This window comes from Mytilus trossulus, chromosome 10 (genome assembly GCF_036588685.1).
Source record: "Mytilus trossulus isolate FHL-02 chromosome 10, PNRI_Mtr1.1.1.hap1, whole genome shotgun sequence".
Lineage (NCBI taxonomy): Eukaryota > Metazoa > Mollusca > Bivalvia > Mytilida > Mytilidae > Mytilus > Mytilus trossulus.
The window spans coordinates 59672233-59793303 of record NC_086382.1 but is presented as its reverse complement, the minus strand read 5'-3'; the positions used below and the strand labels follow the sequence as shown (position 1 = coordinate 59793303).

Genomic DNA, 121071 nt, shown 5'->3' with positions numbered 1-121071 from the left:
CCGTTAGCGTTTCGTTGTAATACTGTTAGAAAGAGAATACTATTGACAAATATCTAAGGAAAAATGTTTAAGGTTTTTTATAATCATAAGGTTATGTCAATTACTTAAAGGAATGCCTATACCAAGGAAGTCATAAATTAAGAATTTAATACAAATTTAATATCAGCACTGACTAGGACATTTATTTTCAGACATTCAGATAACATTGTAATGTTTCTTATTGTGACGTGTTATCGATTCAATGAAGGAACATATCGCTTATCAAAGTTCAATATAGTTTAAATTTCTTAATCGTTTGAAATATTTGAGAGGTTTTTATCAGTTGATTTTGTTTATTTTGTGACACTTTATTATTTTATTGATGCACAAGGAAGGAGCTATATTGTGATAAAACTAAAATGGATTCGATAATATAATACAAACTTGTCGGATTAATCAGAATGGTAAGTATTTGTAGGTAAATATATATTCAAATGAAATTATAAAAGGTATTCGTGATTATGATTATTTCCGGTATTCTAACTTTTATCATGAAATAAACTACAAATATATCGTGTCTTTTGAAAGGAATGATTTTAATGATTATTGGTAAAAATGTATAATTTGCTGAATCGTCAGAGCATATTCAAAGAAAGTATGTGTATACAGATATAACTACATTAACGTCTCCTCGTCTCCTTGTTTAAATCAAATAAAAGCAGCACCCCCTTAGTCCATAAGGAGGACATCTTATAAAGACCATAATGTCCTCCACAGTAAAACAAGGAATCAAATAGTATAGGGGTCTATTCATTTCAATATCTTAATATCTAAAATATCTAGACTATCCAAGGATTGGGAAGTTTCAGGTGCAGGTCCAGTATTTTTAAAATGTTCAATGGAGGGGTTCTACTGAGATTAAGGAGTTACTGCATTATATCATGACAAAAACTTGCTGTAATTTTGCCTATAAATTACACTTTTTTCTGTTTTAATGGATCAGCACAAGATGCGCTCCCGTCTGAATTCGCGCCTCTGTGTACAAACAGTTGTCTCTAGTCAGAGTCGTAGGCAAGTCCTATGTCAAACTGCATTTTGTATCTCAACTCGGGGGTCAAATATCAGTATCAATACTTTTTGTTAAATATGAGGTTCCAAATTTCTTGTACAGCACAAACTGCCAATTCACTCACTATTATTTAGATATACTTATACACCTTACCCCAAAAGATACTTTGCTACAAGATTTTGTATTCAAAGCTGTAAATGTTGGGACCATATTTGATCATGTTTAAGGCCTTGACTCATATCTTATATTAAACAATATCTGTATAATAACGATTTTCTTTGCTTAACATGTCAATTTCCACATGTTTATTAAATCTTTATTTTAAAGGTATTTTCACACAAGTGGAATTTTGGACTTATGCGTGCCAAATATTTCAAGTTTTTTTATTTACTAAAAACGTATTTTTTCATAATTCATATGTAACAGTATCAAATATTTGTTTCAGATTTGATGTGCAAAATTGTATTCATCATTATTAAATGCACCCTTCTTTAACTTTGGAGTTTATAACATTTATGGGAAATATCGAAACATGGTCGTAATAAAATTCTTATACCACTTAATATATACGACATCTTTGACGCAAATCAAAAACTATGTAATAAAAATTATTGCAATGTACTTTCAAGTTTGAAGTAAATATAATATATATACACTTTTCACTGTGATCAAGTCGTAAAGATGTCATTCTCTATCACATAATCATATATTCATAATAAGTTGACTCACAACAACTAACAAGTACCAGTGTTAAAACAGTGGCTGTACAAGGCACCAGTGTAATTGTACTGATAATTTAACCAGGCTTATATTTCTGTTTTTCATCTGGAAAATTGATGTTCACTGAGTAACTTACTAACTAGTTAAAATACTAAATTGAAGTTGTTATTGTGTTTCGTTTCTGTTCCTTATTTGTTCATCCGTTCTAATTTTGCTGGTTATAGTTTTATATTTGAAGTTTCAATTAGCAGCATTTATAACGACATATATTGTTAATAATGTAAAGTTCTAGTTATAATCTGATGTGCTATACATTCGTATACCCTTTTGACTATTACTGATTATTAATGGGAGGGTGTTTTTTGTCCGCAGTCACATCTCATTTATCGAATTAATTATAGTTGTGACAACGAAAAATATATGTATTTACACATATATAGATATCCCTTATTATCGATAAAAAGTTGGTGTTATGCAATATAATAAAATAAGAATATAACTCACAAACAGCAACCACCTGACGTAGTTAAGCGAACAAACTAAAGGTCGCCGCATAGTAAGCCATAAAAGATATGTTACAGTATATAAAATATAGATAAAAGAAAATGATGTGGTATGAGAGCCAATGAGACAAGTATGTAGGAAAGTAATTCATTTATGTCTTCTGAGTGTACGTACTTCTTATAAGAACTAACTATCAAATACTCATTATGGTGATTTAATAAACATCGTTATTATAAAGTTGTTTTTTTTTTTAATCCGTTACTACATAACGCAATATATAAAACAGTTATATACAATAGATGCACATTTGTACTCGCATATAGTTATTGGACTTTAAGGGGGCTCGCGGGTCTAAACCAACTTTTTTTTCTAATATAGGAATTTGCTATTTTTTTCTATGATTAAACTTTATCTTATACCTAATAAAAATGTAAAATAAATATATTGGGTCACCGTTCATTTACGCTCACAATCTGCCGCCAAAATAAGCATACATTTTCGGAAATGTCCGTTTTGTCTGTTGAACTAATAGGAGAAATATTGGTAATATCGAAATAAAAAAAGAACTTAATTATAGTAACCGCTTAAATTTTACAATTATTTAGTTTATGTATAGCTTGTTTGAAAACAATAATAAAAATATAGGTCACCGATGAGTTAAAAAAGATATTTCCTTTCAAACGTCAAAAAATGACATGTTTGCACCAAAGGGAGATAGTTTGGAGCTTTTTCAATGATATAAACATTTTTTGTGTGGCCAAACCAAATCGATTTGTTTGGTGATTTTTGTACCATGTTATGAAGTAATACCTAATAGCGTAATGAAAAAAACAATTGTAATGAAAACTCAAATGTTTAATTTGTTGCTGATGTTTTGGTACCCGCAAGCCTCCTTAATAGATAAAGATAGAAAATTGTCAAGACATGCCTCATGATTACTCAAAACATCTATGACAGATATTTATGGAATCTTTACAATCTTTGGTTTCATGACCACTACTTGTTTTAGATGTTTTAGTCTAGTGTTATGTAATGTTAATAATAAGAACTAGTGCTGCAATAACTAAAATTTACATCTAACGACCTTGTTTAATGTATAATATCATAGAGTTAAACTACTTTTGTATTTGTTAATTGATTGGTTACTGCTTAATGTCCAATTTCAAATAGTTAGAAAAAATCATTATATCGTTAGTGTGATTTGAAATAAAACAAAAATCTAAAATTGCTTTTATTTATTTTTGCACATGAATGAAAATTTATGATAAGTAAACTGATTCAACAAAAAAAAGTCCTCTACGTCCTTCTAAATACGGTAATTCATTTATGTCGGCTGAGAAACGGATTAGGTTTACATTATTTTATGAAATCAGGTTTATGGTATAAAGTCTGTCTCTTGTGTTTTGCATTGAAATTTATAACAGTTTTATCAACGTACACAAGCTTCTTTCCTTTCAATTTAAATCAGTGTGGGTGACGTGTTGTTATGGAGTCATTTAGATTTTAAAGGTAAAAAAGGAAATTTTGGCATGACTTTTGTGTATATGTACATTGCTCTCGTGGCAATGTTGTTTCTTAATAAATGCTCTGTCTTGTTTTTTCATTCAAGCATGGAATAAAGAAAAGTATTTTTATTCATTGACATTAAAAAAAAGGATATTTTTCTATGTCTTCAAAACTGTTCTTCTTTAAATTGCTATTGTTATGCCATGCCCTCTACACCAACTATTGATTAAACTATAAAACTGTTCCAAAAAAAAATGTCAGTAGTATTAAACTTTACAAGATATGATATATTCATATGTTCATTTTTATTATGTTTAATGACATATTGTGAATGCGTGATGTACTTAGCAACATGATTTTTATTTTTACACAACACAACACGAGTTCCTATTGTATTATCAGCATTTAAAAATATTAAAGATCCCGGAATATTTATAATTCTGCAGAGGTTTGAGTTCAATTTCAACAAGGAAGTTAAAATTTAAATCGTAACTCATTTGATATGTTCCATTTACACTCATCTACACATTTTTGACTAACGTTGATTTAAACGTTTTCACCTATGTGCTAAAAAACTAATTGAATAACCTTACATATTTCAATGTACCTTTCCATGAACATGAGCCTTATAAAGGACACTTTTAATAACATCAGGGGCGGACCCAGAAATTTTGAAAAGGGGATTACAACTCAGCATAAAGGGATGTTCAAACAATATGTCCCCTTTCATAAGCATTAATCGTCATTGGCAACCTATCCTTGAATCTGCCACTGTTCATACATGTATAAGAGTTTTGACATTGATGTCATATGGCAGGTTTTATAAAAGATAATCTTCAATTTAACCATATTTTATTTACTCGAAGTAAAATGGGCTTCATACAACTGAATAACACTTATGAATTCCTCTCCGAATATAGAATATTAATATAAGATGTCACCAGAATATCTCTCTTGTTCGTACACAAATGGCAGTGGATCATGAAATATTGTATATTGTATATTCTCAATGTTGCACCCACATGAACAAGATGCGTCCGAAGTTATAATCGAAATAAATCGTTATTCAAGAAAGACGACAACTATCTTAGTTTTCCCTTTATTTGTCTTTGTACAATCACGTTTCATTTGGATGTTTGCAGTGACTGGGTATTTATGCTTCCCGCTTTCGGATTTTTGACTTCGGTCGATCATGTTGCATTTTTGTCGTGAGGTGCGAGATGTTTTAAAAAATGTGTTTCATTTTTTTGCACTTATAATTTACTAAATTGTATTCTATCTAGTAATTGTATATGTACACGTTATGTACAATCAACTAGACACACTTTTTATCAGCGTCCTTGTCAATTTACTATCTCCGACAAATAAAGTTGACGACTAAGTCAGATTTATCATCAACTAGGCCACCTTTTTGTAGATTTATTTATGTTTTAGTAAGTGGTGTTGTAAGTCTGTAATTTGTTTACGCAGTTGTGGCTGCTGGGTTTCAATAATCACATTGATAATATGATGAACCTTATATGTTTCTTTCGGTTGATTTTTATATTTTGTCATTGAAACAGAACTATAAAAATCGTTGCCATATACATTGGTATACAATTCACTAAATATCTAGTCTCTTAACATTTCCACGTTCTAAATCATAAACCTGGTACTTTTCATAACTATTTAGATGTCTTAATATGTCCTAGATGTTTTCCCAGCAAGAGAATATTTAACAACTATAAGATATATAAAACAACCAAAAGCAAAAACAGCTGATAGCGTCTATTTTTTTGTTTTTTAAAAGAAAAAAATCGATTACTAAAAAATATTATTAATCTTAGGTATAGAAGTTTTAAATTTGTTCTGATAGATCAAAATACACTATCGGAGTAACTAAGTTTTACCCCAGGTCTGTTGCGATTCATAATCTGTAGTATTCTGTTTAGTTTTGCAGATATGTTGTTTTTATGATTTTTCCATTGCCTTCTATAACTTGTTTTTTTATAATTTTTATTGACTTAAATATCTTGATGCATGTAAGTTTTCATTGTTCTTATATGAGTATAATTCAATTACTAATATAAGTTAATGCTTGTTACTTTGCGTTAAAAAGCGGATTATGTTACTGTTGTTGAAATATAATCCATGATTCAATTGATGCCTTATAATCCAGATGTTGCATGCAAACTGAAAACTTAACTTATTACAGACACAAAGACAATAAAATACTAGTGTATTTGAATGTTTATGGCTTTGAAGATATATTAAACATTTTGAGGCGTGTCAAACATCCTAACAACCTAGTTATTTACGATAATATAAATCAGTCTTATATAACACATTTTTTCACCTGCTATACGTTGTCGTATATTTCTACAGGAAATTGATTAAAGTTATCGATTATGGAACAGTGAACCATTTTTTTTACTGTGCTAGTTTTAAAACCACTTTGATTGTTAAAACATTTGAAGGTACATATTTTGTTTTAAGAAATCCTCACTGTAGTCTTTAATGTTGCTAAAGTTTAAGGAATACAATTCTACGATAACACCTATATACCCTGCAAAAAAATGATGATTATAAACGAATTCATTTTAATGTAATAATTGATAGTTGGTTCTACTAAGTACCAAAAACAAGGTTGAGAACATGGACACTTTCTTACGAGCGAATCTTAAACGTAGTGCTAAAACTTGAGCTGCATTACTATTACAAATTGTTCATCTATCGGTTAAATTACAATATTCAGGTACAAAATTTATTAAATTAGCTTTCGAGTCAATATCTTATCTACATTCGGGTTTCATTTAAGTCCGAATTTATTGCATAAGTACTTATAATGGAAGGTAAAAGTCTCAACTATTCTGTCATTGTTTAATATCTAAATCTTTACGCATATTTCATCCTGCATTCATGGGAAGTTGACAATTTTCAAAAGTTGTAAGAAATTACACTAAAAGGAAGAGCGGAAAATCTTTGTATCAATTGATAATTGAAAGCTAGTGTAAAAAAAATATGCTGGTATATGCACGAAGTTTTCGACAAACTATTTCTTATAATTGACAATCAGCATCCGTCATAAGGGGATTATAATTAAGTACCTACGGAACAAACATTATTTATATAGTTTATCCTGCATAATGATGATCAAAAAGACGCTTAATGAAATTTTCATGGTTCAAGGATACAGGCGATCCCCGCTTTCTGGTAAATGACGTCATAAAGGCGCACACTATTGAAGAAAAAAATGTTTATAAAGAACATTCTTTGAAAGTGTTCTATTAAGATATATTAACTGAAGTTCCGTTATGTTGACAAAATGTGAGAAATCCAGACAGACGTAATTAAAGATAGCAAAATCCTCAATCCGTAGAACGAAAATGTATTACGTTTGTTTCGATCACGTGACTATTTTGACTACCACAGACCCAAACGGAATTGTATGGTCCCTGGTTTCATCTTTTTAAAATTTTATGATTTCATAAGACATGAGCACACTTGGTTCTTGAACAATTGATTTTTTCGCCTAAAAATGAACACACATGACATGACTAAAAATAGATTTTTCAACCAACAATAGATTTTGCCTAAGATACCATGGTAGATCTATTTACAGAATTTTTGTAGTACTTTTCATGTTTAATTCTATCACGTGTACCAGATATAAATTCGTTATATTTTATATCCATTTTCAAAACTGAACGTCACTTTTACCATTTTCAATCGTCAATGTTCTTGTCAACTTGTTCTTATTCGAGCATCATTTATGAATCTTTTGTAGACAAAACATGCATTGGGCGTGCAAAATTATAATAAATATAGTAGCTATAGAATAAGTGTCAATGAGACAATTCTCCATTCAAGTCACAGTTTGTAAAAGTACATGATATTATACCATTGATTAGTTTGTTGTTGTTTTTTTACATCTTTTTCTTTTCTAGAGACCAAGAACAGTTTCATCTCGACGTAACTGTTTCATACTGTGGTGGTTTGTTTGTGGATTTCAAATTGCAGCTTGTAGTAAGTATTCTTTTTCTGACTAATTTATATAAAATTGTGATTTTTATTTTTACCGAAAGATTTAAAGTAAAAGGAAAATTTACAGTTCATGATAACCACAGAACAAATTTGGAAAGGAGATCCGTTTTACAGGTGTCGTCCTTGAATGCCAACATTTTATATGGTACCATTTCCTTGAATGCCAACAAAAATATTTAAATAGATGTTTATACAATAACAAAAGGTGTTTTTATAATTATTTAACTGTTAAAAACAATTAATGAACTTTAAAGAAATGCAACATTCTATCCCTTTCTCATAAGGAAAAATAGAAGATTTTAGGGGTAAAATTATTATGAATTTTAAAGAAATAAAGAAAATTAAAACGTTTTATTACTTTCTTTCAAAAAAATATGTTTGTAATGAATATATGTTAATAACATAAGACATATTAAAAAAATAAAGAAATCTTAGTTTAATACAATTATTTCAAACCTAATTACTATATATATAAGAGATTTGTTTAGTTCCATATCAATTTAAATATTTTATTAGTTTATATAAACTATATGAAGATTTCAGTTGTACAATTGATGAAATTAAAAAAATAGTTAAATTAATTTGATAACTTGTAAGCAGGAAACTCTAAAAAAGATTTAAGAAATTGCATGACATATGGTAAAAAGAATTCAGATGAGTTGCGAATATGACAAACAACTAAACAATGTTTTTTTAGGAATCACTTAAAATAGTTTTAAAAAAAGGGTGTAATTGTATAACCAAGAAAAATATCCTGAACAAACTGAAATAAACAAAATAGTAATCTAACACATATACAAAGTTTCAAGAAATTTAATCAGTAATAAGGTAGGATATTACAGCATACACAACTACAGATAAATTAAAAAAACAACTTCAAAGTCCAAAGAGTCTATTGCAGAATTTTTGCAAACTGAAATCCTGACAGTCCTGACTTTGTGATGCAACACTTTTGAAAGTTTCATTTTAAGAGAATCCATATTTGTTCAAGCACGAGCAGCAAAATATGATTTTTAACTATTTAACAAACATGAACTAGATTTACCTACTTCTTTAATTAGTATGATGGTTTTGATAAGCATGCACTTTTGTTGTGATAACTACTTGCACCTATTCCTTGAATGCCAACATAATTTTACAGGTAAAAAGTAAAATCAAAAAAATACTGAACTCAGAGGAAAATCAATTTGGAAAGTCCATAATCAAATTTTCGGTAGAACAAAGGATGTTGGCATTCAATGAATAAACCGTTTTACAGACTTCAAACGTTATGCACTAAAATCATTTCTTAAATTGTGGTTCGGAAAAATACTATAATTATTTTAGATTTAAAATCTTAGATTTTTTTAAAGATCTTATATCTATTCAAATATTTGAGCCATATATATCAATGGGGCACTAGCTGTCAAATTCATGGTCACTGATTTGACTCCAATTCTCATATTTGATTTATAATAATGTAAAACATTTATCCAAACTAACAAAAAGTCTAAAATAAACAGTTTACAGAGCATGGGGTAGATAATATGTAGGTTCTTTTCGTGTGTATTTTAGTCCAGACGCCATCTAATTAACTATCGATTTGATCTCAAATGACCATATAAGCGATGTAAACATGAATAAAAATATGAAAAGATTAAACCAACACGAGCGATTGGATTTGTTTAGGTCTGTTTGAGTTTATTTTGTAGATTAAAAATATCTGTTCTCATTGTTTTTAACCGTATAAGAATGATTTTATATGGATCGAATCAGTAATAAAATGATTTACCGCAGTTTCACTTTCATTGTTGACATTCTTTTTCTTCAAATAACCAGTACTCGTACAATGCATTTGTTGTCAATCTCTAGCAACGGGTTAAATTGATGTGCACATGAATACGGCTTTAATGAGGTCGATTAATTCACTTGCAATTGAATGAGTAATTATCAATGTTTCTTCGTTTAATTTGTCAAAATTGAACCATTTAGGCTGCTAAAAGCGAGTTATTAGTTCACTATTTCACTTTCATTATTGCCTGAACAAAAAAAATCTTACTTTATATATTTTTATATATCTTGTACCCATTGCCCCTTTAAATCCCTTCTAGATCATAGTCTAATTTAAATTAAATGTATTTTCGAGTTCTGGATTGTCGATTTAAACAAAAATTGCTTATGTTGCTGTTTTGATTTTTACGCATACAGAAACTAAAAAAACACTTGAAATAGAAATTTACTAATATTATCTAATTGTTTTGCAGATGAATATTGTTATAACGGAACTTTATTTAAAGGAATATCTACTAGATTTAGTGATAATGTAACATTGGGTAAGTTCATGATCTAAACTTTTTGAACGTTCTTATAACTATTCTGTTGTAAGCATTTATAAAGCATGTGTGGTTGTACCAATTGTATAAAATTGAGAATGGAAATAGGGAATGTGCCAAAGAGACAAAACCCGACCATAGAGCAGACATCAGCAGAAGGTCACCAAAAAATCTTCAATGCAAAAAAAATCCCGCACCCGGAGGTGTTCTTCAGCTAGTCCCTTAACAAATATATACTAGTTCAGTGATAATGAATGCCATACTATACTCTAAATTGTACACAAGAAACTAAAAGTTAAAATAATACAAGACTAACAAAGGCCAGAGGCTCCTGACTTGGGACAGGCGCAAAAATGCGTACCTCCGATGAGTTTTTATGTGAATACACGGATGTGTGCGAGAGGAAGTTGTTAAATGGTTATATGAATGAGTAGTCACGATTTTAATTGTTAAAATTAATTAAAAAAAACGGAATGATTAATGAACGACAGTGACACACAGCAGTCCTAGATTTTGAATATTTAAATGCGAGCTGTATGACACAATTGAATTAAATGAAGTCCAGTCAAGTGTAATTTCAATATAAGAACTGCTGCTTCATCAAGCTTTTCGGGTTACGGTATTCTAATTTCGTTTTCAACCATGAAGAACTAGAAACAGATCACTTTTGGAATCAATTGCTAGATGCACCAAATTTTTAAATGATACAATCTATCTAAAACTTCAGGTTATCCGGTTTACGAGTATTCAGATTTGCTGAACGGCTCTCTCAAAATCAAAGAAGAATCTAGAGTCTGTTTGAATACTTTTAAATTTTCTGGAAATAAAGTATTGCTCAACAGGAACCTAATGGATGACTGTGTAAGTTTTGTTAATGCTCGTACTATGACTTCAAATTTAATTAATTGTTTGTTATTGCAATATAAGTGCATGTTTTAGGGTAAGAGGATTACTAAAAGTAATAGCAAAAATGATATTGTGTACTTAATGAAAACAGGATTGTCGTCTTAATGAAAGTATGCAAATAAAGGCAACAGTAGTATACCGCTGTTCAAAACTCATAAATCCATGGACAAAAAACAAAATTTGGGTAACAAACTAAAACTTAGGGAAACGCTTTAAATATAAGAGGAGAACGACACAACACTGAAATGTAACACACACAGAAACGGACCAAGCATCAGACAAAATCCCACGAGAATAACAAATATAACATCAAAACCAAATGCATGAATTTGGGATAGACAAGTACCGTGACATATCTTATCGCAATGTGAATTTACACTCAAAAATAAGAGAAAACAGACGAAGCAACGTCAAAATGTACCACATACAGAAACGAACAATATTATAACAATGGCCATCTTCCTGACTTGGTACAGGACATTTTTAAAGAGAAACAAATGGTGGGTTGAACCTGGTTTTTGGCATGCCAAACCTCGCACTTTAATGGCCATGTTAAATATAACATTGAAACAAAGAGATTATTTTCGTAATTTTGCATTTGACAAGTATCTATAATATTCTTTACGAGATAAATAATAAGCAGTGGACATTCACAATAAACCATATTGGCCTTTTAGATGAAGTGAACTAAAACAAAAGGATAAAGCAACTAGAAGCCATTATTAAATCGTAGGCGCTCCAAAAAAGACCAACAGTTGAAATTGTTGTGCTGCTAATGACAAATAAAATCAGTTCCTGGTTAGGCGGTGTTCTTGAAACTAAACTTGATGTCTCGCCTAAACTACGTCAGATGCGGTTATAATGCTTTCCATTTTGCGCTTTTATTTGTTTTAGGTTTTAAGTAACGGGATACTTTATTGTGGTGATTTTCAACCTAATTTGGACGGCAGGAGTCCATTTGCGCCAAATACTGTTTTTCAGGGGAACCAATTGCGCCATTTTTTTTTTATCAAATGTATCAATTGTGCCAATATTTGGAACTCATTTGCGCCAATTAACATGTACACACAATTATCATAAATATTAATTATTAATGTATATTTATTATTATTTTGACTTATAAAGTATCATGTGTTACTCTTGGTGAAAATGAGTTTAACTAATAAGATTAACATTAAACTAAAGTGATGTTTTCAATACCCGCCTTTAATGTTATTTATATGTTGTCTGACTGTACATAGTTTATGTTTTATAGTATTAGATATTTTAAAATGACTTCAAATGACTTTATCTCCGCCATATAAATAGCATGTCCCATGCCCGGATAATGGAGGAGGAAAGTCTTTTTTTTGTAATTGGCGCAATTGTTTACTTAATTTTTCGCGCACATGATACTATTTCATTTTAAAACAGGTGGCGCAAATGTGGCATAGGAGAAAAAAAGTTGTGGCGCTTTTTGGATTGAATTTTGATTTTGCCACTGGACTGCGAAAAAATTGTATGTGTTTAGTGGTTTGCACTGTGTTGCTTGTTATTCCTTGTTCTTTTCATGGGCATTTATGTTGTTTTCTACCAAAGACTTTGGTTGTTCTGTTGATGTTTTTCCCTTCTTTTTTTTGTAAGAATACAATCATAATAGGTTACGTTTTGTTATATTGTAACAGTTGTATTTTCATCGATATTGTTACACATGATTATATTTAATTTTGTATTAATGTGAAAATTTAATAAAATACCACATATATTTTCTGTTTAGGGCTTGAAATATTAAGATAAAATATGTCGACTTTGGTAGATTGATTATTTGATATACTTCTTTTTTAGAATAGCAAGTCATTTCTCTGCAATGTCCAGTGTTCAACGGTAGGTGTTTCGTTTCGACATTTGTTTGTCAAAATATTTGCGTAGATATTTTGAAAAAAATACAAAGAGTACTCCTACATGTTTCTGTTTATTGGTTTTCATACACCAAAAATCAGTAATAATAATAAACGGTTATCTTTACTTAATAAAGCGCAATATACTATTTTCATGACACCGAATGTTGACTCCGGAATTTTAAGTTTTTACGAGATATTACCTTCTCTGTGGTTGGACATCCTTGTACGAGGTCATGTAAGAGCGACACGCAGAAGTAATATGAAGCTCACGTTCAGCCCAGTTAAGGGGTAAGAAGAACTGTTTTAAGTTTTCAATGCATAGCTAACTTATGGGAAAACTGTTACCCTCTCTCAAACCCCCCCCCCCCACCCTAAAAAAATGAATAATAAAGCCCACGAGTTATAAGTGTCATTTTAATAGTTTTGGGTGCTCTTACGTGACCGGGTACAATCACAGGCACTTGTCTCAGAAACAAAACCTCTTATGGCTGTGTACCTTAATATATTAAGGTATATAAGAGGAAAATTCTGCGACAAGTGCCTTTGGGAACAATGTAACAAACATTATACTACTATAAAGAAGATACCTGTCGAAATACTCAAGAAAATTCATACATTGTAAAATATTGTGTAAGCATACGGGTATTTTGCAAACTTTTTTCCTTACGAATATATCTAATGCTATAAATTTACTGTACTTAATTGAATTTTGCAATTAAAGGTTTTAAAACGATATTTTGTGATATTGAGAACACCATTTAAAGAATTTTATCTTTACTGTTGTGCAATTGAGAGCCATTGTACAGCATGTGATGTTCAGCAACTGGATATAAATTCAAAAATTGATCATTTTTTTTTCACTTACAAACTGAAGTACCACATGTCTCTTAACAACAGGGAACAGTAAACAATAATTTCCATTGCATGTTTTAGGTATATATATGAAGATTTGTTTGTCCGAGGAAATTCGCTATTCATCTTTGCATTGCCCGACCGAAATGGATCTTTTCGAGGATTTAAGATGGTCGGGTCGTGTAAACTGTCATATTGGTACACAAATGTATCAGTTGCTTATCGGATGAACCAAACCGCTATAGTTACCAGATTGAATATTAAAATAAAAAAACTGGCAAGGATTTCAAAATTATATACTTTTCCTATCGACATTAGATGAATCCAGTTCCCTACGAGTTCCTATGAAAGATTCGATTACACATTTCGGATTCTCAGAAATGCTCGTAAAAGTTAGCCGTATTTGGCACAACTTTTTGGAATTTTGAATCCTTAATGCTCCTCAACTATCTATTTGTTTGTAGACGAAACGCGCGTCTTGAGTTGTAAATTATAATCCTGGAACCTTTGATAACTATTATAAACGTTTGACTTAGTCAATCATCTATTTAGTAATGCAATTGTCGGTAATCATACGTTTAAAATGATTTTTTTATAAGGATAAGAGAAAAGAAAGTAAGTTATTTCAGTATCAAAGATTGTAAAATGTAACTTGTGTAACTGCTAATTAAAAATTAAAACCAATCGTTTATCTTAATTAATATGAATTCGACTTATCAATTCCTTTGCCCAAATTAAGAACCCCTTTTTGCTCTTGTTTTTTTTTTTTCAGTTTGAGTAATAATACCTGTAAAAAAGAATGCAGTGAATACAAATCTCTCAAAAATCGTTTTCGGTATCTCATAGTCATAACGGCAACCATCTCGTATTCTTTAGATTTACTAGCAAATAATCCTCTCCAATTTTCGAACGTATATGAAAGTAGTCCTACTTTGACAAAAGTATTGCTTTTGATGTCATTGTTCGCTTTAACGAACAACCAAATTTACAGATAAATCTGCTTCAAATTTAGACCTTTTTTCGAAATTAATACTGATGATAGGTTGAATACCAAAATTTATGAAAAACGGGATGATTTTAATTTTCCTATAGTCAACTTTCCATTTCTGTGTAGCAACATCCCAGTGGCACCAGCATATGGAGTATATGTGTCTCAATTGAAACGCTACTCTAGAGCTTGCTCAAAGTACGTTGATTTTTCAAAAGCTGTTAAGACAGGGCTATGAATCAATCAAATTAAGGCCATCACTCAAGAAATTTTACGGCTGCCTACATGATCTGATTGGCCATCATGACAAACGTGTGACAGAAACCATACATGATGTTCTTCCTCCGTCATAATTACCTTCCATCTTTACCGAACTAAAGAAAGAAATAATACGACGGGTGTCGTACACGATGCAGGAGTGCTTACCCTTCGGAGCACCTGATTTCACTCCCAGTTTTTAGTGGAGTCCGTGTGGTTTCTTATTATTATTTATAAATGTTGATGTAAATGTCCTTTGTGAGTCTTTGTTTACTCCTTGGTTTTGATTGTCATTGTCTTACAGAAATGATATTATTGACGAAATAGTAATTTATATTTTAACAATTTTGGGCCAAGATCGCGGGCTTATAGCAGGGTATATTTATGTAAGATTGCCAGAAAACCATAAATTACTTTTTAGTAATACTCTCTTACAAGACTTGAAACATTCAATTTGGTTGATAAATGAATGTAGAAAAGCGTAACGTGGACAAGACAGGACATACCCAATTTTCATGAAGATTGACTCTAGGTAAACATTTAAGAAACCTTGAAATTGAAAACAAATGGTTGAAAAATAGAGATTTTGACCTTTAAAATTTCGCCACTGCTACAAAATATTTTATGGGTTACATTTCAGTCTTTTGTCATTATACAAAAATCTTATGCTTTTTACCTTGATAATAAGAATTTACAGAAAATAAATGGCAGTAATAAGATTAGGCCATTTATCGTAATTCTAGAAGTTTAGTTTCGTTAAAGATAAATTGTAAATACAGCAGGTATAAAGAAATAATTCAGAAACATTTTTATTTTTAAAGATTTCATACCATTTGATTTTGGAAAGAGATTTTATACTGACTGGTTCATTGTTTTTCAATAAAGAGGAGTTTTCAACTAGTGTTATTGAGGTAAGCATGAGTATTTTTTTAGTAATGTAAATGTTTTGTTTTAATAGTTTGTTTAATTTTATCATACAACTTTTGGTTTGTGAACGACTTAAGTTTGTACACTAAAGAGAATCATCATTCCGAACTGACTTAAGATAAAGCTATAATAAATAACAATGCACATTGCCTATCCTGAATGTTGAAATAAATATCCTTAACGGGACGCAAAATACCAAATTTACGTTTAAAGACTTTTTTTGGTAATGATCTATGTTCAGATAGTAACGCTTCCTTTTAACGTTCGTATGGTGTTTATAAATAACTCAGGTTCTTCGATTCATTCGTGTACGTAACAAAGTACTATGACTTTAACAACAAAAATGTATGTATTACTGAAAAATTATTGCACCAGGGTTTTTGATGTCACAAACTTGTCAGAATATTTACTTAATTTGTCGTCAGTAGGAGGACACAGCTCGTTAGTATATAATCTTCATTTCAGAATACCTCACCACAATCAGTTTTCGATTTTTCCAATGAACTAAATCAGACAGATTGCTATCCAAGTATCAACAATGGTCGTTTTCGTATAAAGGTTATATACTCTTTTTAAGTACTGGTATACAAGCAAATATTTCAAACAACCACTTTCGACTCCAATAAGATCAACTCGCTTATACAAATTAAAGTCAACTAGTGCTAATTTTATATGCAGAGACTCAATTATAAAAAATGTCTATGTTAATGTAACGGAGTTGTGGCCCTCGATTTGTTACTTGTCTGTGTTAATTGTTGCAAGGGGCCCTAGAATGTTTGGCATAGCAATGAAGAATATTCTTTTAAATATCTTGTATATAAAAATGTAAACGTAAGATGTTGATTTAAAGATACTTTAGACAATTTAATCATTACCATTGCTGAGCGGCAAATATTTGTTTTAATGTCACCCTCTCGTGCAGACGAATAAAAAATCGGCAATTTAAAAAACAATGGATAAATCATATCAATCACTATAAAGACAATGGACAAGTTCTACGTACTGGCATCACCTCTTTCATATAGACTGTGAAAGTAAAATATTTCATCTTACCTCACTTGTGTTTTGTTTTACAAATAATTTGTCAAGCATATGACGTTATTTTGTTCAAGTTATCAAGGGATTGAAATTGTTACATTTATATAGGTAACAGTTATAAAAAAATCAGATATCAAACTTCAAAACTATTCCAAAGAGTCATTCATTAAGTTCTATTTGCATATGATATCTTGCAAGTTATCTTCTCGAAACATGAACAAGATGATTAAGTTTATGCTCAACATGTCTATTTTCTATTCAAGAACAATGATTCAGGTCCATTTGAATTTTTTGACAAACATGTTGAACTCAAAAAAGGAATTCAGCTGGACTATGATTCAGGGAAGACTACATATACGATACAGATTGAATTTACGGTAAAACTATAATGATCAATAATAACTGATTTCTATAGACTAAGTTTTATTGAGATTTCTGAGCCTGGTTTTCGATAGTATCAAGTTGGTCGTGGGATAAATCTAAGTTATATTCACCTATTATATTAAAAACATTTTTATTTCATCTTAATTGTAGCAATATGGTTATTTACTTTAATAATGATAATATGGTTATTATATCGAGAAAAAGAGAGAGCGAAAGATACCAGAGGGATATGTACAGTCAAACTCACAGATCGAAAATAAATTGACAACATCATGGCTAAAACAAAAAGACAAACTGACAAATAAAAGTACACTAGAAACAACAAAGAACACTAAAGACTGGGCAACACGGACCCCACCAAAAACTGGGAATAATCGCAGGTTCTCCGAAAGGGTAAACATATTCTGCTCTATATGTGGCACCCACCGTGCTGCTTATGTTATTACACACCAAGTAAATAGTTTAATTCGGTAAGTAACAAAACTTTATACATTTATTCAAACGTTTACTATATTAAAATAAAAGGAGAGGAAATATATAACTAATTTTCAGTTATTCATATTCAAAGTATGCTATTTAAATAAAGTTTTTGTTGTTTGGTATTACTACAATTCTAAAATATAATAATATATTTGAAGTTGAAGAAAAACTGAGTGGGAAATAAGTTTTGATTGCATACAAATGTACTAATAAGCATTAACTTTGAATTGTTAGATAAATTCCAAGACGACGTGTACACTATATATATATACGATAATTTGATGCAACGTATCATTTTATCAATAGGATTTTATGTAATAATGCTGTATTTGATTGGCATTTTTCACAAATTTCTATATATTGAGATTCTCTGTTGGTGTATTTTTTATATGGAAGATATATTAACAAAAGAGACCTTACTTAAATGTTTATTCACATATATGTTATATATGTTATTATCAATGATCTAACAAGTACAATGGTTTAAAAATTTTCGGTGAATATACAGGGCCAAATAAGCGTACAACGATATTCCTCTCAGTCATGTTTTTTTTTTCTATTGTAAACGCTTTTCTAAATGGTTCACTGTCAGAAATAAGTTTTTTAATAAGGATTTACATATGTTGACATGTTGAAGAAGTTTGAGTTTATTGGTGGTAATTTCGAGGATTCGTGTTACGATAGTTTATTGATTTGTCACTACTGGCATACAAGTTGGAGGTTCAGCTACCTTTGCAACCAAGCTAATCCCACCATTGTTTTCGGAAAAGGCATGCAACAAGACGGTTCTTTTCCATCGGCCGTTTGATAAAATCTGACTTAGATTTTTCATTTGTTATGCACCTCCCCCTGTTAAAATACACATTTGAGTTATTTTCTTTGTACATGTTTTTGTGTTGTCTTTTATGTCGTTAAAGAAAACACAAGAGTAACATTTAAATCTAAAAGATACATTAATCAATCTATAGGATGACATTCGAAACGCATCTACAAAATTGATTGTTAATGTGATAGACGTAGATGATATGGACCCGGTCTTTGATAACAGCAGCTATAAATACGAGATTTTTGAAAATGTAAGTAATAATTATCTTTGATTACTTCATCTTTAATATTCTTAACGAATGCATTTGATGTTAAGATTAGCACATATTACACGATGTTTGGAATGTTTGGTCATTGGCTTATTAAGTAGTAAATTACTAATAATATTTCAAATAGGAAGCAGACATCAGTGCGTTTAAAAACATTTCGGCTTCAATTGTTTAATCTTGAAATAAATAAAAAGACGTATACAATTCACAGTCTTCAGGTTGGATGAAAATATTCAGTATGGCAATTTTTTTTTTTAAAGTCTAATTCAAACTTGTATAATTAATAATTTCATAGTTGTTTTGCATTTACTCAAAACAAATGACTTTTTGTTCATCAGACAAATAACACTGACTGGCAACTAACAAATCCAAAAGTCAGTGCACATGACAAGGACTCTGGAGATGGTCGACAAAATTTGTCCTTTTACTTCCAAGGTAAGTTTAACGTTTAAAGTGAATAGTACAAGAGAGAAACAGAATCTATCAAGATATCATTGGAATTTATAAGTTTAGTTGCTGTTTCCTTATAAATCTACGGTTAATCACTTTAGGAGCCATTTGAAATGTGTATGCTTGTATATAAACAAAAACGTTAACATGTGTTGCACAGCAAAACATGTAATGGAGGTGTTCAGAAATGTGATAAAAAATAAAAAATAAAATTTTCATATCGTCGTTGGAAAAAAATGTGGCTGTTAAAGTACTTTACTTTACATGTCAAGTATAAGGCAAAAACAGTCCACTGGTGTTCAAATCTCGTAAATCTCTATTTGATATTTACAGAGCTAAGACAACAAAAAAAAATCTCTAATTATTTTGAACTTAATCGAAAATAGATTAAAAAAAAACTCCTTTTAAACAAAAAAGACAGGGCATGGCATATATTGCTTCTATGTTATAAGTTTTCAAGATAGTCATCAGATTTAAGTTTTATGGTTTGTTTATATAAGATGAATGCACTCGTCAATGTGTGGATTATTTCTTAAAAGATCATCACCAATATATCTGAACGTGAGTTAAGAGAACAATTTGCATAGTTTCTATTGGTGGGTGATGAAAGTATTAGAAGATTTAGTGTAAATATTTCTATTAACAGAGCCTTGAAATCATCTTATTCTACATATTTGAGATTTCACATCAAATATATAAATGTTTGGGTTTTTGTCTCTTTGACAAATTCCTGTTTTCGTTCCTAATTCTATTTATGCGCATTTTTTTTCCTCCATTCATATATTCACAACTTTCAAAACGCTTCAAACAAGTCGGGAGTGTCTTCTTCGTAAAATACACGTTTGATATAATTATTTATACAATATCAATGTTATCTTGTATAAATATGACATGCAATATACCACCAATATGGTTTTAATATCTGCAATGCAGACTTTTGTTTGTTTGCAATAATTGCATTTTCTATGTTTTTGAATTCAAGCTTATCAGTTATACCAGGCTTTTTAAGTCTCCGAAACAAAGTTTGGAGACTTATTGTTTTTGCTCAATTCTTATTATTTTTATTATTATTCTTTTTCCTTTCTTTTTCTTTTTTCTTTTCTTTTTCTTTTTCTTCCACCACTTTAAAAAAATGAACTTGTCCGCAGCGTTTCTTCAAAACTACTCGTCAGATTTACTTAAGGTTTCATACAATGTTAGACTAAAAGGTCAAGGTGAGCCATCAATCGTTGGTTTGTGTATTGGGGTCTATTAAGGGGTATTTTGGGGGCCTAAAGAAAGGAAGGGTTTACAAAATAACCCTATGGGATTTTATATTTCGAAAAATTTCAAATTAATATAACTTGAAAACTTTAAGTGATAAACACACACAATTTTCGGAAATGATAAAATGACCATATAACAAATCACATGAACCCTGGCGGGTCATCCCCCTCCCTTAAATTTGAGAATATGTTTTTATCTTGTAAACGGTTTAACGAAGTAAAAAGGGAGGTCCTTTGGGGTCGCGCCCACCCTGTGCAATTTGAGAATGTGTTATTATCTTGTAAACGGTCCAGCTCCCCATACCTAAACCATATATATTCTTGAAGGGGACAATAAAACAAATCGAATGAAATTAAAGGGAAGTCCCTGGGGGTCACCCCCACCCCATTTAATTTTAGAATGTGCTATTATCTTGTAAACGGTCCAGATCCCCACTCCTTAACTATATATATTCTTGAAGGGGACAATAAAATTAATGAAAAGAAATAAAAGGGAAGCCCCTAGGGGGTCACTCCACCCCCTCGTGTTTGAAAACTTGTAAACGGTCCATATCCCCACCTCTAAACCATGTATATTCTTGTATTGAACAATAAAACACATCAAATTAATATGGGAGCTTTGTTTGGGAGACTTCGTAGCAACATCCTGTTACAATTATTTCTTGTTTAAGGTAGCACTACAGTCTAACAATGATTTTTTGAAGATATTTTTTTTATCACATAATTTTGAAGTTAGTACTATTCTGCACAGTTTGTAAAAGTCCCAAAGTCATTATCATATCGCAACAGGGAGTAAATTGATAATTGAATTATGTAAATAAAAGCACATGGTAATTAATCTAAATATATAGGCATTTGGGAGGGGCTAATATGTCAATCATCTGTTAAAGCCAGTGTCAGCTGTTAATCCCTGACCACAAGATAAATATTGTAGTCTTATCTCATTGTTTTGCAACAACAAAAAATTTTATAACAGGGAAGTGAACAGAGAAATAGAAAAAAATCTATAAAAAAATGGAAAAAAAATACTATGGAAAAGAATGGGAAAGTATTAAAAGCCTCTGACTGCCTGTATAATTTTTATTCCCTTGGTCTTCTTCATTTGAATAGTTTTATGCATTTTAACTAATTTTCAGTTGATGTTTAATTTTTCAGTTCCATTGAATTAAACAAAATCTGAGGACAAGTGTATTTTCAAGAAGAGGATGGTCTAACTCTTGATATTTTTATGAACATGTTTTGTGCACTCTCTTAATGTTCTAGCTTATTTCAGACATAATTTACTTCTTGTTTAAAATTCAAATGAAAATTATTCTCTAAATATAAAGAGGATGGTAAAAAGGGGGTGCTTGCACGACAAAAAAGTAAAATGAGATATAATTTCACGTTGAACGTGAAATAATTTCTGTCATGAACGTTGCACGAAAAAAAAAGACTTTGATGTAAACCATGTGTGACTGAGTCACTGTCTTCTGTATATATGGACTCTCTGCTTTACTTGACATTCCCGATTTAGTATACACATTTATGTTATAAATGGTTGACGGCTTTTAAAAAAGTCTTTCTTGACGATCCCTGCAAAGTGTTTGAATTTTATTTAAAATACCGATCACGCAAAATAAGCATTTGAAAATCACGATGCACGTAAAACTCAATAAGCAGAACACGTTGAACGAGGTACTGTCTTGCACGACTGAACGTGAAATAAAAAAGTTAAACACGTTGTACGTGAAATAAAAAACGGCGATCACGTTGCACGAAAATAACCCTGTACCACCCTCTATAAAGAATACAGATGTTAAACATTGATTATATGCAGCTGGTCAATCATGTTATTCTCTTATCTTAGACTGTCTGGAAAGAGGTGGAGCTTTGTCTATATTTAGTTACTACATTAAAGATGTTGGTGAAATCTGTGACGTCAAACTCCCGCCAAATGCCCAGTTAGTGTTGGACAGTTCACATATAATGCAAATTTACAGTATTAGAGCATCAAAGACACAAAGTGTGTGGTTCTATTGATATAGTAATGGTATCAGAACACTCCTGGGGTGTTCCCAGTGGAATTTTTGTATTTATACTTACTTTGTATGGTTCCAAGGGGGAAATTCAGTTTTCAGGTCATTTCTCAGAACAATTTTTCATGAGAATTGTAATGAAAAAATGAAAATAGAAACTTTATGGGTACCCCCTTTGTCTTGACTTTGACATACATGATTAAAGGGTGTATTTTTCTACAATACCGTGTCCTAGTTTTTGGATAATATTCCTCTAAATGAATTTATAGGTCTCCAAAGAAGAAAGGTGAAATGAGAGTTGGAGGCATATATCAAAAATCTGAGACACGGTTTTGTTGATTTTATATGGTTGATTAATGGGATGAAAACAAATTTTTACTACCATTTGACATGAACGTGCCATTTTGATCCAAGTTGGAAGACCATTTTTTTGGCAATTAATGAGATACATTTTGAGATTATTCAATCTAAAAATAATTTTTTTAATAAATTAAGAAAGAGTTATATTTCAGCTTTAAAATGAGTTAAAGATTTTAAAAATCCATTGAGTAGTTTTAGAGAAATTAATTCTTTAAAGACTGTTGATTGGAGTCAGAAAATTCTGACTGTAGTGCTACCTTAATTAAATGTGTTCATTTATTCATTGACAGATGGAAGTTATGACAAAGCATACTTTGATATCAATAAAGTTGATGGAAGCATAAAAGTCCTCCAACCACTTGATAGAGAAAAACATTCTGAATATAACCTTATACTTAAGGTATATCTTTAGTTCTAAATGCAAATGTTTAAATACTCTTGAATAATAAGCATATTTTTACCACAAAAACAAACAAATATATAACTCAATGAAGGTATTGTCAACTGTTCTCATGATGTAATTGATTTTCAAATTTCAAAAATATATATTCGGTATTACAATAACCACGAGTACGACATCAAAGGTAAATCTTACTGAAATACATGGGAGTTTATCTTTTCTTTGCTAAACATCTTCGAAATGAAATAGAACATGCATTCCTTTTTTTGTATTCCAAAAGTAAAGGGAAGGAGATAAATGCAGAGGGACAATCATAGAAAATCCTTTATACATTGTAAGAATATCCTTCTTTACCATTGAGTGCGACAACTGACTTCTGTTAACAGATCAAATCAAATACACGTTGTTTAGTCATAACCGGTTATTTGAAATCATACAATACACAATCATCGGGAAAGATCATTTGTTTAAATATAAATCAGCCAAATTCGTATTATTTGCTTCTGTTTTACAGATCACAAGTATACAACACTTTAACGGTAAACAAAACACATTATATTACATATAAATTATCAATCATCAAACCACGGTAACGGTTATTCAATATAGGTTCAACCATATATACTAATGATGTAAATAAATGACACTCTGAATCAAAACTTTCCCGAAAATAAATCAAGGAAATTGTGTTCGAATATCATTGTTATGTTGACACATTAAATGTTTGTACATAATACTAATCCTTGTCCAAATGTCTTTCGAACTGAAGGTACAACAAGACAACAATCCCTCAAGAAGTGCTACAGCTAGTCTTCTAATTAAAGTGAAAGACATTAATGATAATCTTCCGTTTTTCGAAGATGATTATGAAGAAGTGTATATCGATGAGCATGCATCGTCTGGAACGTTTCTGTGTAAACTATCTGCTACTGATAACGATTCGGTAAGTTAATTTATAGATGTTAACTTGCGTCAATTATGAAGACCAAAAATTTTATTGCACAGAAATCTTCTATATTATTTGAATTTTATATAAAAAAAAATCAATGAAATTTAAAAACTGTCATTATTAACGATATGAAGAATTTATTTGGTAAAAATCATTTTTTTGTGTATTTGGTCTCACTTGTTTTCCCCTACGGTCCACCAAAGTAAAACATGTTGTTATTTTTCGCGTGACACATTACAATTGTTATGGATGTTCAAACCTTCTTATTGAAAAAAATATGTATACTCAAATGCAAAGTGAAGCAAACAACAGCCAAACCACGTTTATATATGAATAGTTTTTAAATACAGATTCGAAAAAATGCATCACGCATTTAAGCCTTAACACATGTAATATACTAATATAATGCAAATGAATTATCCAAAAATATTTACCTATTTTCAAATGCATTGTTCAAAGCGTATTGTGTTAATTTTGTATGATTCACCTGTTAAATAATTAGATTACTTTTTTATTAAGAGAATGTAAAAATAAAACAATTCCTTTTTACAATAGATAATAATGTAAAAAAATTACGTAGATTGACATTTTATATAACAGAAACCTTTTGACAAGACTGAATATCTGTTAAAAGAATTATCGGACATATTTTCTGTTGCGACTAATGAAGATGGTTATGGGGAAATCAGAGTCAACAGTTCTAAACAACTTGATCGTGAAACACTTGGAGATGTTATCAATGTTACAGTATGTATCTAAATCATAATTCATGTAACAAATCAGACAATCTTATAATTCTCACTTGTTATCGTAGTTTTGAAATTATGTTGTCTTTATTACCAATAGACTTTAGAATTAAATACCCGTTGTCTTTTTTTTTTTGTCAATCTAGGTTTTCTATTTATGTATCCATTCCAGAACATAATTATATATAGATAGGTATCTCTTAAAGTCGACGTTCACAATCGTGTTAGCTTTTTTTTGCAGTGCAATGTGAACAAAAAGTGCACTTTAAAAGAACTAATGCAACTTAAGGTAGTATCAAACACCTTGACACATATTAATTTGGCTCGTTTAATTTTATTAACATTTATACAGAATATTTTCCTTCACCCTTTGACAAAAAAATGTAACAATTTTAAAAGATTTGAAACAACCAGTTTATCGGACAATTTTCATCTGATATATAGCAGTTTGACAAACACTAATGTTGATACCTGAGAGGCTTTTTTTCCTAACAATGAAACGTCTTGCTGATATTTACTGAGTTATCTCCCTATAGTGTCATGTACCAAATTTAACATTTATGTAAGCAATACATATTTATAACTTTCATCATCTAATAATTCATTTATTTCTGTGTCATTTAAATTCATCAAATATTTCTTTCTTGACATTATCTTTGCTCATTTCTTTGTTAATATTTTCATTGCGTACACTTATGTAGTTAGTAATGGACAATTCATCTAATAAAATGACATATTATTTAAAAAAAGAGTCATACTTTTAGGTGACAGCGGTTGACGCAAAAAATAGTATTGAAGGTGGTAATATGATATTACAGATACACATAATTGATATAAACGACAACAGTCCTATATTTACACAGCCAGATGGATACACTTTCTCTGGAAAGAGCACTGGAATGATTGGTCAGGTAATACAAGTAATTGGAAGTAGTATTGATTTTATATATTATTTTCACCGACATTACATTTGTCCTAATTCTCGAAATGTCACTGTTAGATTATGATGTCTAGGTCCTGGTGATTACTATCAACAATGAGAAACACGTATTCCATGATAATTCATTTGAGAAAAAACTAATGGCCGAATATTCAACAAGTTATTTACGAAAAACAGTATACGACCGACATGAACCAACGACAACAGACGAACTACTACAGGCTTCTGACCTAGGAAATTACCCTAAAAATACGCCGTGGTTGAAAATGTATTAGACCGATCAACCATAAACCAAACTGGGACAGTGGTGTTATAGAACAAAACAGCTAAATTTATTCATTTTTCATTCATATATTTTTTTAGAATAGGACTAATCAAATAAACTGCATTCGTCCACAATTGCTGTTAAAAAACTATATTGTAAATACTTGAATTTATTATATAATGAGTCCTATTTTATCAATAAAGACAACACACACATTAAACATATAAAAATTATTAATATAGTTAGCAAATCAATCAATACGAATTTAGTTGTATCATATGATAAATTAAGGTTATGTACCACCAAAATGATAATCACTTCGTTCTGGTAAAAACAGAAAACACCTGCACATATGCAAAATTTGAATATATAAATTGAAAGCTACACAAAAAAAGTAAAAACTCCGAGAAAAATTCAAAAAGGAAAGTCCAAAATCAAAAGTCCAAACACATCAAACGAATGGATAACAACTGGTGTATTCCTGACTTGGTACAGAAAGTCAAAAGTCAATAAACAATCAACAAGTCAAAATTGAAAAGTATCTTTAGTATGAACAATTTTCACAATTAAAGGCTGATCAAAAACAATATCAAAAAGAAAAAAAAAAGAACTCTGAGGAAAATTCAAAGAGAAAAATCCCTTATCAAATTGCAAAATGAAAAGCTCAAACACATTTCCCGAATGGGTAACAACTCTAATATTCCTGATGACTTGATACAAGCATTTTTATGTGGAAAATGGTTGATTAAATCTGGTTTAAAGCTTATTTAACTGCTTACTGTATTACAGACTCATCAAATTCGATTTTATTGACAACGATTGAACCCATTATAGTGAATAACAAAAATACAATAGGAGTCATCTTATTAACTGCATTCGTTCACAATTACTGTTAAAAAAAACCAATATATATTGTAAATACTTGAAACTATTATATAGTGAATCCTATTTTATCAATAAAGACAACACAAACATTAAACATATGAAAAATTATTAATGTAGTTAGCAAATCAATCAATAAGAATTTAGTTGTATTATATGATAAATGAAGTTTAATTTATTGACAACGATGTGTGAACCCAATACAGTAAATAACAAAAATACAGAACTCCGAGGAAAATTCGAAACCGAAAATCCCTAAGCAAATGGTAAAAATCAAAATATGATTTAACTGACTTCGAACAGACATTTTCCTGTATAAAATAGTTATCAAAGGTACCAGGATTATAATTTAGTACGACAGACGCGCGTTTCGTCAACATAAGACTCATCAGTGACGCTCATATCGAAATATGTATAAAGCCAAACAAGTACAAAGTTGAAGAGCATTGAAAATCCAAAATTCCTAAACGTTGTGCCAAATACATCTTCGCTAGCCAAGGGTTACAATCCACTTCCGCTATCTTCACCCTTGGCCGATTGAGATAAAATTTCGGAGACACAAGGTAAGGAATATTATTGGTTGCAGTCGAAACTCGCTGCATCCAATCAAAAAGCGCATATCATATGATCACGTGTAAATGTAGAAAGTGTTTGTAAACAATTGCCACGTGTTTATTGTGCAAGAAGTCTTTACATCCCTAAACATACGACTATATTTAGTGACAACTTGAATGTTTTAAATCAACTTATAGAAGTTCCTGTGTATGAAGTATATTTTTATTTCCGGCTTTACCAAGTGTGTACAATCTAGACACTACCACATTTTCCCCTCCAAATTGAAAAGTGCAAGTGCTACCCTTGGTCAAGAATAATGAGCGTGACTTTAATTTTCCGATAGATGGCGCAACATTGTTATCACAAATGTTGGCTCAATCTGCCAAGGGTGAAGAGAGCGGGAGTGGATCGTAACCTTTGGCTAGCGAAAATGTGCCAAATACGGCTGAGGTAATCTATGTCTGGGATAAGAAAATTCTAAGTTTTGTGGATAAAAAATTCTAACAATTGTGGATTAATTAGTCATCAAAGTTATCAGGATTATAATTTAGTACGCCAGACGCGCGTTTCGTTTACATAAGACTCATCAGTGACGCTCATATCAAAATATTTATAAAGCCAAACAAATACAAAGTTGAACTGTAAAATTGTTTTTAACCATGGACACTGATATCAGAAAAAAACCAGATTATACCCTATATAACAATTATATGCTATACATAGACATATTTAAACATAGATCGTCATTTATAGGTAAATGCAACTGATGACGACATTAACCTTAATGGTTTAGTTATATATGAAATACCATTTCATCACGGTAATCTCAGAATTGATAAAAACACAGGAGTTGTAAACCTCACCGATCCAATCTCAGATGATATAACATTTCATGCAGAGGCTTGTGATAGTCCAGTCCAACAAAGCAGCAGGTAGTTTTAGTCAATATACATTAGTAAATATACGGTTTAATCATGTGAAACGAAATAGTCAAGATAAAGTTTCATTGAAGAAATAGCAAACCTAAACAAAAAGACAGGACTCTTTTAATTAGAGAAACATATAACTTAATTATTGCATGCGGCACTTTTCATGCTGAGTTTTGTAGACAAATATAACAAAGAAGGATAACAACATCAATAAATGAAGTCACCATTAACAATAGATGTGACGTCATGAACCCCATAGGAAATTAACTAAACCATTACGGATTCATAGAGGGCACCTCGCGAAAGGGTTACACCAATCACAACGTCATTTTTGTCTGTGGTACGATATCTAGGTGCTAGACAGAAACCCACGAGTGGAATAAAGAAAATAGAAACAGCGTAACGTCTTTAATCGATAAGTCTTAAAATAAATATGGTTACTTTTAAACGTTTATCCAATTTCAGTAAAGATATGGATTCGAAAACAGCGCACGAACATTTTTTTATATACAAACAGGAAAACAATAGGGAGAGACATGACACATTAACCATACCATTCCGTTTATTTGAAGTATTTTTGTTTTGTGTTTGCTGTGTCACAATGGTATGGGAAAGGTAAGGGATGTTGAGCTTAACTTCGCCACATTTTTTATGTCCCTGTCCCCAGTCAAGAGCCTAACATTCGTTTTTTACAGGTTGTATCTATAGGTCAGGTCTGTCATATTTGTTTTTCGAAAAAAAAATTGTATAAATTATGATATCACTCGTTTGAATTATTTCACATTTTTCATGAATTGGCCTTTAATAGCTGATGAATTTTCCTCATTGTTGAAGACCATTCTATAACCTATACTCTTATTTTCGTCGTCATTTGAAGGTTTGGTGGTTAGTTGTCTCAGTGGTATTCAAACCACATCTACTTACTTCTATATATATCTATCCAAACAAGCGATAGGTTCTTGGTAATATTATTTATTATTTTTATTATTAAACCACATGATAAAATGCCAAATTTTTAATGGCTAATGCAAAGGAGGTAATTTACACCATCCTATGACAAATACTAAATCCCCTTTTACGGAGACTTTTGTTTAAATATGCGCTTATATTAAACACGAATAGTTCGTATGCACAAGACCTCATAGTCCATTACTTTGTAATTAAAATTTTAGAGGCCGTTATAGCAGAAGTTATGAAGTGAATAAATATTCTGTAAAATAAATTAAATAACACATGATAGGTAAGCCTCATTTGACAATGTTTTTCTGGTTCACAATGTGCACTATCACCCTCTCAACTATGTGCTATTTACATTGTTGTTGTTCCGCGTTTACACATTATTTTTTTGATTATTTAGAAGTTTACAGATAATAATCAATCTAAATTGTTTTTATTTCGAATTCATTATGTAACTTTACTAACTTTTGTTATTCTTTACATTGTTGTAAATTATAACGATCACATATTGCATTTCAGGCGTTGCAATCAAGTGCCTGTAACGATATTGGCAAATTTGACAGATACTTTGCAAAAAGAATTCAATGCAACCATATCCGAAAATGTTAGGCCTAAAACTATTGTTAAATTTATAGATGTGAGTATAATGTAAATATGTTAGTTTGCAAGATAGGCTTGATCTCAGCTATTATAAATGTCATGTCATTTGTACGCTTGATCATAAAAACCTTTTCTCATTATTTATTAATTCAAGGAGTTTATTTACCAAGCATCCATTATCTGACGTATCCGTTCATTCCTCATTCAAGTCTCCGCTCATTTTGATTCGTATTTATAAAGTTTCAATTGATAAACGCAACTATTAACGTCTCCGTTAAGGGCATAGCTACAGTTGCAGAGTAGGTAATGACGTTTCTAATATTAAATGATATTTCTGCGTGGTCAAACTGTGACGTATCGGGAAAAGATAATTTTTTGACCGATTTTTATCATTCAGACAACTTTAAATTGAAAACAAGTTTATTGACCTTTCTTTTTGAAACGGCACTAGGCTTGATTATGAACAATGTATAATAATAAGCCTCTTTTATTCATTGTTAATTCGTCAAAGCTATATATATATATATTTGGAGAATTATTATTTCAAAAGAAATTTTATATATAAATAACATTTAAAGCAATCTTCTGTAGAGAAGATATAGATGTTTTACAAAGTCCACTTGCGTCTATCTTTTGAATCATATATCAAAGTTATAGATGTTTTTGGAAAGAGTAAAATCACAAAATTAACGAAGGCTGAGGAAAAGTTAAAACGGAAATCCTTAATCAATTGGAAAAATCAAAAGCTAAAACACATCAAACGAATGGATAACAACTGTCATTTTCCTGACTTGGTCCAGGTATTTTCTTCTGTAGAAAATGGTGGAATAAACCTACATGGTTTTATAGTTCATATCTCTCACTTATATGGTAGTCGCATAAAATTCCATTGTATTGACTACGACTACAAACGAAATAGATATAATAGTTAAAATGTCAAAACATTTGGTAAAGCAGTCAACATTGTGTCATATTCTTAACCTCTGTCAAAAAAAGTAACAAAGAAACACAAAATGCATATAAGAAAGCACATGAGTAAAAATGAAAGACAAAAATACAAGAATTTACTAAAGCACAATAACACAGTGATGGGATGTATATTTAAAGAGCCATGTTATATGTTACAAAAGAACACATAAAGAAATACATTTTCAAAAAAACGAAATTTTATATTAATTGTCTTAAATGTTATCCCATTGCAGGATCTCAATAAGTAGCGCATGAGATTAATTTTATATGAAACGCATTTCGTTTTCATATTCAGAACAAGTTACCATTCACAATAAATACAATATGTAGGTTCTGTAAGTTATGACGACATGTATTAAGGACGAGACATTTAGATTTGCATTGTGGAAACAATGGTATGCTTGATCGGGACAAAAAAGTGCATTGTACATGTCTTATGTGTACTTTACAAAACAAGTGTTGCTATGTTTTTTAACGTGCGAGGAATATATGGAGTCTTTTATTTTATTAATGAAGACATAATCAGAAAATATCTTGTCCTCAAACGGCTCATCAATAACTTTCTGTAACCTCAGCACAATAAATGACGAAATTTGACAAACGCCATGTACGAAACGCTATCCATATTTTCACGCGTGCCTGACTAAGGTAAATCCAGAAAAGCTCTTCGGACACATGGAATTAATTAACGTGTTTTTTTAAATTAAATGACAGTGTTAAGAAAAAACGAGAAAACCTTGACACATTTAACTCAACTTAAAAAATGTAAGTTTTATTTATTAACTTTTGTAGATGGGAGAAAGAAAGACCTATAAAATGATTGGAGAAAACTCGTCGTTTGAAGTAGGGGTCACAAGGTTATATATTTAATATAAAGTTATATTTCTAACAAGACATGTAGAGGTGATATGAATCCCTAAGTTGAATTTAAAAAGCCATACTGTATCACTGTTATAATGTTTTATTAACTTAGCGGGGTTTTTTTCAATAAAAAGCAGATGGTACGATAGTAATATTCAAACTTACAATTCGAAAGATAATTTGGCATCATCATGGCAACAAGCAAAATGACTTACATTCCTCAAAGCGCGTATCAAAAACCAAAATACGACGAAACATGTACTCCAAAAAAAACCCAGGGGATGATCTTAATGATAAAAACTGTAATATTTAACATTGTATGCTTATGCCACTATTTCTAACTTCATCTTTTTATTTTTATTTTTATTGTTAAATAAACATTTTTGGATTTTATAAGTATACGTCATACATTTGAATAAATTATGAGTTTACACGTGAATAAGTGTGTAACAAATATGACGAAACAAAATTTCGATATGTGCAGTATACCTCTAATAACATCTACACTGTAAAAACGAGGAAAACCGTAAATATTTCAAATATTTTCAAAAGATGGTGCATTTTCTAATATTTATAAACACTTTGTTTTTGTCTAAAATAGTGGAGTTGTTTCTACCTTGGCCAACATAGACAGGGAAGATGGGCATGATAACTACACATTAAACATCCATGTTCTTACCAATAGAAACTTTGTATGTTATCTTTTATTCTTACTCATTTACAAGAATTAAGTGAATACTTGAAAGTCATCACATATATCCAAGAAAAGATATAAATATTTTTATAGTGTGGTGGACAATGCTTTTATACATTAACGATAATACTTATAGTTTTTTTTTATTCCATATTGCTTGAACATTTATGATAAGATAATATGTTGTCTACATGTCTTAAACAATGACTTCTGAACATAAATATTTTACTCTTTTAATAAGGTTTTAGTTTGTGTGTGTATCTCTTCAACGTTTTTTTCTTTTCAATATCAAAGTCTTTTATAGTACTAGTAACAAACAAAATTTATGAAATGAACAATAAGTATTAATATATTATTATACTTGTAGGTTTTTGCTAACATAACGCTCACCATTTATGTTCTTGATGTGAATGACAATCCACCTGTCTATGACACTATTGACAATTTTTTCGAGCTACCCTACCCTCTTACTCCAGGGACCGATATTGGTTATGTGACTGTAAGTATCTAGTCTGATTTCTAACTGACTAATTATGACTGGATTTAAACTTTATTATCTTTTCATCAATGATCATAAAAGCTAAGATAATGCATTTAAAAACTAAGTACTGGTTAAAAAAAGAAAATGATTACCCCTGCAATTGACTATTTTAATACACAAATATAGATCAACAGAACGACAAATGGACAGTCGCCGTCTGGTATCCAGGCTATTTGTTAAACGACTTATGAAAACTGAAAATGTTTAACGGCATTGTCTTATTGCCATACATTCATTAGGATATTTCCTTTTATACCTTTTATACCTCGTACAATTTTATATTTTCTACACATAATGTATGCATTGGTGTCATATTAAAAGAATGAAAGACGTTTCTGTTTTCTGAATAAGTACTTTTTGTGATCTTTCATTATGCTGGTTCTTTTAATTCGTAGTAATACATTTTTTATCTCTCGTAGGCAACTGACAAAGATCATGCTGAAAATGGTGCCATACAGTATATTATCCCAGAAACCATGTAAATTAATTTTTCATTTAGTAGAAGGCTGTTTTCAATTGTACAATTCTACTTCAGAATGTACGAGAAAAGAATGAAAGTTGACAATAAAACTGCATGGACAACAAAAGTACTGATTGATTTCAAAAACATGAGTTATGTCCAACATGACCAGTGTTGTAATGCATATCAAAGCTAAATATTCCAAAACAGAATATCGCAAAACGGCTAAATATCGCTTCATTACATAAACGCATATATCAGGACAAACCTTGAACGTTGTCGAAGGCATATTTTTTACAAATCAAAATGTCATTTACTAAACTGACTGAACGACACTCACAGTTATTGACAACAACAGATAAGTTTAATTATAAAAGTGTAACATTTAAATCACCTTTTGAAAAAGATGGTATACAAAAAAGGCCAAAGCTGACTACAGCATATATTTTCACAATATGCTTTTTGTTATGATTAAGATTAGATGTAGGGTGTACATTAACTAGGTAGAACTAGAGTGCGTTTGATACCAAACACAACTTGGTTAATTCATATGTTTTTTTGATTTTAAACTGATTTTTATATTGATTTATTATCAATAACTAGTATTTGATTGATTTGTGTGTAAAATACTAGTAGTATATTTTCATGTTAGATAAACAATTTTAATTGATATTCGGTTAATGTGATATATATTTTTTCAGAACCTCGCGGTATTTTACCATAAACGAAACAACGGGGAATATATCACTTTCGGATGTAATTCTTCCGCATGGCAAAGAGTTCTTTCAGTTAATAATAATTGCAAGAGATAAGGGAAATCCTCCCCTACAGTCTTCCTGTAATGTTTATGTAAGTTTATATAGTGCTTTTACTTTATATAAAATATTTGTAGTTGTCAATTAACATCCCTCATTTGAAGTAAGCTTTTTTTTGTACCAATAAGCATCTCGTTTGATTTTTATAACGTAGAGGAACATTGTTAAAAAAAAATGTACCAGCAACAGCTTTGTGAAATAGTACGAGAAGGAAATGATCCTGCGTTCGTGATGTTAATCTTCTAAACATATGTCTGTATAGATATCAATTTTAGAATTTCAAATAAGTATGTGCCATTTGTAAAGTGTTTTTTTTACTTTTACTTGTAACTGTATATATTTCGGAATAGATAGTAGGGACGATAACGAGCTGTTACATGCTGTTATTTTGAGTTTGATTGGTATGTGTACAGATCGATCGTTTTACATAAAATAAGCAATTGACGATTTTAGAGTTATGTTTGGTCCTGGTGATAACTATTATAAGCTACAGTCAATTCATGATATCGTCTTTTACAGATACATTATTCACACTATGAAAGGCTATCAAATACGTAGAAAAACATAAGCAATAATTTTTTAATCATACTTTTAAAGCCGACTAACAACGACTTTGGCGAACGAACGGGTTCGATTCCGTTTGATATTACTTGGGTCTTACAAGCATTACTTTAATCAAATATCACTATTTTATAGATATCCAGAACTCTCATAACCGATCTTTTTGTCCGAATCGAAGCACCATTAGAATCAACTGTTCTTAAGTCACAACATTTGGAATATGAAAGGTAAGTATTGTATTACATATATCATGAATGATATAAATCGTACAAGTTAGTAGTGGTTACATATACTTGCATTATTAATTAAGATAACATAAGAATTTCGAAAGGAACAATGAAATTTACCACAATGAAACACCATGGTCACAAATAAAATATAATAAAAAATAATAATAACCATTACCAAACAGTTCTTATGTATATAAATACAACTTCTTGCTCTAATTGGGGCCTCCTTATTACAATGATTATGAATTGTTTTTACAATCTTTTGTGTCAAACAAATATATTGGTTAAACATATGTACATTAAAACCACAACTTTTGTATCCTCAAATAGACGCCGTTTTCCTGCAAATACTACAACCCGACATATATTTACTATATTAAAAAAACGTCGAAAGATAGCAAAGGGATATTGAAGCTTATAAGTGGAAAACAAACTGATAATGATATGGCCTAAACAAATAAGCCCGAAAATGGCGGAAAGACAAACAAAAATACACAAACTCAACATGATAACTAATTTCATTGATTTATATGTAGATGGTAGATAGCTTTATTTCTTTTCAACCTTCAATAGGAAATTGAGTGAACTCCTATCGCTGATGGTAAAAATTGAAGATGTTAATCCTAAAGTGATCACAGGGACCACTAGGAAAGATGTATCCCAACCAAGGTATTAATTTTCAAATAGCAAAACATTAATAAATGAGTATAGCTAGCGCTGTCTTCTATACATATTCATGGTAGAGTCATATTTGAAGTATATTTTGGCATCACAAAAAAAAAAATCTAGATGCGGTATTTTTGCGATCAATCTTATTAATTGTCAACATGTGCGAATAGCGCAATAATATTGGTTAAAATTGATACTACCATTGGGTTGATATCACTTTTGGTGGACTGTTCACCAGCGAGGCTATCAAAAGCACAGTTGTCAGTAATTCGGTACTGGCGTTGAAATACCGATATTGTCTTATTTATATTATTTTCAATTGAGGCATATATCCCCTTCAAGCATTTTGCTTTACTTAAGGTCATTTTACCAGTACTGTTATTTAATCAACCTTTTGTCAATTTTGATATGATATAAAAGTGAGAATGAAAATCGGTAACATGTCAAAGAGACACCAATGGTTCTTCAATGCAACGAGAAACTTCCGCAACCAAAGACGTCGTTCAACTGGCTTCTAAATAAACAAAAATATTCTCATTAAGTGATAATGGACGTCATACTAAACTCGTGATTTAAACAAAACTTAACAATCTTCTGATTATCCTTCATTTCATAAGTTCTGCACCGTACTCCAACGTATGACTATATACTAAAATCTAGTCATTAACAAAGAGGAGAGTGTAAATAAAGTATATGCTACTTTCTTTTCGTGTTCTGCTATAGCTTTAACGTACGGAGTATAACGTTACATGTATCTTTACGTCATGTGTTAAAGATATACTCTTTTCTTCCAAATAAGTCAATTTTTCATTTCGTTTTTACATTTACTGTTGTAGATCATTATTGGATATTTCTGCAAGGAATTTGACTGGATCTAAATTACTAAATGAAGAACTACAAAGGTGAATATCATTGCATGCTGTTTATTTTCGTTTATTGTTTTCATTATTAATTAGACCATAAGTTTTCTCATCTGATTTTTTTCCATTTGTCTGTTAGTGTTTGTTTTTTTATAGCTGTCTATGTTTGATTAGTTTTTTCATTGTTGAATCCGTACGGTGACATATTCTTGCTAACTTCTTATTCATTTGGTCTCTAAGGGAGAAGTGTCTCATTGGCAGTCATACCATATCTTTTTTTTTAATAAAAGCTTGGAATCTTATTTATATACCTGACGTGATTGATAGCAAGTCATACAACAATAAAACTGTCAATGCTTCTGTTCATTTTAAGTCATAGACGAAAGATATAATATGTAAATAATTGTATTGCTAAATGTTTTTAAACAATCCATAAATAAGGGAAACAACTCTTCAATCATATGCTGATTTGGTATGACAGATGCACGTTATAAACAGTAATGGTAAGGTATCATTATATCATTCACCACTGAAAATTTTAAAACAAAACAAATATTAGAATACTATTATATCTTTTACATTATCAAAATACGTTCGAATGAAGAAAAACAACTTGGAACTTTGTCTCCCATATTTGTATTTGCCTTAATGAAAAGCTTTCTGTATCACATAAAACACTTTCCAACATAGCTAAACATACGGTTTGGGTTTTGATCGATCATTGTTCCCGTGAATAAATGTTATTTTGTCTCTGGTGAATATAATAAAGTCATTTTTAATTATACAACATAAACTTATTCTCAACATATATTTTTTATATTTGATATAAGTATACATTACCAAAGACTTTTCAACAGCTACAAGTTGAAACATATATAAGTATGTCGATATGTTCGGACTTACTCACTTTTAAATCCTTAAAGGGTGATTTCCAGATAATTTTAGATGATTTCAACTTCAATTGTTACATTTTTTATACTTGAAACAAGCAATTATGAACATAAATTTATTACAAAAAAGTTTAAATCTGAATTTTATTTTGATAGCAACTTTCATATTCCAGTCTTGACACTTACGTTTCCATACATTTCCAAAAGTTACAAATGTGGTCATTGCCATCGTTAATAGTACATCACACTAAACAACATGACAAAGACTTGAAACTTTTTTTATTAAAGTATTGTGTTTAGTTTTATAAGTTTATACCTTATCAAAACTATATGAGGTTGCATGTTCTAATGTTCTCATTTAGGATTGTACTGCGGAACATGGAAGGAATACAACTGCTGTTCTTGCAAGAAAGCCCACCGACAGTATCAGAGGATTCCAAATTCACAGCGTCACAGATTGGACTGGTTGTATTAGCTGCTATTATACTTGTTGGAGGCATTCTTGCTACTATCTTCATTTTTAGGAAAAAGAAAAGGTAAGAATCGAAAAGTTTTATATATCATTTTCATGTTCTTAATCTGTACGCTACAATAGTTGTCTTTTGGACTTTATTTCAACAACTATCTACAAAGAGAAAATATATAAATTATAAACCCCTCTGAAACTCATGTGTAATTTACAGGAATCATACATTACTTTCCCTTTTGCAAGCTCCATCAATCCTTTCCCCCAACATTGTTATGCAATTAAAACTAAAGAGTTGCTGTTATCGTTTGAATTTGGTGCATACTCATTTGAACAGTTTCAGTACAATAAGTGTATTTCCTTTTTAAAGTTGTTGATCTCTTTTGACAAATAAAAACCAAAATCCAAGAAAAATTTGGTATGTTTTAACATGTATACTGAAATAATTTTAACCCTCTTGAAATTTCTTGATAATTATTTTTCAGATCATTGGATGAAAATTCAGTTTCATCTCTTGACGAGGAAAAAACTCCCATAATCAATGACGTAAATGTAGTTAAAGATACTGTTTCAATGCAGTCAATAGAAGTAACTGTTGACCTTGGGGAGGAACGGGAACGAACATCAGACTACGACAGTTCTCAAAACAGTAATGAACAAGCAATTTCAGAATCAAATGCTTTAGGAACTATTAATCCAGCATTTCAAAACGATACCGAAACCCTCGACATGCCTGAAATAAACGCGATTTCAACAACTGACGAGGCTGAACAACAGCTTAATCAGTTAAATGAATTGTTGAACATGGAAGAAAATAAAGGATCAATACAAGACTATCAAATTGAAGATACAGTAACAGATAGCAAAGATGTCAAGAACGGTGATGAAGACAATGCCCCACATGTTTCAAATGACACCGGGTCAGATTTATATCCTCCAAAAGCAGATTATACCAATAGCAATAACACTAGATCTGAAAATGAGCAAATGGATGAAAATCAATATCTTCCCGTCAATGAAGAAATTGAAGATGCATTGAATGAAAGTTCAGACTTACCACAAGCTGACTATGAAAACATTGAAAATGAAACACCTATAGGAGGAAATAATGACCAAGTACTTGATCAAGAATCTGGCGAGTTTATAATGACTTCTGATAAAGTTGATGACCCAGACATAGACTACAACACATCAAAGGTCAAGCATAGTGATGAAAATAGTGATGATGTGCACGACGAAGAACCAGACATTGATTACAATGAGAAACAGGTGCGCTTTTCTACTGTTGTTTTGGACAGTGAAGAGAACAAATTTGAGCCTTTGAAAACTGATGTTGACGATCAAAGTGACGTCTTATCTAATGAAAACGAAACTCCTGAAGATTCCGTAGACGGAGAAGATCAGACGACTGAAAATGAAACAATCAATGATCTAACGGATATAAGTGAAAATGACAAGAGTTTACTTCTATCCGAAGAAGAAACTACAGCTTTTTAAAGAATGCTTTTAGAAAGTCCATAGATACTTTCGAGAGAATGGTCAATTACTGTTTTAACTTACCAAAGAACAAATACAAATTATGATTGAATAAGTTTGATTAATATTTTTATTGAGTGTTTGTATTAAACAGATTTCATGTATTTCTTATCAAATTGATGCATAGTTTCTGTTGTACATGTTTATTTGACGCGTTAAATTTATTTAAGAAAAACAATTAATTGTGTTATGTTTTGTGACTAGTGATTTTGACTTTATTTATTGCATTTATATTCATATAGACTAGTAGAATTTTAGGAATTTTTTTTTTCTTTTATTTAAAAGAGTTGATTGTAAAGAATCTAAAAAATATGTTCCTTTTTTTTTTCCCTTAGTTGTCGATAAACACAAAAAGTAAGATATTGCTGAAGTTGACATTTATAAATTTTTATACAGTTCATAAACAAAAATATAATTAAAAAAAAACCGGCAAAATAATTGCACAATTCCTCGTTATTCTTATGTGGTCTTCAAACAGCGAATGTGTTTACCTTTATGTATGTGAAATGCATATATGTGTTCTGTATTAAGCTTAATAAAACATAAAAGAATGATAAACTTCTAAGTTATTGGTCTAAATTAAATATATTCTCTTAATATTTCTGTTAAAAACAAACATTTTAAGAACATTATAGCACACGAAAAAGGGTCAAAGATTATCAATAATGAGTGCATTCATTTTCCCTAATAGTGTGGAAACCAGAAATGTCAAACGAGATAAAATAAACAAACTGAAGTTAAGCTCCCAACACACAAGTGAAATTGAAACATAAAGAGATTTGTTTATATTATTTTAACAAACACTGATACAGTTTTGAGCGTAATTCTCCTATCAGAATTGTACGGTTGCCAACCAGTGGTCTCCTCAATAACTGTGAGATAAGGTGTGTATATTCAATGGAATGATAAACATCGAGGCATAAATGATTTCCGTCATTATAACATTTCTATATGGAATAATTATGAAGGGATTTTATTTCGTCAGTAACTAAAAGGTATTTATTTGTAAAGTTGATTTATTTGGTGATTGAAAAACAATCAATATAGATGTTTCCTTTGGTAAATCGTGTTTTGTATGCATAATATTTAATCAGCATTATTTTGTTTTTGTTAAAAGTCATTGTGTGAAATTATTACTAATAATTAAAAATAAATCCAACGATTTTGTAATTTACCATCATATATTGTTTATTTGTATTGAAAACATAAAATATATATAAATGACAAGTATTTCTAATATACACACAGACTATTTTCTCTCTGACGTCTTTTCCTATGAATTTAGAAATGTCAATATACAGCACAAATGGATTGCAAAACATTTAAAACGTACGTAGTTTACAGTAGATTTACTCAGTCATTTCATTCTTGTGTTGTCTCAATCTGTTGCTTTGACAAGTTTAGTAAAGAATGTCCGTGTTATTCGAAAATCTTGATTCACATTTTTTTGTGATGCAAGTTCTGTTCAAATATTAAAAGTTCAGACAATTTAGACATGTTGTGAATATATCTGTCTTTTAATGCTGGCATTTGGTTATTTGTATTATTGGTTGATTTCTTATGAACTAATACCTCATATATTTTTTTTATTGAAAACAATCATGTAGAGCAAATTTAATATGTACATGTATATATATTGCTACACATCAATTTTGCATAGGTACTGTGTCTGTACCAAAAATCTGTAGTACTGGAAATCTACTTTTCATATTCAGTACTATTGTGTTACTCTTAAATTATTGTAATATTTTGGTACCTGTATTTTACAGTACTTGATTTGCACTTGAAAATTTAAATACTACATATTTTTGGTTACAACTTTACATTTTCAGCATTTTGATAGTATGTCTATTTCAAATCTCTTAAAATTATGATTTTTAAATATGGAATATTTTGATCGCTTTTGGTAGTATTTCTGTACCACAATATTAAGTACAAATCAAGTATTGTGAAATACAAGTACGTAAATAGTACAATAATTTTAAAGTAAAGAAATAGTCCTGAATATCAAAAGTAAATTTTCAGTACTACAGATTTTAAGTACAAAAATAGTACCTATGCAAAATTAGCTGTGTAGGTTAGTGGTTAGGAATTCATGGCCGTATATTCCCAAGACTATGGGTGTCCAGCACATGTTTCCGGTTTAGCTTTTCTTTCTTTTTTAGAAAGTTGATAAAATTTAATATATTTTTGCAACTTCTTTCTCTGGTTCTACTTTCAAATGTAACAGAATGACTTCAAACATAGTTTGTAGCTTGGCAGTGATGACATGTCACGTGTAACTTCTTCTTTTGGTCGGTCATGCACCTTTCTTTTTACTTTCCGATGATATGAATGACGTATGAGAGTATAATCACTATGCTTAGTACGACAACAGTTGCAACTTTCGTGTTTTATGCTACCTTTTGAAACTTGAATATCGCCTGATACATACAACGGTCTCAACTATATTGCGCGTGGTGCATAGTGTTACTGACAGCTAGTCCAAAGCCAGTATTATTAAACTAATGAAAAAAAATCTTGTAAATAAGACTAGTGAGCGTAGTGTTAATATGGGAAACTTTTCAGACATATGAATGGACTATTTTATAAAGCAATGAACGTAACATATTCATCTTGCCTTCTTTTGTGTATTAATAATTCGGCATGAAATCGCAGAGTTGAAAAGAAGGACATAAATATATATAACAAGGACCATGATTTCTTTTTTGAAATTGTAAGAATAGTAACATCCTCCAATTCCATTAAAATAAATCTAATTGACTTTTGATAAATGTATTTATTTGATACATAAAAACAATAATATATAAAGACCGGACAATTGCATGCAGGTTTGTTCTCTATGACGTCTTGTTGCGTTGTTAATATGTTTTAATTGACATATTTGTCCACACATTGTCATTTGACATCGAATGCTTGATAAAATAATGAGGGTAATATTGTCAACGGTTAGACCGAAATATAAACCTCATACAAATATCATATATATGATGGCATAATAGCTTTTGAAACACTGTTGCTCATATTCTTATATATTAATCATGTGTTAATGGAAATTAGTCAAAACACGACCAAATGTTTTTTCATATCAAAAATATTATTATTACATGCACGGATTCTGACTTGTGGTGATCATTTTACGTATAGCATTTGATAGATTTATTTTACATATTGTGATGGTTAATTTAATAGCAATGTCTTATTTTACCTTCGATTTCATTATATTCTATACACATGATCTATAACTTCTAAATTGTACCAAAAGAAAGGATGACATCGGTCATAAAACGAAGGCGTAGACTTTTCATTTATTGAATACAGTCAAAACGGATACTAAACGGACATTCAAATATCATAACTCGAAGAGAACCAATTGTTTTACATTGTCATTTTGGGGCCTTTAATAGCTGACTATGCTGTATGGGCTTCGCTCATTGTTGATGACCGTACGGTTACCTATAGTTTTTTTTTAATTTCTATTTCATTTGGTCTCTTGTCGAGAGTTGTCTCATAGGCAATCATACCATATCTTCTATTTTAATAAAAACATGTCAATGAATAAAAACGACGAAAAGACAAATTAAGGTCTACAAAACACTTGTGCTTAAACAAAATTATGACTGATTAACACGACCCTGTAGAAACCGGGGGTGATTTAAGGTGATCCAAACGGATAAGGAGATTATACGGGTTTTTTTTCTATATCAAGCTTGTTACGTCATAAAGCTTTATTTTAATCTTTACACTTTATATATATGGAAATTTCTAGCATAAATAAGGCACTCGGCCGTCTAACAGTTACGTATTTAACTCGTCTGTATGCAGACTTTTTATATTAATTTGCATAGACCTCATTATCAGTACAGGTTGACATCTGAATCATAATATTAATTGGAATTTATATATAATATACGTTATTAGTTTAAAAAATCAGGTCACTATTTTGACCCGTCCAATACAAATATCATAATGCTCATAAAGTTTATCTTTTTCTCTACGTTCCCGTAATCAATAAATGTCTACCACTGGCACATTTTGGCAATATCTGCAAGGTCTTAATGATAAGTTGAAGTTTAACGACATTTAGTGACCGATACACAGGCAATTTTCATTCACATCAATTTCACGTGAATTTAAATTCATGTGAATCTCACGTGAAATTCACGTGAATTTCACATCAAACGAGCTTATACGTAAAACTCAAGTGAAATCAGTTTATGTGAGTTTCACATGAATCTTATGTGAAATTCACGTGAACTTTACATGAAAATTACATAAAATTTGTTCACCTGAAATTCACATGAATTTTTAAAATTAAGTATTTCAAACAACATCTAAATTTTTAAATTCAAGTAAAATCATGAAAAATATCAATATTTTTTTTTGAAAAGTTCACGTGAAATTCATGTGAAATTTTTCACGTGAGAATCATGTGAATCTCAATTCACGTGAAATTCACATGAAAAGTTTCACGTGAGTTTCATGTATAAGCTCGTTTGAGGTGAATCTCACATGAAATTTTTCACGTGAATTTCATGTGAGATTCATGTGAAATTCACGTGAGCAAATTTTGCCTGTGTAAGTTAGTGAAAGTTTCAGTCATACCTATAACTCATAACGTTAAAATGTTATCTCATAAATATAGAATATAGTGGCATTGTATGGTACATGAACACTGTATGTATTCACAGAAGTATGGAATATTCACCCTACTGGTACCTAGTTTAAATAGGAAATCTAATATATTTGGGATCCAGTGGCGGATCCAGAAATTTTCATAAGTGGGGACCCACTAACTGACCTAAGAGGGGGCCCGCTCCGGTCACGCTTCAGTTCAGTGATTCCCTATATAAGCAACCAAATTTTTCCCAAAAAGGGGGCGGGGCCCCCTGCCCCCCCCCCCCCTAAATCCGCCTCTGGGATCGGCAAGTGACATTTTCAAAAATATTTGAATCTCGTTATATACACTCTATGCACTACGATTGGTCAGTCCTATAGTAACTGCTAAATACATTTAAATGTATTTTTGTGACATTTAGAGTAATGTCTCGTGATAGCATGTATTAAATATGTAGGCTTGTTAGTGACTCATCCCATACACTCTCAAATTTTGATGGGGTTTGAGAATATCCTCATATATTGCATGTGTCGTACATGTATGACAGACTGTATGAGTGTTACAGGACTATTCTACCAGGATACGTGTAAGACTGTAAAATCAATTGAAAGTTTTTTCTAAAATACACACTATCAGGCTGATCGCAGGACAATTTTAATTAATATTCGTGATCTTTAAGAGCATCCATTTTTTCTTCTGCTTCTTCTTCGTGCATCGCATATCTTTTCGTGTGGAATGATTCAGTTTTGGTCTCACAAAACATTAAAATTTTTACTTTACTGCATTTTGAATTTTTTCAATTGTAGAAAAATATTTTTATGCTTTTGGAAAATTCCAAATATGATTATCAGAACATCTTCATCTATTTATGTACTAATGCCTAAAGTCCAGTGGAAAATATTTCGTGCATATTCATGACGAGAAAAATTATAAACAGCATAGTGAGAAACTAAAATTATACTTTTTGGTGAATTTAAAATATTAGGATCAGAACATCTTGCGATTTTTTTGGCAGAACATTTCTTCGACCAGAACAAATCTTCATGTTTATGTGCATTGATGTATTGATTGATTGTTTGACTTATGACAATTGGAAAATATTTTGTGCATATTCATCTTGAGAACAAGTTGGAACATAAATCATTAATATAAGTAAGAAGTTCATAGTGGTTTATTCGCGGTTAAAAGGTGGACAATTTGGGTTGTGATTTGGAAAAAAAAACTTTGTTAAAAGGAGACACAAATTAAACCTTGCTCGGGCAACCTACAGACGCCTGACACACTTTTGCTAGAGTTTCGTTTGAATACCCAATTGAATACCCCTGCTGAACATAGTTTTACCATGTCTATTCATTATCAAATATTTGATTATTCTTTGTAGAATTGAATACTACATTAAATGTTAGACTACCAAAACGAACAAAATGAAGAGATGTATTTCTACAGTTTAATCAAATTTTTGTTTACGATGATTTTCAAAAGTCTCCCATTTCTTTTTATGCTTGAAATAATATTTTAAATACTTTATAAACTAAATGCTCGCACCTTGATAGTATTTCATAAAACTGCGAAATATAAGATATAACATTTCAAAAGAATGAAAACCTATTGAAAACATATATAGAAATGTCGATTTATGTATTGCTTAAAATGCGTACATACTAAATTACAATTAAGATTCAAAGTTTTCTACAAAAAGGTTTCTCTTTTTTTTTTTTTTTTTTTTACATATTTTCAATCATTGGTCGATCACAAATAATGACATTTTATATTCGATCTCTTGTTATCGTTATCAGAATGTCAATCTCTGATTATTGTCCAGGCATTAGTTTTGTTTATAAAGCATTTAACCGAGATTTGTGTAGTTTTATGCTAATATATCCTCTTACAAAAAACACTAACCTTGTTGAGGTATAGTTAAAACCAAAAGGTTGCAATCATTTTAAACGAATTGCAGAAATTACATTTCATAAGGCGTGTTTATATTTATTTAATTGATCACGGTGGCAAAAATCTTATTGTCATCCTGAATCATGTTACTAGGCAGGAAAACTTCAAAAGTTAGTCATTACAAATGTGGAGTGGTGGATTTTCATTAATTTTCTCTTTTTGATAACCTTATCAAAGATTACTACTGTGTGTCGAGATACTGTTTTCTTTTATTTGAGCAGCAACCACTTGTTAAATGAAATATTTCGTGTAGATTTAAATACTATCATTAATTTAAAAGGTTGAATGTTAATGGGGGTTGTACAATCTTTCTTGTAAATTTTACGTAAGCACGGAATCGCCCTCAACTATAGTTATGATAAATGTATAACATGGTACATAAAGTACTGAATAAAAAAATTAACATTACAACTGTGAACTGTTCAGTACAACTTCGTCTCAAAAGATGCATAGTTTTACATGACCCAATTGTAAGTTTTAAAAGGAAAGAAATGAAATTGGGAGTAATTTTAATCAAAATTTAAAGTCTAAAGTGTGGTTTTCCCCGTTTATTTATAATCAATGATTGATAAAGAAACTTACTAGTACACAATTTCTTTAAGGGTCAGCTGAGGACTACCTCCGGGTACGGGATTTCCTCGCATCGTTGGAGAATTATTGGTGTCTTTAGCTGTTGTCTGCTCTTTAGTTGGGTTGTTGTCTCTTAAACATATTCCCCATTTCCATTCTCAATTGTATTACTGCTTCTATGCATAAACATGTTTAGAATGTTTATTTCATTATTTTGTGATAATTGTCGATCTTATGACACAAAGATTTGTTTTAGTGAAACATTTGGTACATAGAAAAAGAGTCGGCGTACTACGGTATCATTAGCCTGTCATCACCGAGGTTGTAAGTTGTTCTATTACTACACGCTGAAGGTGCATTCGAATCCACATGATTGTAATTGCTCAATGCATTAGATCCGGCTTCCTTAAACAACATGATGTAGCAAACTAGTGCTGAGAGTTCTCTCATTGGCACTAATAACACATCTTCTTCTATCTATTAAACAAAAAAACATCCTCTATCAATTATTCAAAATATAGAAAAAAGGAAAAAAATGATACAACATAATTTCCATATGATTTTAAGGAAAGGCAAATATGACTTAAAAACAAATAAATGTTAACATTTAAAATATAATAATAGCATACTATCTCAAATTTCAGCCGATAACAGCTTTGTTTACTAAGTATACACAATAAGACACATCAATGTTGGCTTGGTTCAAAGAAATATGTTTGATGTGCTCGTGCATCTTTGGTTTTACATGTGAGTATTTTATTTGTATATGTAACATTTACGTTTAATCTTTGATAATTCTATAGGAACTAACCAACATATGATAAAAACCAGAAGATTTAAGAAAACAATAAACTCTTATTAAAAACTCAGAGTTATATAAAACATGTCTTCAAAGTCTTTAACACACAATATTTAATTCATTGAGGGACTTGAGGAAAAAAGATAAAACTGTTGTCTGTACCAAGTAAAAACCTTAGCCATAACTGTCTTCAGTTATATCTAAGTGTAAGGTCCATTATTAAATTTGATGTAGATGCAAAAAACTGTTTTTCGCTGTTGAATTTATTCACTTTTGTTTGGGGGAGGGGGGATTCGGGACATTTCAAAAATAGTCGTCCTGTATACTTGTTTTAAGACTGTGCATTTTGACCTTTTACTTAACCTCTCCTTGCATTCAAAAAGTAGATAATATCAGCCATGAATCCTTCATTATGCGGATTATAATTGCATATTGATATATGATGCTGATTTTTGTTGTTGATTTTTCTTCTGTTTGTAGATGCTGTTTGCCCGGATGTAACTGCATTTACCTCAAAAACTGTAATTGCTACCATCTATGACAACCATACAAAAGGTATATACACTTTATTTTGATATCCATGTATCTTATATCGTCATCGATATACAAATTATCAGTAAAAGCTAGTAACATCTCGAATCGATTTCAACATTAATATAAAGTTAACTGAATTTTTGCTTCCAACTGCAAAAATATGTCAATGTGTTGATTTTCGGCTTTCCCTTGACACCATTTGCGAGTATGGTCTTGAGGAAACGATGGTATAGATTTCGAAAAAGAGCAGGCTAATACCGCTACAAGGCAGTACTCGAACCCGCAGAGTGGAAAGAGATTAACATAAGTTGCAAAATTGTTTTCCAATCTACTATAAATGAATATGTGTTAACTAATGTGTTAATAATGTATTAACAATCATTAAAAAAAAGTCCCGCTTTATATGCAATGTACAATCTTGATATATTTTTTGACCTGATTGAGTTACAGGGGTTATTAAGGGTGCAGGACATTTTAGGGAGAAATTTATAGCTACTAGGGGACATTTTTGCGCAGACATTATAGCCCATTCTAGAATGAACATATAAATACATGTTGTTCAAACAAACATGAAAATAAAAGTGCCACAAGTGAGGGAGTTTATGGGTTCTATTATTTAATTCAAAGCAACACCCGGCCACCGAAAGCTTTATTATTGTGAAGCCAAGGTGGTCGTGTGGTCTAGCGCAACGGATACAGTGCAGGCGATTTGGTTTCACGATATCTTCCACACCATACGAGTATTTGGACCGTAAGCGTACGGTCCGGACCGTATACGTATACTCGTACGGTCCGACCATACGCGTACGGTCGGACCGTATGAGTATACGCGTATGGTCCAATACGAGCTGACCATTCATGTTGTTATATCATATGGGTTAAATTTAAACAAATTAACAATAATCGCAATTTTTATTTTTAGTTTTACTAATTAATATTATTACAATTACACGGATAAAATTAACAAATGAACAATTGGAATTAAATATTTGTTTAATTGTATATCTTGATCCTAACTTTGGTACTCTCAACCAATGTTACACTTGCTTCCACGAGTTACGTCGTGTATGTTCCTTAGCATTTGCATTTTTTGTAAAGTTGCTAAATATTCTAAAACAATTGTCCTCCCACATAATATTTACTTCCGATTTTTTCAATTTTAGCGATTATAATTCAATTATTTTACTGAGTGATCGACATACTTAATACAAGAGATTAACAGATTCAATTAGCGTGAATAACGTACGTTCATTAGGATATAAATTCAAAGCGGCCAGAATTTGGCTTTAAAATGGGTTATGGGTTCGCAATCAAACCGTCCAATTGTTTTCGTTAATTGTCTTATTAATGTTCTATTAAAAATGCCTAACGCTCATTTTATCAGTATCTTATTTTTCTTTTTATATTTTAGTAGATTTTGTTGATTTTTTTTGTGAAATCATTTGTCAAATTATTTAACGATATTTTAAAAGTATATGCAACCACTTGAGATACAAACGTTTTATGTTTTTTTAGGAGATCTAATATATACCTATCCTGCAATTTTGAATTCATCACTTACTTTTGAGGGAAACTGTCCAGGTCTCTACATACAAGGAAACGAGATTCGGTTAGGCTTGACCAATGTTCAGTTAATCGAGAAATGTGTAAGTTATTGATTGAGTATTTGTTTAAAGAATTTATGTATTGATTTTATATACCTTACGTACGGTGAAAGAATTTCAGTTAATTTATTAGGTCTTGAAGTTTCAGATTTTATGTAACTTATTGAAATTTCATGTCATTGTAAGCATGTTCTATACGTTTTGAATGAAACACTGTGTTTAGTCATTTATAACTTTTTATAGGTAAAAATTAAATATTTTTTTTATAATTAAACTGAAAATAAGCAAATAAAACTTTTCTTTTTTTAGGGTGAGCCTTCTGGAGAATGCAAAATACTCTGTGGTAAATCAGTGAGTAAAGAGTCGTCGGTAAGATATAAAATGACACCGATTACTTGCAACATAAGGAAACTTTCAGCATATTGCCATCAATAGCTAGAAATGATCGATTACTAACTATCCTTTTATAACTGAATATTAATTATCAACATTGTCTCCAGTTATAAACGGAGCATCACAATAATTCAAAAGGAAACAAAAGCCTCTATAATTTAGAGTTTACTTATATCTGTCGCACTACATGTAATGTTTGTCCTTCTTCGTGTACATTTATATTATGCCTGTATATATTTTTATTTTGTAGCTAAAAGAGTCCCTGTTTCCAAAAAGGGAGAACTTGAATCAAAATGGGCCAACATTTGCAAAGAAAATATATAGAGTTGACGTTACAGAGGTAACTTTTTTTCTTACTTAGGGATATGAGAATATGACTTTTATTCGTCTGCTATTTTCTTTATATTTAAAAACTTTGTAAAAAATACGATTTAAAAGACATTTTTTTAACATAAATAAGGCCGTTAGTTTTCTCGTTTGAATTGTTTAACATTGTCATATCGGGGCCTTTTATAGCTGACTATATGCGGTATGGGCTTTGCTCATTGTTGAAGGCCGTACGGTGACCTATAATTGTTAATGTTTGTGTCATTTTGGTCTTTTGTGGATAGTTGTCTCATTGGCAATCATACCACATCTTCTTTTTTATAGATGTTTGGAAATGAACTGAACATTTCGGATTTAAAGCAATTTGTAATTGAAAAATAAACATTAAAATATAGATTGAACAACACGCGCCGTTCCAATAACTAGGAAAGATTTATGTGATTCAGATAAGGTAACACGTTTTTGCTCTAATAGTGGCAACCAATGAAAACTCATCCACTCTTACTTAAAAAGAGAGAGAACGGTTGATTTGGATCAGGAATTTCGTCAACATGTTTTAGCGCTTTTAATGTGGAGACAACGATTGACCTGTTCCTATTCTGTTGACATGTTGTAATTCAGACCATTCCCTGCGCAAATTTGTTTATTTGATCACCAACACACACACAAAAAATAGAAAAATGCAATGAAAATAAAATTCTTAATACTGACTTTGTTCTCTTTCAAAGCTAAAACCTGCCTGATACTATAATTAATTTTTAATAAAATAAATTGAGTGGTCTACTCTATCACAAACAGCCATTTATCTATAAGAAATTACATTACCTGATTACATTACAAAATTTTAAAAGAAACTGTATACATTTTTGGTTCAAACAATGCGTTAATACTGTTTAATATTTCAGAATAAGCTGAATGGTTCGGTTGTATTTAGCTTCAAGGATGACGACATAAAACGCCATGACTGCTATTATCCAGATGACAAAGTTTTCATTTTAAAGGTAAGATCAAACGTTTTGGATATTCTACTATCATTTTAAGTTTGTTTATGACTATTTTTATTTTAAATAATATAAAAGATTTACATTAATGCAATACGTAAATACACTCATCATAGATACCAGGACAAAATTTAGTATATACGCCAGACGCGCGTTTCGTCTACAAAAAACTCATTAGTGACGCTCGAATCCAAAACAAGTTATAAAGGCCAAATAAAGTACGAAGTTGAAGAGCATTGAGCATAAACACACCATATAAACTCCGAGTCCTTCTTCGTGCACTTGTCAACTGGGATGTCCTGACCTTTTTTTTTAATCTTGCTTTGCTAAATTTATTTCTTCTGTGAATCTGAGAAAACGCCCCCCTTGAATAACTTTAGATGTAACATGAATGGTTATATGACATTTATGATTAACTCAAAACATATCAAAAAGTTAACTTGGTGAAAGATTTTAAGTGTAAGTGTCTGGAGGATCATAACATGACAGCGAGAAGAGTTATTTATACCTGGAAATATATAGATAGTTTAACTGAAAGGGTTAGGGAACAACTTCTTTGACTCAAAAACTAACGGTTTGATTTATGTAAACAATACACAAACAAAATACAATATGCTGCAACAAATGACAGCCACTGAAATACAGGATCCTGACTTAGACGGGCATAATTTTATACATAATGTGGTGGGGCTAAACATGTTTTCTGACTCAAAACCTTCCGCTAACCTGGCTCAGTGGTGCGACATAAGAATAAACTTTAAAGATAAGTAAAAAATGGTTCAATGTATGTATATTTTTTATTCATTCTTTTTGCTATTTTTAGAATTATGGGAAGCAAATATTTGGAATAACATATCCTGGAAAGATTTTTCTCACAAAACAATTGGATTATGAAGATGGTGACAGAAGTTTCGACTTACATATAACACTTGATGTAAGATATAACATCTATCTGAAAAGTTAATGTTTTAAGACAACACACTCATATTTTTAGCGTTCGAATGACGTGCCTTGCAGTTCTTATAGGAACCATGTGTGTCCTTCTAATTGCCGAATTGTTCTTTTATTCCTATGAGACAATGACTTCTAAAAAGTAAAAAAAAGTCTTCATAAACTAAACGAGGGACGAAAGATACCAAAGGGACAGTCAAACTAATAAGTCGAAAATAAACTGACAGCACATAAGCCTTACACTACCCAGCCCGCTATACAGATAAAGCTCCTTTGTTGAATGATTTAAAGCCAACATAAATAACATAACATAAATACAAGATACCACAAATGCATATCTAGAATAATCATTAAAAGATGATCGCTTGATAACTGAACTTTATTTAACAGAGCTGTTTTCAATGTTTCCTATTGTGAACTTTCTTACGTGTAGCAATAGCCCTGCACCGTTGTTTATTGTATTCTTTTTTCTATTGATTATAAGCAAAACGAGCGTGTTTGTAACTACTAAACTTGACTATTGAGCTCACATCGAATTAAAAACCTACAGTTTGAATGATTTTTTTCAGAACAGAAACCGCACCACGAAAACAACAGTACGGGTTAATGTTATTGATGTTGATGATATGGATCCTGTGTTCGACCATGACGATTTTAATCTACAAATATCAGAAAATGTAATGTTTACAAGTATCTTATAGTGTGCATTATTACAAAATATAAAGAAGAAACATAATATAATAAATGTATAGTAGGATTATAGAAATACATTCAATATTGATAAGATAGATATTGATTTAGATTGCAAATGACAATAACATTTTGTAAGTCTGCATAAGTCTATTTCTGGTTTGATTTTTTTCAGGAAGACTTAAACCAAAATAAAAGACAATATTGTAAAGAAAAAACACATATGTATGAGCTAAGTGACTAAAAGGGACATCAACATAATAGCTTAAAATGCACTGTATTTTCAATTCACTTGTGTATTGTTCCAGGTAAATTATAGCATGTCCTGGAAGAACACAACTCCTGTAGTCTCAGCTCATGACCGAGACAGTGGTACTGGTAAACAGGATATTGAGTTTGCAGTGTACGGTGAGTATTTAACTAATTTAACTCAGATTATTTAGAAGTTATGATCATTTTAATACCAAAATGTGCTGGACACCAATACCACTATGTTTTTCACACAAACGAATAATCTAAAGACAACAATGAATTCAAAAGATTACTATGAACTAATGTTGTGAACATTGAGGTAACGATATAATTGTTTTTTTTTTCTTTATTAAACCAATGAGCACTTAAACGCTGAAAGGACAAATTACTAACCCTTTTAAACAAGCATATTTATGGAAAGTTTAAAAGAATTTATTAAGATTTATATACACGATTAATTCCAAAGTTATGGCATTTTTTTTAATTGTTTTAGGCTAATCAGCAATGCTGAAAGGGCGGCTTCCCCCATTTGCATGCAAAATATGTATATTGGAAATGAAAAAAAAAGTAATATTATCATCTTAATGATCAACATATTATAGCCATAATCTTTGAAGCCTACATTTAAATTTCAGACAACAGTGACAAAAGTGTTTTTGATATCAATAGAAAAACAGGAGAAGTAAAACTTTTCAAGATATTTGACAGAGAACCTCAAAGCTTATACAACTACAAAATAAAGGTATACATGTACTCAAACATTTGCATTTTTCCTTTCATTAGAATTATTCAAATACAATATTGTATGTTATTTAAAGTTGAGAATTAAAAAAAAATACTTTTAAAAATCCAAAATAAGCTCATTAAAAGTATCAAGGGAAGCAACGAGCTTGTTTTGTCTTGTAATCAAGTCAACGTCATAGATAGAGAGTGCATATATTTGCTAAAGATACAAGAAGACAAAATATTCTCGACTCACAATAAAATAAACAACACAATGTAGTAGCTAAGACACAAAATCAGCATACAATTTAAACTTATTTTAAGTACACCCATTGGTAATGGGAATGACTTTAATCAATACCAAAAATAACGCACAAACATTCAATAGGAAGGCCAGCACCCGATCTAACACCACACAAAATAAACCTTCCCAGAACAGTTGTTATCTCATTTATAGAAAACAAAGGTTTTTATTCAATAGTAAACATATTTGGACAAATAAACAAATTTATCAGTGATCGCAAAAAGAGTTCTTGATAGATCAGCCTTGTACATTTATATGAAGTTTGAATAGTTTTACATTTATCATTTCCTGGTCTTTTGTTGATAGTTGATCATTGGCAATCATACAACATCTTCTTCTTATATGTATAGCATTAGCTGTAAAACATACTTTTCTAAGCTGACTAAAATAAAATAAAACCAACGCATAGTATAAATAATCGTTGACTAATGTGACTGCTAACTTACAGTTGGCAAGTCATGCATTTTTCACTACTAGGTGCATATATTGATTTCTTTTTATTTATATTTATAGTAAAATGTGACTGCTTACTTATTGTTGGCAAATGATGCTTTTCTTACTGCTAGGTGCATATATTGATTTCTTTTTATTTATATTTATAGTAAAATTTGTATTTTAGGTTTATCAGACGAATGATCATCGCAGAAGTGCTACAGCAAATCTTAATATAATCGTATCAGATAGAAACGACAATAAACCAATATTTGACAAGTCAGAATACCATGCAAATGTGGATGAACACAGCAGTAAAGGAACCCTAGTACTAAGAGTTCATGCGTCAGATAAAGATAGTGTATGTATTGAACACAACAACATATAATAAATTGAACTGTTTTTCAATTCACGAATTTTTTTCCATAAAAATAATTTTCTTCGATAACATATTTCTATGTGTGTGCACACAAAATACGGTTGCAATCAACCACAAACATATTCAAATCCTGCAAATATTTCATGGGAGCATGACATTCAGGTAATCTTTTTTTTTGTAATCACATCATCAATACGACGGTATCACATGTGAAGCAGGATGTTCTTACCCTTCCGAAGCACCTAAGATCACCAAGTTTTAGGTGGGATTCTAGTTGCTAAGTCTTCATATCTCTAAGTTGTGTCTTATTTACTATTGTTTTTCTCTTTTTGCTTGTCCTTTTCTTTTTTAGCCATGGCATTGTTAGTTTAATTTTAATCTATGCGTTTGAATGTCCCATTGGTATCTTTCGCCCCTTTCTTTAACAATTATGGTTCACCCATATGAATAGAGGGACTGTAGGGTATACGCCAAGAAGAAAGCACCAGAAAGACAAAACTATCAAGCAGATTCCATACTGCAATTATACGTGGCGAAGTATGTATACATCCCATAAATTAAACGGATGACCCTTTCAGAGTTTGTTCTACTTTTATATTGGAGATGTCCATGTGACTATAATTTTATACAGTATGTAAGTAAGTAAATACATATTTTATTAAAGTGTACATATATAAGATAAGATTTATTTTGTTTAAGAGTCACCATCCATTACAGTATCTATATATCTACTATATATAACAACCTAACAATTAAGTAAAAGGATGCCAGCCGAAAAAACTACTTATTTGACACAGTACATAAGTCGAATGTAGGCTTTTTGCAGAAATTCGTAACTCAACTTTTGACTGCAACCAATACCACCTCGTCTAATTGAGAAAATATGTGTTTCTGTCCATTGGTAAGTAATAGAAAATATATTTTATTATCAAATCATTGATTTCGTTTTACTTTTTCAGGGAGATAACTCAGTGGTGAAATATTCAATAGAAACCATACAATCTGTGTTTCAAATAAATGAAAACTCTGGTGAAATACTAGTAGCTAACTCAGAAATGTTGGACAGAGAAGTAAACGAAACATTTATTCTAAATGTAAGTGTAAATAAGGCAACAGTAGTATACCGCTGTTCAAAACTCATAAATCCATGGACTAAAAACAAAATCGGGGTAACAAACTAAAACTGAGCGAAACTCATTAAATATGAAAGGAGAACAACGACACAACATTAAATTGTAGCACACACAAAAACGGACTAAGCATCAAACAAAATCCTATGAGAATAACAAATTTAACATCAAAACCAAATACATGAATTTGGGATAGATAAGTACCGTGACACGTCTTATTGTAATGTGAATTTATACTAAAAAATAAGAGAAAACAAACGACACAACGTTAAAGTATAACACACACAGAACGAACTATAGTATAACAAAACAATCAAATGTCAAGTGTTGTCGCTAATTTGAAATCTTTATTGGAGAATTGGTCAGAGACCATTATGTACAAACAGACAAACATAAAAATTTAAAATAAAAAAAAGGCAACACTAAACTCCTGTTAAACGCGATGTGAACTATATTAATAAAAAAAAAGGTGCTATTACTTAAACCCAAATGGTCTATTCAAATAGTTTTGTTTTCTGCTAACTTATTGGTTTTTTTTTACAATACTACTGTGTAAGGTTTAGTGTTCAAATCTTACGTGAGTGTGATTTGAATTCTGAAATCACTGATTTTTTATTTGCAGATTAAAGCTACCGACTCGAAGAAAAATGATTTTTATGATCAAGCAAAAGTTACAATTACAGTTTTAGACAAGAACGATAATGGTCCAGTATTTACACAAAACAGTTATTACTTTAACTCAACAGGAACGAACATTATAGGACAGGTATGACTTCTTTTTAATAAAAAGAACAATAATATATGATAATGCAGTCACCTAACTGCAACGATGTTCGGTTGTCAAGTATTGAAAAAATATAAGTAAGAATTTATTTATATACTTAGTAGCAGATTGTCCACAATAGTTCATTTTGCTGAAATTGTTTAAAAATTGAGATTTTTTTTTAAAAGAACTGTTGTGTTCCATTTTGCAACGATATTTATATTTTGAATACAAATACATATACATTTCTTGGTGTGGCTGTTAAATTATGAGTCAAATTCAGTTTATGGTATCGATAAAGTCATGCTACTTTTACAGTGACTTAACATTCTAGAATTATAGACGTTAAATAGTTACATGATTAATTGATAGTTGGTTGCTGAACTATCAGTGGTAAATATTTCATGTATAATAAGAACGATTATTATGTAAGAAAATATAAAGGTGATTTGAAATGAGAAATAATCCCATCTCTTAGTGCGTAAGTAAAGGGTTAACATATTTTAAAAGTTAAGCTAATCTTATTCCATATATAATTATATCAAATGCAAGTAATATGTAAAATAACAAAAATACCGAACTCCAAAGAAAATTCTAAACAAAAGGTCCACAAACAAACGGCAAAATTAAAAGCTGTAACACATCAAACGAATGGATAACATTTGTCAGTTTTACCAAGGATTTGTATAGTTAGTCTAAAAGGGTACAACTTTTTTTTGCTTAACAGCTATGGAGGAAGACACCTTGCAAGGCTATTTTTATTTTATTTTTGACACCGTTGCAGGAAAACATCTTGTAAGGCCTTTTTAATGTATACTTTGACGCCGTTGAAGGAAAGAAATAATGTAGTCTTGTACAAAATGTTTAACTTGTAATGCATGTGATATACATGTACATGTATGTGGTATATACAGATACTGAGATAGAGATGAAGGGAGTCCATAACAATACCATGCATAATAAAGCAGGGTGGTAATGGTTTATTTAAGCAGATGATGGTGTATTAAAAAGTACATTCATGTGTACACAACGACAACTTGATTTACTAGGAAGGTCAGTTGCCGGCATTGGGATGACATTTGAAAAGCTTACCATCCATGCAGCTATGGTGTTTTCCATGGAACACTAAAACATTGTTAAAATTGACGTTCAACTACTTCAAAACACATGGTTTAACGGTTTCACTTCGGTTGAAGCAGGAAGGAAGTATCAGCTGATTATGGCACCTGGATCCCCTCCCAATTTAGGCCTGGTAAATTGCGATTCATCTGAGAACCACATTGATTTTTCAAGACAGAAAAGTATCACAATTACCTTATTTAGCGATTTGAGCTTTCTTCTATACACTTTATCACTAATGTTTTACGTTTATAAACTAGTTTGAACATCAATCTAGGCCAATTGAAGAACTTTATTCATTTTTCCTAAGCCACCCCCATTTTCGCTCCAGAACGCCATTTTTGTTGTAATCAGCTGAAAGAAACAGAAAAATTAGGAAAACTAATGCATCAATCACTACAAAATTTACTCAATACACGAACAAATCATATACCTTTCAGAAAATGTAAATTTTATCACTCATTTCCGTATTTTGAGGAAGGAGTATAAAAATAGAAAATGATGTTAGAACCGCCCAATAGGCGGGATAGGGTGAGGTCACTTCGGTCATTATGCAAATTCATTCTATGGAGCCGTGTACTCTTACTGCGATCGTAAAAGTTATTTATTACACCAGAACCATTTTAAACTTATTATTTTAAGCACAAAATTTGATAAATATGGATTGTAATACTTACATATCGGGTGTCAGTTTGTTTAGGTGATGAAATGTCCGCCATTAATCAAGGCATGTTTAGCATTTTCCAGATGCATCACGGGTAATCTCACGATATCTCGCGCCGCATAACATATTATACTACAGTCTATGCAAAAACCCACGAGATTCCAATCCTTCTAACTATACAAATCCTTGGTTTTACGGACTTGGTACATGAATTTTCTTATGTAGAAAGTAGTGGATTATAGCTAGCTAATTTCTCACGTTTATTGTAATATATTGTAAAAATATTTGCCTTTTACATTTTAAGGTTAAAGCTAGCGATAAAGACAAAGAAGATAATGGTAAAGTTGTTTATACTTTGGAATCTGTACAACGTAATATCAAGTTAGATACAAACACTGGAAGACTAACAATGATTGGTCAACTTCCAACTGATACTAGTATTAGGGTCAAAGCATGTGATTCTGCGAAGATTGTCAGTAACAGGCAAGTAGTTCTTATGAAGTAGACTAGACTCAGTTGATATATGCCAATGCTTGTTCTAAGTACGGAATAGTTTTCTACCTTGAGAAAATTTAGAGATATGTTAATTGCAAATAATGTGATGTGATGTGCTGATGCAATAAGATGCATAAAGCTATAAGTAAGTTTACATCCTACTTGAAATTGTAATTGTAAACTATATACTGCGTGTTATATAGAATGAGAAATACACATGTTATTTAACATAAACCAATGTCGCTAATTTTACTATGTATAATTCAAACTTTTAATATCTAAATTTGTGTTAAAAAAAAATATGTTTAAACAAATATAAAAGTATTTTTTTATCATATATATTTTTAGAAGATGCACATTTGCACAAGTTTTTATTCATGCTGGAATGGTACAAGTGAATATTTATAATTTGACGGCTGCTGTTATGGAAAATGTAATGGCCGGGTCGTATGTCAGTAATATTGAGGTTTGTTTATCATAACATATTCTTTGGTCGGATTGTTGCCTCTTTGACATATTCCCATTTCCATTATCGATTTTATTTCTTAAAGTCACAAAGAATTATGTAGCATCATAAATGTATCAGATCCTGGCTCTGCGTTTTCTGATCAGAGGGTTAGTTAAAGACATATAGACTATAGAAAAAATAACATTATTTGTTTGATTTGATCCCAAGAAAAGAAATTCATTTTTAAACTTTATTTAATGTGACTGATTTTAGGTAAATACTATATATTTGTTAAAATGATAAATTAATGGATGTGTTTGTGTTCTGTTAAATTGTTCATTTTAAAATCGTTACACGAGGATAACTGCTGTACCCATATTTTGACTATTTTAATTATTATGTCTGTATAGTTCACGCATCATTGTAAATATAACGGAATTTGATGAGACTGTCATCAAAGTTAGAGGGTTAGCGCTATAAAATCAGGGTTAATCCACAATTTTCTACATTTGAAAATGCCTGTACCAAGTCAGGAAATGACATTTCTTGTTTATTCGTTTATGATGTGTTTAGTTATTTGATTTTGCCATGTGATTATGAACTTTCCGATAAGATTTTCCTCTAAGTTCAGTATTTTCGTGATTTTAATTTTTATACATTTGTACTTTTATATATTTTTTTTATTTCAGATTCCTGGTGATAGATACGAGATCATCAATACAAATGTTCCTTTCACAGTAGATATTTCAAGGTAAATACAACTTAAAAGACTTTTCTTTAAGGCACCTTTGTTGTCTTGTATTTTCAATTTTGTCGTAGATTCCTACCTATTTACCTAAGTAAGGTAGCTAAATTTAACATAAAAATAGCAGATACAAAAAAAAATAAAAAAATCCTTGTGTCTGTAGTCACAAGAAGTTTAATGAGATGCATACGTGTATAATATTTTCCGAATTTACTCGTTGATGTACAATGTGATATCAAGTCCACTCATTGCAATAAGTGTTTATCTCAACTTAGATATAACAAATTGTTTCCAGTATTGTTTTTCATGTTTACAGTGGAATTGTCAGAACAGGATCGTTATTGGACTATGACGAGGGAAAACAACATTTTGACTTGACAATTCATGTTCTGAATAAAGAGAAAAATGTAAGTTATAATAGAATCGTATATATATGTAAATTTCGCTACAAACATCTTCTTACATATATATCTAGCCATAACTCTATTCCAAATGGCTCTTAGTATTTATAAAATTTCGACTATGACAGCTTGGTGTGTGATACACAATCTTTAAAATGTAAAATATCTTTGGTTTTGAACTATTTTAAGATAATGACCGTTTAATGTGTGATAAATTCACAAAAAAATAATCCAAATCCCCTTCCTTAAACTCGTTCAAAAATCTTCAAAATGAAAACTTATTCGACGTAATATATGTTTTGATAACTCCATTTTAGATGATTGCAACAATTCGATTGGCTGTTGAAGTTCTGGATGCCAATGACAATTCACCAGAGTTTTCACAACATCTTTACACATTTGCCTTACCAGAAGATATAACAACTGATACTGTTATTGGAGTTGTTAAGGTAGGATTTGTCATTTGATAAGGAACTTTTCGTTTTGAATGCTCTTGGAGTTCTGAATTTTTTTTGTTCTTTTGGTTTTTAAATGATTTGATTGAGCATAGATGGTTGATTTATATGCTCATCGTTTTATTTGTTTTATTATTTACTACTTACTACGTTAGCTTTTGACGAGTTTAGGTATTTATCTTTAGTTCAGATGTCATCAAATTATATTGCTGATTTACACAGGTTATACTTTTTATAAGAGTACTCATTGTTGGTAAAACACATCATAACTAGTTTAATCAGATTATGCTACTATTATGTATGCAAATGTATATAGAATAGGTATCAATACTATTGTTTTCTGATAGGCTACAGATAAAGACAGTGGAAATAATTCTGCAATTCAGTATTCTTTACAGAGCAGCATGTATGTATATGCATTGGTTCTATTGCAAACAGTTCACATTTTCAGTTTCGTAATATTCCTTTGAATTGTTTTAAATGGCACAACAAAGTAAACAACATTGAAAGTTTATAGCGCTATTTGTGTTCAAATGATTGATATTGTTAAGGGAGCTACCATGCTATTTTTAGGGGGTACCTAAATTGTCATCCTGCTTTTTGTTTTGCAAAGAGTCTCATTCTGCCTTTTTTTTTTACTCAAAACACGTGTCCTGCCTATTTTTGTTCAAATTTCATCCTAGCCACCCCCATGAAAATCACATGGTAGCTCCCTAAGACACACATTAAAAGTCACAATGGATCTGACTTAAACAACTATATGTCACCGTAAGGTCTTTAACAATGACGAAATCTATACATATAGTCGGTAAAAAAAAGGCCATGACGGGAAGTAACATAATGTAAATTTACGTGTAACTATAATGCACACTGTTCTACGCTGTTTGTTGATAGAGCAGATCGTGGTTGAAATGTCTGTTGTCGATTTGTTGCAACCGTCACAACATTCGTGAATTATTATAAGAAGTTGATGTATTTCAGTCGAACTTTGCCGAATAAAGGTTATTGGAAGAATTTGCATGAAGATTGACCTAAATTTTGATTTGGTTTTTTTTAAATGTTATTATTATACAGGTCAATATTAATGAATCTTTATCACAGAAACAAAAAAGTGTTGATATCATTGGTACCATATAAACCACAAAATAATAAATCTGTCAGGATAATTAATTATATATCAATTAAAGTATAATATACGATTTACTTCTAGTGATTCGACAACATTTTCTGTCGATTCAGTCGGCAATATCAGAATGAAGGATTCACATAACGACATGAAAAGTCTGTATCAGATTAGTGTGGTAGCTTCTGATGGCGGTGCTCCTCAGTTAAGATCCTTCACTCAAATATTGGTAAGTGATGCTGATGTATTGCTTGGTGCTGATACATTGATTTAGTCATTTTCATTGATTCTTTTTTCTTTGTATTCGTTTTTTTTTTTTTAAATTTAAACGTCAAAATCGAAATAACAGCATTAATCAATCATGTAACAGCAACCTAACCTTACAACATGGAGCCCCTGAGATCACCCCCAGTTTTTGATGGGGTTCATGTTGCTTAGGTTTTAGATGTTGTGTCTTCTGTATTATTATTTGTCTGTTTGTATTTTTATTTTAAGGCATGGCATTTGTCAGTTTATTTTTTATAATGATTTTGACTCTCTCTCAAACTCTTGTATCTGTTGTCCCTTCTATTACAACAGAAGAATTTCAAAAGACAACATTTGAAGTTGATTGTTTGACAATTATTATTTATCTTTAAGTTACAAATATTTCCTCTACGATGAATATTAATTCCGTAATGATTGATTTGCAAAATTTGTATTTAAAAGTTTCGTTACAGTAATGCATTTACATGAAATATTATCTGACAATTTACTGAAGAAAAAAAAATATATCTTGCATGGATCATATATTTATAGGTGTATTTACGTATTTCCCGTTTCAAATATACGAATAATATTTTTTTCAGATAACTCGAGTAAGTATAGTAGGAGGATCGCAAGTAAAATTTGGCACACCATTAGAAGAGAAGAACTTAAAGGAAAAGAAAAATGAACTTGAGAGGTTTGCAAAATAAACATAAAGTGTAAATTTTCCCTTGTTGAATAAATCATGACCTAGAACAGAATGAAAGTATTAGAATTATCAAACCCATTTAGAAATATACAAATAAATAGACATATATTAGTTACGATGTATCAAACATAAGTGACATATAAAGTACGGGTGTATTAGGAATATTAATGAAAGTTAATTCGAAATTATGAGGTTATTCGTCGTTTCTTTCTCTTCTAATTTTTCTCATCAAAAGAAGTTTATTTGTGTAAAAAATCACCAAAAGAAGTTTATTTGTGTACAAAATCACCAAAAGAAGTTTGTTTGTGTAAAAACTCATCAAAGATGTAGCTTTCAATTTGGTACGGAGGTATCTTCAATATCGCTCGAATCAATGGAAATTCAAATACGAAATTGTATGGGAATTTAAACCAAAAATTCCTAAAAGTGGTGCCAGACACGACCATGGCAAACAAGTTTAGGTAGAAAACATTAGTGTTGTGAATAAATCAGCCAGTAAAATCTATAAATATACCAATCAAAGTTGAGTAGATCATATAGAGTATAGACAATTTCCATCAACATCCTGATTTATTCTTTAAATTTTGTTTAAAGGTTTCTTAATCTAATAATTATTATGTTCTTTCAATTTGCAGAAAAATTGGTGCTATACTTAATATTAAAGCTCATATCGAGGGAGTAAAGGGTGTTAAACTTAAGAATCAAAATCAACAAACAAGGTAATTGTGAATTGTCTAATTATACAGATAAACTATGCAAATTGTTATGCGGCGCAATTTTACTATGACATGAGTTACTTAACATCAGAATTTTGTTTACAATATCATAAAAGAATTCACTAATACTTACACGTACGTTAACAATCTTGTCTTTTTGGTATATACTTCATGATTTTACATTGTTATTTGCTTTACGTCCAGTAGCAAACAGTTCATACATGTGTCAGACGTGAACAAATTAACATTGAACGCAATATGTAGGATCTGTAGAGTAGAGCTTGACCGGGCTGAAAGATGGCTAAAAAACGTGGCGGTTCTCTAAATGAGGCGTCAATATTAACATTGACATTTTGACTGGACGTGGCTGCGAATGAACGTAAAACCGACGTGGACAAGTGATGATCATAGTCCGTTAACCCAGTTAACCCACGGGGATATTCTTTGTGTGCACATGCATTGTGACGTTGTATATGCGTAGTATATATCAAGTTAATCCAGAATAAAATATATTCAATAACCTTTCCCTTAAACTTTCTACTCAGTTCAGAGGTATCCCAGTCTTAAATCAAATCATCCTTATTTTTTGTCTTGAATTAATCAATTCCTCCTGTTATCAGAGTCACCAATACACTACATCGACATCGTTTACTTATATATATCGAAAATGTATTTTCCTTTTAGGATTGTTAAACGATGATGACTGCTGTATCCATATTTTGACGATATTATTTATTGTGTCTGTTTAGTTCACGCATCATTGTAAATATAACGGAATTTAATGAGACTGTCAACAAAGTTAGAGGTTAAGCGCTATAAAACCAGGTTTAATCCCCCATTTTTTACATCTGAAAATGCCTGTACCAAGTCAGGAATATGACAGTTCTTGTCCATTCGTTTTTGATGTGTTTTGTCATTTGATTATGGACCTCCGAATGGATTTTCCTCTGAGTTCAGTATTTTTGTGATTTTACTTTTTGTTATTATGGTCGATTATTAAGATTATATATTTCATACTTATCTAGTAACCATTTTGTCGTCTAGGTCATATATGTATATTTCTGGGAAATACAACAATGAAACAATCATTTCTGCCTCAACATTGCGAGTGTAAGTATTGAATACAATTTACGGAGTGCATTTTTAAAGATCTTTTTAACGGAAAGTTAATATGTTCTACAGTCTAAGAAAAGATTGGATATAGAAATATCGAAAATGCACCATTACAATGCAAGTTTTCAATCGAATTGACGCAAAATCAGTATCGTAAATCTGTTTAAAAATATGCAGATCATGAACTATACCTTCTTTTTGAAAAAAAAAAGGGAAATGTACTCCCTTAATATTAAAAATTTACAATTACCATATGTAAAAGAAACATGTTTCAAAACATTATATCAAAGGTTATTTTACTTAAATCAAATTGTTATTAGTAGCTGAGGTGTCGCTTTCCTTCAAGCTATTGTACTTAAAAAGGGTTCGTAAAGACTACTTTCTGAATAACCAGTTGCATGCAGTACAATTATCTAGATTTGTAAAAACTTTTTAACTTTGAATAAGAAGGGATATAATTATATTACAGTATGATATTGGAACACATGTCAGAAATCCAGGCTTTATTTGGGAACCATAGGACAATATATCTACCCAGCCTTCATAGGGAGGGTATTCGTGCTGTAGAAATTGCCCTTATTGCCATTGGTGGTGTGATATTTATTGCCAGTATTATTCTTATCATCGTTGTTCGAAAACAATGGGGACTCTACACTGTAAAGTAAGTAGTTACAATATTCATGTATAAGAGTATATTACCCATACTTAAGTGATGCTCATCTGATGTTGTATAGGAGTATAGCAATTTTGGTGTCCATTATAGACAGACAATTATTGTAAGATGATTTTTAGATAAACAAAAAAAGATAATGGAAATTTCATTGATTTTCTTACTCCAAGCAAAGGTTTTATTAGACGTATTTGGCACACCTTTTTGAAATCTTTAGTCCTCAATACTCTTCAACTTTATTACATGTTTGGCTTTATTATTATTTTTATATGAGCGTGATTGATGAGTCTATTGTAGACGAAATGCGCGTCTTGAGAATTATATTATAAGCCTGGTACCTTTGTTATCTATTTACACCACTGGGTCGTCCCCGAAGGTATCACCAGCCTAGTAGTCAGCACTTCGATGTTGACATGAATATCAATTATATGGTCATTTTGGTAAATTATCTGTTTGCAAAAGCACGCAGATTTTAAATACTTAGGATTTTCGTACTCCAGGCTTGGATTACCTTATAGGTATTTTGCACAACTCTTTGGAATGTTGGACCCCTAATTTTCTTCAACTTAAAACTTGTTTGGCTATAATACTACTTTATTTTAGCGTCACTGATTAGTTTTTTGTACACGAACCTCGCGTTTTGCGAAAATACAAAATTTCAATCCTAGTATCTATGATGAGTTCATTTGCAACCTTTTTAAAATTTCACTTTTACTGTGAGGTTTATATATTTTTAATAAACGATGTGGGGTCTTCGTCAATGAAACGATGATATAAAAAGACGTCAAGAGGGCATCGTATGGTCTTAAACTAAAGTTGAGTGTACATCAAATATGTAAGTGCGTAATCACTTAGAGTATGAAAACAAAGTGTTAGTGTCTTACTTGTATATATATATATCTTTAATTATTTATTTGTTGATCTTTATTTCAGACAACAGAAGTTTGATCGGCTACATAGCAATTTGATCCGTAAAAGTTCATTATATGAATCCCAGGAAATAAAGGTTCGACTTGACGACGAAACATCTGACTATGCTGGTTCGCTCAATACACAGGAAGTGGAAATAAGTCAAAGCAGTAACGCGGCATCTCTTGATGCTACAGCTTTTTCTAATCCTGTTTACGAAAGTATGCACGAAACTACAATCACAATATCGCCATCAACGGCTGCTGCAACCAACGAAGCACTGGAAAGTCTACAAGACTTGGCAGAAAGACTAAATATAGAAGATAAACCATCAAATGTAGATGGAACATTAGAAGAACATTCGGAACAAACTTTCGTGAAAAGTGCCGATGGTACCCAAATTGTAACATCTGTAGAGACATACGATGATATTGATATGAGTGGATACAGTAACTTTGAAATTAGTGAAAGAGACAATATACCACGTGTTGAATCATCTAATTTAATGAAATTTGAATCAGATCAGTCATTATTTGACCAAGATGCTGAAAATGGAGGACACGAATACGAAAATCAGGATAATGAACCAAATATTGACTATAATGATAAACAAGTTCGGTTCTCGTCCATTGTTCTGGATACAGAAGACGATGTGTTCCATCCACTGAAGGAGGAAACAATAACTCCAGCACATTTTGAGTATGATAGTGATCGTGATGACAGAGAAAGTATGGGTAGCTCCTTTCCAGATCTCTCTACACTTATGCACCACTACTCTGACGAAACAGATAGGGCAGATGAAGAAATTCACTCACCAATGGACTTCTTGAAAGCTGATGAAATCCGACGAACTCCGACTGATAATGGAACATTTCACTTTGGATTCAGAGCATCTAAACAGGATGAAATAACAAAATTTTGATTGGATCTTTAATTCAATTAAAAAATTAGAATATATCAACTTTTAGTTATAGTATTGTATTACATACATGTATCTATATACTTTGGATTCATTAATATTCGTTGGATACCAATTTTCGTGGATTTCGTGGAAACAAGAGAACCACGAATTAAAATTTTCAACGAATTACATATTTTCTAAAGGAATGATCGTAGATTTTGCCAAAACCACGAAATTAAATATCCACGAATATGTAAGTTTTCCACAATCCACGAAAATTGGTACCCACGAAAATAAATGAATCTACAGTATTAGCTGCTCCATCATATATCAGGTATTGTGTTAAAATCCTACACGAAGCATATGCAAAAAAGCATCACTTGAATAACGAAAAAAATATATTAGTATCTATGTCTATTTATCCAAGCAGACTAGGAAACTAGACAAGCATTTCAGTCTTCAAATCCCGTTAAATGTAGGATAATAAAGGTACCAAACATTTGCAGTTATAATTTTATTAGCTTGAATTTCAATTTTGAGAGTATATATACATGTTTATATATAAATGTATACATTTAAAACACATATAAAAAAAAAGTAAAACACACAGACATTGTATGTATCGGAATTCGTGCATGCTGTACAACAACGTATAAATTAACTTGAATAAAAAAAATAACATACAAGACTAACAAAAGACAGGCTCAAATATGCGACAGGGATATACCTCTAGCCAATACAAACTAATGAAACACATAGCAATACGCACAGTATAAATCAGTTTAAAAGAAGTCCGAGTCCGATGTAAGAATTGCTAACAAAAAAAAATCAGCAAAATGACAATGATGCAAAAATTAACAAAGGACTATACAAGCAGTTAATGACATGCCAGCTACATACTTCAATTAAACTACTTGAAAGATTATTTCTACATCATATGAAAATCAAGCACAATCCCTTCCGTTAGGGTTTTGTATCATACCATCATGAAATATATGAGAAGCACAAAACCCGAATCATGCCAACAACTCTGCTTTTTTAACAAATGTGTTAATATTTTATGAAAAGACCCTATGAGTGAATTAATATTAAAACCAACATATGCAATTCCTAATGACTTAACAGCAGTATGGTATGAATAGATTAAACCAACACGTGCAATTGGATTATTATAGGTCTGTTTAATTTTATTTATAGATTAAAATAGACGTTTCTTATTGTTTTTAACCGTATAAGAATGATTTTATGTGCATCGAATTAGTAATCAAATGATTTACCGTAGTTTCACTTTCATTGGTGACATTCTTTTTCTTTAAATAACCAGTACACCTACAATGCATGCGTTGTCAATCTCTAGCCATGGGTTAAATTGAGGTTCACATGAATAGTAAATTTAAAAATTTGAATTATAGAGTCAATGTGAAATTTAAAGAAATGGATATGGAGTTTTTATGTAATACTGATTTTTCTATTGATAAAAATACAATTAAACAAATTGAAAAGGAAAATTTTTGTAGATATAAAGAGAAGTGGTACTCTGACTTAATGTACAATGAAAGAAGTAAATTGCGAACGTATAGAATGTTTAAGCAATGTTTTAATAGAGAAAAATATTTATGTATTAATATGCCTGGAAAATATAAGAGTGCATATGCTAAATTTAGATGTGGTGTTGCACCTCTGAGAATAGAAACTGGCCGATATGAAGGCATTATGGTTGACAATAGATTAAGTTTTAATGAGCAATGTAAGAAAAATAACATTATTGAAGATGAGAAACATGTCTTAATTAACTGCCCAGTATATGCAGATTTACGAGCTATTTTATTTAGACATGCTAGCTCTTTTAATTGTGATTTTGTTAATTTGTCTGATGATGATAAATTCAAATTTTTATTCACTGATGAAAATGTGTGTTACTTTTTAGCCAAAATCTGCTATGATGTATTATTAAAAAGAAAAGGTATTTTATATAATTGTAGATAATAATGTGTTTTGTAGAAATTTTATAGTCTCTCATAACTCTTTTTAGAGTGGCTCATGTTGTTTTAAATATTACTGTAATTTTATAAATGTATAAATGTATGTCAATTTTGAGGTGAGACTCTAATAAAGTATTTGTCTTGTCTTTGTCTTTGTCTGAATACGGATTTTGAGAGGTCGACTAATTCACTTGCAAGTGAATGAGTCAAAAATTATGTTTAATCGCTTATTTTAACAGAATTAAAGCAAATTGATTGCTAAAAGCAAATTATTATTTCATTATTTCAATTTGATTAAGGATTGATCTAAAACAAAAATCATACTTTATTTTTTTTATATATCGTAGCTAGTGCTCCTTTAATTTGTGACTGTTAATTTAACGCATCATGTAAATGTTGCGGAATTTGATGAGACTGTTATTAAAGTGAGAGGGTTAGCGCTATAGAACCAGGTTTAATCCACCATTTTCTACATTTGAAAATGCCTGTACCAAGTCAGGAATATGACAGTTCTTGTCGATTCGTTTTTGATGCGTTTTGTTTTTTGATTTTGCCATGTGATTATGGACTTTCCAAATTGATTTTCCTCTGAGTTCAGTATTTTTGTGATTTTACTTTTTAAAAGATATACGCATGTTGATTTATTTTTACGAATGATGTCCTTGAACCCATGATAAACTTTAGTAAATGTTTTGACTAGTTTTTGATTCCGAAAACCCTGGACTAAATTTTTTTCAGTAATACAGCGATTTCTTTCGTTAAAATCAAATACGTTGTTATATACACGAGCGATTGGAATAAGTTCAGATATATGAAAATACCATAAGATGATGAAAAGGGAACGTCACAATCTAAAAATGAACAAATAGCAATAGGAAATGAAAAATCATCTCTTTTATCATACATTTTGGTATAAAGCTTCACTTTAAAGATATAGATATCAAGATACAGGAAAGGTCAGTATTAATTGTTAGTGTTATCTTTATTTAACGTCAGTTGGGCAGGACAAATGTCTTGAGTGTACATACTGAAGATGTCATTATTGAGAGTAAATTTATCATCCAAATATCCAAAAAGTGTTATTCAATTTTTGAATCAGCACTAGTTTCGATGGGTCTTTGCTGATTTTAGTCATAAATTATAACTCATAACAAATCAGAAACAGGTCCGTCCATGGGAATTGCAATAATTTGACGATATACGGAATCTTTTTAGCGTACAAAAATTTAACTAGTAAAAGTTTAAGGGCATTTATAGTTTTTGAGCAGGCCCATTGACATACTCAATGATGCCGGTATAATGATTATTAAAACATGTGTTTATTTGAAAAACAATTAAATGTAAAACTGTAATCAAGAACGCTCGCTGTTCCTGAAATAAAACGGAAAAGTTAACAGAAGTTGAGTCTATCAATTTAGGAGCCTGAAATTCAGGAAACCTCTCTACGATCAGAGACATGTAGTATATGTCTCTGCTCCGATGTAACTTGTAAACGGCTGATTTTTTGTTTATTTGACAGATGTTATATAATTAAGTCGGAAAGAATTTCTATAATTACTTCTATTGCAGTAGGAAAAAAGTATATCATTCGATTTTATTCGTAGAATACATGTATATCATATGATAGATGGGAGATTTAAGAACAGTTTTCTGAATTTCGAATAATGATAAGAAAAATATCTTTTTTCAGATAATTGAAGGATAAATTTAAAAAGTAATTGCTCTATGACTTACTAGTATATAATTTATATTTACTTATCGAAAACGTTGACAGAGTTAATTTACCTGTACAATAAATTGCATTTTAATATTTGTAGTATAATCATCCAGGAAAAGATAACTGCGTACTAGAAAAGAATATGGTTAATCAATCAATATTGTCTATTATATGATTTGAATACGACAAGCTGTTACCAAAAATGTCTTTTTATTGACGAACTGATAACATAAGCGACACGCATACAGAAATGAACAGTTTTTATATCATTTCTTAAATTAATTACACATTTTTAAACAGTCTTAATGTTGCAAGACGAATAATGGATAAAACTTTTATATCCTGGACTATGAAAATGACGGATTATCCCTTTTAAGTTAAAAAGTGAAAATTTTGTGAATCCATCTATACAGGTGAGTCATTTTGTGTTGATTGATGTAGTAAAGTGGTAGACATACGTACAAAGTGAAAACGATATTTGAAAATTGATCCTGAATTATGTCAGCCGTACTTTACCGAAATTCAAATTTCACTTATCTGTCAAGAAAGTGCAAATAAAGAAAACAAACAAAAACTGCGTGAAATATCATAAACAAACGCAATCGGATGATGTATCTTTGTAGTAAGCGACTCTTAAAGTAAACTTGGGATTAATTTAAAGAAAAAGATTCATCAATATATTACTGAAACACCAAAACTGGTCATAGAAACTTGTTCTCTTGTATTGTTGTTTCTTTTTGTTTATACTGTATATACTGATCGAAAGGATGGGGATGATGGGAGTCATTCTTTCTGTAACTCGTCTGTTTTATTAATCATACAATTGAATAACTTCATTATCCAATCAACTGAACAACTTTCTTGTTCAATAATAGATTTCATTTTTAACTCAGAATACCGAAACTATAAAAGATTATCGAAAAGTTATTACAGAAACGTGAACCGGCAACCTTAAATATTTCGCTTGCAATAAAAATGCAAGCGTCTTTAAGAGTACCAATCTAAAAAAAAACGTTGTCCTTGTTAAAAGGTCCTTTCAGATAATTTGAATGACAAAAGAGGGACACCGGGAGGATTTGTGATATATATTTTTAGCAAAATATCCGTACGAAACATGACAGAATCAATCCTTTATACATCTAGTATACCAATTAATGACGTAAGATATGTTTACAATTGAGAATGGAAATAGGGAAAGTATGAAAGATCCACCAAAAAGCAGAAAACAGAAGGAGGGGTGTAAAATTTATACATCTTAGGGGTAAAAAAATTGTTTTTCATCTGACACGTACACTTACACCCAAAAAAACTTCTTAGGGTCTTGCAGCAGTAAATAATTTAAAATAATTACATCTTAGGGGTTACAAAAATGCCTATGTCAGATCTTAGAGGTGCTTTGGAATGTAGACAGTTTTGTATCATGCATTATCTAGTGTTGGATTTTAAATTCTGATAGGTACAATCCTGCAGTAAAAAATTCTGATAGGTCATTTTTCCCATGAAAGCCCATCCACCCAATATGAACAGAAACTCTACATCTGATAGATCTTAATTTTAGATCTGATAGGTTGTTTTTCATGATGTTTTTTTCTGATACGTATAAACAAAATTCTCCCCATCCATTCCCACCTATCAGAAATTAACTGGAATGACCCAATATGTTCTAGTTCAATGTAAATGGACTTTACAGCAAAGCAGATTGTTCCACATTATTTGTTTCGAATGAATTTATATGTGTATTTACAGAATTTTACACTTATAAAACTATGTGTCTTTTTCTTCCGGGTTCGTTTCAAATATGTAGCATAATAGATATATAAAATAATATTAAAATGTCATATTTCAAACAACTTCTAAACTGTTATGCTTTACATGCTAAGTATCCGGGTAAGGGACATGCATCATTACGGAATATAAGTCAAAACTTATCAAATATATTTATATATAAATTTATCTTATACTTTGAATAAAGGTAATTCGTTTTATAAGGTAATTCGTTTGTAAATCAAAAGAATATTACTTTCTCACGGAATACGAATAGAGCCAACATAAATTATCAGTTGTATTTTAACGAATCTGGAACAATAATCTGACAAGGTGAATTTTAAATCTAAACTTGATAAATTATACAATAATTATAATTCCGTTATAGACGAAGTACCCCAATAAACTTAAATTCTCGTGACTTAAAATAATTCCAGATAATCCAAATTATCGCCTTAATATGCATTCCTTATCTATATAAAAAAAAATCTATAGTTAGTTAAAAACACCTATTGAAAACTAGTATCTCAATTGTTTGTAAAACAATTGAAAGGTCTTTCCTGTAAAAGTGATGCTTTCATAATGTACTTTGTACGACCTTTCGTTTGATATACGACAAGCATACCTTCTGAAACTTTTTACTTTTATCACTTAATGACCTCATCCGCCTACATTTTTGAGATCGGAATTATTATATATGTAACATAGAGTAGATGAGCTTTCATTTGATATGCGACAACGCCATATTCTAGAAAGTTTGATTTTTGCACTCAATAACCCTATCTTACTAATTTTTGAAGGTCAGGAATTTGCTATTTGAAATGTACACATCATGACCTTTCATTTGATATACAACAACCCTACCTTAAAAGAACATTTATTTTTTGCACTCAATGACCCCATCCAACTCATTTTTGGGAGACGTCAATTAGAAATTTGAAATGTTCGCTTTATGTTCTTTCATTTGATATGCGACAACCTTACCATCTGAGAAATTTGAATGTTTGCACTAAATGACCCCACCCGTCTCCCTTGGATGAAAAGGGGGTTTCAAATTTTCATTTTTAAGTAGAGTTTATTAAGACCTTCAATTTGATATATCAGATGACCCCATTTGACAAAGTGCAAATAATGATGCAATATCAACTATATAAATAGAAATTATGAAACTTACAAAGTCAATGCAAAACATGAAAATTTCAAATTGAATTTTTTAGTGTTTTTTTAAATGGAATGTTTTTGGTATTTTGTCAAACATATAACTATGTCAACCTCTTCAATTTCTTAAACATTTTAAGTGGTAAGCTCTTGATGATTCAGAAATACATGCCTCCGCTCGCAAAACTTAAAACTGCATTATCTCTAAAACGACAATAGATATCTCAAATCTGTTAAATGATAAATGATCTACAGTTAAAGGACAACATTATAGAAAAAGAATTAAGACAATTTTAAAGTTCACTAAGGTCACAATTAATCATCAAATATATGATGCAATACAAAACTTGAGAACCGGAAGTCGTAAAGACATGGGACTATCACCATTCAACTCAGGACCACTTGACCTTTTAAATATCACAAGGTCAAGGTCATAGTATAATGTGAAGGTCAAGGTGAAATTTCATCATGACCTGACATTGACCTCAAATTGAAGGTCTTGAACTACTGATCATCTTTTAAGTTTATAGTAGGTTGATATCTGTTACCTTTAAAAAGATATACACAAAATACTATACTTTTAATAATCATCCCGTTGTAACTTTTGAACAGACGGTCGGACATTTTTGGGCTTATTATATAAATTGTAGAGTTCGTCGAGAGGAACATTTTATACGCTGTATGTAGGCAGCAAAGTCTTATCGTTTTCCTAATATGTAAGCTTGAAATTGCAGCGTAATTTTTTTTTGCACTCTGTGACCTTTGACCTTGGGTGCATATTGAAGGTCACATGAATTAAAGATTATTGGTGAAGGTCCCAAGTCTCTACGACTTCCAGTTCTTGCAATAGATTTTTTCTAAAATTGTATACAATTTTTCAAGGGGAATAACTCCTTATAAGGGTTAATAACAAAATGATTGTATTTGTTCATTAACATTGCCATCTGTTCCTGTACATGTTGCCGTTTTCAAATCGATTCTATCTCTAACATTTTTTGAGAAATGAGCAAAGGAAAGAAATTGTTTCAAGGGGAAATAACTCTCAAAGGGGATGATGAAATTCTATGCAGCCTCATATGGTAATACATCATGATGAGATGTACCTATTGTCCAAATAAGATCATGATATCTTTAAAAACAACGAGGGGGGGTCATGTTGAAAAAAATCAATAAAAGGGAGATAACTTCTAAAGGGGATGATGAAATCCTACACAGCCTCATCTGGTAATACTTCATAATGAGGTCTACCGATGGTCCATATTTGGTTTTGATAACTCCAATAGAAAAGAGGGGAGGCCATGTCAAACAAATGCTGGATGAAAAAAAAAAAAAAAAAAAAAAAAAAAAAAAAAAAAAAACATGCGAAAAACAATAAGGTCTTTCCTCACGGAGAGGAAAGACCTTAAAAACAAAATGTGCATTGTCGGTAACTGTTTTAATGTGCAAACCATAAATATCCCATTCAAATATTTCATATTAAAAGTACATGGCTAGTTCATTTACCTTTAGGCTAGGAATTTACAAAAAAAAATATGATTTTCTTATGAAACGCAACACAAGGAAATGTTTTACGTCTTGTACATGTAGTATAGCTTATTATTTACCGCTAAATAAAATGTGCACTACAATAATTCAATACAGATATAAGACATACTATTTATATTGTATAATTGAACAGTAAGGTTAACATCAATAGTATTTAACTCATATAATATGAATAAAGAAGAAATAAACATGTTACTCAATTCGATTTAAAAAAACACAAACAACAAATTTAATAATTTTGGTACAATTGAAGAAAAACAAATCATCAGGTACATGCGATACATAACATTTGATGATTCGGATATATTAATAATTGAGGAACTACAATATATGTCCAAAATGGGCCTTTAAAAATAGCCAAACACTATCTAAGTATAAAAAAGAAGATGTGATATCATTTCAAATGAGACAACTCTACACAAGAGACCAAAATAACACAGAACTTAACAACTATAGTTCACCGTACGGCCTTCAACAATGAACAAAGCCCGCTTTTGCTAGAAAATTGGAACCTTAGTTTCTGTATTCTGACATTTGTTATCCATACGTTTGAAGTGTTTGTGCTTTTTATTTTGCAACTTTCCTTTTTGAATTTTCCTCAGAGTTCAGTATTTTTGGTGATTTTACTTTTTTCTCATTACATCTCAAAATTCTCGGTCCTCAATGCTGTTCAACTTCGTTCTTTATTTGGCCTTTTCATATTTTTTTTAATTAAGCACCTTTTGATGAGTCTTTTGTAGAATTTCGGGCGTCTAGCATACCCAAATTTAATCTTTGATGAATATAGACATGAAGATGTGGTAACCAACTCTCCATCAAAGTCACAACTGTATAAAACGTTATTTATAAGTCAAAGTACGGCCTTCTACACAGAGTTTTGGCTCACACCGAAAAGCAAGATATGAAGGCCCCCCAAATGACTAGTATAAAACCTTTCAAACGGATAAACCATCGGTCCAATATACATGTATATGTATATAAAAGAGAAACGCCCATGACCACATAAACAAACAACAATTAGGTTTTTAAATACATATAATTACATTAGATGTATGTTTCATTGTAATACTTTATTTTGATTGGTTAACTGCACATTACGTGTTATCCCGTAAGCAATTGCATCACTCTATAAAACTTTTCATTCATGATAGCACGTGGTCCCACAATAAAGTGCACAGGTGAATAAAATACAAAATTCATAAAATTCGTGTTTTCGTGATCATAGCTAGAAAATGTAATTATAAGTATTGAATGCTTCTTTTTGTAACTTTATAGGGTGGTAAAAGCGTTGACCGTGCGCACATTTTTAGTATGAAGCGCTTCCGCGCTTCATACAAAATGTACTTCGGTCAACGCTTTTACCACCCAATAAATTTACAAAAAGAAGCCTTCAATTCTTAAATAATATTGAATAACGAATCAATTATGTCTTATTCTTATAAGTCAATCGATTAGGGATAGGATAACTTGATTATTATGTAAAACAATAAACATTATTGAAGTAAGAAAGACAGCTGTAAACTTTTAATATTGCAGGGAAAAATAAAAACAGCCCCTTTCCTTTGATCTCTCGTGAAAAGTTGTTTCATTGGCAATTAAACCACATCTCTTTTTCATACTTTATACATTTCCTGCGTCCGAATTATGGATTTACCTTCAAACCCGAATAATTAAAAGACAAGCTGTATAAGAACCGAAACAGTTAAAAATGAAAAAGGACCTAAATTAATAGCAAAAACTAAAAAAGGTCAATATTGCCTGATGGAGTTGAATTCTAAAAGTTTATTAATAATTTCAAAATCTATAAACTGAAGAAGACGATCTGTTCACATTTTAGTCATGATAAACATATATTCAGAACTATAGTGCTATCTTGAAAATTTATATAAGCGTAAAATGCATAATTTGTCTGATGACGTTATTTTTTTCTTGGGTATATATATTCTTTTAGAACAGTTCTTAATCCCTGTGTCGTGTCGGCCGAGGTTGTTTTAGACGGAAGTTAACGTTGATTCCAATAACTGATGGTCTTTTAGTTTGGAAATAATGACTGTCTATAGGTGTCAGTTTTTGTTCTGTCTTGGTCAAAGTGTCTTATGACTTTGCTCCTGCTGTCGTTGGAGATTAAATATTGTTGTCCGTCTATATCTATAAGCCCATTCTGGATTTTAATAGCATACATAGTCTGTTGGTTTTTTTCTAATTTCTACGTAAACTTTTGACAGAAGAATGTACAATGTAGTGTGTTTTGTCATACTAATTCCATTGTTTTTACAAATACAGATTTCATCTTCGTGATATTAAGGAAGACAATTCAGACAATGTTTGTTTTTCCGACGTAGTCGGTATAGTTTCGGTTTGTGCACTTTGAACTTAAGGACGCTTCACTATGGCAACAGACTACGCATGCTCGAAAATCCTCTCTGTGATTTGACAAAATGCTGTCACGGTGAGTGATTTGGTTGTGTTTGAAAAACGTCTCGAAAATTATATCGTGATGGAAAGCAAGTGAAAAACTAAAAATATTTAAACTAGATCTTACAAAGATTTATATTTTTATTAAAATAATTGTTTTTCCAATAGTTCTTTGCATCCATGACAGCTGTTTATTCGGGACAATTATATAATTATATAATTTTTAATGTAAACTTTGTTGTACGAACGTTAATGACTTTTAGAACGCACCTACGCATGACTGTGAGATTTCCGCGGGGTTTGGTGAATGCAAACAGAAAGATACTACTTATACTACCAATATATTCTAGCTTTGTTAACTATGAATTAAGTTTAATATAAATTGTAGTAAATGTATATTTGTTTCTTTTTAATTGCACTAGATTTTTTGACAAATAAAAATTGTAGGTGTCATCACAATATTCTTATATATTATTGCCTTAATATAACCAGACTTAGTAAAGAATTTCTTGTAGTAAAATTCAGATGGAGATTTTATTAAAGAGGTCCTGCATCATTAAGTCATTGTGCTTCTGAAGGCTATCGAAATGATAGTTTTAAAATACACTCAAATTTAAATACGTCGGATATCTTTTTTAAAGATAGTTCTTGTTTTATATAAGAATGTGTAATGATTTTACCCTTTTTTATTTTGTATCAGAAAACAAGTCACTTGATCCTATTTTTTTTTTAAATTTTGTATGCGCAATTAAAGAGCTATTTCCTCGAATTTTATATTAAAATTACATGGTTAAGTTTTCCTTCTATCACACAAAAAAATGATTTCCATAGGAAATCTATAACACACAATTCTAAAATTTTGCACAACCTGTTGCGTGTAGCCTCGTGGTCCATACTTTTTATTATATATATGAAAAAGCTCTGATGTAAACTACTTTTTTGGTTAATCATTTAAAAAATCTATGAATTTTAATTTAGATCCCGTTTACAAAAAATGTACCTTTACCCCTCATAATTAAAAAAGTAAAAATATGAAACAAATAGTAAAAATTGAATTGAATGGACATACATGTATAATAAAAGAACTGATTATAGGCACAACAACCATGTTGACTAGGTTTAACCAACAAAACATGCAAACAGATTTAAATTTAATTTACAGACACAATGACGTATTATGTACTTGATTATATTGTTTGTAATATTTATTTTCTAATTTCATGATAGTAGAGTTTTTCTACTAAATTCATAAACCCGTCCGTCTGTCTAGATGAGAATGGCCATCCTTATGGTATGTCGTTGACACTATAACCTGGCTCTTCTTTAAAAAAAAAGCTAATGTTTCGAATTGTTACTCAAATGTAACCATGATCAGCACGTTTGAATACGACTTCATACACTAAATATCAATGGAACCACAACATTGTACCTCGATCGTCAGATAATGTCTTTCAGAGTTAATAAGACCAGAAACGCATCCCATTCTTTTGTGTAAACTTTTGAATATATTATATTAGTCCATCAGCTAGTTCTCAAAAGCGCTCTAGTTAAGGAGTTTGTGTTACACCCCAGGGTACCGCGATTTTTTTGGATAGAATTCAACTTCATTATCTTATTGATAAAATACAAGGTGTTAGACTAAAAAAAAAGTGTCCAAAAGAGGTTTTAAAACGCCCCTATCAATGGTCCCCTCATTTAGTTTTCACGACTAAGTAATTTATATTAAATTTTTTTAATATACAGCAATTAAAAAAAAATAAAGTATAGGTATAAACAACAAAAACAGATATGAAACTATCATATTTAATGTAAAACTGACGATTTTTTGTTTTAAAAAAATGTTAATTTACATTACAAACAATCAGATTTTTTTAGTTAAAATAAAGGCATATTTTCTCATTTCATATAGAAATTCATAATTCAATTACCCGTATTTGTGAATTAAACTTAAGAATTGACCAGTATGCAACTGTTTAACTATTTGCAGTATTTATTTATCGTCTAAAATATGAATTATTCAATAAAACATATGTACGTGCAAATACTCGCAAAATACCGGAAATCATCACATTACCGTCTTCGATTCAGTCGACAATCTATTCATACCTGAGTGCACACATTAGAACTTTAAGATTATCAATTTGCAACCAAACACAAACATTAAATTGTCGATTTATGATATTTTTGTGAGTCAAATTATTTTATAAAGTAAATGTGTAACAAAATAGTTATGAAAAAATGACAAATTAAGGTTAATTTTTTGCATTTTGAAAAAGGTGTACTCTATCGAGTTCAATAAAGGTGTGTTTGATTACATTTAGTGTTTAAGCTATGTGGTGATTGAGTTAAAAATTTTCAGTCATTCAATCGACAAACATCGCTTTGAACGAAGGTCAAAGAGTCAGTTGTGGAATTTGTTCAGACTTTTTACTTTCTTTAGCACAAAATTGTGTGTATTTGACATAGAATCTGCAGCTGGTTTCTTAACAAATGCTTTTCGTAATGTTTACATTGTTCCTCATTTGATTGTGTTTTTGATTATTTTTCTTTCCTTCTTACTTGTATATAGTGCTTCACTATTCAATGAATTTACTCTTGTTTTATAAATTTTGTACATACCGTCAACTTATTTTGTTGCTTTGTTTGCATTCACTTTATTGATCTATATTCTGTATATTTGTTGTTATGGAGTACAACAAGGTCTGTTGACACTGTTCTGTTACCTTTGAATTTTTTTTTCATCATTGTTGTGGTAGTTATTCCTGTTTTTGCAGGGATAAATGTTATAGGTCTTTTGACACATTTTAATTGTTTTCTTTGTTTACAACTGTTACTTTCTTGTTATATTGATCATATCTTATATTTTTGGCTCTTATTGGCTGTTATTTGCAAATTTGCATATTTCCCAAAGTTGTTTTTATATTACATAACATGTATGTTGGTATTTGTATATAGAATTGAATAGTTATAAACTACTCTTGTGGTCGTACATTTATACTTTTTTGATATATTGTTTACATTTTAATGAATAATGGAAAATATGACGGAACAAACTTTTGTTTTAAATCCTAAACAAAACATTGATTTTAGTTGGGATAAATGTCTCTGTCATCGATCGGGGGAAAAGGGGAACCTGAAATCCTTTTCTGATCAAACTTGGACTACCTTTAAAGCTGCAGCAGAGTCAAGAAATGACAGAGTTTCAGAAATAATGAAAGGTAAATGGATAGATGGCCCTAAAGGTGTATACCACAAAAAATGTTATCAACTATACACAATGAAGCGGGACATAAAATTAACCCTGAAACGAAACACTTGTTCACAAAAGCGCAAACTTGAGTCAGATAGCGCTACAAAACATGCAATTAATGTTCCAGCGGCCAAGCTTCCGCGTAATTTTGATAAGTCAAAGTGTGTTATTTGTCTTCAGGACAAAACATCATTAAAAGACAGAAGAAGGTTAGAATCTCTAACAAAATGTCTCACTGATGAAGCGATAGAAACAATGAAACAAGCTTCTACACAGCAGGACACCAACCCTCTATTAAGTAAACGCCTGGAATCGGGCTTTGACTTCTTCTACCATAAATCTTGTTTTAGGATTTTAACATCAGTTCTGTATAAGGAAAATGAAACACAAGTAGAGGAAGAACCGGACAGCTTTACGTCTGCTTTCGATATTCTAGCCAAGGAGGTACAACAAAACATTATACATGGACTACAGGTCTCAAATCTGACGGATTTATGCTTTCGTTTTAGAGAGCTTCTTCTAACTCAAGGTGTCCATGTGTTGAAGTACAACCCCACTAGACTAAAAGCCCGACTTGTAAATGAATTTGGTGATAACCTGACATTTTGGAGATCTGGTAGACAAAATTCTTTGCTTGTATTTTGCAGTTCTGTACCAACTGGTCAGATTGTACAAACTGCAATAGAGTCTAGCAATCTGGTTCAAAGTAATGATACTTTGAATGCTGCAGTGGGAAATGAAGATATTGTGACAACTGTTTTTTATGCAGCAAAAGCGATTCGTAATGTGATTAGTCTTGAATCAAAGTCTAATATTCCTTGGCCACCTACTGGAGAGTCTATAAGTGAAAATAATATTGTAATTCCAGATTTACTCTACAACTTTCTTGCCCTGGTACTTACAGATGATTCTACACATGCCTCCATTTCACCCTCAAAGCTTGATATTAGTTCAGAGGTGTTACATCGTCGGATAATGTCGCTTGCTCAAGACTTGATCTATTCTGTAAGTAAAGGCTACACCAAAACTCCAAAACATGTTGCCCTAGCAATTTACTTAAAAACTCAAACTGGGTCATCAGAAATTGTCAAAATCATCAATAGATTTGGCCATTCTGTGTCATATGATCAAGTTGAAGAAATAGAAACATCTATTGCAGAAAAAATGATCATGAATACTGAGGATGATATTTTCATTCCAAGTATCATAAGAAAAGGTGTATTTTCAAGTTTCTGTTGGGATAATAATGATCTGTGTGAGGAGACATTATCTGGCCAAGGTACTACTCATTGTACGAATGGTATTGTCATCCAAACAAGACCAGATTGGTGTGAGAATGAAGACGAAGCAAATCAAACGTCCCTCCAAAGAAGTAAAAACAGGTCCTTGAAAATCGTAACTGAAGAACAACCTGTTCATCTTTATTCGAAACCACGTGTTGGACCGAAAACAACTTTTAGCAAGCAAACACACAACAGCTTTCAATCTCTAAGCTTAGTATCTAGGAAAAAAGATTTCTGTTTTTTGCTCTGTCGAATGTCACTTTTAGACAATTTGTTTCTGCTGGATAATGTTTCCCAATGTATACCTTCATGGACTGCTTTCAACATCATGACTGACCATACTAATGTCCCGCGAGCAAATAGTATTGGGTACTTGCAGGTAATTGACGCAAGTCCAACTGATTTAAATACCGTAACAACTGTACTACAGAGATCAGTAAGCATTGCTGACAAACTCGGTCAACGCGATGTTGTCATAGTATTTGATCAGGCTATTTACGCAAAAGCACTGGAAATAATTTGGCAGAAACCAGTTGAATTCGAGCGTGTTGTTTTACGAATGGGCGCATTTCACACTGCATGTGCTTTCCTAGCAGTTATTGGGAAACGGTTTGGCGATGCAGGGCTTGGTGATCTCCTGTTGGAATCTGGAGTTATTAGGTCATGTTCGTTGACTGGTGTATTAGAAGGTAAACATTACAATCGAGCGCTGCGATTGCACAAAATTGTTTTTGAAGCTTTTGAACGATTACGTTGGGAAGCATTTGGTTCTTGGCTTAATTCAAATGATGAGAATGAATTTTTCGATCCTAATTTTCAAGCATCTGTTCTGTCAATCGTAGCTCAAATCAGACGAAATTTAACAGCAGACAACTTAAAAACATTGCTAATGTCACCTTATGTTGGTAAACTATTTGAGGCATTTAATGCATATTGCAATGTAAGTGAGGGACCAATGAAAAAGTTCTGGAATTCTTACATAGAAATGGTTGAACTTTTATTGGTATTTATAAGAGCAACAAGGGAAGGTAATTGGGAACTTCATTTGGCATGTGTTGAAAAAATGCTGCCATGGTTTTTCGCATATGACCGTCAAAACTATTCCCGATACATGTCAGTCTATTTGCTTCATATGCAAAATCTGCCAAATACACATCCTGATGCCCATGTATATCTTTCATCAGGTGGTTTTTGTGTTCAGAGAAGCTCTCATGGATTTTCTAGATCTCCAGTTGACCAAACAATTGAGCAAACATTCAACAGAGATACCAAAACAAGAGGCGGCATTGTTGGTTTCAGTTTGAATAAAGGTTCTGTTAAACGTTGGTTGTTAAATGCACACGAAAGAGCATCAATATCATCAAAATATCGAGATTTGGCAGGAATGGTTAACTCTGAAACATCCACACAAAAAGAACTTGGCAAAACTCGAATAAAGCGAGATGAAAGTGACGTTTTGAAATTGGTTCAAACACTGCAAAGCTGGACAAATCCATTTGATACATCTGAGCAGTTATCAGGGTTGTCCTCGGGTACTGTTGCCTCTTCTGAATTAACGTGCGACCTTCTGAACGCGTATGAAAAGGGAAAGTTGGCATCAGACAATTTCATCAGTGAACGGCTTGTTCAGAAGTCAATCGACTTTTTCAAACCAATCAAAAGACAAGCATTGCTTACATTTTCAACAAAGGAAACAAAAGGTAAGCAGTTAATGGCTGATAAAACCAGCAACGCCTTGAAAGCAGATAGAAATCTTTTTGGTCGCCTGCTTGTAATTGCCCAGACAAGACAGTTGGATATGCGAGAGGTCCTCCAGTTTGAATTAGGTCCGCTTCCATGGTCTCTAGCAAACATTGATGGTACACCTGTAAAGACAAATAAATCTGTCCTGGCTGGTCTTTTAGAAAAGGGCGTTGAACAAATGCAAGCTATTCCTGAGGAAAGCATGTGGATAATTGATGGCATGGCAGTCATTCAATCCATCACAAGGATACCAAATACTTTTTCGGATTTGGCAAATGTTGTTTTTAAAACCATCCTTTTAGTTTCAAAAAGAGCTCCCCGCATTGATTTTGTCACTGATCAGTATCCCACAATATCCATAAAAAATTTAGAACGGGATCGCAGGTCCTTGGGAGGGCAAATCATTACAATAATTTCGAGACCATCACAATCGTGTCCTCGGCAATGAAAGAAATTTTTGTCAGTTGGTAGAAACAAAGTTGCTCTTGTTGAATTCTTTGTGTCGGAATGGAGTAAGCAATCCTATAGATTTGCACTAGAAGGAATTGATTTATTCGTATCACATGGAAGTATGTGCCACACAATTTCTGTTGAAAATGAAATAGTTACAAGTGTAAAATGCACTGAGCTTCTAAGCAAACAGGAAGAAGCCGACACAAAAATGTTTCTTCATGCAAAACACGCAGCTGACAAAGGCTACAATTCCATTGTAATAAAATCTCCTGACACTGATGTGGAAGTATTGGCCTGCTATTTTCAGAATTGCATCAGTTCAAATATCATTCTTCTGACAGGTACGTCTTCCAAATGCAGATTATTAAATGTGCAATCAATGTGTGCAAAATTGGGGGAGAAAGTTTGTAGAGCATTGCCAGGATTTCACGCCTTTACTGGTTGTGATTCAGTTAGTGCTTTGTCTGGTAAAGGAAAAAGCAAAGCATTCGGCGTTTTGACACGTTCTGTGGAGTTTTCAGAAGGTCTATCCCGTCTTGGTGAAACTTTTGAAGAGGTAGGCGCAGAACTGTCAAACACTCTCGAGAGGTTTTTGTGTGCTACATATGGGTACGAGAATAATAACATCAATGAATTAAGATTCAGAATTTTTTGCAATGCAAAAAACATTCATTGTCATCTACTGCCCCCAACAAAAGATGCTATGTTAAAGCACATCAAACGAGCCAACTATCAGGCAAAGATTTGGAAATCTGCTCTTCAACATAACACTGTTCCATCGCCAAATAACCATGGTTGGATTGTTAAGAACGATTTGATAAGCATCAATTGGTTAGACCAACCGCCAGCCTTAGATGCTTTATTGATACTGATAAGCTGTTCATGTAAAGCTGGTTGTGCCACCAAAAGATGTTCTTGTGTTCGACAAGGTTTATCCTGTACAGATGGCTGCAAATGTACGAATGCTTGTAGCAACAAGAATAATCAAATCGTTGATATAGCTGACGATGACGACGAAGATGATGAAGATGATGGAGATGATAATTCGGTAGATGCCATTGACGAAAATGAAGATGATTCTTTGGATTGACCTTCTTCATGACCTTAAAATGTGGTGATTTTGTTGTTAAAAGAACTTTAATAAAGATCTTAAAACCTTGACGGTTCTTTTATTTTTTTTAGTACAATGTGTGTGTTTTAATGACTGTGATGTACATTGCTTATGTTGTGTTTGTCATTGATTCCATGTTTTTTCCCATTCTTATCTTTGAATTTTGTTCAACTGCCTTTAGTTACTCGATGCTCTATGTTTCAATGTAAAAAAATATACCTTTTTCATCAAGAAAACAAGTATGTATGCTTTATTTCAATCAAAATCATGAATTTTTTATATTACACTCCCCCTTTTTTTTCTTGGTCCTATATGATATTAAAATTAAATAAAAAATAGCCTCCATATTAATAAGATATGATTTGTTGAATTTAATAAGATAAATAGTACCGAATACTTGGTTATTTTTTATTTTTTCTGTATATATGTGTTAAACAAATTTTTTTATATACCCTTAAATAAGACCCCTTTTAACCCCTTTTGGACACTTTTTCAAAAGTCTAACACCTCTTAAAATATTCTTCAGACATTACTCTTTAGATTTATCTAAAAAAATTGCGGTACCCTTGGGTGTAACACAGAACTGAAATTTTACCTTACCAGCTGATGGACTATATGCTTTATTTTGGGCTTAACAGAGCGCAAACGAAATATTTAAGCGTTTTCTATTTATTATATAGTATAATGTTCATCAAACTAACGGGGTCTTATAGCTAACCATGCGGTTTAATTTTTACCCATTAAAGAAGGCCGTTCATTGACCTATAGTTGTTAATTATGTGTCATTTTGGTGTCTTGTTGATAATTGTCTTCATGGCACTTATACCACATCTTCTTTTTTTTTTAAATGACAAGCCTTTCCCTTGTAACAGTTAAACCAAGATTTTATATATGCTAAACAGTTTCTTACGAGCCTTTACTTAATTCTTACACAATTCAGAACCATTTTGACTAGTTTGTAATCAACTTTTTTTCTATCCTTTATCTTACAGGAACCTGTTGAAACGAAAACAAAACGTACCATGTTCATCCTTCTGTTTTATTCCTTCGTTAATTTTCATTTGATTCATACCATTACTCATTGTGGACCAGGAACACATTTTGATGCTCCTTTGGTGGACAAGATGTTCTCATTCACTAACCCAAGTGCCGAAGAGTTGTCCTACCTTAATGAGAATTCACGTGAATCCTGTTTAGAGCAATGTTGTAATACAGGTAGGTCAGGCATACTAACAATTCCTTCATTTGTTCTCTAGTGGATAGTTGTCTTATTTGCAATCATACCACATCTCCTAATCTTAGAATAGAAAAAAACTTCAAACGGTGCGAAGGGTCTACCATATTATATCTCGAGAATTTCATTATTTTATCACATCGTGTAGTCTTACCTCAAATTTGAAATTTGTTAATCTAAATACAGTAAAAATGTAGATTTGAAAACCTGACTCAAATGATATAAACAAAGAGAAACTTTAAATTTCAACAACGTAATAACGTTAAGATGACTTTACAGAGTTATCTCCCTGTAGTGTTAGGTACAACCTTAATTAATTAATTCGGTAACAACTCATCTACAAACTGGAATCAGTCAAAGACTTTTTGAGGTAAATGGCGTACAAAGAAGTCGACACACAAATGTAATACCGCTCTTTGGTCGGGTTGTGTCCCGTTGACACATTCCCAATTCTATTCCCAATTTTAGATATTATTTCCCAAAATTGCTATGGTAAGAACATCGATAAAGTGTTATGCACATTAATAGGCCAAAAAGAGTATTTTTTACTTATCTTAAACATGATGGAGCTAAGACATTAAAATGATTAAGGATAAAGTACAGAAAATTGAATCATTGAAGAATTTGCATTTTTAATATGCATACTACATGCGCCATCTTTTCGAAATAAAATAGATAATGATAAATAAAGGCAACAGTAGTATACCGCTGTTCAAAACTCATAGATCCATAGACAAAAAATAAAATCGGGGTAACAAACTTAAACCGAGGGAAACGCATTAAATATAAGAGGAGAACAAAGACACAACACTGAAATGTAACACACACAGAAACGGACCAAACATCGACAAATCCCACGAGAATAACAAATATAACATCAAAACCAAATACTAGTACATGAATTCGGGATAGACAAGTACCGTGACACGTCTTATCGCAATGTGGATTTAAACTAAAAAATAAGAGAAAACAAACGACGCAACGTTAAAATGCAACACACAGAAACGAACAATAATATAACAATGGCCATATTCCTGACTTGGTACAGGACATTTTTACAGGGAAAAATGGTGGATTGAACCTGGTTTTGTGGCATGCCAAACCTCGCACTGTAATGGCAATGTTAAATATAACATTGACATGACAACATAATATTACAGGACTACAATACAAATAAATAGGAGAACGTATTAGACAAAGAAACACATGATTAATAGATAACAAAAAGCATCAGGTTTAAAATTCAATACGCCAAATACTCGAAAAAATTAAATTCAACTTTTTCAACAAAAACTTCTCTTTATTTTCCTTTTATGTTATTGTTGTTAGAATAAGCACTTTTTCAAAACCCTTTTTCCTACCTGTTGAATAGAATTTTATTTATATTAAAATACATACCATTTTTTATGATTTAATTTCTTTTATCTATTTCAGACAAATGTAACATTGCCTCTTTCAATCAAAGTCTGGCTGCTGTAACCGGTGATAATTGTTTCCTATACAAATGTTTACCTTTGGAGGATTGTCAGTTTCAAGACTCAGGCTCCATTATAAGTTATGTTTTAAAAAGAGATGAGGATGAAAAATCAACTATACAAAATGAAATTGACACAACAGATCCACCCCCAAAAGAACAGGAATATATAGGAGAAAAAGTTTTAGAAGTTATCAATGATACTGACGTTGATTCAGATTTGTTGAAACAGGATATAAGTACAAAAAACACCAACGTTCCTCTATCGTCATCTTCGTCTTTATCCACAAACACGAACAATCTCACAACGAAAGGTACTACTTCCGTGTCATTGGCTACGCACTCATCCAATTCAACGAATACCAACAATTCACCTTCAAAGTCAACGAATACCAACAGTTCACCTTCAACCTCAACGAATACTAAAAGTTCAACTTCAACGTCAACAAATACCAATAGTTCACCTTCAAGTATTAATCCGTTAACAACATCAAACACAAGTAAAACTAATAGTCCTGTTTCACTGACACCATCTGCTAGTTCTACAACTAAAAATATATCGTCAACCATTGAGGTAGCACAAACTAATGGAAGTAGTACAGAAACTAATCAAATGGTATTACCAACAAACCAACATCCAACCAAAACCTCATTGAAACCATCAGTCGTGGTCTTAACCGAACAAGGTAATAATGAATCAAGTGTTGATCATTCTGCAACGACTGTAAACAGTACCACAAAAACAATAACTGAAACAGTATTACCTAACGCAACTAAATTAACCTCCCAGCCAACCATAGCGAATTTGACAGATCTGGAAACCACACTTAATCATGCAATGACAGCACAACATAATATAACATCACCACAGAAGATTACTACAACAAGCACAATATTGAATACGTTGACGAAAGCTTTAAATATTACAAACACAGTGAATAAAACAACAACGTCAACAACAACACCAACTACCACTACTACAACTTCTACGATGACAACGGAAGTAACAACAAGGGAAACAACCGAGAATTTGAGCACAGTAGTTACAACGACAACAAAGGACATGACAACATCAGACAATGATACACAACCGATAGTCACAAACCAATCAACAACAGAGGCCACCAACAGGTCGGAATCTACAGTAAAACCAATAACAGCAGGTATGTGTATGATTTACTATGGAAGATTCAAAGTCGTCCGGTTTACTTTTTTGATCTCAAGGTACTATGTTTAGGTTTTGAATGTGATCTTTTATAAACATTACAGATATGACTTACCTAGACCTTAACTCGTTTGAAAATTGGTTTTCTTAACAATCTTGGCAAAAACAAAATTCTACACCATTGAACCTGAATAAATTGTCTTGCGCCCATCCGAAGACAAAAGGAAATTTCGTTTACCCAATATCCGTCCGTTCTCTATAGAGAGAAAAACAATGCCAATTTAACGACTTCATCACTTTTCGAGGCAGTTTAATGAGTTTACTATTGTTTTGACTTTGTAAATACATGTATCCTAATATTTGGTCAAACTATTATGATCGTTGTTTGTTTGGACTATTTTTAAAAACGACTGATGATTTAGTAAATTAAGTAAAATTTGGAACTAACTGCGCACTGTTTTCTGTCAAATATAAAAGAGATGAAGTATGACAAATTTACCGAAATTTGTTTTGGATAGACTGATTCAAGTTTTCAAAGTACAGAGCGCATATTGTTAAAAAAAATTTACAAGTGGGTTTCTAACAAAAGATGATTAGTTGAACTAAGTCAGTAGTTTGCACACCATAGTCATTCAATAATTATTACTTTTTGTGGATGATTTTAAAAACATAGACACATTACAGAGGTAAAAAGGCAAAAATGACACATTCTTGTTTCCATAGAAACCATCCTAGAACCCAATATCCCTAACATTTTGTTATAAATTATTTAGAAACATTGATACTTTTCATTTATTATAAAAGTTAGAAGTTTTGACGTATGTTTTCTTGAGAATGTGTGCTACAGCTGTCTCTTTGACATACTGATTTTGGGTCATGGATGTATACCCTACATTCTTTGATTTGTACTATACAGATAAATAAAAATCAGCATATAAACATGAAAAAAATTGCATTTCTTGATACATTCAATAGTTTTATGTATTAATTTCAGGAATGAAAAATTTCTCTGATATCATACTATCAATTAAAACTTTTAACCAAACAGTGTCTGCGGATGTAAATTACAGCTCTGAAATAGTGCAAGATTTAATACATGTTACACCAGCGTCAGTAACTGCTGATATAGTAATATCTACAGTTTGGAATGAGTCAGCAGCTGCCATTCAGACACATAACCAAACTCTCATGAGTAATACAGCTTCAGTTATAATACCTGATAATGATATATCGGAAACGGCATTTAATGATGAAACTAGAATTCAAAATAACACAATTTTCTTTGGTAATTATTATCACTCAAAAATCGGTCTGTGTTAATGGTTGTGTTGTAGTTAACTTAGTTTCTAGTAGATACAATGGCATTTATTCTTGACCAAACTTTCATTTTAAAAGTAACTACATATAAAGTAGCTGTGATCAATTTCAAGTCTTTTTTGGAGGTTGGGGGTTTGGTTGGTAGGGGTAAGGAGTTAATATATCAGGAGCCTCTGGCCTTTGTTAGTCTTGTATTATTTTAATTTTAGTTTCTTGTGTACAATTTGGAAATTAGTGTGGCGTTCATTATCACTGAACTAGTATATATTTGTTTAGGGGCCAGCTGAAGGACGCCTCCGGGTGCGGGAATTTCTCGCTACATTGAAGACCTGTTGGTGACCTTCTGCTGTTGTCTTTTTTTTTTTTTTGTCGGGTTGTTGTCTCTTTGACACATTCCCAATATCCATTCTCAATTTTATTGTTCTACTATTCAAAATGGATTTCTTTTATCGTTCAACGTTTCTTTTTAAACTGTTTACAATTAGTTAGGAGAGTAGCAAATATAGTAGATAGGGTCCGCTTGATGCAAAAAGAATAATACATAGCAAAGCCGTATGTCATTCTGTATCAACCCGATTAATAACCAATCTCAGCCAAGGGGCCGACGACAGCAATAAAGTTCATTAACTATAGGGTATGCGATACAGTTCTGGAGAATCCATCATTGTCAAATATTCAAAATCTTAGTCATAAGTACTTAATATATGACAGACTCAAACAATGTGAAGGTTCTTGCCATTGGATTGTGAAATATGAGAACTCTTCATTTCCATATTTCGTTGAGCCTTTCCTTCCTATTGCTGTTTCATATAAAGATGTTTATCGGTACAAAACGTTATTTCAATTTTTATGCACATGTTCAAATCTCGCTTTTTAGAATATAATGCACTATTTGAGACAAGAATGTTTGCTTGGGCATAGAAAATAGCTTGTTTAAGGCTTGGGTAGACTTCATCTTTTGTGGAATATATATTTTCTATATCAACACCGATTCCAATATAAGAGTTGGACCAATTATGCCTATATTATTTTTAAAAAAGACATTTTTAAAGTGTGTTTTATCGATTAAATATATATGTTAAGTTCCCGTCATATATGTAGTGATTCACCTTAACTTAGATAGATAAATCAACATTTATTTCAACTAGTGCATGCTTTGGTATTAGGGTTTTCTATATTCACTTTGATAAATACATTATATTGTGCATCACATCTTATTTACAGCAGTCCTTGTCATTTTTTCTTTAAAACTTTTTTATTAATATTTGTTGATCGTAATTGTCTTTGTTTTTGTTATGCAATTTGTTGATTAAACTTAGTTAAGTTACTTAGGTTAATTGCCTACTACATGCAATTGAAGTGATATGTTCCTGTTTTCTTTGCGCAACTACATGTACGCCATTCGCATTCTTTAATGTACGCGATAAATTGTTAAAATAATCAGCAAGTTATTCATTCTAGATTAAATAAAAAAGACTGCATTAAATAAATTGAATGGATGTTAAACCATTTTTAAAATTGACATTTTTCAATTCAAACCTTAATTTCTTTTGTTCTCTGTGGTTTATAGATATTACGGGACTTTTTAGATCGGGCATGCTGACAAGATGACGTACTGTCGAGAACTGACAGTGAACTTCAAAAATCGATTTTGATCTCATTACATAGAGAGTAAAGGTTTTTTTTTTTATTTATGAACGTGTGTTTTTTTATGCTTTGTTTTTGCGGAGTTTCCCTTTATTAACATTGCCAATTTCAATGTTGACATTTCTCACTTCCAATGCCTAATTGAAACAAAAAATTGTCAACTTGAACTCATAAAAGTCAAATTTAAAATAAAAAACAAATAACAACAGCTAGATGGTCCCTACCAGTTTTTCATTTATCATATTGGATACAAGCTTTAAATTTACATGTAGCTTTAAATTGACCGTCTGTAATGCTTGAAATGGGCTTATTTTGATAATTGAGAATCCTGATCTTATTATGCGATTGTTGTTCCAATGAATTAGATACCAACTATCAAACCGATTTGAAAACTTCACTTGTTAAAATTTACATAAATCCTCATGACAACATATTATAAAAGCATAATATTGTTATTTATTCATATTTATTCCATTTCAGGAGATCTGAACATAACTTTTGCAGATACTAGCCAGATGAAGGAAGAAAAGGAGGAGTCTAATGTGCTATCCGCCGCCCTAATAGCAGCACTGTCGTTTGGAATATTATTCTTCTTTGCAGTTCTTGTTCTTATCGGAAAACGATGTTTTGATAGCTGGCAAAAACGACATTACTCTAGAATTGATTATCTTGTTAATGGAATGTACAATTGATAGTTTAAAAAAGTGAAGGTCTACTTATTCATTTCACATTTTATTTTTGCTTCATTCGTATGAAAAGGAAGAAAAAATTAAGTCAATGCGAAACAAACATAGCATCGCCTAATCTTGAAAAAAAAACGTCATTAATGTATGGCCATGATGGCAAATTTCATATGTATAAGACTGAAATAAATGTTCATTTCAATATTTTATTACATATATAAAACGTAGTATGTCGCCATTTACTGTTAAGGATAGATCGTTTCTAAGAAAATTGACTGTTAATGATATTGATGTATAAAATAGTAAGAACTCGAGTGGTCTAGTGGTATAAATAAAGGTAACAGTAGTATACCGCTGTCCAAAACTCATAAATCCATGAACAAAAAACAAAATTGGGGTAACAAACTAAAACTGAAGAAAACGCATTAAATATAAGAGGAGAACAGCGACACAACAAGTGGTTTCATTTTTTCATTGGCCTACTGATGAATCTTTTCAAGGATGATCAACTTAAGGATGTTGATAGCATTGCATTACATAAAACGTTTATAGGCTGGAATATAATTACAGGTCGTTCTGAATATGCATGATTTTACGTTACAAAAGTTCACCAAACAGCAATCAATCTTTTAATTAAGAGTACAGTTTTCTATCCTTCTGTTTGGCAGTTTTAAAAATTGACAAACAAAAAGTTTATACACAGAAAATTAATTTCGTCATGTCGATATTCATACGTTGGTCTCCGAGCGAACATTTGAGATAGAAAAGTTCCGAACGCAGGTTATTCGTTGTCTTTGAATTGAACATTGTCATCAATATGAAATTCGGGTATACACATATTTTCTTTTTGTTGTCTTTAAAACGTTTAAAAGAAATATGACCCCTTCATTATAGATGTCAAATGAAAACACAGCAACCTTCAAATCGATCATTGAATGAAACATGACTTTTGTGGTATATTAAAGTATTAAGTTACGAGTAGCCATCTGTATTCGTCATTCATACATAAGCTATTTCAATTCATCAATAATGTGTTTGATCTGGATGAGAAATAATTGTATATTATACATTCACAATAATAAAACGGATCAATGTTTATGAAGCATACAAAGTTGTAATTCTGTTCTTGTTCGTATTAATATACTTGTTTTGTGAGTTATTAAGAAATCAGAATTGCATTGTTTTTAGCGTCTGTGTCAATATTTGTTTTACAATGAAGTTTATTCTTTAAGGAATGACTGTAACAATTCTTTCTGTCTATAAAGAAATAACATAAAAAATGTGGTGCACTCTGAATAACGCGCGTAACGGGTTATATAACAGTGTGCACCACATTTTTTATGTTATTTCGAATAGACAGAAAAAAGATTACAGTCATATCTTATTATTTAAATCTAAATTTCATTTTAAACCGTAGAAAACCATGAAAAAACGTTGATGACATCACGGTCACATAAAAAAAAAACTATGTATATGGGCTCATTACAAAATAACGTCAACGAATCAGACGCGTTACTTCCAAAATTAAATTATTCATTTTTAAATTGTGCGTTCTTAGTCGACAAGCCTCATATAACGCATCATGAATACTTTGATACGAAATATTTGCCATTGAACGTTAAGCAAACACTCAATATATCTGTGTTTCATGGAATACTTTCTTTTATCTTATCCAGTTCTTCTGACATCAAGGTATGGTCACTTTTACTCAGTTTTAGTTAGTAGCCCGGATTTGTTTTCTCTCAATTGATTTATGACTTTCGAACACGATATACTATTGCTGCCTTTATTTAATCAAATATAAGATAACTTTAGACATTGAAATGATTATCTCAGCTCTTTTGTTTCATTGTGTGATTGCATTATCTCTTTCATAAGTGAATACTTGGACTGGTCATGTATTAAAGTTCTCAAATCGTCCATGTCGACATCAGGTTTTGTCATTTGTGTCGGTAATGAAATCGGCATCTGGTAATAACATGAGTGTAGTGTACGAATACATTCGTTTCGAGGCGACATTGTTGAAATTGTCGATATGGCCATTTGGTGGTAATTGGATTAGTCTTGGGGATGTATTCGAAAATATACATAGCAGAAACTAAGAATAGTGTGTGTTATCGTAATTAAGGCAGATCCTGGTAAAAAAGTTGAAGATTTTATACAAAACATCGAAATATGTTACATCAGGTAAGGGTTTTTTCGGCTTTTCAAAGTTTTACTTAGGACGCACCATTTACAACATGCACATGTGTAATGGAAGTTTGTCTCGACCGACTGAATACACTGTATTTCGCCAATCTTTTGTGTGATAAACTGTTCTGTGTCAAGTGGGACCATCTTTAAAGATTTAAATGAGTTAAAGAGAAAGTATTTAGAAAAGAGAAAATATGTTATAAAATGCAAATATGATTGTTTTAGACAACATATAGACTACATAGAAATTAGTGTATACTTATTAGAATATTATGTGTGTTTAATTAGATATAACAAGATTAGGTATGCATGCAAATGAGACGACTCTCCATCCAAGTCACAACAAGTGAAACTGCGAGCTACTGCTCACTGATGATACCCCGCCGCAAGTGGATAATATTAATAGTGTAAAAATATGCAAGTGTTCGGTAAACAGGAAGTTGTCGAGTGATGAATCTGAAAACGCATCACACGGTATGATTGACATATATAAATGTTGATACCAAATTACAGAAAGGGTGGATTTGTAGTTCCTGAGAAAAATGTGACGAAAGTTTCATGGGACGGACGGACTGACAGACAGAGGTAAAACAGTATACCCCCTTTTTTGAAAGCGGGGGTATAATTAATTAAAGTACAACATTATAGGTCAAAACACGGTCCTGATGGATCCCTCATACGAAACAGCAAGTTTCCCGACTAAGGACAAGCTTAAACAATTGCAGCGGGTTTTATTTTTTTTTAAATGATATCAAACATTCACCCATCTTAAACAATAGATTCGCCTCACAACATAGAAAAACACACTATTAAATTTTAATTGAAATCAATCAAAAGACATAACACAAGTTAATGTTTATATACCTCATGACACATATCTTCAAATATTTTGTCTTTTTTTGTTTTCACTAGGAGATATAGGGTTAATATTGCATATTTCACACGTTGATTTTTTCGGAATCCCAGAAGATGGAGCAAAACCACGTCCAATTGTTGGAGTTCTCTCCATGTAACCGCGACCTGTTTCTAAAATGCGCGAAACGTTTACAGTTTCTGTGTAAAATATTTCTACAATTATGTCCATGTTTGCTAAATCACAAGATGATCCATTCGGGAAGCGAAATACTCGAAGATATGGATTATCAAATAAGTCCAACTGATGGAGGTATTGGCGGCATAGCTCATTGCAAGGAGATGATTTAGGCATTAATACCACTGTCAGATGATGCCTAACGTTATGACAATAAAAATCAGAAAAATAAAGATTACATGCGGGGTTACACATAACATGTGCTTCAACGTACAAACGCACAGGTCCATAGTGTGAAAATGTTTGTGGTCTATTTGTACTTTTGTCAACTAAGGTACTAAAAAATAAACCTTTAACTCTTCCGTTTAGCACTGAACCCTGTTCAGCTCCATTGTTCTTTAGATATGGTCGCATTTCCCCTTTAGTGTGAAGTTGTATAATAGTAAAATATTCCTCTGTTTTATTTCTGTATAAATATCGAATCGGACGTAAACCTGAGTTTCCATTTTGTGTTCCAAATGATAAGGCCAACTGATATAGGATTTCAACATCTTCTTTCTTAAACACTAAAACAAAAAATAACAACTTATTCAGAGTCACATACAGTTCAGTATTTTTAGATTTTACTTTTATACATGACAGTGCACGATATGGTATAAATACGTTTTATCAGATAACAACAAACTGATTTTATATCTCGATATCCTTTGTCTACGTAACATCCATTACATAACTATGGTATTGTCAGTTTATTTCCGATCTATCAGTTTGACTGTCCCTCTGGAACCTTTCGTCCCTCTTCTACTATACACGATCTTCTTAAATTATTAACAAATTTTTCTGTACGTTAAATATGAATAGTTTTGGATCTTATCAAATGCAAATAATTAAGTGTTCAATACAGTTATATTCCATCAAATCCAGCATGTAGAATTTATATCACACAGTTAATGCAATAAAACAGAACTTTGTAAACACAAATCCATCCTCTTTTCTTCGAGTATGACATAACTGAACGAAAGATTTTGTTCTTACAATGCATGAGCAGCTTGACCAGTGTTACTCATTTACTGAAACTACTTGCCCTCTCAAAGAAAATGAGATCAACCCAGGTTTTTGGTTGGGTAAGTGTTGCTTATCCGTTAATTTTCTATGTAGTGTATGATTGACTGGTTTGTCTTTGCGTCGTCTCTTGTAAGTTTCTGTTTGACTGATGAGTTTGGAATATCTTCTTTGGTATTTCCTGCCTCTTTTTATTCATTGGGCTGTTGATCAGCTATTTTTCAAATCAAGTTTCATATACCATGTTTTTTTTATGTAATTAATGAGTTACAATTAACTCATTAATTACATAAATATCCCAGGCGGATAACCCTGGCCTCACAACTTTTTGGAACTTTTGGTCCTCGTCGATCTTAAACTTTGTAGTTGTTATGGCTTTCAAACTAATTACATCTGAGCATAGTTTTGTGTGGACGTAGCGACGTCTGGCGTATACAAATATTTTTCAACCTATTACCTTTTGATGGCTATTATTCATTTGTTTCTCTGTCTTATATTTTCTCCATAGTATCTGTTTATTTATTGTAACCATGTCGTGTAATGTTTTCATTTTAATGTTATGATTAACACTGCCATTAAAGCGGGAGGTTTGGCATGCCAGAAAACCAGGTGCAACCCACCATTTTTTTTTTATAAAATGCCCTGTACCAGGATGCCAGGAAAATGGCCATTGTTTCATTTTTGTGTGTGTTACGTTTCGGCGTTGTGTCTCTGTTGTGTCGTAGTTCTTCTATATTTGATACGTTTCCCTCAGTTTTAGTTTGTAGCCCGGATTTGTTTTTCTGTATCGATTTATAAATTTTGAACAGCGGTATACTTCTGTTGCCTTTATTTACAATTAACAAATGAATTACAATTGAACGTAGATAAAGATTCCAGTTAAATAAAAATGCAACCATCCTTACATGTTTTGAAGTCAATTATTGTACTGTGTGCAGTTGTTCTTGATGTAAAATACTTTCTTTCTTCGATTGATTTCCGGCATGTAACTAAAACTCTGCATTTTACCATGGTTGCTGATGGGAGACTGATAGGTATTTCATAGTCTAGGTGTCTTTTGTATGAGTTGCAAACATATAGTTTATGACCATGTTTAATGAAGACCAGGAACTCTACTGGTTCGATGTACATACATTCCGTTTCTATGACATATTTATCTGGCAAATGACGATGAACAACTGTAGGTAAAGTCCCCTAAATCTATACTATTAAACGAGAAGACCTCATTTTTGGTGTCGCTTCTCCTCCTTCCACAATAAATTGATCATTGTGACTGTATGTCCTATAGGTACCATGCATAGTCGCATTTGTCATCCATTCTTATGATTATTCAGTTTCGGTTATTTTGGGAGAAAAACGGAAAAAAAGAAGTCCGGATATGTGTCCGTCATCACCCCGGCTTTTATTCATAGACAATTTCCTCTTCCGTTTATTTTTCCAGAAGTATCTATACTATTAATTAAACGAGAAGACCTCATTTTGTGTGTCGCTTTTCTTCCTTCCACAATAAATCGCCTCTGTGTCCTATAGGTAACATGCATAGTCGCATTTGTCATCTATTCTTATGATTATTCAGATTGCCCATAATTGGGGCATACACATTTATTGTTAAAAGGGAAAATGATTTGGCAAAAATGAAAGTAAGGTAGAGATTAGAGGGTAGCAGGACCTTTTTCGGGGCGTCGGGATCGGGTTTTTTTAAGCTCGGAATTCGGGGATTGATCCTTACGGGATCCGGGAATATAGAACCACAACTATATATTATACCTCTTTAGAGAGGACAATTATTTTTCGCGTTTACCTACATGTAAACTACGATTATACTACTTTAATATATAGAGACTCTTTGTATTCTGTCTACTATTTTTTTTTAAATGTTCTCTATTTAAGGGGTCATACCAGTTGCATTTATATTAAAATTTAAAAAAAAAAAAGTAAAACATGTGACACAAGTGCAACCAATCGTAGAGCGTTCTTCATATGGTGTTTAGATCGCAAAATCTCAACTCTTATACTTCCTTAGAGAGGACAAATATGTTTCACGTTTATCTACATGTAAACTACGATTATACTACTTTAATATATAGAGACTCTCTGTATTCTGTCAGGGAATTTCTATGTTAGTATAGAAAGTCCCTGATTCTGTTTACTGTTTTCTTTGAAATGTTTACTATTTAAGGGGTCATACCACTTGCATATATATTAAAATAAATAAAACATGCTCAACTTCATCTAAACCTACCTCGACCAAAAACTTTTACCTGAAGTGGGAGAGACGGACGGACGGACGACCGAACAAACGAAAACGAACGCACGGATGCACAGACTAGAAAACATAATGCCCATAATTGGGGCATACAAAATTATTGTTAAAAGAGAAAATAGTGATTTGGCAAAAATGAAAGTAAGGTAGAGATTAGAGGGTGGCAGGACCTTTTTCGAGGCGTCGGGATCGGGTGTTTTTAAGCTCGGGATTTGGGGATTGATCCTTACGAGATCCGGGAATATATTTTTCTAATTCGGGATATTAATTTCTTTAAATTCTGAATCTCGGGATTTCGTGGTTTTAAGCCCGGGATTTCGGGATCAGGACCCCTCCGATCGACAACCCCTCGAATTATTCTTAGTCGGTATTAGTCATTTATACATGATTCAAATCCTACCATTGGCATGTTAATAAGGCTCTCAAAAAAAAAAGTACTGATGGATTGTCATATAAGCATTTTTTAGACTAATAAGGGTATATATATAAAAATTTACATTTAATTCATGTTTGAAACGGTGTAAATTTTTAATTTGATTTGACTTTTACCAAAAGAAGCATTTTTGCAAAGGAGAAGCATTGTGGTCGTAGGCCAGAAACACGAATATAATTGAATTTAACAGAAAGGAAATATATCGGACTTTGGAAAAAGGGAGATACCTTTTATGTTATTCTCGGTACATAATATATCTTTTACAAAAAATCATCCTACAACAGTTCACAAGCTGTATATGCCCGCGATTTCGCGGGTTTGTTCTAGTATATATATAAAAGAAAATATAATTACATTCAGTGAGAAAACTATTATGATAAAAATATCTTTCTGTTGGCACAACTTTGCAATAATATTAAAAAGAAGATGTGGTATAATTGCCAATGAGACACAAAAGACCAAAATGACATGAACATTAACAACTATAGGCCACCGTACGGCCTTCAACAATGAGCAAATCCCATACCGCATAGTCAGCAATAAAGGGGCCCGATAAGACAAAGTAAATCAATTCAAACGAGAAAACTAACGGCCTTATTTAAGTAAAAAAAATAACCACTCTAAATACAATGTGAATCAACTGTGGATACCAAATAATATCCAAACAATTTGCACTCACACCACATCTTCCTATATCTAATCTTTGAAAAAAAATTACGCACTAAGAAGTGATTGATGAGACATCTCTCAATGCGTTTAATTGATCATGAGGTCAGTAACTGCAAGTTTTCCTTAAACTATGTATCATTTTCATTTTCCTAGTTTTTTCTGTTACCTATTACATCGGACTATTTTTTAAACCGAGTATAACTGGGCATGTTGCTGTGTGCTTGTTTTTTTCATCATTGGCTACAGATATAAGCGAAGGGATGACATCATTTGTAAATATTAATCAACATGCAGACATCTCATATGTTCAGGTACTTTACACCTGATCTTTTATGCTTATATTCTTTACAAAGCACAAAAATGTCTGTATTCCCCTCAAAAGCTAACAAAACCATTGAACAGACTATTTAGATGGGATATTGTTGTCAGGTAATTAAAGATGGCTTATTATTCATATTAAATCACTTATAGGGTCCTTGCAACGTCAATAAACACATTTATTCTAAAACAATTTGTTGCCATGATACGGGTTATGTTCTTCTCGTTATGTTATGATATTATTATACTAAACTTCTAACAGGAGGGATTGTGCTTGATATTCATATTATGAAGACATGATCTTTCAATCAGTTTAATTGAGGTCTGGAACTGGAATTTCAGAAACTACTAGTAGTCCTAAGCTCATTTATGTATCAATGTAATTTTGTTCAGTTTCTTTATTACTTTTTCTGACGTCGCATTCAATATTCTTTAAAACTTAATTTTACTGTGCGTATTGCTGTTTTTTTTACATTGGCTAGATATATTAGTGGGTTTGGGATCTAAAAAAAATGTTTCCCCAATCTGACATGTTTACCTATTATGTCTGTTTGTTTTGTTCACACTTCGTTGTCAATATAATGAAATTGTATACGACTGTGATAAAAGTAAGAGGTTGAGTTAGCTATAAAACCAGATTATATCCAACATTTTTTTAAATAAGGAATGTCTGTACCACGTCAGGAATATGAAAGTTGTTTTCAGTTCGTTTAATATGTTTGAGTTTTTGATTTAGCATTTTATAATGGACTGTCCGTTTTGAATTTTCCTCGGAGTTCAGTGGTTTACTTTTATGTTTAGAGCAACGACACTCCATCAGGGAAATCATGAAAGGAAATGAAAATGTTTAATATCGTATCAACTGTAAGATGTGTCCTCCATTTGCAGTTGCTGATCGAATATTGTTTCTAAGAAATGGAAAGTTCACAACTTAGAATCTAAAATCGTTTCTTTAGTCAGAGGGTTTTTATGTTAATTACAAATATAATGTTTTACAATTTTATTACCTTAGAATTTAATTCCCCAGGCAACTTTGCATCCTTATCGTCACCCAAGACAACTGTGAGGTCTATTTGGTTTTCAACAGCTGCAACTGGTTTTAAAAAAGTGAAAACGAATAAACATTATATGCATTGCAGATCTTTGCATTGTGTTATCTGTATTTACAGTTATTTAAATTTTGTAATATAACATCCAATGTATTACCTTATTGCTTACACTTTTAGATTTTGCAATTTAAAGCAAACAAATCTATTTTGTCTTTAGTTTGGATAAAGTAAATACATCATATGTTCTAATTCATATTTTATACTGCTTGTAAATTGGGATAATACATTGAACATACCTTTGATAACATATATATAATTCTAAAATTCGATAGTACAAAAACAGGTTTTTCAAAAACAAAATATGCCCTCCTATTTAAAAGCCATTGTATTTAAATTTTTGTTCAAAAGACAGTTTCAATTTTTCGATATGAGTGTCACTGATGAGTCTTATGTAGACGAAACGCGTGTCTGACGTACTAAATTATAAACCTGGTACCTTTGAAAACTATTTCGACAAGGTTATTATGTGCAAAATGTGTACGGCTCTGTTATATGCTCTTTCGGATACGGCACCTGGGATATATTAGTGGTTCTATAAGTTTTTGCTCCCTTCTTATTAACTACCAGCTTTAGACAAATTAATAAGTCTATTTGACTTCATTGTAATATACTTCAACATGTTATGTCAACGTGCTACAGTATTACTCATAAATCAGTAAAACAAAATGGGTTTTGAGTAACCCCAAATGTTTATGGGTTTTTCGTGTTTATTTGTGTTTATTTTTGCGAAGGAATGAGAGTAAACTCGTTTTTTTAATCAATATTTACCTTTAAATACACTTTCACCATAGCATACAACGCTATCATACTGATGTCTACCAACAGTGATATTTCTAAATCCGTATAACTGAATCTTGTATTCCGATTGTTTAAGCACGTCTACAATTGGTATTGTAAATCCTGACATTGATGTCTTTGCAAAAATGTTTGTGAACAAGGCTCCGGCAGAATCATAAATCAATATGTAAATGATATCAAAAACAAAATCATTTGAATGAGAAACGTTAAGAATTATTTTAAAATTGTTGGATTCTTTTATAATGCAAGACCAATTTCTCTTCGTTTTCTAAAAAGAGAAAATATTTTTTATTTACAACAATCTATTCTGATAAAAAGAGACAGAAAAAAATATCGAACTTCAACACAAAATCAAAAACTGAAAGCCCATAACAAATGAAAAACAATTGCAGACTTCCTGATTTGGACTAGACATTTTCCTGTACATCAAATCCATTACATATTATTTGATATTGAAATTATTTTCTATCACAATAGCTTTATTCCGCGAACTCTTGGCACCTTTGCTTTTTCTTATGCTTATACTGTTCCTATATATCTGCCTCGTATCAGCTCATTTAGCAACATAAGATTTTAGTATTTTACTTCCAGTAACATTAGAAAGCAAGGCAAACAGAATCAGGTCGATACATACATAAAATGATTGCAAAGATTGAAGATAAAAATGGAACCAAAAGAATGTAATAAAAACCAACACTTTATGAATTGCATAAGCCTGACGCGCAATTTATATTTATCAGGAAGGCTTCGTAAAAGCTAATATAAATAAAACAAGTATGTATCAGAACTGGAACATGACAAAACAACTGCCAAACCCAGCTAAGATCAACTTTTACTGAAGAAATTGAAATTTATGAATTTTTAAACGGACAAATTTTAGAATAGTTTGTCATAAAACGTATCAGTGCCAAGTTACTGATTCCTAAGTGGATTTTACCCTCAGGGACGAATTATCCACCATTAGCAATAGCCACCAACTGGTGTAAAACTTTTTATTTACATTTGAAATAGTATAATTGTAATTCATAAAATACATTATCCAAAATACAGTTAGCATACAGATTAAATGGAGGTCGACATATACATAACAGACAACTGTTGTTCCATTACAAAGTCATGCGAACTTCGGGTAATAATACGAAGTGTCACACTGTATCTAAGAGCACTGTATAATGTAAAACTATTACACTATCAGTAGTTAATTAAAGACAACACTTATTGAAAGTTACTATGCTTTTGGTAGGGAAGATATCTTGAACCAAAGAATCAATTACCGTTTTTTTCTTGGGAGCCATTTTGATAACTGTTTACTCCAGGTGATCTGTTTAGTATTTAAACTTCCTTAAACGATAACAATTAACAACACATTCATAAAAGAGTCTATTTGTAAACTATTTTTTAAAATACTTATTTATAGAATTTATTTGTGTATTTGGGTATAGTGTGACATTGTTTTGTTCATATTATATAATTCTTTATAAAGATTGGTCAATATAATGTGATATCTACTATAAAACCAAAATGTCTCATAATATATAACTATTCTTTTAATGTGTTTAAACTCACATTCCATATTAAGCAAATCAATAGTGATTGACTGCTTTAAGTCCAGTTATCATTACCATATGCCGATTGCATTGAACATTTTTAATAATAAGATTGTGTGTAGTATGCTAAATTCTTATTGTGTTTAAATCAATTAATATCTTAATGTTGACGGGAAATATTCTGACTTTAACCTGCTGTTAAAAGTCATTTTCTAAATTCCTGCTTTCTATGCAAATTCTGGTTGTCATCCTGCGTTAAGTCATATATTTGTTTTATGTCTTTACTTCTCAATAGAAATGTAGATTTTTAGAAAAGACCGAAATGAGTCGGATCTTCGTAAGGTTCATAGGAACCCTTTGGCTAAACTGGCTGCGTGTTTACCTCAACGTTTACTCTGAGTACAGATAAACCTGTACATCTGGAAAAGTTTTAACGCATAACATTCCCTTGATAAAGAAAATTCATATGCATTGTATGTCTTAGAAAATTCAAAAACGTAACTAGTTTTTGCAGTGCACTTTTTTTCTCCTATGCAGAAGATAATTAAATTAAAAAAAACAATTGAGTTTCACTTGATATGGTCCACTCAGGTACACAGTTTACATAACAATTTTTGTTAGGTATCTATTCCGACTTAGTTTATGTTGGCACCTGATGGAAGAATGAATAAAATATCACTGTAAAATCGAGTAAAGTTTTTAATTTCTAAGATATAAAACATATTTGATTTTTTTTTATATCTAGGACATGCTATGGCTTTAAGCTTTTGTAGATGCACAGGTTTTTCTATACTCTGAGTAAATTTTGAGGTTAGACTTCAGCCATTTTAGCCAAAGGGTTCGCATGAACCTTAATACAACAATAATGAAATTAACACAAACAAAGTGCTTACATTTTTTAAGTTTGGTCATACATTTTCCCTCTTGTATTAGTGCACTTAAGTGTCCCTCTTTATTTAAACTTATACAAACATACATAAATATAATCATGATAACCAGTGAGATAACCGTTCACTGTTTACTTATGATCAACGTCAACTTGAGTATACATAATAAATTATAAGCTAGAGGTGTGCAGCCCATAGTAAATACACAGACCGTTAGAAAGTAAATCACACACTTATTTCCCGCTGTTAAATCAAAGGTGAAAAAAAATCTTTAAAGTGTTATACGTTTGTGGTTTTAATATATTGGTATGGTGTGATAACAGACATTTTAATAACAAATTAAACATCTCGTTGGTGGATCTAACTAGTTTCTTACCTTTTACGTGACAATTTTTATGCTAACTCAACTCTTCGAAAAATATGAAGGGATATTGATAAATTAAACAGGTGTATTATTACCTGCTTTGAATTTACTTTTGTTCTTTTTGGCTAATAAGGTCTTCTTATTTCAAATTATGTGGATTTTTTTATTTTTGCTTCGAGCATCACTGAAGAGACATTGTCGAAATATGCATCTGATAAAAGAGCATCGTAAATGTTCAGATATAAAATTTGCTGTCACCATCACAAATCAGTGTCTTAATTCACTAGCAACATGTTTTGCAGTGTTATATATATTATCGATTATTTTTATAGTCGTGTTCTCTTTTCGATTGCTATATTTTTGACAGGATGTGGATTCGCATGGCCGTTGCAGAAACCCTTACATTGCGGACGCACATATTCCATTTATATCTGAGAAGTTCAGGGGATATAAACGTTGAAAATATGCCATTCAGCCCTATATCTTTTTTAAAAAAAATTGTGGTGCATATGAAATTTCAATTCTAGGATAAGATATTTTTCAAAACTTGATAGAATAAGTGGTACAGTTTTAGGAGTTCCTATAGGAAATTGCATTGTCAATATTTATTTACAGAAATGCAACCTTAAATAGATTGTTATCATATGACAAACATGATAAGAAATTACTTTTCGATAAAGAGATTTTCAGAAAAGCATAAATATTCAAGTGAACTTTTGAAAAGATCGATATTGTGATACATCTATTCCATAGTTCATTTCAATAAGAACCTAAATGCTGTTTCGGCAGGTCAAATAAACAGGATCTACTTTCAATTTAAATCATGGGGAAGGTAAGTTATTTTGTTGTTAAGTGATGGGTTTTTTTCAAAATACTACTGCGTTTATTGTGATCCATTTTTGTGGTAGTAAAAAACACTTTCACTATTGTAAGAAAATACATGAATCAGTTTATTGACCTATAATGTTAATGAAAAATAACTTTAAAAGTTTGCAATCGGGAAGTAATCGACAAAACCATAGTAAAGAACAAAAGATCACGAAAGCTTTTCAGGCAAAACGTAGAAAATTATTGACTAAGCAAAAATCTGGCTGCGGTATCGTGTCATTTGAACTGATCTGTTCGGCATTTTAATTTAACACGTTATGCATTTACGAGTATTAATGGTTCATAATCAATTCACTGTCATAACGTCTTTAAAATAAAAAGGAAACTATCCTATTATACAAACTTTTACTTGTAAAATCAATTTGATAAAACCAGAGGAAATTTGTAGACGATTTATTTTATTTTATATGTATCAGTTTCTAGATAAACTTAGATAATTTAGATGAACTTACACTTAACAATAAAAACAAATAAGTCTTAAAGATAAATCCACGGTAATCTAGTGCATACTATATTGTACAGATACTTGTATAGTGTTGAAAACTGCATGTTTGGCCCATTTATATCCCTTGGATACGAATGCGTTTTCTATTGAATATAAGAAATAAGGATTTAGTATTAATGACATCAGACTTCAACGCATATTTATATTTAAATATTCTTTTAAGACGTGCATTTGTTTACGTTTTAAAAAATTTATTATTAATTGTAATCTTTACATTTTTAACGTTATCATATCCTATTCTATGTTAGTTGAACAGGAAAACATCAATGGTTTTCATATATTTGCGTCTGACTTTTCCTGGTTACTGAAATCCGGAAAAACGCTTCAAACACACCACATTTATACTGTGTAAATTCATATATTAGAATTGGGTCGATACCGCTATCGATATCAGATTTGAGGATCAATAACATACCTTTTCAAACGTTCCAGTAAATTATTTCAGAAATCATTAAGAAACGGAGGTCTAACTCTCTAGGGCAAAAGTGGTCCAGTTTATATATTGCTATTTGTGTTGGATCATTTATGCTTTATATGTTCTGGTCTAATATCTCCTCAAGAAGTCGCTACATCGAAGACCTGTTGGTGACCTTCTGCTGTTGTGTTTTTGTTTGGTCGGGTTGTTGTCTCTTTGACACATTCCCCATTTCCATTCTCAATTTTAAGTATTTGTACATCTTTGACTTTCAAATAGGTTCAAAATGAAGGTAATCCAGAAAAAAACTCATCGGACTTACTGATTTTTTTAAGTGCATCTGCGTAGTTAGATCAATGATAAAAGTCAATAGCGTTTAAAAATGACCTGATGAAATAACTACAAAATGTGCAAATAACCAATTGACAATGAGGAGCTAACTAATAGCATTCAAATTAAAATATCTAATCAATATGCCATGTTTGTATCGCTTTTTCAACAACTGTCTGCAAATTGCTTTAACGGTACCGATGTATGGAACGCTATATAACATTCTACATCATCTAAATGCCTTAACAGTTCATTAAATACGGTCATAGTAAACTCTCAAAATATGTTTAAAGTTAAAATCTCTACCAGCTTAGTTATTTAGAAATTTGAAAAATTAGCAAAGATTTTTTTCTCAATTTCATTTTCCTCGGTTTCTTCAGTTATCTTTCCGACATTGGACTCATAATTACTTAAAGTGAGTTTTGTTGTCTGTATTTCTATGTGTTTTTGTTCATTCGACATTGGCAAGAGGTATAGCGGGAGGGTTTAGATCTCACAACACTTGTTAGTTGTCAGTGCTTTTTGTTTGTTTATGTGATTCGTAAGTGGTTCTCGTTTCTCGTTTTTCATATAGACTATTTCGTTAGTTTTCCGGTTTGGATGGTTTTGCCCTGTATTACTTGCTGTTCGGTGTGAGCTAAGGCTCCGTGTTGAAGGCCGTTTGTTTTTGGCCTATAATGGTTTACTTTTTACTAATTTAGACTTAGATGGAGAGTTGTCTTATTAGCACATGTTCCTTATATGTATAGAACCCGGATCATGTTTGCAACTTTCCCAAATCAGGAGCCTCTTAAATTAAGGTGGTAGCTAACACTACAGGGAGATAACTCTGTAAAATCAGCTAAACGTTTTAATTACGTTGTGTTGTTAAGGGAATATTAAGCTTCTCAATGATCAAAATTAGTGTCTGTCAAACTGTTATATAACCAGTGTAATTTTTCTGATAAATTTGTTGTTCAAATATTTTGAAATTTTTATATTTTTTTCAAAGGGTCAAAGTAAATACTTTTCCAAATTTTATGAAAATTAAACGAGCCAAATTGATTTTAGTGAAGGTGTTGGGTACCACCTTAAGATTTGTATTTTGAATGGCTTTATCAAACAACATACAACTGTTGTCCAATTCCAGACATTGATAGATCTCCGTGAAGGCTTGACTACATAGGTACGGTCATATTAACAACGCACTATGAGCTAAATATAAATTTTCTGTTCAACTTCATACCGAACTTAACCCATTTAATCCTAAAGACATTTCTAAAAATTGACCATTTGATTTTCATAATAAATAACCTTTGATCGATGAAAGTCAGATTTCCTGTGATAATTTGGTGAAAATAAAGTGTTCACGTTTCAAAATTTTCATACGAAATAAAAAGTTATTTCGGTCGGCCTTTCTATTCCATCATTATCAATTCTCCTATTAAATGTACATTTTAGTATATTCTTTTAAGTAGTCGTTTTCATTAAGTGACATGTTTATGTAATATCCCCAAAATCCCCGACTTCTAAGAAAATGTATTTTTTTGCTGAAATTCATAAAAGTACTCTCACAGTATAGTAACCTTTTTTTTACTATTTTTAACTTCTCAAATAATAAGAGTTCCATTTTTGTTGTTTAATTTTAACCTATATGACATTTTCTGGTTATCTTAAGTGTACAAATTTACGTGCTTCTTTGTTAAATAAGTTTCTTCATCCTTTTACTTTATAACAAGGTTTGACTAAAAAAAGGTGGGTGTATCACTACTTCTTACACGGAAGAAGCAATTATCAAGATGATGAGCATTTAGTAATTGTTTTATACTCGTTTAATTGATATCAAAATGGAAAGTATATGTACACTTAATAGCAATAGTTTATTTAGTTTAAATCTTAAAGACATTTGTCGTTTGTTATCGTTTAAAAATAAAAAAAATAAAATCCTTTATTTGTAAGACATTAGAAAATTCCGTCAAGGAATATCAGTTTCAGTTTTAGTTTCATTGTTTGCTATTTTAAAATACTTTTAAATGAGGTGCGCTAAAATTTAAATACCTACTCGTATTCAAGGAAGTGTTGATGTGTATTTTAATGAATAACTACGTTATGCTACCTTATGAAGTAATCTTTTTTAAATGGCTGCATTGAAGGACGAAGCAGGTCAAAACGTAAGTATTATTCATGGTAAAGGAATAATTTATGTCTAAAATGAACACATTTGTGCAGTTTAATAGTTCGAGAGTTCAAAATCAACAAAATTGTGTTTCATTATTATAATTGAAAATCATAAAAACATTAAAAAAAATCAAAGGCATTTGAAAGCATCGCGTTGAATGAAAAATTATTTTGTAACAAGCTGGAATATTGCTTAAACATATTTTTCTGATGGTTACAATTTTCTTTGTTCTGGAGCAGCAATTTCAATTTCGCAAAGGAGTAGGTCAAGTAGGACCCCTTTTTGGCCCCAAAAATATAGCAGTTTTACAAAATTGTTAAAATATAAACTTTTAGTTATTTACAGTTGGATTGGCAGTTGAATGCTTCTGCTACATACATATTTGCTGTTTTTGAAAATACAATGCACATATATCGGGTACTAGCACCATAAAGTCATGCTAAATTACTGAAATCTTCACAATTCTAGCAGTTTATTTAAATTTAAGACGGTTTTCCTGAAATTTGAACCTAAAATCGGTCCTTATCGGACCTACTCCTTTCAACTCGAATATAAGTGACCGATTATCAAGCTTGTGTACGATTCATTATGGAATCATGAATAATTTTCGTATACTATATTACTGTTGCCTTTATTGACGAAATCCCAAATTTCCGTTGCATGAAATAAATCTGTGAATCGCAATAGCCGTCATTTACCTAACGAAAAGCCAATAGAAAAGTTGAATTGCGTATCACTTTACAGAAATTGGTTCACCAAGATCTGCTTACCCTTCATGAGTACTTGAGCTCTGGTGGGGTTTGTGTTCCCAGTCTTAAGTTTTCTATGTTGTGCTTTTTGTACAATTGTTTGTTGGTCTTTATCTTCTTAATGCCATGGCGTTTTCAGTTTATTTTCAACTTATGAGTTTGATTGTTCATCTTGTGTCTTTTTACTTTCGTTCACATGACAGACAAACCAAATAAAGACACTTTTCGAATCACTTTTTCATATTACAACAAAAAATTCTTCATGAGGGAAATAGAACTCCAGCCTCAACCGCATGAGAAGTTGTTTTGCATCTCTGTTTAACTGGTTTGTATTTGTTGAATTGCCTAAATGAAGACCAGTACAGTTTTTTCAGCCATGTTAACCCGTCACGATACCATTGTCTGCAACAATGTTTATACTTCTATATTGCGATACATAAATATTTAACTTTCTTCCAGGATGCAACATGTTCTTGTTCCATCAAGCTCAAAGACAAAGATTCTAACAAAATTGACATAAGAATACATTATCCGATCTGTTTTGTTTTTGATATTATATTGATCGTAAAAGAAGATAAATCCGATTCGTCATCAACCAATATTTTCATCAAACGCAACAGTGGAGAATTTACCATTTCATTAAGCACTACTTTTAATCAAGACAATAACTTTGTTGTGTATGTTTATGGACTAAAGACGAACCATACAAACATAGGACTATACAACAGGGTAGTGTGTCATGGACATAGAGATATCAAGTGTACGTATGTTTAACAACTCTAAGGTTAATATACTCTTTTTTAACATTTCCTTTGCAAAACGAGTGTTGACAATTGTTGATATTAGTCACTTCTAGCTGATTAAACTTTTCTTTATTGTCGATGTAGTTATATGTATTTTAAATTTTAAATTACATAATCAGTATTCTTGATCTTGTCGAATACACTCCAATTACCAATGTTGTTTGTAGTGTAATCAATCAATATTGGTGTGCCTTTAACAGTAAATATCAGTTTCAATAAATATGTCTATTGACAAGAACAAAGGGACTTTCAAATCATATTTTAATTTGTAATAATCCATCAGTGAAATATAAGTTTTTTTTATAACAAAGAAGTATTATAACAAATATTAACTTAACGTGTAAATCATTTAACAATTGCATTATGTAAATTATGTAAATGGCAAGGTATGAAATGAGGATTCAACTTTTCTCTCACTTTGTTATCTTACGTTTCGTAAAACATCTGGAAAATCATTATTGAGAAAATCATAACTCATTGTTGTATATCATTAGAAAAAGAAGGTGTTTTGCTATGTCATAATGTTAATGATAAATATGTTTATGAATTATTTCTGAAAAGAAGTTTATAATTTGTTACATGAGAATATAAGGTCAAGTGCAATGTACACAATGTTTGTATTCAAAAAAAATATTTACGCGAGCATACATCAATTGAATACTTAAAGTTATTTACGCTTTTTTTTAAATTATGCAGGATAAAATGGAAAATGTTAATACGAATAAGCTAATTTGGGTCACATTAAATATTCATATTTTAACAGGTTCTGAAGAAATTCAACAAAATATTGCTTTGGAAGAATGCGACGAAGACGTACATTTACCTTTGTCATCATCAGCTACACAAGTAATATAGATAGCAATTTATTTGTCTTATATAGTAGAACATTTGGTATACACTATCATATAACAGGTATATAGAATAACGATTCTGTTTGGTAGTTAACCATTGATGAAGCCTAGTTATGACAGAAAATGCTAATCTTTTCGACAAGGATTAATGCCATTGGTGAAACAAAGCAATTAAAATATCAGTATTTCAGTAAAATATCATTATCATCAAAACCTAGTGGCGCTTTTGGCTGGTTGATATTTCAACCACCTCACAAATTCGGTTTTTATTTTTAGCTCACCTGGCCAGGTCAGCTTTTTCCATCAATTTGCGTCCGTCGTCCGTCGTCATTCGTCGTGAACTTTTACAAAAATCTTCTACTCTGAAACTACTGGGCCAAACTAAACTAAACTTGGCCAAAATCATCATTAGGGTATCAAGTTTTAAAAATGTGTCCGGTGATCCGACAAACCATCCAAGATGGCCGCCACAGCTAAAAATAGAACATGGGGGTAAAATACAGTTTTTGACTAATAACGGAAAAACCAAAGCATTTAGAGCAAATCTGACATGGATAAAATTGTTAAGCAAGTCAACATCTATCCGTCCTGAAATTTTCAGATAAATCGGACAACCCGTTGTTAGGTTGCTGCCCCTGCATTTGTAATTTTAAGGAAATCACGTTGGCGTCATCGTCGTCGTCATCGTCGTCCAAATACTTTTAGTTTTCGCATTCTAACCTAACTAAAAGTGAAAAGAAATCTATGAAATTTTAACTCAAGGTTTATGACCACAAAAGTAAGGTTGAGATTAATTTTGGGAGTTTTGGTCCCAACAGTTTAGGAATTAGGGGCCAAAAAGGGCCCAAATAAGCATTTTCTTGGTTTTCGCACTATAACTTTAGTTTAAGTAAATAGAAATCTATGAAATTTTGACACAAGGTTTATGATCACAAAAGGAATTGTGATTGATTTTGGAAGTTTTAGTCCCAACAGTTGAGGAAAAGGGTCCCAAAGTGTCCAAAATAAAACTTTGTTTGATTTCATCAAAAATTGAATAATTGGGGTTCTTCAATATGCCAAATCTAAATGTGTATGAAGATTCTTAATTTTTGGTCCCGTTTTCAAATTGGTCTACATTAAAGTCCAAAGGGTCCAAAATGAAACTAAGTTTGATTTTAACAAAAAATGAATTATTGGGCTTCTTCGATATGCTGAATCTAAACATGTACTTAGATTTTTGATAATGGGCCCAGTTTTCAAATTGGTTCAAATCAGGATCCAAAATTATTATATAAAGTATTGTGCAATAGCAAGAAATTTTCAATTGCACAGTATTCATCAATAGCAAGAAATCTTCAATTGCACAGTATTGTGCAATAGCAAGAAATTTTCCATTGCACAGTATTGCGCAATAGCAAAAAATCTTCAATTGCACAGTATTGTGCAATAGCAAGTATTTTCAAATGCACAGTATTGCGCAGTAGCAAGAAATATCTAACTACACAATATTGTCCAATAGCAAAAAAATTTTCAATTGGAGTTATTTTTCTTTGTCCAGAATAGTAGTTGAATCAACTTAAATCATTGCTTTATACAATTTACAATGTATATTTACTTTTACTAACAACTGATAAATTAGAACAATCTTTACCATTCAGTGATAACAAGCACTTTTTTTTACATTTTAATATTTTATGATGTATTTAAATAAGTAGTTATTGTTGCAAACTCCATTAGAAATTCGAATTGAGATCAGTTTTGTAATAAGGGAAAGGGGGATGTGAAAACAAAAGGGGAGGGGCATTTTTCTCATTTCAGATTTCATAAATAAAAAGAAAATTTCTTCAAACATTTTTTTGAGAGGATTAATATTTAACAGCATAGTGAATTGCTCAAAGGCAAAACAAAAATTTAAAGTTCATTAGACCACATTCATTCTGTGTCAGAAACCTATGCTGTGTCAACTATTTAATAGCAATCCAAATTTAGAGCTGAATCCAGCTTGGATGTTGTGTCCATACTTGCCCAAACCGTTAAGGGTTCAACCTCTGCGGTCGTATAAAGCTGTGCCCTGCGGAGCATCTGATTGGTTTTTATATTGAATATTTTTATACTTTAAGATAAACTGTAAACAGCAATAATGTTCAACAAAGTAAGATTTACAAATAAGTCAACATTACCGAAATGGTCAATTCGACAATTGACCCCCTAAGGAGATATTGTCCTTTACAGTAATTTTTTTACAATTTTCATAAAATTTGTAAATTTATATCAATATTTTCCAATGAAACTACTGGGCCAAGTTCAATATAGAGAGAGATAATTGTAAGCAGCAAGAATGTTCAGTAAAGTCAGATGTACAACCGCATCACCATCACTATAACACAATTTTGTCATATGAATCCATCTGCTTCCTTTGTTTAATATTCACATAGACCAAGTTGAGCGACACAGGCTCTTTAGAACCTCCAGTTGGTTTAATAAAGTCATACATGTACTTTAAAGATGTACAATGTTGGATATAATCAAAATGTATAAACATGATCCGGCTTACAAACTCAAACTGAGGTAAACACATCAACTATGAGAGGAAAACAACGACACAACAGAACCTGTTCAGATTGTTATAAAAGGATTATAACAGAATCTGTACAGGAGAAGGTCCAGACCAATTTTTGGCCCCAAAATAAAGCATTTTTCCAAAATTGTTTAAATGTTAACCTCTAGTTATTTATTGGAAAGTAGAAGCTTCTACTACATAAAAATGGGCTGTTTTTGATAATACAATACACATGTATCTGGTACTAGCACCATTAAGTCATGCTAAATTACTGGAAACTTCACAATTTTAACATTTTATTTAAATTTTAGACGGTTTCCGTCTTAAATGAAAGTGACTGCATTTGTGTTCATTCTTATATATTTAAATGTAAGTTGTATTTGATGATAATACATAACATATATAAAGGTTGAGGATGAACACGGATGCGGCCACTTTCATTTTTAACTAAAAACATCTGAAAAGTGTAATTTTTTGGCATATTTGATAGATTTTTTATTTACAAGCTTGATTCGGACTGTTTTCAATGAGTAAATCAGTTAATTCTCTCACATCAACTAATTTAATCCACTTAAGTGTTTAAAAAGTGTTCAAAATATTTCGTCAGATGAACTTGAAATTTGAGGCCAAAATCGGCCCTTACCGGACCTACTCCTTTAATCCCTTTTCTTTTAACTCTGATATGGTACTTTAGAAGCTTTTCCTAACAAATAAACAAATTCAAAAAGCAGGAAAAAAAGCTCATTAAGATGATTAGGTAAACAAATAAAGTGACTAGTAGAAAACCAGTACAAAAAGTAGGCGAAAGCATTACCTGGCTAAAGACAAGCAAATTTAAAAACTAAAACGAAACAAAGAATAAATCCGAGGAAAATTCAAAACGGAAAGTCCGTAATCAAATGTCAAAATCAAAAGCTCAAACACGTAAAACAAGTGGATAAAATTGTCATAATACATGACTTGATACAGGCGTTGTCGAATGTAGAAAATAGTGGATTAAATTAAGATTTATTTTAGATTTAGCTAGCTTAAGCTCTCACGTGTATGACAGACGCAACATAACATTTTGTTTAATTGTAGGGTGTGTTACCAGTAACTGTATATCGAGAACCTCCATCAGTTTACTGGCTAGATGTCAATTATATGAACTTACCTGATAAAGATTTTATTGTTTTTATCAAAGTGAAGAACCAGATCCGATGCTACATTGTCAAAGGTCGGTGTGTAAATATGGCCTTTCCTTTTGAATTACCATCTGCATCGTCCGTTTCATGTAAAATTTTATGTGCATGCCGTCTGAAGCGGATATATGGGAGCGTTTGGATAGCAACTACTGAGTCACATAGCAAGGTCATTCACTTTAAAACATGTAAGTCGTAGATATCAAAATGATGCAAAATGAAACTTGCAAATGCAAAACATTAAAAACGCAGTTGAATATAAAGATGCAAAACGAAAATTGTTTCTTATTCAAATATTTTTTTGATTATGTCCCTTTGTTATATATTCAGTGTTTGTTTAAAACTATTGTCAGATATATTTGATACTACTTTCAAGATTTTTAATGAAAAATAAGTGCATAAGGTATGCGTCCATGACCATAAATCATTATATGCGCAACACAAAACATTCAAAATACAACTTTTATGTGTGTTATTCATCTCCAAGTGACATCGAGGCCTTCAGGTTGGAGCAAAACAAAATATACTTAAGCATTTTTAATTCGTACAAGTAAAGTCATCATAGATTCTAGGATTCAAATTAAGTACGCCAGACGCGCATTTCGTCTACGTTCGAATATTTTTTTATATAAAGACCACATAATAAAGAAAACATGACATGCTATTACCGAATACAGAACTCGATGGGACTCATCTTTTATAAAAAAAAAAATGTTAACAAGCCTTTATGTATCTATATGTTATACAGTCACCTTCTGATAACTATTATGTAAAGTAAAATAATTTCAATAAAAACGTGTTTTTTTCAGTTTTATCACTACTGGATACATATAGATTGTTTAATCTTGCTATAGCATTCGGGACAAGGAAAGTAACTCCGAACATGCAACCTATTCAATACTTTTATCGGAATAAATCTAAGGAGTATTTTGATATGATAATGAAACAGTTGAATGGACAAATGCGACCGTATTTGAAAAGTAATGGCGGAGAACAAGGCTCTGTTGTTAATGGGCGGCTGTGTGGTTTATTTTTCAGTACCTATATTGATACTTCGACGAACATGCCAGGTCCCTATTCTCATTTTGGGCCAATTCGATTATATATCCAATGTTTGGAAATGTTCAACCCTGAGTGTAATTTATATTTTGCAGACTTTTACTGTCACGTTAAACGACACCATGTAACAGTCATTGTAGTGCCAAAGTTTTCAATGGCTAACGAATTTTGTCGACAGTTTTTGAAAGAATTAGACGTTTTTTATAATCCTTATTTGTGTTTGAGAGTAGAATGTAACGGAGCTCTTACTGTAATGGCAAATATGGACGTCACTGTTGAAGTGTTTTATACTGAACCCGTTAATGTGAGGAGAGCTTTAGAGTTGAAGTATGGCTTTATAGAAAAAACAAAAACAATCGGACGAGGGTATGCTCACCCATCTGGTACTCCGAAAAATCCTTTTTGTACGATCTGTAACTTATAATAGTCAAAACATTTTCTTCACAAGTTCTAAAACTGGTTCAATTTGTATGTCGCTTAGAATTTCTGCCAACCAAGTTATTTAAGTAATAAACATGTCATGCATTGAAAGATTTTACATAAATTTTCCACCGTTTTGGAGTACCTTTATCAGGTCATGATGATACATAGTGCTTCCAATCGTATGTCTATACAAGTATAAGATTTATTTAATTTTAATATTATACTAAGGTGGTTGTTGGATTATCTTTATCAAGTTTACCTAAATTTTATTTCAAAATAATAAAATTTTATAAAAGTTCGACTTTTTTAGATTAAAACAAGATCACAAATTCGCGTGATCAAAAGAAACATGTATACGAGTTGGTTAACCGTTATGGAATAACTGTTTCACAAATGATATCGGATATGTTCCTTAATTCGTAGCTATAATCCCCTTCCCTTTCATGAATGTGACCTACCGAATTATAATATTTACCGGATTTGTTAACACATACGCAACACGACGGGTGCCACATGTGGAGCAGGATCTGCTTACGTATATACAAAATTTAGTCCTGGTATCTATGATGAGTTTATTTACACTTCCGGAGCACCTGAGATCACCCCTAGTTTTTGGTTGGGATCGTGCTGTTTATTCTTTATTTTTCTATGTTGTGTCATGTGTACTATTTTTTGTCTGTATGTCTTTTTCTTTTCTAGCCATGGCGTTGTCCAGTTTATTTTCGATTTATGAGTTTGGCTGTCCCTTTGGTATCTTTTGTCCCTCTTTTATAAAGTAACTTTATATTATTAGAATAGATTTTGATCAAATAATGTTTTATGATGAATTGTTTGACATGGGATGTAATATAATTGTACAAATACTGTTTTAATTTTGTAGTCTTACATTCGAAGTCTGACACTTCTATATATCTGGGTATAAATTTCATGGGTTTAAACATTTTTTTAACGTTTCTTCAATTTACACCGGTATATTTTATTAATGTGTCATCAAACAAAATTATTCTGATAGCTTACTGCTGGTCATGTTTTACACTAAATTCTAGCGAGTACACTCAGATCTGGTCCTTTCTGTCTTTTTGTTGTTATTATTTATGATTGTGGTTTGTTACGACATAAATAGTTGAGTCATACTCGATTGTCATGGGTGAGGGAATGTTTCACGCACAGCAAACGTTTTTAATCCGCCAAAATTATACAGATTGAGAAGTACACAGTTTGAAATATATTGGTTTAAGCAGTGTTTGTGATAACAATGACTATCACGAAGAACAAATTTACCTAATCCAAGTTGGAATAAAGGATATCACCTACACATTTAGGTCTGCCTTAAAATTATTTTACAAAAAACTAATTTACTTCAAAGAGATGATTTTTAAAAGCATTTAAATTGTTATATTGTAAAATTCAAGAATCGCCTGCACACAGTGTATATATCTCCAAGTTTGCATTATATCCAACAGATTCATTTCTTATCTTTATTATCAGGATAGAGGGTTGCTGCTTACAAGTAAAGTATTATACAAAGAAATTGTTATGTTAATGTTGAAGTCATTTATTCGAAAAATGTTGATAATACCACATAGTTAATATATCTGTTTTGAAGTTGACGACGGGCATGTTTCTATTATCAAAAGCAAAACTAAATTGTTTTTTTTTTCTTGTGTGACCAACATTACTAGACCTATGACCGGTTGTGTACATAAAAACAAACACGACGAGTTCAACTTGTGAATTTGTATCATCTTGCCATTCTGGAGTACCTGAGTGTGACTATGTGTTTGGTACCATCCGATTGCATATGCTTACCCACTACATCTGGTGAACGATTAGTTCCGAATGCTATTATTAGCTGAGAAGTGCATGATAATTGACATAATTGACGGCACACTATTCTTAAAATCTCCTTTCAAAAATGAAGAAATTTGTAGAAATGAAAGTCTCTCGTTGAAACAAGTACTGCTTCAATTCATGTATTCTTATATTAATACATCCTTTACATTATTGTTTACGTTAAGTTTAAATTCAGTGGCTATAACGTATAATCAAATGTAACGTGCTAAGTTTATATTGGAATTTAAACAAAAAGACAAATAGACAGCAACAAACAAAGTATCTATTAAAGACACCTACATGTTCCCATACCGACTTCAACAACCGACAATCGTAAATTTAAATAATGAAATGAACCAATTGACCACACAACCCTAAAACATGCAAAATTTCACTGAAATATATACTATGACATTGTACATGAAACTGTATGTACCCTCCTATACTATAGCTGTTTTATAGCAAAGAATAACTAAGATGAAAAAAGAAGCTATATCGAAATGTTGAAAAACAGTTGCCTTAGTTTAACAAATAAAACGAATTTGTTTTTCACAAATTTGAAATTTGTTATCTCCAAATAAATGTCTCTTTTGACATATTTGTGAATATTCTATGTTTTAACGTGTTTGAACAAGGAACTCTCGGTTAGTCTACACACGAGACCTGAGTAGCGCTCGAGTGAAAAAGAGGTACTATTGAATCGAAAAGTATCAAAATTCGAATGCTATGATGTTCAACGAAAGTAAGGGTTAAAGGGGAGAATTTACTTCACATAGGCAAGTATATTACTATGTATGG

General features: G+C 31.3%; 5 protein-coding genes across 6 annotated transcripts; all 5 read left to right on the top strand.

Moving 5' to 3' along the window:
- The first annotated feature begins 18950 nt into the window (after positions 1-18950).
- LOC134688048 (cadherin EGF LAG seven-pass G-type receptor 1-like) lies at positions 18951-39807 on the top strand. The gene is made up of 18 exons (XM_063548515.1): positions 18951-19001; positions 19259-19355; positions 23304-23413; positions 24183-24356; positions 24963-25109; positions 25873-26019; positions 28504-28682; positions 30156-30273; positions 31998-32062; positions 32668-32758; positions 33128-33259; positions 33721-33779; positions 34463-34610; positions 35273-35364; positions 35941-36036; positions 36873-36938; positions 38149-38322; positions 38738-39807. The coding sequence occupies exons 1-18, from the start codon at positions 18951-18953 to the stop codon at positions 39747-39749; spliced, it is 2958 nt and encodes a 985-aa protein (XP_063404585.1). The 3' UTR covers positions 39750-39807.
- Positions 39808-40400: 593 nt separating this feature from the next.
- On the top strand, positions 40401-52548 carry LOC134688047 (uncharacterized). The gene is made up of 8 exons (XM_063548514.1): positions 40401-40783; positions 47571-47673; positions 48206-48280; positions 49775-49905; positions 50173-50232; positions 50507-50596; positions 51489-51584; positions 52408-52548. The coding sequence occupies exons 2-8, from the start codon at positions 47616-47618 to the stop codon at positions 52546-52548; spliced, it is 651 nt and encodes a 216-aa protein (XP_063404584.1). The 5' UTR covers positions 40401-40783; positions 47571-47615.
- LOC134688293 (protocadherin-9-like) lies at positions 52401-67982 on the top strand. Its single transcript, XM_063548855.1, has 19 exons — positions 52401-52518; positions 53105-53212; positions 53534-53633; positions 54113-54219; positions 55124-55297; positions 56275-56409; positions 57068-57211; positions 59296-59474; positions 59835-59952; positions 60624-60685; positions 60996-61086; positions 61398-61529; positions 61883-61941; positions 62746-62887; positions 63507-63601; positions 64249-64332; positions 65374-65439; positions 65912-66103; positions 67046-67982. Exons 2-19 carry the CDS (start codon positions 53162-53164, stop codon positions 67941-67943), a joined length of 2829 nt encoding a protein of 942 aa, XP_063404925.1. The 5' UTR covers positions 52401-52518; positions 53105-53161; the 3' UTR covers positions 67944-67982.
- Positions 67983-71759: 3777 nt separating this feature from the next.
- Positions 71760-94065, top strand: LOC134688292 (uncharacterized protein DDB_G0271670-like). 2 transcript variants are annotated; one of them, XM_063548852.1, is made up of 5 exons: positions 71760-72034; positions 87336-87558; positions 89012-90214; positions 91211-91501; positions 93661-94065. In XM_063548852.1, exons 2-5 carry the CDS (start codon positions 87366-87368, stop codon positions 93870-93872), a joined length of 1899 nt encoding a protein of 632 aa, XP_063404922.1. In that variant the 5' UTR covers positions 71760-72034; positions 87336-87365; the 3' UTR covers positions 93873-94065. The 2 variants fall into 2 exon arrangements, with proteins under 2 accessions (XP_063404922.1, XP_063404924.1); XM_063548854.1 differs by lacking the exon at positions 91211-91501 and having other exon boundaries at positions 71767-72034.
- Positions 94066-110737: 16672 nt separating this feature from the next.
- Positions 110738-118600, top strand: LOC134686434 (uncharacterized). The gene is made up of 5 exons (XM_063546099.1): positions 110738-110824; positions 112041-112341; positions 113148-113230; positions 116858-117146; positions 117768-118600. The coding sequence occupies exons 1-5, from the start codon at positions 110792-110794 to the stop codon at positions 118439-118441; spliced, it is 1380 nt and encodes a 459-aa protein (XP_063402169.1). The 5' UTR covers positions 110738-110791; the 3' UTR covers positions 118442-118600.
- The last annotated feature ends 2471 nt before the right edge of the window (positions 118601-121071 follow it).

Excerpts from the sequence above, each read along its gene's own strand:
- LOC134688047 (XM_063548514.1), top strand. The coding sequence starts at position 47,616 with ATGTTGGCTTGGTTCAAAGAAATATGTTTGATGTGCTCGTGCATCTTT. Across the intron at positions 48,281-49,774 it reads CTATGACAACCATACAAAAG|GAGATCTAATATATACCTAT; the intron begins GTATATACACTT and ends ATGTTTTTTTAG. Across the intron at positions 49,906-50,172 it reads TTCAGTTAATCGAGAAATGT|GGTGAGCCTTCTGGAGAATG; the intron begins GTAAGTTATTGA and ends TTCTTTTTTTAG.
- LOC134688292 (XM_063548852.1), top strand. The coding sequence starts at position 87,366 with ATGTTCATCCTTCTGTTTTATTCCTTCGTTAATTTTCATTTGATTCAT. Across the intron at positions 87,559-89,011 it reads AGAGCAATGTTGTAATACAG|ACAAATGTAACATTGCCTCT; the intron begins GTAGGTCAGGCA and ends TATCTATTTCAG. Across the intron at positions 90,215-91,210 it reads AGTAAAACCAATAACAGCAG|GAATGAAAAATTTCTCTGAT; the intron begins GTATGTGTATGA and ends TATTAATTTCAG.
- LOC134688293 (XM_063548855.1), top strand. The coding sequence starts at position 53,162 with ATGGATCCTGTGTTCGACCATGACGATTTTAATCTACAAATATCAGAA. Across the intron at positions 53,213-53,533 it reads ATCTACAAATATCAGAAAAT|GTAAATTATAGCATGTCCTG; the intron begins GTAATGTTTACA and ends GTATTGTTCCAG. Across the intron at positions 56,410-57,067 it reads ACGAAACATTTATTCTAAAT|ATTAAAGCTACCGACTCGAA; the intron begins GTAAGTGTAAAT and ends TTTTATTTGCAG.
- LOC134686434 (XM_063546099.1), top strand. The coding sequence starts at position 110,792 with ATGGCTGCATTGAAGGACGAAGCAGGTCAAAAC. Across the intron at positions 112,342-113,147 it reads TGGACATAGAGATATCAAGT|GTTCTGAAGAAATTCAACAA; the intron begins GTACGTATGTTT and ends ATATTTTAACAG. Across the intron at positions 113,231-116,857 it reads TGTCATCATCAGCTACACAA|GGTGTGTTACCAGTAACTGT; the intron begins GTAATATAGATA and ends GTTTAATTGTAG.
- LOC134688048 (XM_063548515.1), top strand. The coding sequence starts at position 18,951 with ATGCATTTGATGTTAAGATTAGCACATATTACACGATGTTTGGAATGT. Across the intron at positions 19,002-19,258 it reads CACGATGTTTGGAATGTTTG|ACAAATAACACTGACTGGCA; the intron begins GTCATTGGCTTA and ends TTTGTTCATCAG. Across the intron at positions 33,260-33,720 it reads CCGATATTGGTTATGTGACT|GCAACTGACAAAGATCATGC; the intron begins GTAAGTATCTAG and ends TATCTCTCGTAG.